Consider the following 105,174-nt stretch of genomic DNA (forward strand, 5'->3'; position numbering starts at 1 on the left):
TCAAGTCTTAAGGTTTGTTCAGACAGACGCAGAGTGAATTTTAGATACGGCATTATTGAATGTAAAATGGAGGAAGATTGCAGAAAGCACCAGAGTTACTGGCGAGATCAGTCAGAGGCTGAGCTGCCACACACTCCCACACATGTACACGTTTGGTGTGTATGTCGCTAGCTAGCTTACAGCTAACCTCTGCACCTTCGGTACATTAGCAGTGTGGGGCAAGTAAACATAGACTGCGTGCAAATAACTCAAATCTTCTGTATGCTTTCTGTCTGAACACACCTTTAACCTCCTAAGACCCAAGCTCTATCTTAATTTCTCTTTGCTATTTGGGCTTATTGGGACCTGATAAGTATAAAAACTAAGCATCATCTGTTGACATGATGTGGTTCCACATACAGGGACAATTTTGAATTTCCATATAAGCAGAATTAAGTATTATGGTATAACCCAAAATGTGATGTCCACGCATGTGGATGCCAGGTCTTAGGAGGTTAAAGGAACAGACCGACAGTTTGGGAAGAACGTTTGTTTGTTGTCTTACCAGGAATTACATGAGAAGATCCTCTGCTCTCCATGTTTAGCCTAGCTTAGCACAAACATTGGTATCAGGTCAGGTACAGTTAGCCTCTGCCCAAACAGAAAAAAATACACCTTCCAACAACGCCAGAATTGTGTTTTCACATGTTGTTAGTTGCTAGCTAGCAAGCTAGCTAACAACACATCCAAGCTGGCAACTTCAGCGTGAGACAGGACTTCTGATGGTGGTCAGCCTGCTCATTAACCCAGCTTCTTGTTTTCGATTCTCCGCGTTACAAAAGATACAACGTGTAAATATGACTAGCTCGGTGACTCCCCCTGCTTCCACTCTTTGTGCTATGCTAAGCTACGCTAAACACATCACTGTGCTTGCACGGAGATGAAATTGATATTGAACAAGCTAATTTTACAAAATGTATTCAAGTGTATTCCTTTAAATACAAACAGACAGGCAGACACATTTTCAACGCATCGTTGGTATGAATCATTCTACCATTTGTCTCATATTTTACTCTTTGTACCTGTAAACAAAGTGTTAATTTATGAGTGGCTGTTGCCTTGGAATCTGTTGTTAGCATCCTGCTGTGCTTCAGCTGCCTGGGGGAATTACCGCTCTCCGAGAGACAGAGTTCGCCCTCGTCCAGACTGGCAGACAAAGAGAAGAGAGGCATGTAAACATCAGTCAGCAAATAAAATACAAACATTAAGGAGAGCAGATTTGTCACATTTAAGGTACATAACATCTACGCTGAGGTAGATGTTTATGTAAATTGGATGAGCCTGAAACCTGTGGAAGCCACAACTAAAAATAATGTTGACAAGCAACTTATTCTGTTGGGGGGGAAAAACACTTCCTGGAGCATTAAATTACTAACTCTCTATTATTAACATTTATTTTAGCCTTAAATTACCTATTCAATCTGTTTCCCTGCCTGGCAGAAAGTGCTGAATCATTTTGAGGTAGGCCCTGTGTGTGATGTGGCGCTCTCTCTGTTAACCAAGCCGTCACTGTGTTTTTTTTCCTTGGTGCTAATAATAGCAGAGACAGAGCCTGCAGAGCCAGACATGCAGACAGACAGACTGAAGGAAGATGGGGTTTTTTTCCCCGAACAAAGGGGAAGGTCGCAGCCTTATTCTTGACCTCAGTCTAAGCTGCTGTGAGGATGTATGGAGTGGTATTGGGGGTATTCAACCTGAGAAAAACAATTACATTAGCTAAAAAGTCCATCTCACTAATCAGAAAATGGAGTGGGCATGGTCACTGCTGCTCTTCAAATATTTCTAACATTGTAGAGAATTTGATTTAGGTGTAAAGATTTGATTTGTAGAGAGAAGGTTAGCTGATTTAATTGAGTATAGATGTGCTCCATGTTTTTGTTTTATCTTGTTCTTGTTTAAACGCGACACATGATCAACATTCAATTTTACATTTCACATTTATATTTTGACAGATTTCTGAAATGTTGGCTAAATTACTGAATGTTAACACAAACGCACAATTACTTTGAACAGACACCTGAATAACACCTTTGAGTACTTACTTGTCAGTAGGTATAAAGCTACATACACATGCATTATTCAATAATTATACACCAAAACACAAGAGTACCCCTGTAACTGCGACAAAGCCTGAAGACAATCAAACTATTTTTAAAAAACGATTTTATCATAGCAGTTTGAAACATTCATGCAGATTTTTAAAGAAAGTACTGCCAGGTATCTGTGTTGACATTGCTAAATAGACTTAACTACAACAGTTAAATCCCAGAAAACATACAGACTATATTTAAAATGCATCACACCAGGACTCTTTGGGGTGAAATCTCATTCCTTCCTCAGGTGTAGAAAAGGGTGATTCATCTCTTCCTCCATTAAACAGATATAATAAAAACCCACTGTTACGCAGGGAAACGTCTGAGGACATGTCAAAAGGAAGGTATTTTTAGGTTTCAGATAGCTTCATCAAAAGCTGGAGAAGGAAGGTTCGTTCTGAAACTGATATGTGCATCAGGACTGAAGCTCTGCAGGCTGCTGTTGATGCTGCACTGGATTGACTGGAGGCACACAGTGTCACTGTGGAGATAAATGTGGTAAAAATGCACATGCCTTTCAGAAATGTCAAACCACACGGGAATATTTTGGAAGAGATTTTGTTTACTTACCTCTTTAGGCATTCTGCCAGAATTCAGTCTGCAGATACAACAGGAACCTTTTAACTTTTACACAAGGGCTCCTAAGGAAATATCAGCAGTCATAAAAGTCTAATCCATTTCCTCTATTATAACTACTTGGCAATTAATCATTCCTTAAAAAAATATGCTTTATGTTTTGTCCAATATGTGATGACCATCAGTTCATAAATGCTGTACAATGCTAATTTTCCAGACATTACTCCATGTTACTTATCTGTAACAGTTACTGTCTGTCAAACTTTTGCAGGGATACAGTCTGAGGTGCTGTTTGGTCCCTATTCAGAGGGGACTCATTATTTTGGAGAAGGCCAGGGAGGTTGCAGGAGTGCAGCAAAACAAGTTCAACCTACAGGGATGTGTCCTTAAAGCAACCTTGTGCTGCAGCGTGCAACTGCTGACAGATGCGATTCGGAATCAAACTCACATTAAGATATCCATTTGGATGATGACATTCTGGTTTATAAGTCTATAACAAGGCAATGTCTTCATAAAAGTCAAGCCAATTTCAGAAATATATTTCATATTGGCAGTGTCACTTCAAGGTTGTTTGTTGAACATCTATATTATGCAATAAGAAAAATTATGTGAAACTTGGAAAGAGGTATTTCCATCTTCATCTTTTCCTGCCATGTTTAGAGCATCCGTGATACAGAAGTGGATAACACAGAAGTGCATACACAATCTGACTCTTTTTTTTTGGAGACAAATGGCGTATTTAAAGATCGCAGTGTTCTAAAATGTTCTTTCAGCTCTTTGGGTGTGTGTGTGTGTGTGTGTGTGTGTGTGGGGGGGGGGGTGTTGCCGCTACCTAATCCATAATAGAGCAGCTGAGCCCATCCAGGGCTTTCTATTCAACATCCAGCCTGCAGACTATGACACGGCATTTTGAGAGCGAGAGAACAAAAAGAAATTGAAAGCATAAAAATGAAACAAAACTGAGCCCAACCTGAAAAAAAAAATTATCACGAGGGATTAAAACCCAGAAGTTACGCAGCTGTAAGACAAGTAAGAGGAGTGATTGTGTCAAATGGAATCATTAATGATCACGAGCTCAAAGCCTTAAAAAAGAGTGATGCCTCTGATCAGTTTTAGATGATTCTGTTTCAGCGATCGATGTTAAGAAATTCCCTTTTTTACTTATGTTAGAGCTCTGATGACAGATGTAGCCCGACCAGCTGAAAGTACATGAAAGATAAGCTTTTTGTCATGGCTTCTTCTTTCTTTCTTCCTGTTCCTCAGTGGCAAAATATTAAAATGACCTCATCTCTGTTGAATACCTGCTGCTGGAGAGTTGCAGTAATGTTGTGATGATTTATACGGTATCTGTGTGATATTATCAAGAAAAACATTGATTAGATTATCATTATTATTTCATTATTAGCTTTTGTTTTGGCATAATTAGGCCACATCATTGTGACCATTAATTTCCTCTGCTGCTGAACAGGTGTGAAACTGTGAGAGGTCAGACAGAGTCATTCTGCTATCATTAATCATCAGGCCCTGAAGACTTCAGTGTAGCCAATGCACCTTTGAAATTACACTAAAGGCTATTTTATCAAGGCAAAATCAATTTCTCAATAAAAAGTTACCAGCTGTGTAGGTATATGGTTAAGTCAGTTCCTGTCAGAGATGTTCTCCTGGTCGTTGTTTTTGTTGAAGCAGAAGTGCTCTACAGATGAACCCGGGAACACACTTTCATTAAAACCATGATGATGATTCTTTTCAAGGTTATGAAGAGCCTGCACTGGTCTGTGCAAAAGTCACCTTCAGCCTCCCAGCACCTCCAAAGCCCACTGATTAACGCGTTATATCTCCTTTGTTAAATCCCCGCAAATACAGAAGTGTAAAACAGCAATTTGCTGTTTTACAGGGGGTTATGCTTGTCCCCTGTTTCCGGCCTTTATGCTGAGCTAAGCTAGCCCGCAGCTGGCTGTGTCTTCATATTTAACAGGCAGATTTGAGCGTGGTATCTGTCTGCTCATCTAACTCTCTGCAAGACAGAAGATAAGCGTATTACCCAAAGTTCTTTAGCTGCTAAATGCTCCACTATGTTCACCAGCTAACTTTGTCTGTTTGCTGCTTGGTGCTGGGCAGGTAGCCGACACTAGGTTTGGCTTTTGGAGCTTTTTCCCCTGAAAACAGTAGCCTGTTATGGCTGGATATGACAGCAGTGAGCTATAACAGTAAAGCTGTGAGACATAAAACCAAAATAATGCCCTGGAAGATGCTAAACTCTCTCCGCAGAGCTGAGGGGAACTGCAGCATCAGGCGATAATTCCCTGTGGGTTCATAAAAGTGACCCCTTTTACATTATATTTATCGTCTGAGCCCACATTGATTTAAAAATACTGAATAGTGTAGCTTTAAAGACATCTTCTGCCTTGTTCCCAGCTTCAGAGATGCTGGTTAGCTGGTTTTACTACTTTCTCTAAACTTCTCATTTGTGGGGTTGACATTTTATCTTCATCTTCGAGAGAATTCGTGTCTAACCTTGAAAAGCCTCTTATTATATTGCGTGTGTTGATATCGAGCACAACACTGCAATTTTCTCACAGAATCTGTTGGTGTAAATATGTCGGACTTGTTATCTACAACAATGACACACTGACTGCGGCCTTGACTGGATTAATGAGGTTTTTGCTTCTCAGGCTCCTGTGATTATTTTAGCTCCACTAAAACAATCAGTAGGTATTTTTGTTTTATTTATGTTCCTTTCCTTATCATAGATCATTGATACATCCTACATTACAAACAATATCACCTTTGAAGTTGTCCTCTTGTCCAGTTTCACACTGCGAGTGAGATTACTGTATGATTTATACATTAAACTGCCTCAGTAGCTACCTATCAATGTGCAGCAGAGGATGTAAGAACTGGAAAAGGACACAGAGGGACAATCCCTTCCCCACACAAAGCGCCGCAGGCTGTCAGGCTGGAGGAATAAAGATTACCTGCCTCCAGAGGCCGACTTATTGACAAATCTCCCATGCTGCACACAGTACAGTCTTCAAACATCCAGACGTGCATGTGGCAACTGGGAGGGGCCAGTTCGAGCTGTTCGAATTGGGGGAGGAGGTGCTGTCCATACTCCCCTGCCCCCTTGGTGTTTCACACATCCTTCTTCTATGAGGTGCAGGAACAATAGTGACACATGCAGTTAATGAGACATAAAGGTGGGATTCGATCGATCACTGGCAGTGACTGATTAAAGCACTTTGACTCAGATTTGTGGGATTTGTTCACACGGCTGCCACACCTTCGCCTTATAATGCTTCCAATTTTTTAAAATCATCCTAATACCCACGAGCCACCTCATACTCTGCCCTCATTTGCTGAAATGCAGCAAGAACTAATGGAGAAACCCCGTATCAGGTCTGAGTCTGTTACAACGTCTCCCAGTGCACGTGGCAGCCCATCAAAATGCAAAGCATGCCCACTGCTGTCAAAGGCATGAAGGTCATTCATGTTTGAACGTGTCCTCTTCTTTAAGAACATGACGAATAGAAAGTCGCTTTAGAAGAAGTTGAAAAGTGGCGCTCAGTGTGCACACGCTGCTGTCCATAGTGAGTACAGGTTCAAGAAAACAAATCATCTCATTTCGTCAAAGGGTCCTGAGAGAGGAGAGAATCATTGTGCAGACGGGCTTCTCAAAGGAGCTGATTCAAACCAAAGTCAGTGCACACCAGTTTTAACTTTACATCGATGTTTGCAGATATTCTGAATGTAAAATAACCAGGGACAGCCTCGACATGGACCCTTGTTTGAAAAGTGCTGCCTGATGATTAGAGAAAGACCTTGTTACCTCTGGTGTGGGATGACATTGTTTCAATGGGATGGATAATATTTCTAATAAGGCGTACTTTGTAAAGGGTTTTTGTTAGATTGAAACAAATGCCTTTTTAACGGTACAAACAATGTATTAATCCTTTATAGATCCGTAAAAAGCCATTAAAAAGAACAAGTTTTGCACTGCAATGCTGTGAAAAATCCTTTTGGCTGGAGCCTGTCCTTTCTTGCTGAGTCTTTTTATCCAACTTTTTCATTCAATCAGGTACATGAGGAGATTGATACCACTTTCATGAAGCTAGCAGGTTAGCTTTGCTTAGCATAAAGACTGGAAACAGGAGGAAACAGCTAGCCTAGACTCTGTCCAAAGGTAACTAAAATGGCCTCTAAAGCTCACAATTAACACGCGATATCTTGTTGGTTTAATTTGTAAATAAATTATTTATTAACCATTAATAAAATTTGTTGCAAGTTATAAATGCTTAATAAAGTCTACCATCTTGGAAAGTCATTTTTTAGTCTGTTGAATTATCTCTTTAGTTGGTTTAGCTGTGAAGTGGCTACCAAGGTTTATTGCCCCTTTAGTGCTGCATGCATCTTTTAGCCTTCACCCACTGAAGGTGATAATGTCTTTGTAGGTGGTGTTTGGTGTGTGTGTGTGGTGCTAAAGAATCGAACAGTACCGTCATCACCTTACTCCCCTGTGCCCATTTGAGTGTTGCTATCTATTTCAACCTTGAAGCTTGAAGAAATGACATTAAGATTAGTGCTGGACTGCTGCTGAGTGTTTCCCTAGAAGTGAGTCATTCAATCTAACCTGCTGGTCAGGGGTGAGCGCAGGGTAATTACAAGACATCATTCAAGATCTTAAGGCAGCAAAGAATGCCTTTATGGTGTTATGATTTCCTGAGATTGTCTTTCTATGGAGAAGAATTGGCCGGCTGACGTTTCGCTGATCAACGGCAGTGCCTTATTGATGGCAGTTGAGTGAGAGAAACCCTCGGACAGATGTTGTTAACTCAGTGATTCAATTTGTTTTGCCAGTGTGGAGTTACAGATGTGAGTTACAGATGTGCAAAAATAAATAAAATGTGCTTGACAGGCCGTGGATGACGACAAACTGCAGCAATGTTTTTTTTATAGTCAGCACATCCCATTTATTTCACTTATCTCACGTGCAGTGTCACAAGCTACACAGTATCTGCATGATGTGTGATGGAGGGTTTGAACATCCATCACTGAAGAACCATGAGCATCTTTATCTACAGCTGGGCCGTGCAGACGGAGCCCAGTAGAAGGCCATAACTGGTGGCTGTAGAGCTACTTTACTATAAACACACACACGAAACAGAATGAATTAAATCAACTTTGTGCACACATACTCACATAAACACTGTAATCATATTCATGTTCCTCCATTTTCCTGTGCATTTCTACGTCTGTCTGTCTGTCTCACACTGTGCTGCTGCAGACAGCTTTTAAAGCCACGGTACGAGGGACGTCGGCACCTCTGCACCCTCTGCTCCCCCCTCTTTGCTGCACTACATTAACACGGAATAACACACACAATTCCAAGGCATGCTATCTCCAGGCCTGTAGTAGGCATGTGTATTTGCCCCTCCCTCCCTCCTCTCCTCCCCTCCTCCCCTCCTCCCCTCCTCTCCCAGCTCCCAAAGTGCTGACTGGAGTCATTCCCCACCTGCTGGCAGTCTGCCCAGAGGCTGATATACTGTGTCACTGTACACACATAAACAGCTATTGATCGGGCAGAAAACACCAAAAGCATTCCATTATCTTGGCGTGGTTGTAATTAAAGACGTCCTCTCATTCTGAGCCCGTGGGGCTTGAGGGCCGAAGACCTCATTCAGGCTACGTTTCTGGCTGGTAAACTGTTAAAATATTAACCTCCCACAATGAAGTGGATAGAGTTAAACATCCAGCTGAGTGGCGTGGAGGTATGCATGATGGGTCTGTGTGTGGGGTTGTTGCATCGGAAGGGTAGCGGATCTATAGGAAGCTAACGCCCCATAATTAGGAAGCAGATCGATGGACCAGCATCAGCTATTAATTAAAAAGCAGTTTAGAGGCCTGTACAGTCAGTTTTTGAGCAGACTGACGGGTCATATATCACTCGTCTGTGTAAATCCATCTCTTTAGGCCTGTTCTCTGGTTAGTTTATCTGTTGGGGTTTTGGTTTTCTGTGTTCACCATGTATATTGAGTGCAGAGAGCTGTGAGAGTGCAACATGTCACTATGTGCTATGAGGTCAGGATGTGAACTCCCCTACAGGTGTGCGGATGAGACTATTATCTAATTGACACTCAAACTGATGCTCGCCGTGCTTCTCTTTTTTTTCATCAAATAGCATAATTACAGGCTCTCTGAGGGTGAAGACATCCCGTTATTGCTCAGGGAGATGGAGACGTCATGTTAATTACACTGAATAATTTGCTTTCCTCTCACAAAATATAAATGGACATTAAACTCAGCAGATTCAGATTCCATTAGAGATAAATGTGAAATAAGCAGCTAACTCTGCTTTATAACTTGAAGGGCAATTTAAGATATTGCTAAAATGTTCTATTAATATTTCATTGAATTCCCTTGAGAAGTTATTTCCTTTTGAACCTGCTTTTTAGTATCAGATAGGGATCATCTAAATGGAAATCTGCTGTTCTGACTCTTCCAAATAACTAACTTGTATTTGCTGATTACTGTATTCCTAGTTAAAGCAAGACAGCAAAGAAAAAGTTTTGAAGCCTTATTGGAGACATGTTTTTAATGACTTATTGTCTCATAAGTGTTGTCTAAAGACTGGTGATTTCTCAGTGAAGGCAAAAATCTGTGTTTCTGCCATGTGAATATACCAGTCCGTCGTGTCCTTCTGTCGCTGTGTTTGAACAGGTCGGTCGGTCCCCAAGGACATTCCCATGATCCTGTCCACCCGCCCCTCCTGGTGACATCAAATGGTGGTAACAAAGGAAAACCCGGTCTAGCCCCATCCTCTATTTCGAGACACAGAAACACACACACACACACCTCAAGGAGAACAAAGAGCATTGCTTTACCATAAACAGGTTTGTTTGTGCATTTGCCTGTTCTGTCATTTCTGATGTATGTATCTACATTTCTGAATGATTGACTACATTCTGGCCTTGCAGTAGTAGTCCCTCACCTCTGTGATGGCAGGCAACTGAATGAAAAATCAATGTGTCCTTTCCAACAAATTAACTGATAACCTACAATGAAAAGGTGCCTCTGAACACTTTGGCTCACAGAGCCGGATCAGGATTTAGTTCAGGTCCCATTAACAGATTTCAGGAATTTAAATAAAGCTCGCTACATGCGAGAGAGGGATCTTTTTATCAGCCCATCTGTCTATTGTCCTGGATGTCCTCGGAGAAGATTTCCTGCCAATGTGACACACACTGGGTGTAGAGGTGCGATATAGCTAGATAAATTATTCTAATTTATGAGGGGATACCGTACGTCTCCCTTAGAAAAGTGTAAAATGGATGAAAAGAGCGAATAATACAGCCATTTCTCTTCTTTTCTTTTTGGATTATTCACAATAGACCCACACACACTTGGAAGAAACCGACTGACTGAGTGGAATAGCCTGTACTAAACCTTTATTGTGAGACAGCAGATAATAGAGGTACATTGTACTCTAGATGGTATCTCTATTGACAACAGCAAATGCTGTATAAATAATAAAAAATGTAAACTATTTGTCTCTAAAATGTTTGTTGCCATTGGTTACAAATTGTAATTACTGATCCAGGCTTCATGTACCAGGACTCTGACCTTTAGCAAATTGGAGGCCACTTCTTTATCTTGTCCTCACAGCAGCTGTCAGTCAGTGTGTGTGTGTGATAATCTTTAGACATGCTCACTGGACCGCAGAGAAGGCTAATTTGATAGGGAAGCTATCTGAAGAGGTTTGGATAGTGGGGAACAAAGGACACTCATGCAGTGAATTGTCTATTACATAAAGCTTCGTCCTATAATAACTCCATGTGGCTCAACAACAGTCAATAATGAATTATAATAACAGCAATAATAATGATGTAATATGTGATACGGAGACGTACCACTTTGAGTGCATGAAATAATGAGTTGAATCAAAATGCCTCAATAGAACTCTGCGTGTCTCTTGGTTTGTCTTACTGTGCTGCCTTATTAGTTTTAGATGGGGCCTGCATTATTTAAAGTGATGAAGAAGCTGTGGTGCACAACATTGTGTTGTGAAGGACCTGTAGTGGGGTAGTGGGGGGTGGGGGTCGGGGTGGGGGGGTGCTGCTTAAGTGCCTGGTTAGATCTCTGAAGACAGAAAATGCGTGGGAGGGAACAGAGAGGAACAGCAAGCAGAGAGAGGGAGAGGCTGTGCAGAAAGTGAAAACAACTTCTTAATATAAAATGTCTTTAAAAAGATCATTAAGATCTTGAACACCACTCCACACGTTTGCTAACAGATGCACACATGTAGAGGCAGTCCTTTCCAGATGTGATGATGGGGATATGCAGTTTATCCCTCTATTTCTATACAGTATAGCAATGTAATCCCTGTTTAACCCTTGCGTCACTCAATCCCCAGGGGTTATACACAAACACACACACACACACACATCTTGGTACACTGCAAAAAATATCCATCTTCGCCACATACATATTAAAGTATAATTGTGCTTTACAACTTCAGGTTATCTACAGTACATAGTTTTGGCCATCTTTGGTACGGCTATGATAATATCGTGCTCACCAAGTTCTGGGAACATCCCTAAAATGTGGTCAGAGGGGGCCTGAAACATGAGCGGTAAGAAGATAATACAGGTTTTAGACAAACCTCCAGGTCAACCAAAGTTTTTAAGTCTCATTAGCGGCGCGGCTGTAGAGATGGCAACGTCGTTAGCAAATGTTAGCATGCTTCCTGTATCTGTGTCGCATGGTTTTCGTCACTGCACCGCCCCTTTAGGAGACTAGCGGCAGGTCCTGAGTCAATTCACTCCAGTGGGAGAAGCAAACGTGAGCACAGATTATGACAGATTAGTCATAATAATAGTTAGCAGTCACCGAAGTAAATATAGGACCAATTTTTTAGTATCAAAAATGTTTAGTGCTGCGTATGATACGACTAAAAGACCTGTTAGGACAGATGCTATTGCAGTGTAACTACCTCACATTTGTATTGATGCTTACTGCAGCAGCTGCCTTTGAGCAGACAGGGATAATATGCCTCGCTTATGGGCACTTTGAAAATTTTCGTATTTCGTTCACTCACCCCAGACTTCTCCCAGCTGTTCTGGAGGTTTTGAACAGTCTTGCTTCCATGCGGCTGCCACCGCCCATCCATGAGGTCAGCAGAGCCGACAACTGCGTGCAGGATCCAGCTCTCCAGTTAGGTCAGTATTGAATAATGCAGGCTCCCCACATTTCACCCCCCCAAACCGGAGATCTCTAGTGCCACAGCTCTGCCTTTCACACCCATTATTCCGCTTGGGTGGGCAAAAGGTTCTAAGACGCATTCATGCACGCACACACACAAGTGCGCCATCGCACACACATAGGCCAAAGAAAATAAGAGCAGCCTCTACAAGACAAGGAATGACAGGGCAGAAGCTAACCAGAAATAACTTGATCGTGGAGCTTTGAGTGAGTTACGGTAACATAAAGATGGATTTCAGGGAATTCGGTGGCAACCTAACCCGATACACGTGTTTCCACCTGCACGTTTTGTGATACAGCTGGTGTAAAAATTGATTTTTGTGTGTAATTAGAGAGAGAACTATATTCAAGAAGCACACAGCTCTGTTTTATTGCTTCACCTCAGTGTCCATTAAACCTGGATGAAGATGCAAGTCTTTGTTGCTAACGACTACGGGAAGAGAAATCCTCACGTCACTGTAAGAAATCTGCTTCACTGTTAGCTCTCTTCATTTGCTGTTTCACGCCTTCCTTTACACCTGCCTCTCACCGTTACATGTCACCTCTCACATTCACGATCTCATCTAAGCTCCTCTCCTTACCCTCCCTATCAACCAGACCCAGACTACCATCCTTTCTGTCTTGTTACTGCTCCCCATGCTCTGCCCCACCCCTCCTATTCCCTGACCCACAGCCCATCCCACCCACCATGCTGCCTCCCCCCCCAACCTCCCTCTACTCTTTTCTCTCCCTTCATCTTCTCCTCACTCTCTCCCTCCCTCCCTCTTTGCTTCTCTTAGGGCATTTTCTACCTCCACTGAGAGTCACACCTCATGAATTATTTACTTGTGCATCTCAGTGGGGGATATTTCTGCGTTTCCTAAGCATTTGCTGCTTAGAGATAGACGGGCAGTGTTTTCAGAAAGGCAAAAACTCTTTCCTTTAAGTGTGCAGATAAGCATCACAGATCGCCTGCTTCACACGCTCACCCTCTGGCTGCCTGCTGGGTGCTCCTGCCTGGAAAACAATAACCCCATCATAAGAAACTCAGCAAGCCGGGGAAGCATCATTTGAGTGTTAAATCTAAAGAAGATGTAGAAGAGGGTATCCAAGGTGTCGTCATCTTCTGGACAATTTATGTCTACAGTCTTATCATCTCCAGCATCTTATGGAGATGGTGAATTTATTTCAAGTGATCAGCAGATACAGCTGAACTTCACTATTTCTTCCAAGCATTGAGATCAAACATAAAAACACTGACAGCGACTAGAATACTGCCACGCCCCTCTCTGCGCTCACTCACACACACACACACACAAACCATGCAGATATACACTTTCCTGCTACATAAAGCCTCTTTTAATAATAGCTTTTGCTGTGTATCTTCTTTTAGGATTCACAGCACACTGTGTGCCTCAGACAAAAGGAAAAGTGATATCAAACTAATGGAAATCTGACCTGTGAAATGTTCATCCGAATGAGCACTTCACAGTATCGAAGAACCTGCTCTATTTTTTTTTTTCAGACGTGGGGTGGTGCCACCAATACCAATTAGCACATCTGCTGTAAACCTTCCCTTCTATCTCATCAGATGACATTTTTACAGGCTCATAAGCACAAGAGCTTGTGGGGTACATCTACTCCTGATATGCATTAACCATGTAAACACACAGCAATAGCCTTGTAATTAAAATCAGTGATGAATGTCAGTGGCATCAGCTCTATACTGGTTACTACCATTTGAATGTAAGCTCTTATAACAAGCAGCAGAATTGGCTTGACAATGACGTAAGCATGAACATTGTATAATGCTCAAAAATGCATAACAGCGATTTTTGGTTTGAAGTTTGGATTAAATTACATACTATCTTATTGCTCTGAATAAGTGTGTTATGGCTCTGCAGCAATGTGGATTTCAGAGGTTTATGTGCATATGATTCTTTGAGGGTCTCTGTGTGCTCCAACAAAGCTGTCTCTGCTGGGTGAGGCCACACCCTGCTGCCTCCTGAAAGAGAGAGCGAGAGAGAGAGAGAGAGAGAGAGAGAGAGAGAGAGAGAGGGGCTGGTGGGAGAGTCTTCCAGCTTCCTCACACACACAGACAGGAGCTGGGCAAAGTCATCACTGAAGTGTGAAAGGAGGATTCGACTGAATACGCTTTCACCCATTTCATTACTGCTGTGCGAACAGCTTTACATAAACTGAACATAAGAGTGCACACACATCAAACTCGGGGCAGTGAAAGACAAAAGGTTAGAGACGTGGGTTTTGTGACGGTGACTCAGGTCCGTTTAAATCCCAAAAGCATCTGGGAAAAGTGGATAAGACAAACGAGTAACAGTAACTCCTTTCTCCAGAAGAAATTAAAGGTTGCACGAGGTTGCTGCCGGGTACTGCAGCAGCAGAGGGGAAAATGTAAAAACAGCTTTTACTGTGAAGAACGGTGGCTTTCAGAGTGTAAAATGATGGTGCTTTTTTGTGGAAGCAGCATTATAATGTTAGATGATCCATGGGGCACTGAATGCATCGTATTGCATGAGCTTATGTGAAAATGTAACTAGTAGCTACAGCCATTAGATCTGTCCCCAGAGTAAAAGTATAATGTAAAGTATAAAGTGCCAGTAGCTCAAAATGTTACTCGAGTATCTATTTAATTTAATTTCCGTAGTCTCACTCAGTTTTATTTCATATCAATGTCACACTAGTGTACTGTCATGAAACATTAAAGCAACTTGGGGAGATTGCTGTCTCGCTTTATGATACTCTTTATTATCTTTCATTATTCTACAATTTCAAAATAAAAGCCCTTCAACCCAACAGTGAAGTGAAGTGACTCAAAAGCACACACCACCCTATGTTGGTGCACGTGCAACACAGCAGGCTGAAAATCGCTGTATGAAGGGAACGCTTATAGATCTTAAATCAATAACCTTGGGCCTGACACATCTGATCATGTGCATCTCTACTATAGGTAAGAGAGAAGGTGAATACACCAAGAGCTACGTCATCCATTTGTAGTATGTTGCTGATCTTAGGTGTTATACCACATACATTGGATGACACCAAATGCATGCTCACTCCCTAATTAGCAGCATTACAATGAGCCTGCACAGATGACCACGCCCTGAGTTTCTGTTAACGTGAGTGTCTCCTGCACCCACCAACCCCACCCCCATCTCCCCTTCACACAGAGCAGCGCCACCGCAATGTTATACAACGCCCTGCTGCTTCTGCTGTGAACCCTTCTTTTGTCCCACCCCACACTATATCCCTTAGTCTGCATGTTAAACCTGCTTTTTTTATATAACAAAAGAACAAGATTATTAAGTATGTGAGCTAATATTATTGTACTTATTATTGCAATCATTAAGGTGTTACAATAAAGACAGATCTTGAGCAAAGTCCAGTATAGAAGAGATTTCACTAATTAATTAAAACACTGCCAGCGAGTAAACACTGTTTGAAAATGAAATGCAGTTAAGTTCTAATTTTCTACTGACAGATGAAAACAGATGCTGTGCTGACCCGAAAGATGCACAGTCAGCGGCATATGAGTGTCTATGACAGGGAGTTCAGAGTGTTCAGAGACGGTGTGTTATTCTGTACAGGCTGAAATCCAGCCTCAGCAGAATGCAAAGTGAATACTGCTGATACTCGCTTGTACTGTCTGTCTCTCTTGTGTTTATCCTCTCTGCTACAGGTTGTATATTAAACACTATACACTACATTTAATTGATCAAGTGTTTATCAAGGCCACAATGCTATTTAGTAAAACCTGTATGGTCCTCACCTTATTGCATCACACACTGTCCGACATTAAGTATCTGATTATCAAATGAATGTTTTGTTGTGTTTTTTTTTTTTAAAACAAACCTCTGTCTTAAAAGCATGACTAAGCTGACAGGTTGGAAAGACAGCAGAGCTATTTGTCTCTTCAGCTTCTCAAATGTAAATGTTTTCAGGTTTGCTTACTCTTCTATGATAGTAAACTGAATATCTTAGGACAAAACAAGACGTGTGAAGGTGTCACGATGGGTGATGGGGATTTTTCCATTTGCTGACCTTTTATAGACAAAAGAAATCATCGATTAAATCGAGAAAATAATTGGTGGATTAATCAATAACAAAAATAATCATGTGTTGCAGCTCTGTTTTTCTTTACATTTCATTCATATCACCTGATATACTTTGTCCAAGGAGTTCATCAGGTTGGGACACTGAAGACTGTGCAGGGGTTGTGTGGGACCAAAGCGCCACCATCTGGTACAAAATGGTAAGGAAGCATGCGATGCAGCTTAAAGTACACACACCAAGTTATGAATAAATTTCACCTCTTTAATGAAAATAAAAATTACTGCTTAAATTCATACAGTTTACCTGAGCCTAAATAGACAACAGGTGAAACAGTTATGCATGGTCAATATGCAAAAAGCTTATTTGAGGACTTTTGGAGCAAAATTTAACCCGTTGGTCATAAAATTATGGGTTATAAATTTAGATTTAGCCCAATTTATTCATGTCCCGACAGACCAGTTTTTCATTTCTTTGGGCTCATCTCTGGTGGGGATGAACATCTGGTGATCTAATGCAGTCAGAACAATTTGGAGTTCAACGCTCTAAAGACAGAGGAGATGGTAGTGGATAACAGAAAGAACCCAGCCCCACCCCATCACCCTGTGTGATTCCCCAGTGGAGTCCCTCAGCTTCCTGGGCACCATCATCGCCCAGGACCTCAAGTAGGAGCTGAACATCAGCTCTATCACAGCCCAGCTGAGGATGTACTTCCTGCAGCAGCAGAAGAAGTTTACACCGCCATCCTTCTCATCATCCTCACCTCCTCCATCACCATCTGGTACGCTGCAGCCACTGCCAAGGACAAAGGCAGACTGCAGGATATATTCGCTCCGCAGAGAAGGTGATTGGCTGCAAACTGCCATCCCTCCAGGACCTGTACGCCTCCAGGTCCCTGAGCCCCTCCCAACCTGGGACACAAACTGTATGAGACACTCCCCTCAAGAACAGTTTCAGTTTCTTTCCATCTGCAGCTGGCCTCATCAGCATGGCCCGGGACCCCCACTGACACACACACACACACACACACACACACACACACACACACACGTTACATTAACGTAAATTTTACACACTTGACTCAATGCGTTACAGAATCAGAATCAGAATCAGAAATACTTAATTGATCCCCAGGGGGAAATTATACAGTACCGTTGCTCCCATTCAAGAACATAAAGTAGCATAAATTAGAAATAAGAGTATGTACAAAAATAAGATATAAAAAAAATAAGTAAAAAAATATATATACACATTCACATTTATTTGAATGAAAAATAAAAATATAAAAAATGTACAAAAACAATGTATATGTATGTATTGCACTGTTTACACATGTACATTAATGCACATCTGGATTACTATCATGCATATTGCAAATATTGTGTATACTTCATACTGTGAACTTTTGTCATATTGTACATTTTTTAAATCTTTTTTCACATTTTATTGTCAATGTTACATAATATTTATGCTCGTTGACTTGCAGCACTTGCTTATTCTTTCTTCATGTTTTCTACTTTCTGTGAAATAAATAAACTTTATTCTGATTTATAATTGCTGGCGGCGAGGGAGGCGGGACTTCTGCTCTACACAGGATGACGCTGCATCAATAAGCACCAATCAGGTGACTCGATCTTGCACGGTGAGCGTTTTCCGTTTTTAAACCTGCACATGCGCATTTCATTTTTAAAATGGCGGCCGTACAAGGTGGTCTGGTCGAGGCGGATGAAGTAAAAGACATTAAAACAGAACCATCAAGCGATGGCTGTGGAAATAATAATGCAAACGACGGCAGAGCGCTCTCTACGTCCCCCGGCTCCAGTGCTCCGGCTGGAAGTAATAAAACTCCGGCGGGAGCCCCGGAGGACCAGCAGACACTGCTGGCAGTCCTGCAATTCCTCAGAAAGAACAAACTCACCGAGTCCGTCGAAATTTTGCGTCGTGAAGCGGGACTACCGGAGGATTCACTGGAACTGAAGGGGGGTGACTCCTCCGGGGCAGGTTCGGGTGGTGCTGCCGGCAGTGTGGCGATAGAGGGCGGGGATGCGAGCTCTCTTCTCAGCCGGGTGACCGTCTCATCCTCCGCTGCAGCCCAGGCGCCAACCAAAGGTAGAGCCCGGCGGCTGTTTCATTGTTGTTCCGCTGCGAATCCAAACGTTCCCTGTTGATATAAAAACACCAACGAAGCTACGAGTTAGAAACAAGTAATTCCTCCATGTATAACTATCACATTTACGACAATAGAGTTACTACAAATGTGTCGTAACTTTGTGCTGATCCAACTCCTCTTTGAGAGTCTCAATTCAGGTTTTTAAAAAGTTTCTCAAAGGCAGTATGTGTCGCAGGCATGCTTGGGTTGCATTGTATGTACGGATGTTTTCAATGTTTCTGGTCACTGAGTGGACACTTTCTGATCATTCAGATCACTCATTTTCCTTTGACTTTAGGGAAGTTGTTTTGAAGCTAAGCGATATAATTAGCCAGTAATTTCCCATTCATATTAGCCACTACCAATGTGCACTTCTCTTTAAGTGTAATTGCAAATGAAGATGCAAAACAAACTGTGCTTTTCAGACATAGGTTGTTAGTGGTCATGTTAGCTCTCTCAAGTTTAAGGTTATGTTCTTTACCTAAAGGACAAAAAGAAACAAATAAAAACATAAAAAAAAAATAAAAAAGAAGCTGTGTGAATGCACGTCTCACTTGGACTTGTGTTTCAACAGCTCCTGGGGAGGACCAGCCAGACGTCAACGTGGTGCTGTCAGCTTACAGCCAGCAGGGAGACCCGGCTCTGTACGGGGTTTACTACAGCGGCCTGAAGAGGTTCATAGAATCGGTTTTGGACTGTCACCGTGCAGAACTGTCCCAGGTCTTCTACCCGCTGTTTGTCCACATGTATCTGGAGCTGGTGTACAACAATCACGAAAATGAGGCCAAGGTGTTCTTTGAAAAGTGAGTTTCCTTGACGTGTTGTGTGTATTGTGTGTCCTCTTTGTTGCTGGCAGCATTAAAACCCGCACACTTGAATAACCCCTACGTCTTCTGTTCCTCTCCGTCTCAGGTTCAGCGGGGATCAAGAGTGCTACTACGAAGACGACTTGCGTATTTTGTCCAGCCTGACCAAGAGGGAGCACATGAGAGGCAATGAGACCCTTCTGGACTTCCGCACCAGCAAGTTTGTGCTGCGCATCTCCCGTGACTCTTACCAGCTACTGAAGAGGCACCTGCAGGAGCGTCAGAACAACCAGATCTGGAATATCATCCAAGAGCACCTCTACATTGACATCTTCGATGGCATGCCCCGCAGCAAGAGCCAGATTGATGCCATGTCTGGCAGCTTGGCTGGAGAGGGCAAGCGAGAAGCCAATAAGGCTAAGGTTGGATTAATACACCAACACACATATACAATATGATGTGAGCTGTTGTCTTTGTCTCCCCACGCTTTTTTTATGCTGGATTCATGGCATGTTCTTGTTTTGTTATCATTCAATTAAGGTTTACTATGGGCTGCTGAAGGAACCAGAAATCGAGCTGCCTCTTGATGATGAGGACGAGGAGGCAGAGAATGAGGAGGGTAAACCCAAGAAGAAGAAACCCAAAAAGGATAGCATGGGCTCCAAGAGCAAGAAGCAGGATCCTAATGCACCTTCACAGACCAGGTAGATACATGGCTAATTAGCTCTGAACATGCGCTGCTGGTCCCATCAACTGATGACAGTACGATTCATTAGAAGTTAGCTGCAGCATTTGGGTACATTTCAGTTAAAAAGCCCAGAACATTTTATCAATCAACATGTGTCCATTTAATCCCTATATACCTTGTAAAATCGGTATTAATAAAATGAGTAAAAGCGCGAGCTTTTATGTTGCCTTTTATTGCCAGCAACTACGCACATACTGCTTATGAATTCAAACATTTAATTTGAAGGAAATCACTTACACACAGTACAAGACAGTTAATGGTGAACTTGTTCCAATGTTTAAAATTAATTTTCACTTATTTACAGTCGGTCAGTGACAGTTGACATTGTTTCTTGTTGTTCAGGATACCTTTGCCAGAACTAAAAGATTCAGACAAGCTGGACAAGATCATGTACATGAAGGAGTCCACCAAGAGGATCCGGCTGGGACCAGATAACCTCCCTTCCATCTGCTTCTACTCTTTTCTCAATGCCTACCAGGTGGGTCAATAACTCATTGCCGCATCCCTTTATGTCTAACATGTTTATACATTTAAGCAAGTGGTAGAGTTTGGACAGTTGGTTGTAAACTGCTGGAGAATGATGTCTAATTGTTCTCCCCTTTTGCCCTGCAGGGTCTGACTGCAGTGGACTTCACAGACGACTCCAGCCTGATTGCAGGAGGCTTCGCTGACTCCACAGTACGGGTGTGGAGTGTCACGCCGAAAAAGCTCCGCAAGGTCAAGTCTGCAGCAGGTAAATCGTATGACAGTGACCACTGATGAATGAGCCTCGCTCGATGTTGTTCTCACTTTCTACATGAATCCCCCTCTTCTCTCTGTCTCTCTCTCTCTCTCTCTCTCTCTCTCTCTCTCTCTGTCTCTCTCCAGACTTGAATCTGATTGACAAAGAGTCAGACGACGTGCTGGAGAGGATCATGGATGAGAAGACGGCCAGTGAGTCAAAGATCCTCTACGGACACAGTGGCCCGGTGTATGGCATCAGCTTCAGCCCAGACAGGTATAAATCATTTCATTGTTCATTTTTATGGCTTATGAAGTCAGCATGAGCACTCATGTTCATGTACATTTAACCCAGAAGAAACATTTTCTGTCTTTACAACAGATATTGAGAAAGTTGCTGATTTTTTAAAATGAAAATATTAGTTATAATAATTAAGGCAAGTAGAAGAGGTGTGTTGATGAAGAGTATTAAGAAAAGGATCTTTATGTGCATCTTAACATGACCATGACCTTCTCCTTTTGCCTTTCAGAAACTACTTGTTGTCAAGTTCTGAAGATGGTACAATCAGGCTGTGGAGTCTCCAAACATTTACTTGTCTGGTGGGCTACAAAGGCCACAACTACCCAGTGTGGGACACCCAGTTTTCCCCCCATGGGTACTATTTTATCTCCGGGGGACATGACAGAGTTGCCCGGTAACAAACTGCATACTTTCACACACAGATTCCTTCCACATTCTTCTGTAACACTGGGGGAAATGTGCTGTACAGATGTCGATCATTGGTCTATGTTGTGCTTTCTCTGACAGCCTGTGGGCGACAGATCACTACCAGCCTCTGCGGATGTTTTCTGGTCACCTAGCTGATGTCACTTGCACCCGCTTCCACCCCAACTCCAATTATGTCGCCACAGGGTCGTCTGATCGCACCATCCGGCTTTGGGACGTCCTGAACGGAAACTGTGTCCGCATCTTCACCGGTCACAAGGTCAGACGAGTCACCAGTGCAGTACTTTTTATATATATTTGTATTTTATAGGGCTGTGCACATTATCAGAGGGGTCATATCATTATAGCCAAATCTGTTGTTGAAAGTATTGAAATCAAGCATTAGGGTCACTGTTAGTTTGCATAGTTGAGAATTCTCGTAATTAGTTTAGTTTGACACAATGTCACACACATCAGCAAATATTGTGATGTCTACTGATAAGTTAGGGATCCGGTTTGACTTTTGGTCACATTGCCTTTGTTAACTTGGAGCAACACCTTCACCATTTCCTATAAATTAAGGCTGTTCAGAGTTTTCTTTACACTCACAGAGTTAAAGATGCTTAAGATTCACATATTGTTACTGCAGCACAGCACGGCAGAGTGGGCTGCTACAGACAAATACTGAGCCAGTCTTTATCTTCCAGGGTCCGATCCACGCGCTGGCTTTCTCTCCCAATGGGAAGTTCTTGGCATCAGGAGCCACTGATGCCAGAGTTCTTCTGTGGGACATCGGTCATGGACTGATGATTGGAGAACTTAAAGGCCACACAGATACCATCTACTCCCTCAAGTTCAGCAGAGACGGCGAGATCCTTGCCTCCGGTGGGTGACAGACAATATCTCTTGACATCAGTTCAATTATCTATTAACATTAACTGTTTGTAGCCAGATTTGTTGAAATTTGATTTAGAGAGTGATGAAGGTACTTGCAGTGACAATGTTTCATCTTGTTTTGTTTCTAGGCTCCATGGACAACACTGTTCGTCTGTGGGATGCTACGAAAGCATTTGATGATTTAGAGACCGATGATTTCACAGCAGCTACAGGACACGTCCATCTACAAGATAACTCCCAGGAGCTTCTGCTGGGCACCTACATGTCTAAATCCACACCTGTAGTACACCTTCACTTCACCCGCAGGAACCTGCTGCTGGCCGCTGGGGCCTACAATCCATGAGACATTGAATTATGAGGAAATGATCTATAGAAACTTGAAATGAAGCTAACTTCTGGGCCCCAAGCAACTGAAGAGGTTTTTTGTGCAGTGGGAATAAAACGAAACTGTACTATCAACAAATCACATCTGGTGAACATCTAGCTGTAAGTGAAGATAAAAATTACATTAGCCAACTCTTGTTCTGGCCCTCAGTCTGACAGATTCACGTCCCAAATCAAGCTGAACCCCTCGCCTGAGAAAAGTGCCATTGTTGATTGAGGACGGGGTTTTTTTTTTGTTTGTTTTTTTTAAATCACTGCCATGAGTACAGCTTTGATCAACACGTGGCTGACATTTCTGTATCATAGTCTTTTATACTGGTGTACACTGTAAATAAAACAAACATGTTTTCTATGTTTTGGGCATACATGTTCTTTATTGTTAACATAAGGAAACCAAGCAGTCATATTTTATAACAAGCATGTCCAGCTGCTTCCTCCACTCCCTGCTGTTTGAAAGATGGTCATAATGGACACCTGTAAGGAGACAATAAGGACCTTGAGTTAAACGAATGGAGCAATAGTAAAATACAATGGATTTGGAAACTCATAGAATGGAGAGAATTAAATGCACTTACATTGTCACTTTTCTGTGACCTGTTTCTTGGGCTTCAATTTGAAGAAAAGGGCAATGGTAAGTATGCTGGCATATGTGGCCAAAACACACTAGAGACAGAAAAGAAAAAAAAAGCAGCAAGGATGAGAAATTCATAGAGGCATGAAAGCTTTAGGCATGACAGTTTAACTGTCGAGTGTGAAAATGCAGTTTCCGTTGCACACAACTCACATTCCTCCTTCCTGTGATTGTGTATGAATTGAAGTACTTAGCAATCCCAGTGAATTGGTGCTGTGTTCCTGCGTCATGTCCTCCCATGATGGATTATTAATGGTCCTAACACAAGGAGAATAAAGGTGATTAATAATACAGTTGAAGAGCAAGTTCATTCTTGACCTTGGGAACAGTATATGTGACAAACCATTTTGATAATTACATTTTTACAGTCCGTTAAGTTCCTGTTAGGTCATATTTGTAGTCTTCTATGATAATAACTTGAATATCTTTGGGTTTGAGATTATTGGTCGGGCAGGGCATTTCAAGACGTCACCTTGAGAAACCAATAAATATGTCATTATGATATCAGCAGATGAAACTGATATTGATAAAATCTAATCACACAACATAGATTTCGTTATTGCACGAGTGTGGGCAAACTCAAGCATGTTAACTAGTAACGTTATTCAAGAAGCACTAGAGAATTCCCTTGTTTTATTTTGGCCCGCCACACAAAAAACAACGTTCTTGCAATTGTACATTAGATACTGAATTTACTAGCTTTATTACATAAGAGAGTGTGCAAGTCTAATGGTGACATGCCAAGTAACGCTACCTCGATAAAATGTGATGTGTCAAGAAGCTGAGAAAAAGCCTCAACGCAATACTCCAGAACAATACTGATGACAGGTTAACCCGCTTATATGCAATGATGTTGTAGTTGACAAATGCACTAATAGAGGGCATTTCATTCAGACTGACTTTCATCGGTCAGTAACAACATAGCTTCTTAGCTAGCACACTCTATAGTAAGTTAACGTTAGCTTGCTAGGCTAGCCTGCTAGGTAGTTTAATTTTCAGACAGTTAGCCAAATAGTACATTGTCACAGAGACGTTTTAAATACAACATGGACGCTACTCTGCATTCATAAAACCAAAGTGAAAGTGTTAATATGTTTCTTAACGTGTTATGTCTTACCTTTAACACACGACCGCTGTGCAAACAGAATGAGACAGGTGTCCTTCAGCAGAGGCCGCAATGCTAAATTCACAAGGAAGTCCCGCCTACTCGCAGTAATCCAAAAGTATGTCAGTATTGGTTCAAAATAATGTCACTCAAAGTTAGGGTCTAAAACGACCACTGAGTGGCTAAAGATGGCGTCAATCATTCTTTCTTGTGTGTGATTGGACAAAGAAGAAAACGCTCACATGGGTTTTTCTTCCGGGTTGGGATCATGGCGTGTTGCTGAACAACATGTGAGTTTTTATATTCGCAAGCCGGAGATTTAACGTAAGGAAACATTTCATGATAAATGCTGAAGGAACAATTTGATATATGTTTGAATCAACATCGAGTTTGTCTATATCGGAATGAGCCCTTTGTCTGCTGGCAAACTTGCTTTGTGATTAACGGTAGCCCGAGTGGTAAAATATGATACTGGTAGCTAATGTGGTCTCGTGCATTTCGTGGGTTAACTTTTTACGCTGCATTATGGCAACTGGTCCAAATGGACTAGGTTATATTTCTCCAACTGCTTAAAGTATTTAGATGTGCATGTGAGGAATCAAACTGTCTGATTAGAGAGAGCCAGGTTTGTGGCTCTCATGCGTCTGTAACACTGTAATGTAACAGGGACTAAGTCTCAAATGGAAAAACGATTATTGAGGCACACGAGAGGCACAAACTGGGTTTCATGCTTTTCTACATTCGTTCGTCACTTAGCATAATCTCAACTTTTTATATCATCAGCGGGTTAAGAGGTTTTGAACTGATCTGTTTATTGACAATGAGTTTGGTTTTCTCAGACGACTGTAAACAACTTAAAAACATGGAATCTGTAGAGGAGGACTTCCCCCGTGGAGGGACGGCAAAGAAACCCACTGAGAGTAAAATAGTGGTGCAGCGGACAAAAGTGGACAACTTGTTCCAGGTAGAATTCCTCTCTTTTCTATCTTTCTCTATCTATCCAAAAGCCTTCATAGAACTGAGTATCAGTTATATGACTATCCCCAGAAAGAGGATTATCACGCAATCAGTACATTACTTAAGTGAACATACCCTGAAGTTTGCCATGTGTTTTTTATACTTAGTCTCACTTTATAAGGTGTCCGTAAAATGTCCTCTCTCGCAGTTTGCAAACGAACAAGCAGAAACTAAGAAGAGAAAGGGGGCGGTCAAGGAGGACGGCAAGAAGCTCAAGAAGCAAAAGACGGGCAAAGAAAAAGATGGTCTGACGCTGAACGCAGAGGCCAAGTGTGTGGAAATTCTACATATCAAGGTAATACATTTGTCAAGAACCAACGTATATTTATGAATTGTTAAATGTGTGTTTAAGTAGATGCATTTTCTCAGTAAAATATTTTCAGTGTGGCACTGCTGTGAATCTAAAAGGTATTCAGCCTGGTATCTGACTTGGTATTGTGTGTCCTTTTTGCATTTCCCAGTATGTGAAGGAGGGTATGCTGATGCTGGGCTGTGTGAAGGAGGTAACAGACTTTGAGGTGACAGTCAGCCTGCCTTGTGGCCTGCAAGGCTTCCTCAGCATCAAGAACATCTGTGACCCGTACACCAAGCTGCTCAGCGAGCAGCTGAGTTCAGCTGATACAGAGGTAGGCCTGCGGAGCGATGATTTAAATACACTGTTGAAGGTGCTAAAGGGTTGTCGTGGTGGGCCATATCATTGATGATGTACAATGAAGTCCATGCTGTGTGTACAATCATTTGACAATTGTCTTTTATTTTTGCCTCACAGGAGATCTGCTCTCTGCCACACCTCTTCTACTCTGGTATGTTGATCAGGTGTGTGGTTGCCAAGTTAGATGTATCCAAAGGAGGCTCTCTTAGCATCCAGCTCTCAACAAATCCAAAGCTGGTCAACAAGGCTCTCAACTCAAGCTCTCTGAAAGCTGGCATGGTGAGCCATTAATGAGCATCTTCAGTTAAATATTTGGTTTATACATTTTAACATTCAGCTTTCCCTGTTTATTTTTTATCCAGCAATTTATAGTAATGTTATTTTGTGACCACTCAGGTCTTGAGTGGATGTGTGGAGAGTGTGGAGGATCATGGCTTCATTGTTGACATTGGCATCAATGGAACCAAAGCCTTCCTGCCCAAGAAAGCACCAAAAGAGACACACAACAACCCGGAAGGTATGACGCAGTGTTTCAGTTCGCTTGTCATTTGCTGAGGAAGTCATGGAAATTATCTCATATTTTCTGATGCAGGGGAGCGTTTTGCTTCACCTGGACCGTGAAGTTGTTTTCCAGCTTTTATCAAACATATTCAAAAAGTAATGGATTGGAAAGAAGTGTCAATACATCTCTCAACCATGTGTGTGTTCTCATGTGTCCAGAGCTGAAAGTGGGTCAGTGTGTGACATCTCAGGTGGAAGATGTAAAGAACGATGGGCGTGTGGTCCGCCTTTCCGTCAGCCCCCCAACCATCGCCCAGGCCTGTGCTGACTCCGAGCAGGGCTGGAGCCTCACAAACCTTCTGCCTGGTCTTGTGGTCAATGCTACGATCAAAAAGGTAGAGACGACTTTTCTTTTAGTTTTGAATTTTTTGATTCTGATAATGAATACAACTTCTGCCCATCTACTATTGCTGTCATTGCAGTCGCTATGACAACTTCAGTGGTAGCTATGTTTCATTTTAATAAAGTCCACATGTTGGTATTGCAGGTGACCAAACATGGTCTGATCCTGGACTTCCTGTCCTCCTTCAGTGGCCAGGTGGACTTTCTCCACATGGAGCCAAAACAGGCATCCAGCTACACCGTGGGAACCCAGGTAAAACTGAGCTGGCGCATGGATCCTTATGGCTTATACAAAGCAGCGCATCACTTTGTGTCTGTCATTGTTGTCATCTTTCTGATCTGGTCTCTCTGATAGATATTCTTTGAAACTGAAATGCACCTTATTATATAATAGTCCTACATGGTGTGTGAAGTGTTACCAGTTAATGGTGTTTCAATGTGTAGGGTATAAACTTTGCATCAATCCACCCAGGTGTGTGCCCGCGTGCTGTATGTGGAGCCATCCACCCGTGTGGTGGGCCTGAGCCTGCGCAGCTACCTTGTTCAGCCCGTGACCACAATTGACCCCTCTCCTGCTGGAGGGGACCGCATTGGTGAGGTTGTGATGGACTGCAAGGTGGCTGCTATGCACCACATGTCTGGAGCCATGTTGGAACTGCCAGACAAAACGTTGGCCTTTGTACATGTGAGTCAGGGTGATGCCTTTTTAAATATTTAAACCTACTTTGACGGTTAAGAAGAACTTTATTTAATTTCTCAATAATGATAACTTTATTTGTCCTTCTTGACAGAGGAACCACCTGAAGGAGTCTAGTGAGCCAGCCAATGATAACGCAGTACTGGCCAGGTCTGAGCACACCTGCAGGATCCTGGACTTCAGCCCCATGGACCAAATTCATTTTGCTAGTCTGCGCAAGTATGTGAGACCTCATGTGTGTCTTATTCCATAGTAGGCATGGACCTCTCTGTTCTAATCTGATGTGTTGACAACCTTCTTTTGCTTGATTTCAGGAGTGTGATCAAGAGGCTTTTTTATAGATACCATGATCTTCAGGCCGGTCAGATTGTGGAGGTAAGAATAAAGCATCACCACTTTTCGAGGTGCCCTGTCACACATGTGACTTGGATGTAGCTGTTATCAGTTTGGGTCTGATATTTACTTCTGTCTGTACACTGACACTGACACTGTACACCTCAAATGTTTTTTATGTATTTACTCATTTAATTTGTTGTTTTTTTTAGTTATTGGGGAAAAAGGACACATTCTCTATTGAAATCCCCGTTATTGATGTCTTAGATGTTTGTGCATAACAATTCTTCTTTCTGCGTCTTAAAGTAATCCAGTCACATCTGAATGTGTATTTAAATCAATTGTATTTAAAGAAATAGTTTGATACGCGTATTCGCTTTCTTGCCAAGAGTTAAATAAGAAGCTCGAAGTATCTGTCTGTTAAATGTTAAGCTACAGCCAGCAGCTGCTTAGCTTAGCTTAGCTTAGCTTAGCATAAGGACTCATTCTCTGCTGTCTTCTGTCTGTATCACATTGTCTTTTTTTGATGTGTCTTTCCCTCCAAGGGGACAGTGTCAGTCCTGCTGAATCCTGGCATGGTGGTGCATCTGTCTGACCACATTAAAGGCCTGGTGCCCCGGACCCACCTGTCTGATATCATCCTTAAGAACCCAGAGAAGAAATACATGGAGGGCATGAAGATCAGATGTCGGGTCAGTCCAGTTCTCGACTTTGTTGTCCACAAGAATAAAATTTGCACTTTTAACTGTCTGTCAGATCGTCATTTGTGTTGTTCCTCTGTGTTTGTGTGTGAACGTGCTCCCCCAGGTGCTGTCAGTAGAGGCAGAGAATAAGAAGCTGTACCTGACCAGAAAGAAGGCCCTGGTTGAAAGCTCCCTGCCATTGTTCCTCAGCTACTCTGATGCCCGTCCTGGCTGCGTGTCCCACGGCTACATCGTCTGCATCAAAGACTTTGGCTGCATTGTTCGTTTCTATAACAGCGTCAAGGGCCTGGTGCCGCTCAAAGAGCTCAGCTCAGAGCCCATCATCAGCCCCGAGGAGGTCTTCTATGTGGGGCAGGTGAGGAGATCAAACAGTGTGAACGCAGATGAACGTCATTCTTCAAGATGTTTGGGAACCATTATCAACAAGCATTTGACTGTGAACTATTTGGCTTCAGATAAGTTTGCTTTCGTTGATTGTCCAGGTGTTAAAGGCTAAAGTTCTTCAGTGTGACCCCGACAAGGCGAAGATGGTGCTGTCATTTAAGGCCGCGGTGGAGGGAGACACTGAGGAAGCTGCCAAGCCCCAGTTGGACTGTGAGGTGGGGAAGGTAAGTCAAAGACCTCATGCCTTTTTGTCTTTTTATACCTGAACTTATCATATTTTGGCCTCAACATGTGTATTTGTGTGATTTGTAGAGGCTGGAGGCCAAGGTGCTGAAAAAGTCAGTCAACGGTCTGGAGGTAGCCATCCTTCCTGATGAGATCCGTGCCGTACTACCCACAATGCACCTCTCTGATCACATATCCAACTGCCCTCTGCTGTGGGAGAGCCTGCAAGAGGGAGACAACATCTCAAATCTCATCTGCCACAGCAAGAACAAACAGAATATTGTATCCTGCGCATAACAAGTCTGTGAACCTGATCACAACTGAAAACACTACTTTCTTTGAATCTGCAGTGTGAAATGTTTACTGGCCTTTGGTTTTCATCGGGAAGTAAATTCACACATTTCCTAATTATGAAAAGCAGGAAAGTTGTCTCTGTTTCCTTAGCTGCTCCTCTGTTGAAGAATCTCACCAAAAAACCAACAGTGAGGTGGTCACTGGAGGAAGGAGTGGTTGCCAAGGACTTCTCTGAAATCACAGTTGGAATGCTGCTGATTGGTTGGATCAAGAACATCATGTCCTATGGCGTCTTTGTAGAGTTCCCATATGGCCTTGTTGGTCTTGCACCCAAGTCGGTGAGTAAAGGGCTTGAAATTCTCCCCCTCTAAGTCGTTTATCTGCTTCCCCTACTAAAATTCCTCATCTGCTCTGCTTTATTTTCTTTAGGCCATGTCCAACAAGTTCATCAGTGATGCGACAACTGCCTTCCAGCTGGGCCAGACGGTGTTTGCTAAAGTGACCAACCTGGACGAGGAAAAGCGGCGCTTCCTGGTCACGCTGAAGATTTCTGAGGTCACATCTCCAGAGGGTGATGCCCAGACCAGACTCATTAATGGTCTGCAGGAGAGAAGAGCTGTGACTGAAATGTTAGCCATGAGAGGTATGATCGCTCTCTGTACGTTTGTTTTGTGATGATTGCCCACATTGATAAAAGGTTGCCTCTTGCTAATAGTTTCAATAAAAATCTGATATTTTGATTCTTGAAGTTTGCCGTCAGTGTCCAACCTCTCATTATCTATCATATCTTGTCTTTGCTCTCAGATAACATTGATCTTCGCCAGAAGCTGGCTGCTCTGACTGTCGGTCAGAAGCTGAAGCTGACAGTAGATACTGCAAACGACAGTGGTGCCACCTTTAAGTCTGATGATTTAGTCAGTGCTACCATACTGGCCACCAAGCACCAGGTCATGGGTGTGTATATGACCAGAAACCTTTGTAGAAGTTCTTGACGAAAACGCTGGTCTTTGCCATCACATACATTTCTTGCAACGTCTTGACATGCATAACAGAAACGGGTATCAGGTTTTCATGGTATGATTGCATCAACTGAAATAATGTGGTAAGTGATGGTACCGCATTATTGAACACAAATTGTCTAAATATTGCTTATCAATAAACCATAATGAAGTATTTTTGGGCATTTTAAGCCTTTGTTACAGAGAGTAGGCAGATGACAGAAAACAAGGTCAAGTCAATTTGCTTCTCACCTAATTGAAACCAGTGTGTGTCGCACCCCTTACAGAGAGGATTTCTCTGTGTCGTCGGGCGCATATTACATTGTTAGCTTTAACATATTATTTATTTATTTATTGCAAAATCACTTTATGTTAGTAACTTAATTTTCTGTTGGCTGCCGTGTTTCCAGGTGTTAATTTGACCCCAGGACAGAAAGTTAGTGCAGTCCTCCTCCATGTTGACATCCTGTCAGCATGTGTCCATGTGTCCATGCTTTCCAAGCTGGTGGGGAAGAAGAAATCTGTGAGTATTTTCCCAAATGCCATTCCATTGTTTCGAAACAATGACAATGTTTTGACTTTTTGGGTGCTATGGAAAGTTGGACTGAACTGTTTCCCAACACTGCTTTTTCTGATAGCACGCAAATGTAGATGGTTTATATTAAAGGTTAGGGCACTCATATAGAGTTGAATCATAATCATCTCGTGTAGTTATTGACCTTTTGATATCTGTGTTTTCATTTGTATTTTCACAGTTAACTGAAGGATCAAAGTACACTGCGACGTTGCAGCACATCGACAAAGACTTTGCCGTCATCTCACTGGATGATTCGGCACAGCTGACTCTGATCCAAGTGAGCAACCACCTGAATGAGGTATTTCTGTCCGAGTCGGAGAAGCTGAAGGCGGGCATGAATTTGGCCGTTGAGGTCATAGAAGCCAGCTGTCAGGAAGTGCAGGGGCTCCCTCTGGTGTCGTGGGCGCGCACTGCACCAAAACGACAGCTCATGGCCTCAGAAAACCAGACGGGCTCCAAGGGTCACCGCTTTGGTGAAATGGTGCAGGGCAAAGTGCGGGCGGTGAAGCCTACCTCCATTCAGGTCACACTAGAGGACGGAAGCTCAGGCAGCGTGCACGTGTCTGAGGTGGTGGAGGTCTCAGAAGTGTGTCTGGGATCCTTCCCCACGTCCTCGGTTAAAGTGGGCAGCGTGGTCACTGCCAGGGTCATCGGAGGGCGAGAAGCCTCCAATCACAGGTACGTACTGCCGGAGGGTCTGAATAGACATTTCCTATTACATGTAGCTACTTTTGTCATGTTGTTTTTATTCCATTCTTAATCTTAAAACAACTGTAAAAATGTAAAGATGAATGTGAGGATTAAATTGTATTGAATTTAAAATGAATTTCAACTGTCTTATTTCAGATTCTTGCCTTTCTCCCATCCTAAAGTCACATACACCATCCCTGAGCTCACACTTAGACCCAGGTAATTGTATGGTACAGCTCATTGTACATTGTATAATGCAGGATAACCTGAATATTATTTAATCCTAAAGTAAATTTATTTTCTGCTGCCTTTTTGTTGCAATATTGTACAGAGAGATTAAAAATGCTAATTACGATCACATAAAGCTGTGGTGGCGTTACTACGGTTAATATTTTAGTTTAGATGTGTATTTTTATCTGTTCTCATCCCACAACACATATCGTGATTTATTAGTTTCTGTTTCTTTTCTCTCTGCAGCAAACTGGACAAGAGTGCAGATTTTAAAGCAGTTACAGCAAAAGAAAAACTAAACAGCTATAAGGTCGGGGAAGAAATAACATGCTTTGTATCAAAGGTGAGTTTGGGAAATCATAATGGCTTGCAGTAACTTGCTGTATTTCTTCCTGGCAGTTTCCTCAAAATGTACATTTTTATCATAATTCGACAAATCAGAAATAAATCAAACTTTAAGGTCGAGGTCTTCAGTGTGTTCATGCTTCTGCCCCCAGTTTAATCCAGAGAGGAAGTCTTTGGAGGTCACCACCGATCCTTGTGTCACTGGGACGGTTGAACTGCTGGCCATGATCACTGATCCAAAGGTAAGTTTACCGCTCCATCCACATGTCAGGAGCATTTTTAACATTCGAGTGATCATCAAAATGAAAATGAACGAGGTTATAAAGTGAAAATTAGATGAACTGTAATTTAATTGTTTGAATTCTGCTTATTTTCAGGATGCCGGCCACCCAGAGAAACTGTACAAGCTGGGCCAAGCAGTCCATGCCAAAGTGGTAGAAGTGAACGCAAACCCTCAACGCTTTGTGCTATCACTCACAGGTAGGGGAAGTTTCTAATCATTGTTGGCTCTTCTGCTTTAGTATCTGTATCTGTAGCTCTTGCTTCAGATTGTTTATCAAATCCAAAAACAGACAACAATTCATTTGGCTTCTGGGTTCCTTTTTGTTTTCCAGGTGTCCATCAACTGGAGAAAGACAGTGTTTCTTTGGGGATGGTGACTAATATTCAGCCACAAGTTGGCCTCCTGGTCAAACTTCCCTTTGGCGCCATGGGGACTGTTGCTGTCACCGATCTGGCTGACGCCTACAGGCCGAACCCCCTGGACGGGTACAGAAAGGATCAGCTGCTCCGGTCAGTAGATGCCTTTTTAATGTGTGCTGCACACAGTCTGAGCCACAGGTAGACTCGTATATCAAGCCAGGTGTTTTATTTCAATCACAAACGGTGGTCCACTTCTATCTGTGTGAACCTAAAAGAAACAAAAGCTTTTTTACTGAATCAGAATCAGTGTAGTGTAGGCCAAACAAAATGAACTCGTTACCAGTTGACATGGTTGTAAACACTGATTTCCCACCCTGCCCAGAATACGTTTATGGGCAACTGCTGGCACAGAATATCAACTATCAGCAGCTACAATTGAAAAATGTTTGGTACCACCATCAGACTTCAGAACCCATTTTGATTTGACTTTTTGTTTCAGGTGTTTCCTTCTTGGGAATGAAAATGGCAAGTGGCAGTTGTCTCTACGTCCATCAAGGTATGAGCGAGGTTCATTGCATTTGTGATTTTCTGTAACAACAGGGCTTTATATTACATGTATCTTATTACAACATGCGGTTGACTGCAACTTTGCTCTTCCAGGCTGAACCCACAGCAGGCCAAGCCTGCAAAGGACCCGGAGGTTTTGTCTGTACTCAAACTGAAGGCAGGCCAGATCATCAGGGGCTTCGTCAAGTCTGTGGGAGAGCAGGGGGTCTTCATCAGGTAACTGAGAAATCCATCCAGCACTGAAATTTAGCGCTAACGTTCTTCGGCATCAGACTGGAAAGGTAGTACGTCCATATTTAAACTCCACAGAAACATGTGAACTTCTAAAAGGTGCTCCGTATTTTTCTGGAGAATGTAGTTTCAGGGAAGTTATTTCAGCAGTTATGAATGACTTATATATCCACTCATGTTCCTGAAGACGTCCTTATTTCACATGTCTGTCTTCCAGGTTGTCAAAGAGTATCACAGGAAGAGCCCAACTTCAGCAGTCCACCAAGTACTTTGTCAACAGCCACAAGGTCCTCTCTGAGCACCTGCCTCCCAACACCCTCCTCACTACCAAGATCCTCAGGTACAGAAAGCACAGATCTCCCTTCTGTGGTTGTAAAGTGTTTGAAAAAGAAAGAATCATCATCATAGCAGACACCAGGAATTGATTTGGACAAACGGGAAGGATCTAGTGGCTTAATGCATGTGATATTGTGTCTTTACATAAGACCATTTATAGAATCGATACCGTCATCGTGTCATTTTTAGTCTGCAGCTCTTTCTATTCTCGTCCTCAGTATTGACAAAGAGGAGGTGTTGGTCAACCTCTCTCTGCTCCCAGAGGACACCGGGAAGCCAGACGTCCTTCCAGAATCTCTCGGTCTGCCGCTTCGTCTGATCGGAGAGGAGAAGAAGAAACATGATACTAAGAAGAAGAAGAAGCGCACACTGTCTGAGAGCGAAGAGGTAGCAAACGGCCTCTGTTTCCTTTCTCACTCGCATCAAACTTTCTTTCCTTCCCTCCTGATTTACATGAAATAGTAAAATCTTTGTAGATGACTCACTACTCAGCCTTTTAAGTTTGCTGAGGTCCTGGAGGTGAACAGTACTCAATATAGGAAAACCACTTCCACATAGATCAATGCCCTCTTCCGTTATCAATCATGCATTATCCTTTGCTCTGGCAGTAATAAATGCTGCATTGATCTCTGTCATTGAAACTCTGCAGCCGGATGGTCACTGATGCTCTTTACTGTTGTTCCATTTGCCAGAAACAAGCAGAGTCCCAGCTCCCGAAGAAGAAGAAGAAAACAAAGAAAGCAAAGACTGATGACAGCGACAGTGGAGTGGAGGTGTACTTCAGAGAAGAGGAGGATAACGAAGACGAAGAAGAACCCAAGTTGGATTCTGTGAGTAGGCGAATACACTGCTGCTCAGTATTTTATTTATTTTTTTTTTTTTTTACAAACCTCCATAGATTTGGAACCTGAAGTTTCCCCTCCCCTCTCTCAGCAGGTGACGCACAGCTCAGCGGGTCCATCCAGACTGCAGGTGGCAGCAGGTTTCTCCTGGGACGTGGGACTGAGCTCCCTCAAGCCGGCCTCTGCAGCGCCGGAGGGGGACTTCAGTGACGGAGAGGACCAAGACACAAGCAGCAAGGTGAGCTGACCATAAAGCTGCACATATAGTCTTAGGGTTATTAAAGGAATACAACGTTCTGTTGTGTTATTGTATGCAGCTCAAAGATGATCTCTGTAAGTCTTTTGTTATGTAGCAAACTCACCACTCGTCTTCTTTCCTGTCTCTTGTCTTGGATGCTCTCTTCTACCAGCCCCAGAAGAAGTCTCGTCATGAGCTTGAGCAAGAGAAAAAGGCGGCAGAGAAGGCCCTGGTGCAGCGGGAGGCCGAGCTGATGGATCCGAGCCTGCAGCCCCAGGATGCGGCTGCCTTCGAGCGCCTGCTCCTTGCCTCGCCCAACAGCTCCCTGCTTTGGCTGCAGTACATGGCTCACCATCTGCAGGCCACCCAGATCGAGCAGGCCCGGGCCGTCGCCGAGAGGGCCCTCAAAACCATCTCCTTCAGGTGATTGATAGGATTATAGATACATTTTTAAAAAGTTATTCAACTGTGTGAGCGTCATCAAGATAATACATTTGTTTTTGCAGAGACTCTCAAAAGACAGCAGAAAGAAATAAACTTTTTAATGTCATTGTAATTGTGTATTTTTTTGGCCTAAACCTTTTGTATCATCCCTAATGATTGATAGTAGTAATGGTATCTGTTGGGGCGAGGAGGTAAAGTAGTGTGTCCATATCTGTTAGAATAGGCTTGCTATGTTTACATAAATGGTTGCGTTGATGGATGAAGGCACAGTTTAACAACAGATGGTTGTATTTTTTTGCCCAGGGAAGAGCAGGAGAAGCTGAACGTGTGGGTGGCCCTGATGAACCTGGAGAACATGTACGGCACAGAGGAGACCCTGAAGAAAGTGTTTGAGCGGGCGCTGCAGTTCTGTGAGCCCATGCCGGTGTACCAGCAGCTGGCTGACATCTACGCAAAGTCCGACAAGAATAAGGTACGATCCGCTGAGTGTTTAAATACCAGACGCATCTGAGCTTTCCTTAGTTTATACTTCATGCCCATTTGTTGAGACGGATGCTGAAATACTGTGTTCTGTGTATGTGTGTGTTATCTGCTCTGTCTTATGTTTGTGTCCAGGAGGCAGAGGGCCTGTATAAGACGATGGTGAAGCGTTTCCGTCAGAGTAAGGCAGTGTGGCTGAGTTACGGGACCTTTCTGCTGCAGCAGGGTCAGAGTGAGGCTGCCAGTTCTCTCCTGCAGAGGGCGCTGAAGAGTCTGCCCTCCAAAGAAAGTAAGACAGCTTGACATAATGAGACATAATGTCACGAACCAGTTTATATATATATATATATATATATATATATATATATATATATATACTGTGCAGTCTGTGTCAGAGTGCAGTGTGTGTGTGTGTGTGTTTGAATGTCCCAGCTGTGTGTCTCCACAGGTTTTAACCTTTATTCATTGTCATGCTTCCTCTCAGGTGTGGATGTGATTGGCAAGTTTGCTCAGCTGGAGTTCCGTTATGGTGATGCAGAGAAAGGTCGCGCCATGTTTGACAAAGTCCTGACGAGCTACCCGAAACGTACAGACCTCTGGTCCGTCTTCATCGACCTCATGGTCAAACATGGATCACAGAAGGAAGTCAGGTGAGCAAAAGGCCTGGCTTTTCTTTCTGCCCCCCCTCCCATTGTCACATTTAACACATTTGGTTTCATTCCTTGTAGCATCTCTGTTCATAAATAGGTAAACACACTTGCTAAAATATGCATGTAAACTAATCAGCCTTACTTGTTTGCTGACATTAGTGAGCTGGTTAAGTGTATAAAGACTATGTTCACGATCACACATAAAGAGTGCTTCATGGAGTTCTCCAACTTCCTGTCTCCTGCAGGGCGCTCTTTGATCGTGTGATCCACCTGAGTGTTTCAGTGAAAAAGATCAAGTTCTTCTTCAAGCGCTACTTGGAGTACGAGAAGAAACACGGCACCCCGCAGAGCATCCAGGCAGTCAAAGAGAAGGCCATGGAGTTTGTGGAAGCTAAAGGCACCGAGGCTGCCAACTAATGACCAAATACACACAATAATACACACATTGTGTACGTGTGTTTGTGGCCCCGGACGCTCATACAGGTCCCTCTTGAAAATGATCTTCTTAGCTTGTAATTTAGCTTTTTTTATTGTTGTGGACTGGGGGGGGACTTTGGAACCGGAAAGTCTGGGTTTGATGCTGTAATGTTGCAGAACACAACAGACCTTCTGTAAAGTAGGTTGCAATCATCTATAAATGTTAAAAACAAACTGGTATTTAACATTTCATCAACTTCATATTAGTCCATTTTCTATAACGAGTGTGAGCCGTGAAGAGAATGATTCATGTTCTGGCTTATTAGTTCACTGCATTTTTGAATGGATTTATTAAAGGTTCCTTTACACGTTTGTGGGAGCATTTTCTATGAATCCGGCCGGCTGGTCAATAAGTCCAACACTATTACAATACATTACGTGACATTTTATTTAAAAGCAACAAATACAAAATAACAATATATAGGGACATGTTTACATACAATACATACAGGCAAGACTAGTTTTTCTATCAGTCTCTTTTTAAAAGGAAAGGGCCTGGGACACAATCGGTAACAATATTGTCTACTTAAATCGTCATGGTTGTAATCCCGCTGGTCTTGGTTTCAGCCGGAGGTTGTGGCTACCTCTTGACTGCTGGAGCGTTTCACCTACATTGGCAGTATTGAAGATGCATGTGTGGCACGGGGTTATAGGGTGACATGGTTTGTGCTGGCTGTATTGGTAACACCCCTGAGATATTAGAGGTATCCATACTGATCCTGTACTCTGATGTCCTACTCAATGCCTGGAGTGTTGTTGGTCTCTGGCAGTGCTGCACTAGTCGTCCCGTGACAGTGGCAATGATATCCTGCTCTCTAATGTGGCTCCTTTTTCCTGTCATGTTTTTTTTTTTTTTTTTTGGTGAACAGTGCAATATGGAAGTAGAAGTAGGAGCATTTTTTTTAATGAAAAGATCCTATTCATCCACCCACTCCCTGACTGATCTGACCAAATCGTTTTGGTGCTGTCAATATCCAATTCCCACCAAGGCATCCTGCTCAAAGGTCAGCCGCAGGGCGGCCACTTGGGATCATTAGCAACATTTCCTGTGAGATGTCTTTAAAGATGACCGCTGTCCATCATCCCTAGTGTATTTAATGTGTGTGTTTTCTGTAAGGGGAGTCCGGTTTCCTCTTTCCTAGCTCCCTCACACCTCCTCTGGGTCCATTGGACCCTCAGCACCCTGGGGAGCGTCTGTGTGGAGCCGAAGGATGGGTTTGTTGCACATGGGGCACACGCTGCGGATCTCCAGCCACTTAAGCAGGCACCTGAGGAGACAGAAACAGTATTATATTAACAGCTAGGTTGAACATAACAGCAACAGAATCTAGTTTACCAGAACTCCACAGTAACACCCGGAGGCATGATTTACTGCTTTCTGCAGCACTCATCTAAAAGGAAGCTATTACTAATTTTGTGGTGATTTAGTCCAAAATGTGATAATGAAGACTGGTGGCTCTCCTGTTTAGATTGGCTGGAAATAAAGAGGAAACATCCACAGATGCACTGTATAAACCTTCAACAAGAGGGAGAAAAGCCGTTAAAGACTACCTCCCCCTCGCTGATAAATATATATTCATTGCAATTAAGTCATCAGTGAAGATCTATTACATTTACTTCGCAGTCACTTGATCAAATAAGTTTTGAACCAAAGTATAATTATTTTTCCAACATGACAGCTCTTGTTGAAAATGTTTTCAAATGTCTTTGAAATAAAATGTAAAAACACTGCTTTACCCCATCCACATTCTGGGAAACAAAGTGTGTACGTAGTTAGCTTAGCTTGCTTGGAGACGAGGGGTAAGAAAATCCACTTAACAGCATCCTTAGAGCTCACCAATTAGCACTGTACATCTCGTTTGTTTAGTTCGTGCAAAATCCAAAGTGTAATTAAACAAGTTGTGCTTTTACGGGGGTTATGTGCTGGAGTGTTTAACTTCCTGGAGACTTGTCATCACCGTGAGGTTGCCAGGCAACCAGCGAAGGCCCAGGTATGCTAACTGAGAGTGAGCGTATTTCACAAACTTCTGAACTATTTATTTATACGTATAATAATAACTCACTTCTTGTGAAATGCATGTGAGCATGGGCACACTCCCAGTTCATCTCTGGTCCTGAACTCCTCCAGACACACCGCACAGGTTTGCTGCAAGAACAAAAATAACAGCAAGGTTAATTTACGTGTGATTTAATTGTATCCAAGAACATTGCTATTTGTAAATGAGACAAATTTTATCAGTAAATTAATTCAATTTAATTTAGATTTAGAGCATAACACAAGTATAAGCCAGTGTTCAGGAATAATGTTTTTAATCTTAACTATGTTTCCAGGTAATTTATTTCAGCCTTGTGCAAAAACAGAGATTGGACAATGCTGCCTTGGGAAAAAAAAGAAAGAACTTAGAAAAGCAGTCCTTATAGGAATCACAAGAGACAGAGAAGAGATCTTTTTATAATGCATTTTGAATGAGTGCAGTTATTCCTGGAGTCCTAAATCCTGCTATAAGTAGAGAGCCAAGCAGGCACTCTGAATTTTTCTTTTTTTTTTTAAATGACTGCATTTGAGATACAAGATATTTTCGGGACATCTCTGAGAGTGTGCAGCAAGTTAATCATATCTGAGAGGATAGATTGATTGAGTTAACCAACCAAACCCTCCCAGCTCATTACGGGTAATCTGAGCTGGCACGGCAGCAGCGTTGGGGTAACATGAAATGTGTTCAGCTGCCAGGTTTTAACATGTGTGTTTAGCACAAGCGGCGTGTAAAAGCTTTTGCAGAAAAGAGTGACTTACTCCCAGGAGGCTCAGTTTCTTGCTCGCTCCCTTCAGCACCACCTACGGTTGGAAAAAGGGAGAGGAAGGAGAGTTGCACTGGGTCAGGCGAATGATGTGTCAGCACTATTATGTTGGCAGAAAACACTTCAGATGGCTTCAATGTCCTGATGTGACTAGCTTAAAAATATCAGCAAGAGTGGGGTGTGCTGTTTGTTGTTTAGTTTTTAAAAAAAATCATCATGAGTACACATAATACAGACAGCTGCAGCTGTAGTTCAACCTTCCCCGAGGCTAAAAACATTGTCACCATCTGTCACCGCACCTACAGCACCACACTGTCACAGCCGGCTACCTGCTGGGTTAACAGTTTTCGAATCAGAGTGTAGGTAATGACACATGGATGGGGTCAAGGTCATCTATAAAGGGTGGTGTCAGGTTTCACAGTTGACAATAACCGTGTGAAATGCTGTAGTAGTATTTATAACCTGCCTCAGAAGCTGGTGTTACATGTTCACCCACAGTGACAGATACAGCAGTGACATACCTCATTGTAGCTGAACTGCTCCCTCGTTCCTTGTTGTTTCAACCTGAGAGAGGCAGAGAGACAACAACATCTGTACAGGTGGAGTGACTGTCGTAACAACTGTAACTTAAGTTGGTGGTTCCCAACCTGGAGGTCGGGACCCCGGCAAGGGGCACGCGAGATGATCACGAGGCAGAAAATAAGAAAAAACTAAATGCTGCTGCAGACAATTATGTTTATTTTTTGGACTTTTCTCCAAGCTTTACTTCTTACTTGTGAATTATTAAATAGTTTTACCTCTCGGGAGAGAAAATCACCCTTTCACTGAACTACTCGCAACTTATCGACATGCAAGCAGCTACGAGGGGTCACAAAGAACCACTGACTTAAGTCATCCACGTTGTTAATCAAAACTCTATACTATATTATACGATTATATAGTCATATAAACCAGCACTATACTGCACTCTAATTACGGTGGTTAAATTGGCACCACATACATGTATAGAAACTGGTTTGCAATTTATTTCTCAGCTGATAATTTTTTATTCATATCACTGTACAGCCCGGCTGAAGCTGGACGTTTGAGGCCAATAATCGTCAATATTTGCACAAATCTGATAATGATATATTGGTTGTATGATAGTGTCATTTTTTAAAATAAGCACTTGAACAACTTGGGATTTAAATCTGCACTAATTGATTTTTTTTTGGCCACATGGGGGCAGCGCAACAAGCTCTAAATACAATATTGACATAATATCACCTTATAAAGTTGATATGGCAAACATGTTAGCACACAGTTGTTTATTTACACATCCAGCAGGCACTGGGCAACGTTAGCATTCATTTAGACTTTTGTTTGTTTCCACCTGATGAATATATATATATATATATATAAGTCCAATATTCACTCTGCCTACTGTGGGCGGGAAAACCAAAGCAATGAGCCAAAAGGCGCTAAAAGTGAGGCTCTGCAGATCTGAGGGGAAGTGCAGAGTTGGTGGTAATTCTATCAATACCAGCAACCTTTTTCACATTACATGTAGTCATTTGATCCACTGCTAATATAAACTATTGATTAGGCCAAGATATGTACAGTGTATGGAGCAGGATATGTTGTAGTTTAAAAATAAACTTGTCAGTGATCTTTGGTGGACAAACTATATTTTGGAGACACAGTTTCAAGATGACCTCAAACATATCTTTGACAGTATCTGCAATATGCTAATATGGACCGATGTAGTGGCCCAGCTGATTGATCAGTCTGTCTCTTCATCACTGGTTCGTTTTTTTGTTGAATTACTTTGCTTTTGCTACTGTTGTAAAATACTGTACATATATACATAAATACTAGCATAGATTGATGTTTTGGGTTTCTTTCTCTTCTAATTATAGACTATATAGCAACTTTGGTAGCTCTGGAGGGCAACACTCATAAACACAAACATGATTGCTGCCATCATCACATATTAAGATCTTATTACCAAGGTAGCTTTGAATTCATTTTAACCTGCTGTGGCACACTGTGTTGCAATGCTTGTTCAAACGGCCAAAAAATATCTAACTGCCCTCTTGCGGTAATGTCACGTCTCTTTTTGTGCTTCCTGTTTGTTTTTTGTTTTTTTCCGCATTTCTCATGTACCTTCCTCATTTTCTCCCCAGATTATCAGCCACCCAGTCCATCTTCCTCCCAAACCTCCTCTACATACCTGAAAAGGTAGCAGCAGAAGATGAGGCTGAGCATGAAGACGAAGAGGCCGATGCCCAGCACAATGACATACACATTGAGCGGGAGGTGATAGATGTCAGACGTCATGCTGCAGTAGTGTTCAGAGCGTTGAGAACCCAAACCACACAGGCATCCTGCCAAGAGTTTGCAAATACAGATTTACACACATTAACAAGTTTAAAAAAACTTCTCATATAAATTTGGAGGAGCAACTGTCATTCTGTGGGACTATCATGGCAGTTAACCTCATAACCTTCATATTTATAGATTTCTGTATTTTATTTTTGTTTACAGCCTCAGCCTACAGAAAAAAAACAATATCCCGTCTTGCAACTTCATTGTTTACTTTCCCAATTTAACCGCCAAAGCTTCCCCAAGATCTACAGCACACAGTCGTTAGTATTGACAGTGCAAGTCAAAATTGGTAGCACAGACTTCAGACGCTGCAATTTGTACAGACAACTGCACTGTTATGAGTTTAGAGAGCAGTTAAGCTCTCAAGATCTGTGAAAATAATTTTCCTTTGTCAAGGAAAAAGTTAGCCATGATTATTATTTGCAAGCGGTAAAAGCTGTATTTACAAAGTTAATGCAATCACTAACTGCAACATGAATCTAAAGTACCACGGCATGCTTCTAGGGCCACCAGGCTTTGAGTCTCTGGCTGCCAACAAATACAAAACTTGACCATATGTTTGCTTGACAATGAGTATGTGGCACTCTGGCTCATCTCCACAGAAAGAAATAACTGACTTTTACTGACAGTAAAATATTTGATGAGGAGTTCGACATAATAGTTGGTGTTTGTTTGGGTGCAGGTGTGTCTGGGGAGCTGTGACAGGCACTGTGGTGGCAACTGAGGCGCTCATAGGACTGCCCGTTAATTGGCTGTGAACAAGACAAACATGGAGGACAGACACTACTTCCGCCTCACCGCCATCTGTTCCACAGACTCTATAGAGATGACTAGTAGAGTGTGTGTATGTGTGGTGTGTGTGTGTGTGTGTGTGTGGCAGCATTGGGGGATGGAGGGATGTCTGTCTGCATGTGTTTGTAAGACAGAAATGTGTATGTGTGTGTTGCAGGTGGCAGGGGGTGGGGTATATTAAATAGGATGAACTCCGGGGACTAAAGGACCATTTGGTAAAACAATAGCAGAGGAAGCCCCACTTCCACAGGCCACATGTGTTCCTATTAATTTGCTGCAAGGATGCTCCTTGCCAGCCTCTAAATGTCCATGTGTCTCTCTTTAGAGTGAATGAATGGGTACAGCTTGCACACTGTGGGGGGTACGGGTTGGATAATTTGACATGGCTGGGGGTTGGGGGGATTTACAAGGGGGGGTGGGGTGGGGGGTGGGTAGTGTAGGGAAGACCTAGGGTAGCATAATGAGAGATGCAATTATGAACCAGGCATGGATTCACTGCAGAATCAGTCAACAGTCACAAAACAGAAAAAAGGTTAGAGAATCTAACATCTTCAATTTCAGTTGTCATAGCTGTCAAACAGACATGACCTTGAATGTGGCTTATTTTAACTGAGGCCTCCACTCTCTCACTAATTTACCATAGTACATCCATTATGTGGACCCCATACGATAGCAGCCAGCAACTAAGTAACTGAGTTTATGAGATACAAGTAAGGACACGTGCTACCACCTCTTGTGTATTTAGCAGACGGCAGAGAAATCCACTCACTTACCGTTACACCATTGGAATGGTTGCATGAAATTTGACTCCCAGGGCAGCAGCAGTAAATCCAGGCCCTGTCAGGAGAAGGCTGGAGAGGAGCCAAGCTCGTGGGCCGGTACTCCGGACACTGAATCTGTTTGGAGCCTGGATTCAGTCACCCTGAGCTGGATCGCTCTCTTGTTGGGCTGCGTTAGCTCCTCCAAAAACAAACCATCAAGATTTTCAGATTTGCCTCAGATTCCACAAATCTTCGGGAGGTGCGGTTTTTGTTGGCTCAGCAGTCTGTGCTGCCCAGCATTCCCAAATCTGGATTAACCACTCCGTGTAAAGATTGGGAGATTTGGGACTGGGGTTTGGACTGGGACCGAAGACCTCATGTGCTCCTGGATCCCAGTGGGAATGATGTCATCACAGGAGAGAGAAGAAGAGACAAAGAAATCTTGTCAGAAGAAATGATTGTTTTTCAGATGCCTCATGCCATGTGTTATTCAGGAGTTGTTATTGTGGAGAGCTGAATCTCACTCAGTCACAATGTCATAAACAACAACACAGGCTGCTTGGTAACAGGAAATACTTACATTTCCTGCAGAAAAGGGCCTCTTTGGCTTCACTTTGCGTCTGCAGTCTCGTCCCCTCACCAAAGTCAATGACATCCGCCGTTCAAAATGACAGTCCTCATCCAATGAAGGTAATTATCTGGCATTAGTCTGTGCTTTGTCTTCTCCCAAAGCTGCTTTTTTAACAGAGGATTTTCACGAGTCTCATCCCCCTCTCCTCTCGTCTGTTGTCTCCTCCTCCAGTCCTCTGATCTTGCAGTGGGTATTCCTCCTCAGTATAGAAACCAGAGACGTGCTTCCCTCTAAGCCCAAACAAAGTGAGGACAGCTCCATGCAGTCAACAACAGTCCTCTAGCTGGGTTTGGTATTTTGCTGGTGTGTGTTTGTGTGTCAGTCAGAGCATGTGTGTGCGTGGGGGGGGTGGGGGGGGGGGGATCCTACTCTCCCTCTAACCATCTGCTCCCTCAATTCAGAAAGAAAAAAATCAGAGACAAAGGTGGTGCGTGTGCACAAGTGTGTCGTATTTAGTCTTTCCCACCTCCAGCTGGCTTTGTCATGGCAGGCTTCCCCTCTTCCTCTTTCAGTCCTTAATGGTGCTCAGAGAGAGCCTGCAATTCGCCTTTCCCTTCCTCTCCTTGCTCTTGCTCTGCCTTGGGTTTGTAAACAGATCTCTGCTCATGTGACCAGCCGTTTTGCCTCGCAACTCTCCTCTCCCTCAGCCCTCCCTCGCTACCTCTGTCCTCCAATCTGTAGGCAGAAGGAAGGCAGAATGAGCCAGACACTGACGAATGGGGCGCCTGCAAGCATGCTGATGTGTTTGTGTCTGTATGCGCACACCCCTGTGCATGTATATGTGAGAGGGAGACAAGAGAGACATTTGCAGCAAAGTCAAGGGAGGCCTTGGTCAGTAACATGCGCATGGCTGATGTCCTGACAACCAAAACAAAGCCATCTGTGTGAAGTGGAGGTCAGCAAAAGAAGAGATGACACAACCTCACTCACCATTTCCTTCCTTCACACACACACAGATTGTATTTTTAGAGCTACGGCAGATAGTTTTTCATGTTTGCTTTGTTTGATCTATATATAAACATCCTGTCACTCTTTTGCGGAGGGAGAACAAGGCAGGTAGAGCAGGGAAGAGGGGAGGAAGCATCTCTGTCGATAGAGGGATCAGAAGAGGAAGCGAGACAGGAGAGAAAATAATATCAAGAGAAGAAGAGGGAGACACCGAGAGAAAAATCACAGCCTGGACAAAGACGTTGCCTGCACGTCCACCCCCACACCAGTGGCCCTGGCTGCCAATTTTACTGAGGGAGCGAACAGCTGCTGGGCTACTGGGCGAGCTGTGAGACGGTCAAGGGGAGTGCTGCTCCACCAATCCCCAGGGGGAGGGAGGAGGGGGGGCTTCAATGGGATCCATGCCATTTTCACTCACCCTACCCTCCTCCCCCCGCTGCTCCAGTAATGACATTACTGCTGAATACCGAGGAACAGCTGGATTGACCGCACAGATGCATGAGCAAAAACACAGCCCTTAATACACTGCTTGCATTGTTGGGTGTTTACAGGTTTCAGAATCAAAGATGATGCGTGTCGTAGCCACAGGGTTGTGTTGTCATTGTTGGCATGTGAAGGATGGTGGTTTTGGTAACAGCCTGCGCTCTTGTGAATTATGACGAAAACACCATTGTATCAACAGCCTCCTGAAGATACACAGTATATGTAATGAAACAGCTGTAAGAGATTTCAAACATAGAAGACAACTCCTCAATGTTTTAGTGAAAAGGGTTTGACCAGCGAGTGAGTGATGAAACCGGGAGCAGAGCAAGAAAATGAGGGCGCGAGAGATGCAAATGTTGACCTTGTTTTCTTGGCGACATGTAAATTGTTTTGGCTGTCACAACCTTTTGTTTTTGCATAAATCATAGGTTTGCCTGATTGGAAATAGAGTAGAACTGTCGGGTTATCTGCTCCTGACAAGGTTTCACGCCAGAAATGTGTTTGCAAAGCATAATAAACTAACATTATAATAAAGTTTTTAAACAGCCAGGTTGATATATTTACATGATTGCTAAACTCTTGTTAAACTGGCCCGCATGGACTTTTTTTCGGCTTCTGAAGAGGGTGTGACAGAAAAGGTTTGAGAACCAGTGCTTTAAAGCAAGGAGCAGCAGGGGCTTTAAGCGCATGCAGCTTTGCTCAGGTGACCCACGTCAACACTTTCTGTTTTGTGCCCCGGGAATATTTATGGTGGCCCCACACTTGTGTTATCAATGAGAAATCTCCAGTGTGTTGTAATAATGCTTTACCATCAGCCTCATACAGCAGCTCTACGTCTGCAGCCTAGAATTTACAGACTTCAGTTTGCTTCAGTTGCTAAGCTCTGTCCCTCAGAGAGCAGTGTGTTTTCAGTAATTCATGACTAGATAAAACATAGTTGTGGCAACAGTAAAAACAACTCCAACAACATCCAGTACTGGACATCTTCTGAGTAAACTGAACTGTATGTGAACCAGAAATATGACGACAACCTCAATTGATCTCATTTTGTAGGGATCATGCTCAAGTATTGTATCATCAGTCAAACTATGCATTGCGCTGAATTCAATTTATATTGTTGTATGCATTGAAGTAAAAATCTAATTCAATTTAATCACAAAATTATATTTCTAACTAACTTTGATACATTACTAAATGTAGAGTTGTCCCTGGGTATAGAAACAAAACCATTCCTTAAACATTATAATTGTCTGCAAGTTAAAGATGTTCAAGCTTTTCTTTGTCCTTTTGAGCTCTTCAGACCTTACTGTAATACACTGCCCATTCCTTTTTCTCCACGTCATGGGTGTGTCCCTTTACAAATCCATTTGCTGCTCCATTGGCCTCTCCATTCAGTCTGCCTTTGTTTTCACCATCTATTTGTTCCTTTCTCAGAGCCAGAGCCGGTTTACAGGTGTGCCAGTTCCATAAAACTTTATTCATGTCATCCTGGGCCCTGATACCCAGAAGCTTTTCGTCATCACTTCTCTTCTTGTCTTCGTCTTCTTCGTCACTGTCGTCCCTGCTGGGGCGATGGTGGAATCCATGCATCTCCCCACTGATGTTCTCAAAGTACTGGTGGATGCAAACCTTGGCAAAACTCTTGGCATGCTCCTTACAGGTGTCGTCAAACATCTTGCGCTCAATATCAATGTAATGGGACCAGTACTTGGTCTTGAGGAAGGCGGCTTGAGTAAAGCATGGTCGAATAGCTCGGATCAGGAAGGCCGTGAAGGTCATCATGAGCAAAAACATCCATCCACAAGCCTGTAAAATGTAGACATTATTAGATCTGTTGGTAAAGCGAAATGACCATCATTCTGAACACTCAAAAATGATACAACAGTATATGAACAAAATATACAGAGATCTGTCTGACCAGTGTTTCACGTGGTGTTCTTGCAGATACTGAAGACTGGGCTTCGTCAAATAGTACAACATGCGATCGAAAAAGCGAAAGCATATGTAAGAGCTTCCTTCCTGACAGTTTCATAGCTCATTAACAGAATCTGTATATCAATAGACTTCTCAGAGACACGTTACTTTTAAGCCTGTATAATTGCCCTTCGGCTGATCAAAGACCTATAAAAACCGTGTGGGTGTTTTTGGACGGATTGAAATAGGTCCCAGTTCCATGAATAATAAATTTGGAGGCTTATCTATCCCTCTAATAAGCGAACAGGAAAGCTTCAGTGAGCTCAAAGCGCAAAGTCGGGTGGGGAGATTTAAGTAACGACGAGTTTTTGAGGAATAAAGCACGGAAAGTTAAATGTGCTTAGTCATCATAGCCTGTGCTGAAGTTAGAGAATTGCCTGCTGAAAGTGTTCCCAACTTTTGGCCACACTTGCTGTGTATTTGACTATCAAAAATAAAAAACAAATCATGTATTATCTTTACATGACTAATAACTTTAATGATCTGCTCTGTTCTATTCAAGTGTCCCAGTAAGCCATGGCAGTGTGACAATGATCCAGCATGAGCAATACCAGGACCCTGAAACTGAAGTAGCTAAATGGAATTCAGCCATCTTTCATTTTATTATTTACACCTGTGCTTTTCCTACTGTGACATGTCAACATGTCTTGTCAGGGTTAGCTAGCTGGCTTTGGTGACCCCAAATTTCCAAATGTCCATGCTAGCTCATAGCTAACAGCAGTAGCCACTTCTATTTGGATGTATTTGTCACATTTTGGCCAGAGTTCTTCCTGCGTTATTCAAATGTGCCATTTAACTGACGTTTGGTCTTTAAAATGGTCCTCTTTGTCTCCGGGTCTGTCCCTGACAAAAGATCGACAGCTCAGTTTAAAACCATTCACATATATGCAAAATCAGCAGGCTACCTGTGATATACACTTGATGTATCGTGATGCTGCCACTCTTATTTCCTGGTGCTCAAACAGGTCTTTGCACGGAATCCTCGCCAGCAGTTTTATCTTCTCCGTCTCTGACATCCCCGCCACCAGACTGTAATTCCCAAACTTGGTGATATCCAAGTTGATGCTGAAAGCACAGAGGAAGCTCTTCCCATCCATGAGAGTGACAGACACCCACACTGCAGGTGCTATCAGGGACCTCTGTGTGATTGAACAAAACATGTAGCGAAGGATTGATGGATCCTTGGTCCGTTCCCCCGTGGGTCTTTTCCACTCCTCTGCGAGCACTGACACATTATTGTTCAATACAAAACCTAACATAAAGAACCATATAGGTGGAATGATGAGCAGTCCGATCCCATAGGTGTAGTTGTATTCTGGCATACAGGGGCAGCTGAACTCAAAAGCAGAGTACATCTGTGCACTCGCTAGTGCCATGATACCACAGATCCCATTCATAAAAGATTCCTGGTTGGATTGAAGGAACTGGAACATCATACGAAACTTATCCATCTCGGGAAATGTGGTGGAGCTTTGGCTCAGATGGAATTAACTGTGTGAAAAGAAGTACAGTAGGACATTCAATCAAACTTAAGAAATCAATCAGTGGAAAAAGTGGTGGAGAAGGCACCACAGCATGCTGATTCTTGTGGCATTGTGGTGCCCTTAATTCACTTGAGAACCATTGAGCTTTATTAATGGTTAATAAATAGTTATACAGATGAGTTGTAAGCCATTAACAATGTTTGGATTGACAGATGTGAAATATGTCTCTGGTTGTTGAAAAATCAAGTCTACAGTTATAAATGTTAATAAATCACTAACAAAGGGCCAGGAGTTCCTCACTTTCTAATAAAATTACAATGTAAGTTAGTAAGTCAAATGTTAATAACTCATTAATAAAGCATGCTTACAATAACCCAATCTGTTAATATTAATACATTTTGCTCGAGATGCTCTGCAGCTCAACAGCCAGTGAGATTTTTCATAACCCAAAAGTTATTCTTACTAATCTCTTATTACTGTTCTATAAAGCATTAGTAAATTATTTAACTATTAATAAAGCCATTATAAACCCTTTATAAAGGGTGCCTTAATAGACGGTCGCACCAAAATCTCATATGCTCATGACTCTTATTCTAAACCAGCTTTCATGCAGAAATATCCCTATTTCATCAAGTTGAGATAGAGATAATACAAAGTCAGGCATCCGTAGATATTGATCAGAAAGTCACACACACACACACACACACACACACACACACACACACACACTTACCTGTTTTCTATGGATGGAGTGGATGAACTAAATGAAAGGAGAAATTCAGGTAATGACAATGTCCGTCGTAAATAACTGTAACTAACAGTTCTTTTTATACTTATCGGACATCGTAGCTCTGACCGACTGAGAGGTATGTCTCGAACTTTCGGAGCTGACGTTCAAAGCCCGTCATCACACCCCTCCCTTCACAGGCACCTGTGTCCAGTGTGACATAACAAAAGATTCTCGTTCAACACAGACTTTCTCGAAAGTAAACCTGTTGCATTGCTCAGAAAACACTTCAAGTCAGTCTTTTCACACTTCATATTCATATTCTCTCTTACTTATATGAATGTAGTATGTGATTGTGTTAACTTAAAGTTACCTGAACCTTCAGGGGTGCAGTGTTGTTCAGCCGTAGCCATAACAATCCAGACATGCAAACATGGTCTCCAACCATTCAAATATCTGTGGCTTTGGCTGGAAAATTTGGTTGTTGTCCAAGAGGTGAAAGTTGAATCTGTTTCCACTTCCAAATCGAGGGAAAATAGCTTATGGCATGCAAAATATGATAATTGATAAATCTCCAAGTGATTTATTACACATAGCCCTTTGAACTCAACTGCACCCAGTGAACGAGGCAGAGCTCGACAAACCAGTTAGAAGCCCACAAGGGGATAAAAGGCAGGGGCTTACTCTCATATTTGTAGACAAACCATTTTGCACACAGTTTTTGTTTTAACAATAGTATGTGGCCTAATGCTTGGTCCTTCATAATGTAATACAATACATTTACACTGTTCATTCAGTGACTCAGAGTAAATGGTTCACTTTAGCCTATTCTGAATATGCAGTTAATCTTACAGGAAGTCTGTGCTATCTGTTTTCTTCTGTGTATTGCACAGGAAAATGTCAGCAGAGCACATGGGCAGGGTGTACAGGAAATAAGTCACGAAAGACAACCTACATCTGCATCTAAAATAGGAAGAGATCACTGAGTTGCTGTGCAAGGTTAGTCTCTTGCTTCCTCCTTTGCACCTATTCACACGTTACCAGTACGTTGCAATATTGAGATAATTCTTCACTTCTTTTGGTGCGTATTCTTGTTCTTCTCCTCTGATCATATGTGCAGAAATAAATTACATTTGATATATAACGTAATCACAGAAACGAGTAAAGAGGATGCTTCCAGGCCATCGAGGAAGTAGCAGGAATATTTCTCATATAGTATAGTTATTCTCAGAAGTATTTGTACATATAATTGCAAGGATTTTTATTCAATGTCTAGTTTTTAATATTTCATAGAACACTAATGCACTTCAAAATCACTGAAATGATTTGTAACAATTCTTTATGCTGTTTGACTTTTTCACAGACAGTATTGACGATGCAAGATACTCTGCTGCGAGTTCTGGTGGTGGCTCTGGGTCTTGTAACATACCCAAGGGATGACCCCAGGGTTGAGGAATGGAATGATATCACCACAGCGGGCATGCAAAAGCATGAAGAGATGCTGCTGAGAGGAGAGGGAAAACTGGATCACGAAATGGCACCTGTCAGTGAGGAAATGACGTATACTGACAATAGAGGGCCTCAGGATGATGTTCCCAAGGAACAAAACCAGTCTTATCAACATGTTACTGAAAAAGATCAAATGTCAGACAGTGCTGATCACAAATTACAAGCAGGGGAACATTTTCTAGCAAATTTGGATCCGCAACAGAATTCCAAAAGTGAACCTGAGACTGCACCGACGTCGTCACAAATTGACCTTGAGCAACAGGGAAACTTACAGCTGGACCTGGAGCTTGATGGTTCTTTTAGAGACCCTAGCAGAACACAAGGGCAACAAGAAAAGCCTGAGGAGAAGGAAGTGTTCAGTTCCAAAGAACAAGAATCGCCTCTCTCACACAGTCACACCAAGACATCAGAAAATGAAACTTCAGGGGCAGCCATCGCTGATTGGGAGAGGGATTACCTCTGGTATGCATGGAACATATTCTCCATCATTTCCACGGTCCGCTTCTGTAGGAAATACCTAGGGAGAAATTCCCAAATGAAGAAAGAAGTGACCTGCACCGCTGCTGAAGTGCCACTACCAGACAGCGACACTCTGCTGCAATTTCACTCCAAATGTATTCAAGTCTCAGCTGATGAAAAGCGGAGGGAGGTGGAGTTTTTGGAGGGGTTTGCAAACGATCTATTGGAGGCCATGAGGACCGTCTGTGATAGAAATGGCGGTATGGTGATTGAGGACTTTCAGATGGTGGATGTGTGTGATATCATCGTCCCCTTTACCCCACCTGACCCGTATAGTTTTCAGTGTCTGCTCTGGAACAACCAGGCGAGTGACGTGCAAGTCTGTGGTCAAATAAAACTGGTGGAAAATAAAACTATCCCAAACGGCTGCCACTGTCAGTCTCCTGATGCGGATGATATGGTTTGCCTGCTGCATTGTGAGACTGAGAAAGTAAAGACGAAAGTGACAGATGTTTGTGATGGCCTTCTTTGCCTGAAGAACTCCCCGTTCCTGTCAAAATCACAGGTCACCAGATGGTTTCAGAGCACTATCAAACAAGCGTGGGCACTGATTTCACACAAGTATGAGTTTGAGCTGAACATTCGCTACATTGATGCTCCAGGTGCTCTGGTAGTTCGATTCAGATCAGGGAGGAAGATCAGCTTCAGTATGAATCCTGTGGTTAAATTCAACACTGATGCTCATTTCTTCATTACTCCTTGCTCCCCAAACCACTTGGATACTTTCTGGACACTCTCCCTGACCAACTATCAAAATAGTCTCTTAGAGCACATCTCTAAACGCCTGCCTGAAAACTCATGCCACAGTCAAACTCTTGAAATTGCACATTTCCTGCACAGAAGACAGACGGCACTGTCAGGAAGTTGCGCTCTCAAGGATTTTCACTTCAAAACTGCACTAATGCATCTGCTTCTGACCAAAGAGCCATCACAGTGGAAACCCAACCATGTGGCTTGTAGACTACGAGACTTACTGGCCTTCCTGGAGAGAAGCCTTGAGAAAAAGCTGTTGCAACACATTATTGCGAACCCTTTAACTCAGAGGGTTGTTGAACTTCCTGCTGAACTGACTCAAGCGAAGGCTGTGAATCTTTTCTATCCCCTTGTGGTACAGAACTGCATCTACAGAAATGCTGTGATGCATTTCCAGGAAATGCTTACAAATGCACACATGCTGATACAGGATTATCTAGAGTAAGTGAACTGAAGTTTGAAGACTTAGATTTTAATTATGGTTTCAATCTCTTCACGCCGATTAATGAATGAGTTATGATCATGACATATTGTGCAATAGAATCATGAAGTAGGAGAAAGTGCTCAATTTTTTTTAATGTTTTTATTTAAAATTCAGTAATCATGCTCCCAGTAGTTTAGGAAGTCTCTATGCTCTGCCATGTCAGGGTCCTCCAAACTGAATGTGTCAGCATCAAAGGATTTCATCCGATGGTCAACCTCAGCATATCCATCCTTGCTGCTCAAGTCGACCTTCCAAGAGTGACTAGAGATCATGTTCCTAGAAGCTGTTGAAATGGGACATGATAAATTCCAAAACCTTCATTTGTGGAAGACTAGCGTTAAGTAACGAGTCATCTCATGCTGCAAAGACTGCCTTGTTGTCAAAGGGATGAGCACTTTAGATTTGTCAATATTGACTGTACATGACAGCAAAATGCTTCATGAATTGACTGATGCTCAAGTTAAACTGTGCAAAGTTGAGAATTATGTCTAAAGCTACTGCATTTCATACCAACAGGTTTCGGCAAGATTTTCCTTTTCCCTCATAATGTGTACACTTACCCTTAGGCTGTGCCGAGGAGCAGGTTGAGTCACAGCAGGTGCACACAGAGTCATAACCGTATAGCTCCTTCCACCTAAACCATGAACAAGGTTATCAGGCCTTGGAATGCCAGCTGGCAAGCTTTGTGATAGACAAAACAGATGAATACAACTCACTTTTTAGTAGCTGGATCATAATTGCAAGCCTTTGAACTCTGAGTTGGAGTAAGTTTCCCCAAAGCCATCTCACAGTGCATGTAGAGTTGCTGAAAGACATTAGATTTCAGTGTTAAACATTTTCTATGCGATAGCATAGATCCCTTTACCATTTGACTACCTGTGATGAAGAGGAAGTGGAGACTTTGTCCTTGAAAATCAAGGCACCCACACTGAATTTCTGGACCATCTTTGAGGCACTAGCGATGAACTTTGACTGTTCGGTCATCTTGCCATCAATCATGCAGCTGTAATAAAGAGAATATGCCAGTTCGTCACTAAGCAAGTGACATGCCCATCTTATACCGAGATAAAAGTTCTTACCCTTGGTTGTCAATGACTGTATATTTAGGATTTGAGTTGGCGTCTTGGGAGGCTGTCATGAAGCACTTGTTGACGTACATCCTCTGATCTCCAGATCTTGCAGTGCTGTCAGGTCGCTTGGCCTCAAAGTACATTGGCTGGCCCAAGGTATAAGTTTTGGCACCAGTGATTTCATTCCCTGATGCTGTGGCAAAGTGAGGGACGTCACTGGACAATTTTAGATACTTACAAAATTAAAGAGGGCTGCTGCATACATTAGCCATTTCAGTGATAGGTTACAAAAGAGAAAAATGTTTGTTGGGAAATGTGATCCCTGCCTGAGCTCTTAGACTATGTAACGATTCATTCCTGAGAATACTTACAGTACATGCTATAGTATTGTATGCTTGCATATAGTATTTTTTTTCTTTAGTACACCTTCAAATGCTTACGAGGACAGATTAGACCTATGGCGACATGAAAAATGGTAAATAAACATTTGACTAAAGAGTTTGTCTCCAGCTTTGAATTCATTTTGAATGCAACTCTGTTAATTACAGGTGTGAATTTAGCACAAATGAAGCTGAAGTCCCAATGTAGTCCTTGTCCCACAAGCTTAGTTAGTTTCCTTATATCCCCTCATTGTCAACATTTTAACCTACTATTTTCCACAATGTTACATAATTGACTTAAAGGATATTGTACAATATTTACAGCACAGCGCAACAGCTTTGCATGTTAAGAATACCAGCACATGTTAACAGGAATCAATTCACATTTAAAACAAAACAAAACAAAACAAAACAAAAACAAACCCCCCCCCCCCCCCCCCCCCCCCCAAAAAAAAAAAACAAAAACCATACCATCTTGAGGAGTAAGGGTGAAACTACTTTTTGGTTGGAGTGCTTTGAGAACTGTGCCTCCCTGTAGTTTAGGATAGAAGCCAACTTTATAGGAATGAAAAAACCTGCAACAGTTAAGTGAAAACACATTTTATGCACAATTGCAACAGCCATCATTGATTGCTGTGTAGTCTTGACAGTGTTGCTAAATCTACATATTTAAAAAAGTACAAGTTTGGTTTTAAATGGTGCTAGGTGATACAAAATCTGTTATAACCTAGACCTAAAACTCATACAATCTGGCTAAAATCTAAATCTTACCTGGGAAATTTACACTGCAGGGGAACATCAAATGGCATTTCCCTTAAAACTGGACCAGTTGGATTGTAGTGGAGCATATTGCGAATGGACATATCATCTACATTACTCTGGAACATAGAAACATTTGTGTTTGGCTGTAGTTTTTCAAAATGAAAGAAGATGGATAGATGGATAGATAGAAGAAAACAGCTTTACCAACCTCTTTCTTGAATCCACAGTTAGTTTTCAGAAGGTACAGAAGGTAGTAATGTGCTTTGGTACCTTGGTTAACAGGACAGTTGCCTAGTTTCAAATATTTATATGCATCCCTACTTTTAAAGACCTCTCTCCTGATTCTTACATACATTCTGTCAACATGGCACAGGATTTCAATCAACTTTGTTCTGGCTCTTCCAGTTGCCGGAGCTGGGGCAGCAGTCACAAGTAACATTTCCTTGACTGAATCAGGGAGGGGTCTGGCACCCTTTTCTGGCTTGAAAACTTCTTTCTGATCCTTGGAGGCTGAGACAATCAGATACTCAGGAACCTTCTTGGCTTCAGGTGTTGAAGATCCACTACCTGATGCACTCCTCCAGAATTTGGTTTCGGGTGCAGGGGCCCGCGTCATTTCTTCATCTATCACTGTCTCCATTCTCTCCCATTCTAATTCAGGATCTTCCACAAACAGGCCATACCCAGCCCGACTTCTAAACTGATAACTATAGGCAGAACAAAACAGCAATAACAAAAGCCCAGCATGCATCAGCTCCATTTTCTCTCCAGCAGCTTCGTCCCACTGAGGCTGACCCCTCGCCTAAACAGGTTGTGTGTGATAGTAGTATTTCACCTGGCTTTTGTATTCTGCATCAAGAGAGAATTCCCACAGCTGCTGCAAATGCCAATCAAGAACCACCAATGAGAGGTGACCAATAATACTCTCCCTTAACAGGCTATACCTTTCTCTGTATCTGTCATACACCGGTGTGGGTTTGTAAAGTATATCATAATATGACATTTCCGTATTTATTTCAATCCAATGGTATAACGTGGGGGAAAAAAGTATAAATGAAATCAGTCAATTCAATTTACTCAATAGGTGTAGGGTTGATTTTTTTCCCTCTGTGTGAGGCAGCAGCAGAGCATTTCCACTCAAATTTCAATAAAATGTACATCATACATAGAATAAGGGTGGCAGAACCAAGACATCAATTGCATCATTATTATTATTATTATTATTATTATTATTAATAAATATAAAATAAAGTACCTTGTTTTAGTATTTGGCTACTTATTAAATACATTGAGACGTAAAATTACAATAAAGTTCAAATAAAAAGGTGCAAAAGGCCTTACGATTAAGGCAAGTTACCATACCAAAATCTGGGGTGATTTTGGGATGAAAACTTCAATCAGGCAAACAAAATAAGTGAATTAACAATTAACAAACAAGTAAAATATATAAAATGTTTCTTTTATTTTTAAAATCATACCCGGATGTGACGCAGCTAATGATGTCAATACCAGGAAGTTCCAACACAGTCCACTTGGCTAGACGTTGTGCTCGGAAGCTGAATATCCCTACTTGGCTTTTTTCTTTATAAACAAAGTGAAACAATCGTATTTGGTTTGGTAGAATATCGTTTTATGTAGGACTAAACAGTATCGTTTTTACTTTGTATCCACTGTTTTTGCTAGAATGCGCTTTTATCACTTGTGTTAGCTGGCTAGCTAACAAGCCAGCTAACAGCTAGTTAAGGTTGTTTTGATTATTAATGTAAACATTAACGTTACATCGACGGTGTCTGGACTCAGCCTTCACTGCAAGCAACGTACACTGAGTGGTTTGTTTTATATAGTCCAGTCGAATCAGGAAATTATTTTATCTTTTAGGCGTTGTAAAGATCAGAGTTAATGTAAACCGTTGGTAGTGCACCAGCTAGCTGGTTTGTTAACGTTAACGTCAAACGGTATTCGCCTAGCTTTAGCTACCACTGTTGGGGACCGTCTGGCTTGTCCCTCGCCCCGAGCAGTGGACGTTTGGCGAGCTTATAAAGCTCTCTGTGAAACGGATCCAATGCGTGGGATGATGGGGACCCAGAGTAGTCCTGTCAAGAGTTACGATTATCTCCTGAAATTTCTTTTGGTGGGAGACAGCGATGTCGGAAAGGGAGAGATATTGGATAGTTTGCAAGACGGATCAGTAGAGTCTCCCTATGCCTACAGCAGTGGTGAGTAACTGTATCTGTTTTTGTTAGGTTGTTTAGAATGTATTTAAAAGCCTAGAATGACCATCATTAACCAACTTTGTGTGGATTATGTGTAATCTCAGGGATTGATTACAAGACCACCACAATTCTGCTGGATGGGAGAAGAGTGAAATTAGAGTTATGGTAAGTGTTTGTAGCAACATGGAATTATTAAGACAATAGCTGCAGTAATGAACAAACCCATTGCATGTTGGTCTACTTACATGCTTGTGTGTGTTTGTCTTCAACAGGGACACATCAGGGCAAGGCAGATTCTGCACCATCTTCAGGTCTTACTCTCGTGGTGCCCAGGTGAGGACTTTTGAGCAGTTCTGGTGTTTCCCCCTCCTTGTGTAATTTTGTATATATGTCAACTTGTTTGGCTTTCATTCCACAGGGCATCCTGCTCGTGTATGACATCACTAACGTCTGGTCATTTGATGGCATTGACCGCTGGATCCGGGAAATTGACGAGGTAACCCCACCCCATTCAACCCATTTGTGGTTGACAAAGAAAAACAGGAAATGCATGGGAAGGGGGTGTATCCTGTGTCAATGTCCTTCCATCCCTACATCCACAAAATAGCTTCTAGAAATCCAGTTTAAGAGATACAATATTTGGTAACATTACCAAAATATAGCAACGATATTGTTTCCAAGATTTTGTGTCCATTATTTCCGTCAGCATGCCCCAGGTGTACCCAGGATCCTGGTGGGCAACCGGCTTCACCTGGCTTTCAAGCGGCAGGTGCCAACGGAGCAGGCAAGGGCTTATGCAGAAAAGAACAGCATGACTTTCTTTGAGGTCAGTCCGCTGTGCAACTTCAACGTCATCGAATCCTTCACAGAACTTTCACGCATTGTGCTGATGAGGCACGGGATGGAGAAATTCTGGAGGCCCAACAGAGGTGAGTTGGTTAATGGTTTTTGCATACCAATTCTGACAGATTAGGAATGTTTGCTTCTTTTTCTATTGTAGAAAAAGGGTCAGCCCCCCTCCTCATTTGTACTCTTCAAAACATTTCAGAATTACATTTGAAAAACTCAAAAGCTTTGTGAATGGCCAGAAAAACTGCACCAGTTCCTCTGCATAATCTACAGTCCTCACTGTCAACAGTTTTCATTGGTACTATTTTTTTGGTAGAAAGTAGTTCCAGTGAATGCCATTCAATGCAAGGTCTGTAACCTGGAAATTGTTTTTGGAAAGACACACTGCTCTTGAGTGTAATGAAATATGTATATCTGTTGTTTAGTTACAATTTCAAGGTACTTAACAATGCCAGAGTGGCACTTAAGAATCCACTTTTTACTCTGAAAAGAAATTCCAATGTATAACTGTTTGTTTAAATAGCTTTTGTCTTGCTGGTGTTTTTTCCCCCTGACAAAATTGTATGAAAATGTAGCAACACACAGAGTACATCAAATAAAAAAAAAAGTCACATGATGGAACTACACATAATTGCCAAAACCTAGTTATTTAAAATTCTTTAAAATCTATGCATTTGTCTTTGAGATATCTTGCTATTAGACAAACAAGTGTGTAAGTGTAAGCTATTTCCAACTTCATTGTTTGGAGAGTGTGAGAAGGGACTGGATATAATTAACAAAATAAAGCTTAAATATTGATAACAGCATGAGACAAAAACAACATGTATAGTGCAAACAGTAAGAAGAAATGTGCATGGGTGAAAATCTTTGTCTGGCGGAAAGCATCAGCTTGGGCTCCACTTTTTTGTGATGTCCATATAGTACAGGTTATGGACACACTGAAAATATGTATTGAAGAGTATTGTGGATCTCTCACGCCTGCAGCTAAACTTAAGGGAGTATCTGACATGACATCCAGTCGTAACATCCATATTTCCTTTTCTTGCTCCACAGTCTTCAGCCTCCAAGATCTGTGCTGCCGTTCAATCGTCTCCTGCACTCCGGTGCACCTTATTGACAAACTGCCCCTCCCTGTGGCCATCAAGTCCCACCTCAAGTCTTTCTCTATGGCCAACGGCATGAACGCAGTCATGATGCATGGACGCTCCTACTCGGTGGCCAACAGCACAGCCTCAGGCGGCAGCAGCAGCGGCGGAAGCAAGGCCAACAGTCTCAAACGCTCAAAGTCCTTCAGGCCTCCACACAGTCCACCAAAGGACTCGTCGTCATCCTCTAAGGGGAACTGTAAGATTTCATAGTGAAGGAGCGGACTAATGGTTGCCTCCATAGGGCCGGTATTAAAGGTGTTGTTGCTCCAAGAGGTCACGAGGCCACAGCAGAGCACAGAGAGCTACCAGCAGCCTTCAACAGAAACGGATATAATACATTGACCTTTGGATGGACCTTCGGCCCAACTTGGACGGTCGGATTGGTTTCTGTTCTCTTTACGCTTGCTGGTGCCATCTTGTGGATGTCCGTTTACCCGTACTCTTTAGTACAGAGGCTCACTGTGAACAAGTACAAGAACAAGATTTCCCTGGGACCAACAGATGTGAATCAAGGATTACCACTCACCTCTTAACACTACAAATGAATGGAGGGACATTAGCTAGCTTTTATTTGGAAAAGGATTGTTTATTGTATTTGAAGTCGGACTTGAAGTTGTAAATATACTTTATGTGCTCGTTGTTTCGGTCTGTGCTTTTTATGCTTGTTTTGTCTTGAATGTTTTGGGAGACCTGCTTTCGTGTACAACTTATTTGTGTGTCTTATGCCTTTTGTCCACCGTACAAAAATTCAATCTCAAGGGTGCTGAGCTACTTATTTAAAACTCACATTAAATAAGACTGGCTTAAATAGAATGTCATGAGAAGTACAGGGCTAGTTTCCCCAGACAGACAAGTACTAGACTTAAGAAGAATTTAAACCAAGTTATCCATTTGAACACATTCTTAGTCTAGCACTACTTAATCTCTGAAACTGTCCAGCAAAGTCGAGCCAAGTTGTCTTGTTTTGAAGACTTCCTGCTGTGCCCCTAAATTCCAGCCCCAATGAATTCACCCTCCATCTCCATCAGTCGTTAGTTTGAACATCTGTTAACTTTCTCAGGCCATTTTTGTCTCCTAATCTATTATCCTTAGTTGTATCACGGCTTAAATTGGTTTAAAACGGCATGATCAATTTATTATGGGGCAATTCAGACATTGCTTGGTGCTGATGGGGAAACCTTGTACAAACACAGACGTGCAGATTCTTTGCTCAGTCGTGGCGTTTTGCCTTCAGAAAGTGCTGAATCTGTAAAGTCACTGGACGTTGGTGAGAGGAATATATGAATTGGATTGCTCTTTGGATTTCTTTTATGTATATGCTATGTATTTATGAATGTAAAACAATGTTCATCTGCTACTCTTCTGTGGCCATGTGGTAATATGTGGGACTGTGGGAATCAGAGGTGGAAAGTCATCGGGTACATCTGCTACTGAAATATTTTTATTGAGCCTTGCTTCTTGTCTTAGTATTTTGCACTCTCGCTACTTGATTCTTATTTTTCCATTGTGGAAACAGTGCGAGAACCATGTAATGTCAGATGAACTTGAAGACTTCAGATAGGGCACAGAAACTTTTTTTTTTTTTTAATCAGAGCTAATTAATTATAATGTTTTAATAATTGAATAATCTATACAAATACTTTTATTCTGATATAATTTCAGTTTTCTTTCCACCTCTGATTAACATGTGCTGCATTCCCACTTCAACATTCCCAGTGTCATGGCTGTATGTCTGTGATGAGGTCATTCAGGGGCATAAAACAATATTGGTGCATGTTTTTTTTTACTGGCGCCTGTGTTCCTGTGGTGTATTGGGACCAGTACAATGGGAAGAACTCCTGGGTGAACATTTAAAGCACTATTATGTAAACCTTTGGTAATGATTGTTGCTATCAGAGCTGTGCGTGGAAAGGTTTGGATGCGGGATTAATTATCATTTTGTCTCCATTGACAACAGTCATCAGAATAAAGGGTAAAAACTACACGGCTGCTTTGTGTTTTCATTCAAACATCTATCAAGGTCATTGTGGGAATTGTGGGAATATTTTTTGTACCCTTTTGTCCAGCCCGGGGCCGCCGGTGCACAAGTGCAATAAAACCCGGTGGGGGGGTGCTGAATTGATTAGCTGCTCTCTCGGTATTGGCCAGTTTTTGGATAACCGGCACATCGCTGCAGCGCATGAATGCAGCGCGGTCAGAAGTCACCCAAAGGTTGCGGGGTCACCTCCAGTGAAAAGATGCGGGGTGCTGCTTCTCATCGCCCGGGAGCTGCGCCGGGACAAAGATGAGTCGCGCACTATTGAAAACGTGGCGCTTGACGCCTTCCCACCTGACCGAGGCATCTCTGAGCTCCGTGTGAATGAGGGTCGGTGGTAAATTGACCGACGTCTAGACAAGACGGACGTAAACAACATGTTTTGCCAGACATGACGCGACACGCCCCGGGTTTGGTTGTCACGCTTTCCGCCGCGCGCCCCAGCGACTTTTTTTTTTATTATTATTATTATTATTTTTTACAGTTTGCTCTTTGATTTGCGCAAGAAAAAGTTTTTTTTTATTGCGTAACACACCTGGAAATCTGTCATTCTAACCGAAGATGAAGTTCTAACCAACAACTACAACAGCTCTCAGCGGGAAAACAGGCTGATTACCTTATTTATGAACGACACCTCCATAAATTCTGTCTGGACACATTTCACGTTGGATTTCTCACCGGAATGTGTGGCTCCGAGCGCACGGTTGTTGGGACAGCTTGCCACCACGGCCCCGCGTTTTCTTTGATGTTTTTACAATGTTTGTCCAGTTGCTTGGCGAATGGTGCTGCTTCATAAGAGTTTCAGACACTGGACGACCATGGGGGCGGTCAGAGGGGCTGCCCTTTCCACCTCCATTCACACTCTGAAAGGCTGATGTTGCGTCTTTCTCTCTCATTGTGCAGCTCCGTTCGCTTATTTCGCTGCTCGGGGGGGGGGAAATCGACCTGAATGAGAGTTTTGCCCATTGTTTCCCAAGAGTTTTGTTTAGATTATCCAGGCAAACATTTCATGCAAATACCCAGCTGCATTTTTAAAGCCGTTTCTGGGATATGTTTTGCTCAGTGAAGGCCCTGCGTATGGGGACTCGTCTTGATCTCTGGGACTGATACAGCGCTCCTCTCTGCGCACAGCAAACCGATTCCCGCAATGTTTACGCACAAAACGGACCACCACGTTTGACAGTCGACATTAGACTCTTTACGACTCTGAAGACCGAAAGGAGGAATGGATTTACTCGGTGGGAGACTCATGCAAAAGAGCAATAATGTATAAAATCCCTCTACAACTTTTCGAGGACAGATGCATAAAGGATAAAAGTTGGCATCATGCACCCAACTCTAATAAACCAGTGTTCGGATGGATACGTGCGTGTTTGTTGATGCTCTTGGTTTGCGAACTACCCGAACTTTCTTTGTGTGCAAGTGTGGCAGGATCCACAGCTGAACACGAAGGATTTTGCCCCAACAAGCTGAATTCCAACCTCTGGGTCGATGCGCAGAGCACCTGCGAGAGAGAATGCAACGTCGACGAGGTGGTGTCATTTATGTTATCCCCATCAGTGTTAAACTAACAATCATCTGTTCATTTTGTGTTTTGTTCACTTAAATTTGCTCTGATAAATGCTGTGTGTGTGTGTGTGTGTGTGTGTGTGCAGGACTGCGCTGACTTTGAGAAATGCTGCACCAACGTGTGTGGCCTCAACAGCTGTGTGGCTGCACGTTTCTCTGATGGCACCCCTGCCCAGCCAGATGGGCAGGGTGGAGGGAAAGGAAGTGATGCCCCCGTCTCCACAGCTACCTGTGAGGGCTTCATCTGCAGCCAGCAGGGGGCAACCTGTGACATCTGGGATGGACAGCCCATCTGCAAGTGCCAGGACCGGTGTGAGAAAGAGCCCAACTTCACCTGCGCTTCGGACGGCCTCACCTATTTCAACCGCTGCTACATGGACGCGGAGGCCTGCATCCGTGGGGTGACTTTAACTGTGGTCCCCTGCCGCTTCTACCTAGCCGGGCCCCACACCAGCCCAGTGCCTCTGGACACTACAGCTAACCCCACCCCGACAACCTCCCAGGAAGACCCCATGCCCCCCACACTGTACTCCAACCCTCATCACCAGTCCATCTACGTCGGAGGCACAGTCAGCTTCCACTGTGACGTTATTGGAGCCCCCAGACCTGATGTGACATGGGAGAAACAGAGTGAACGGCGTGAGCGGCTGGTCATGAGGCCTGACCAGATGTATGGCAACGTGGTCATCACCAACATCGGTCAGCTTGTCATATACAATGCGCAGGTGTGGGATACAGGTATCTACACCTGCATCGCACGGAATCCTGCGGGAGTTCTTCATGCAGACTACCCGCTGTCTGTCATCCGCCGGGCTGGTGATGATTTCTTTGAAGATCCTGAGATGCCCATGGGGCGGCCATTCTCACCAGCGGACTGCCTGGCTGAGGTAGACCTGAGAGTGTGCAGTGGTGAGCGTCACGTGGACTGGTATTATGACAGCAAGCTGGGCTCCTGCATGGCTTTCAGCAACGGTGGATGCGACGACAGCCGCAACCGATTTGAGACTTATGAGGAGTGCAAGGCCTCCTGTCAGAGAGAGGGAACGGGCATCTGCTCCCTGCCTGCTGTCCAGGGCCCCTGCAAAACTTGGGAGCCACGTTGGGCCTGGAATTCCCTCATGAAACAGTGCCAAGCCTTTGTGTATGGTGGCTGCCATGGGAATGCCAACAGCTTCCGCACCAAGAAGGAGTGTGAGGCAAACTGCCCACAACCCAAAAAGAAACCTTGTAAGACCTGTCGGGTGAAGGGGAAAATGGTGCCCAGCTTATGCCGGAGTGACTTTGCTATTGTGGGACGGCTGACAGAGCTGGTGGAGGATCTGGATTCTGGGTTAGCCCGCTTTAGCCTGGAAGAGGTCCTGAGAGATGAAAAGATGGGCTTGACTTTCTTTAACACCAAGCACCTAGAGGTGACCATCGCCAAGATAGACTGGAGCTGTCCCTGTCCCAACATCACCATGGAGGAAAACCCTTTGCTGGTGATGGGTGTGGTGCAGGACGGCATGGCCATCATCCAATCAGACAGCTATGTCAGAGCCATAACTGAACGCAGACTTAAGAAGCTACGCGAGGTTATGGCTAAAAAGACCTGCAAGGCATTGTAGCATCCCAGGACTCAGACTTTTGAGCCCTTTACCTTTAGCACTGAAGCATCAGAACTGCAACAAGAAAAGCTGATAGCAACTCTTCAAATCAAAAGACAGAAATATGTTAAATACTGTATGTTAATGAAGTTATTAGAGATCAGTTGTATGTACAATATATATTCATTACAACACAGGTTGTACTACATTCCAGATGTGTTGTGAGTCCTTTAATACCAGTGCTGAAATGCTTTTTTAAAATACGTTTAAACATTTTTTTTTCTTTTAACATGTATTCTGTATGTTTGTATTGTGAAAAATAAGGTAGTAGCAGAATAACAGCCACACAAGTTGGTCAACATGCAAAAATGCCTAGCTTGTGATGCTAAAGAAATAGACACCTACAGTATATTACCTCTATGTTGTGTTTTTTGGATTTTTACTTTGTATTTGGCTCTTTTATATTAGTCATTTACATTACACAATAGATGTTTTCTATAGGTTTTCTTTTGTTGTTACGTATGATTTCAAGACAGCACATTCTACATGTCTCCCTCTGCAAAGCACTTCTGCTAACTTCGTTTTACTGACAGTCTCTGCGAACTGTGTGAAGAAATACAAAAAGAGTAGGTGGCTGTATCAAGGGAAATATAGTACACAGACAACATTTATGTGAGCCCTCTTCATTTTACTGAAGTGTGCAATACAGAAGAATATAGGGTATAATAGATGACAGTGTTTCATTTCTGATTAAACAATCTCATCTAATGTCAATGTGTATTAGAATATGAGGAAACGATTCATCAACAGTTCGGGACAATTTGGCACTGAATCTGAGCTTCAAGTGTAAATTAAGGCGTTTTGACCATCCAGGAAAGGAACAGGACACTTCACACCAGACTCTCCTTCCTGAACAGAAGACACTTGTTGTTTGCCGGCATGTCCATCTAGCAAAGAAAGCATTTAAAACCATACATTAGTAAACCAACAACTCCCATAACTGCATTGTTCAGGTTCTCATCTTTTTACATTTCAAAAGATAAAAATGGTGCTGGATGCTTAAATTAGCTATTTTACTTACTATTTTCTCGAGGAATAAACCATTTCTTTGTGCTGTAGAATTGAGGAGGGAGATATCCCTGAGTCCCCACTCTGGGTTCCTGTAAGATAAAAAAAATATATCGAGCATTTATGTATCTTTTACACCTGCATTATTTATTATATAGATGAAAAAAACAAATGAGCCTTCATGATTATGTATTCAATGCTGTCTCTCATACAAAGCAAATAGATGCTACAGTATGTCTGATCTGATGAGGAAATAACGTCTTTTAAGTAAAATTCATGCCTGTTTTTGACGAGAAAAACTGCCTGTCGAATGTCTTCACAACAGAAATAACTTCCAGGTTTTATAAAACACAGAGCACTTTACCTCTGCCGCAGGCTGTAGTCAAAGTCAACATTACTTTGAGGGGTGATCTGACCATTCACTGCATAGGGCTGGGGGTGATAGCACAAGATGTTATGTAGCATTTAATGACACACTTTTATGTTTAGATCTGATAATGCCATGTCATGAATGTGGTTAAGTGCATGTTTATGACAGCATGAAATGGTTTTTCACTTACCCCATATGTCAGTAGAAGACCTTGCGGCTTCAGCACTGCTCCCGCCCCTTTGAATAAACCCTGGAAGAAAACAGTGATGTCTTAAGGTCTAGTACCTTCACCCATCACATCACATCACATGCGGTACGGGTGGCAGGAGGGACAACTGCTCCAGCCCCCTTTGTTCTTGGTCTCTTTTATAGACTGAGGAAGAAATTGCAAAGGGGCATTTCTTACAGCTATTATCTGTGGAGTCAAAAGGGTCATACTGTATATACACTCTGGGGGGCAAACACTGCAATATTTCCGCTTTATGGAAAATGAACACCACGACCAGTCAATAGATCACTGTACAAAACCTAAAGCAGACTATGTCAATTTTGAAAGAAGAAATAACACAATCTTTCTCTGAATTTATAGGCAATAAAACGCACTCTTGCTCAATCCAATACACTCAAACGTCTTGCTGCCACGGCCATACTTGGTCTGGTGTGATCAGTAGTATATGATGGCTAATGTTAGCCAATGTTAGCTGACTTAAGCTATATTGCTAAGTAATTGACTTTACTGAGTAGGTTTTGTGACTCTTGTATAAGTATGCTGCTGCTAGATTGTGTTTTGGGATTCACCATTCACCTGCAACTGCCACTTGTGGCCACAGTGTCTTGGTCCTAATACTGATCTAAACCACAAATAGTGTATGTGTGGGTAGGATCAGGGCTGGATTAACCCACTAGGGGGGGCCAGAGCAAAAAGAAGAGAGATGAGGACCCCTTATTTGGAATTAGTTTGTGGTGAGTTGATTTATTACAAATTTGTTTAGATATATGCACCATGTAAGCACAATCTAAACCTAAATAATAAAGGCCTTAAAACCTGATTGTATCTAGGGGCCCCTCTGCTACACAGGCCTCAACATTACATAATAATGCAGGTGCTGATAAAGCCTTTCACTTTATATTGCAAACAGTATTACCAAACAAACGTGTAATTTATCACATTACCACACATTAAACCTGAAGCCTTCAGGGGTCTTGAGGGCCCCCCGGGGAAGTTACCCGCTTAGCCAGTTGGTAATCCAGTTTTGAGTAGGATCCTTAGGTCCTTGGGTTAGATAAGACCCATCACAACACTACGTGCGTATAAGTATCTGTAAAATCAGCCGTCCTCCTACCTCTGTGCAAGCAATCGGAGAAATGTGGATCATGTTGATGTTGACTACCAGATCGAGGCTCTCTGGCTGGATCCCTCCCCAGTACTGATAGGGCAGAGAAGCATCCAGGTGGATGGCAGGCTTCACATTGTGCAGCTGGTAGTGGGCTCTGTACGCTTCTATACTGAGAATGGGAACAAAAGACATTATTGTTAATGCGGGGTCCCCCAACAAAACACACGCAGCACAGTGTTAGTGTGCCTGTCCTGCATCAGTAGTGTTACACTAACTACCGTAATACCTGGGTTAAATGGCCAATGCCTTTCTTCAAGTTTGCTACGCAGAAATTAATCAATACCGTAAATACCCGAGTTTATAAGCGGTTTATAAGGCACACCGGTAATTTCAATTGCGAGTAACTGACACACACAACCTGTGTTTACCTGGCAAGAGACTGGCGGTCATACTCGGAGGGCTGCCAGACGATATTCCGCAGGGCCTTAGCGAAGTGTGTGACATGCTGCCCGGTACCGGAGGAGATCTCCAGAGCCTGCAGGGGTCTCCCGGTGTTCACGCTCTCCCGGAGCACCGCCAGGATGGGCTCCTTGTTCCTCTCCGCGGCGGCGGCGCTCAGCATCTTACCAAAGCCCGGGTATAACCGTCGAGTTATACGGTACAGTGTATGCAGCCACTCCAGCAGACCTGAGTAACGTCAGTCCAGATTGAATAACTCAACACCACCCACGAATGTTTTGTTTTTCAGCTGAAAATGGTCCATTTCCGCATCGCCCCACGTGACTGACCTGCCATCCAATAAGAACACTGGGCGGGCACAAGTTCTCCTCCACCGTTATAAAAGAATGACAACCCAAATACATATTTTAGACAGAGGGGTTCTTTATTTGAGGGAAAATAGCATCCAGGTACACATTCTATTTTACAAGATTTACACCGTTTCTCACATTTTAAAGTCCCCCCAGGCTCAAATGTAAATCTAACAGACACAGCACTCAACATAAAATAAATTAAATGTTCTGTCCGAGTAACATGACATAAATAGAAACAGCAGAAATGAACAAAATGTTTACTCGAACACTAATATACAGAACAGGATTGTCAGTGTGGTAAAGTAAAGGTAAAAAGGCTTGAGTCACAATACCAATCTACATTTTAATGGGCGAAAGTTCAGTTATATTAAACAGAATTTGTGCAAAAAGAGAACCTGAATGGAAAGATAATACTGAGTCTTCGGATCTATTGCTCAGATAAATGAATGTGCCGTAAAAGCCAGAACCAAAAGTGTTGAAACATTTCTTTATTTACACCTTTTAAGATTACTGTATACTTGGGTAGTCAGTGGAATTAAATGCAAACATACTAAATTGCAGTGACTTAAATTGTGTGCTTCGGTTGATGTGATGAAGAGTGGCCTTGTACCTGCTATATATGAATGACACATTATACAGTGATGTGACACCTGCTTTCATGCAGTTGTGAGCGGCATGTCCTTCTCCTCCAGCCCGGCTGCACGTTCTGCACTTTGACTCTGCTCAGTTTCCACGTTGAGCGGTGTTTGTGGGTTGTTAGGAGGAGGCTCCTGGCTCTCGAGTGGACAGTTTTGCACCAGAGATGCATTCAGACAGAGGAAGGTCTGGTTGTTGCCAAGGGCGTCCAGACTAGTTGTGGTCGTGACCACAGAATCACTGAAGATTGTGTTTGAGAAGACAGAGTTGAAAGTGAATGAGGAGCCAAAAAGGGACTCCTGCACAGGGGACTTGGGGTGATCTGTGGGAACTACAGCTGTTGGGTCTCTGGGAGGTTTGACAGGAGGAACGGGCTCAGTCTCACCGTTATTGGTGTCTGGTTCCAGTTGTTGCTGACTCGCTGTTTCCTCCTGATTATTCCTCTCTTCTGAAACCTGGACAGAGAGCTGGTCAGTTTTGACTGTCACCCTGCAGTCGCTGTTTACGCTGGAGCGTCGGGACGATCCCTCTGCTGTGGAAATGACGCTGCTGGCTCGGGGGAGACTTTTGGGTGACCTGGACCCTTTCAGCCGCCCCTCTTTCCCCAGAGGGGTGGAGAAGCAGTTGAGGCAGCCAGACATCGAGGATGACTTACCCTGAACATACAGCACTGTGATGGGTGAACAAGCAGAAGCTCGGGTGGTTTCAGCTTTTCTAGAGCTTGATTTTGAATTCATCCCATTGAGCCCTGGGTTCAGTTTGACTGTGCCCCCTGAATCTGAGGAGCGTCTTGTCACTTTCCCTCTTGATCCCCTTCGAATGCTCTTTGTGCCCCTTGTGAGCCAGAAGTCCTGAGAGAGCCCAAGGTCCTTCTGTTTTGGCATGGACTGGATATCTGAATTCAGACTGTTGGTGATGGGCATGGTAGAGGCTTTCTCGTTGTGCTGCTGCTGCTTGTGTGAGTGTTGGGGGGTGGAGGTATCACTGGGTGGCTGGTAGGAGGAGGAGGAGCGGCGTGATGGGGGCTGCTGGACAGGGCTGCTGCCGTTTGACCATGGCTCATTTTCCAGGCTCATGCTGAACTCACCACTGCTCTCACTTTGGGCTCGACTCTGGACGCCGTTTAGCCCTGGAAAGAGATTGTGATTTTTTAAAGCGCTGCAATGCAAAATATACACACGTTCATTTCTATCATGAAAACATCTGTCAGCTGTGTCAACATAATATTCTTAATGACCAACAGGGGGCGGCAGAGTCAAGTCTCTCTGTAACAGTTGTTGGCCTCTCTGGTCAGCACAGAGATTAATATGAAACAAGGTCATGATTGCAATTTGATGGATTTGCTCTAATTCCAGAGCTGGTAATACATCTGTATGCTTGCTGAATCCTCTACATGAGTATCCACAGGGCTTTACCGTGATTCGGCAGCTCGTCGTTGTCCTCAAATCCAGATGGCTCAGCGCTGTCATTGGAGTCCTTGTCTGTGGGGCATAAAAGGAGAAATCAGTGAATGGTTGTGAGTGATTGACACTTTCCAACACTTACAGCTTCTACATTTAGAACAAGAATAGCACACCTTTGCTCTCCTCTCCTCTACACTTTCTTCTAGCTTCTAACTAATGAAGATGACATCAAAACAAAAACAGTGGCTCGTCAATGCCTCTACCTGTCACCCAAAGCTCAGACACATCTGGAACAGTGTCGGTGGTGTCAGTGGTTGTGGTGGTGACATGGCCCGATGGTAGAGTGGTGGGATGATTAAGGTGGAGGATGGACAAGATGGATGTGGTAAGAGATGAGGTCAATGCGTTCTTCCTGTCCTCCTCCACGTCAGCCTCTGGCCCCTCTAGCTGCTCTGAGCTGTCTGCCCACCGCTCCTCCTCAAACAGGGCCGAGGGGTACGCCAAGCTGCTTAGGGCTGCATTGATGGACCAAGGAGTGGAAGAAGTGGGAGGTGGATGAGGGAAGGGGACAGACAGGTGAACTGGTCATGGAGACTAGGAGGTATTTTTGTTCTGTGGCATGTAAAAACGACGGGGATGGTTTGCTTTCTCCATAGACCAATAGACATTAGTCTAGAATTGTGGTTTTGTACTGTAATCTTTCCCTACAGTACAGCTGGCTGCTGGAAGGACAGAGCTCATGCAGCACCAGTATCCTCCTGCAATGCAGCGTTTCTTTGACCTCTATTGTTCTAATAAAATACTCCAGATTGTCTTGAAATAGCCACACTGCTGCAGATGCTTAAAGCTGTAATACCGTATGTAATCATTTTAAGTTAGTGTGGTGAAATGAGGTCGGCATGGATGGACACATTACTGACATGTGACTGCTGATTTTATACCTGCTGGGAAGCATCCTTGTTGACAATAATACATTCTACTGAAACTAGAGTAACGTTGGTGTTATGGCATGTAGTAGATTATGAAAAGAAACATAGATACACTTAGTATTATAAAGTTAGCAGTGAAATAAAAGGCTACAGTGAAGATGAGGGTAGACACCGGACCACAGTCTTTCTTACACATGGAACGACGGAAGAGGGACTTGACTTTGTTTCTGTCCTTCAGTCTGTTCCTCATACGGGGAAACATTTTCAGAGAGGCTATTTAACAGCAAGTGTAGCCACATGGGAGGTAGACAAAGGGACGGATGCAAGCAGAGAGAGGGATGTAAAAAAGGAAGGCAGAAGTGAAGAAATACATTAACTTAAGAAAGACACAGGGGAGACTCATTGAGGACTGTTGAGGAAAGTTCACACACATCATGCATCAGTAAGAATGACCCTTTGGACACAACACACACACACATATGCTTGTTTTTAAACACATTGCAATACCTGCATTATTTATTTATTTATTACACAGTTGGTCTGGATCTTCTTCACTACAGACCTGCTAACTTTTTGGAATTACTAAGATCTCATTCTGTGTGAGGGTTCATAAAAAGCTAAGTTTAAGGCACGTTTTGAGAATATATTTCTCCCCAGCATTTCCAGCCATTTTACGCTTTCAATTAATAAAATTGACACTCTGTTCAGGTCACACTGTGTGAAGGCTGTGTATAATGGATGTGACCAAACAAAGAAGTGCATGTGACAACAGTGCTGGAACAGTTTTACTTTAAAATCCATTTATTTACGTTTTTGTGTCTCCTTGAAAAATGCTGAGGCGGAGCTTTGTCAAATTTTGGGAAGATGTCTGTCCTGCAAAGCAGCTTCATGTGTAGATGAAAATGCTCTGGCTATGGATTCATCCATGTCTCTCTGTCCTCTGGCTGTGGGCTGGACTTTACATGAACACACTCCTGAATGACCTTTGTGCCCTGCCTCTGATGATGGTCTTACTTCCTGGTCTATGAAGCAGTGACGGGAGGACTTTGGTACTTTGGTGAGACCGATGAGAAGTCAGTGGGAGATGATCTGAAGTTCATACTCACTGCTGTTACGCTGCGGTGAGATGGCATCACCTGCTGAGGTGGAGGCTGAGCCTCCAGAGCCGTCTGAGCTGATGAAGGAGTTATTGTCGTGACAGGAGAGGTGTGGCTCAGCAACGCCTGAGTGTGTGGGTGTGGGAGGGCGGTCAGGCCCATGCTCACGACTACTGGATTTAATCAACTTCTTCAGTTTCAGAGTGATCCAGTTCCCACGTCTGTGGAGGGGCAGATATACAAGAGGAAAGAGAAACCGTGAGAGAATGAGACACAAGTAACATAAATGCTCAGCACCAGACGACAGACAGATAAAGTTAACTAGATGGCGAACATAGTGGAGCATTTAGCAGCTAAAGATTTATTTTCCTCAGGAAGTTGATGGAGACCAAAAACATCAGGTAATATGGGTTCAAAAGAACATGTGCCAGTTAGCACATGGACAAACATGACAGAAATTTGACTCGTCACAATCATTAGTAAAATATATTACAGCCAACTTACCTGCGAGGCGGCGATGGCTCATAAAACTTGTACTGGTCCATTATCTTTTCCTCCAGCTTCTCCTTCTGCCTCCTCAAATCATTAAGCTTGTCACTGAACAGAGATGGGCAGACAGAGAAAATACATAGATGGATCATCAGTTATAATTGTGGGTCTGCTGCTTAGCCTTAATGCGTTAGCTCATTAACAAATTAGTGTAACATGCTGTAAATCCACACATTAGACCCGATTTAATGCTACATTATCTTGTCATGGTGTTAGCCCCATTTGCTTACATATACTGTCGCTCTTCAACGTGAAACAAATCCTTGCTCTCCATGGTCTGCTCCAGCAAGGTTCGGTTCTGCAGCATCAGGGTCTCGATCTGGTTGAGCAGGTGGCGATTCTCTTCCTCCAGGTTGCCCTTCAACTGGCTCAGCAACTAAACATCACATAGACAAGCAGGCATATGTGCACACATGCAATCGTGTATGCAAAACACACGCTATAGCAGTTATTGGAACAAAGAATTGGAATACAATACATAACGTCAGCTCATTGAACCTATGTGGCCCTGACTATAACGAGTTTGTCCTGGGTGCTGAGGTCAAGAGCCAATTACAAGGTAAAGTTGTATTATTCAATAGGCACTAGCTGCTGCATGTCAATACCTCACACTGGTTGGTGAGCTTTGTGGAGGTGATGTCCAGCTGCTGAAACTCCTTCTTGAGCTTGGAGAAGTCGGCCTCCAGCCAGGTGTGCTCCAGCTTGGCCTCATTCATCTGGCTCTTGAGCTGCTTGTGATCCACTGTCAGCAACTCGTTGTCGTTAAGAAGCTGGCGGTATGTCTGGTTCAGCCTTAAAACAAAGATGTAACAGTGATGTTTATCCTCATGTGTGAGCCCACATCCACGCATTAGTCTAAGTGTGCATTAGTGTGTATGTGCTCCAGTGGGTGCCTCCTCACCAGTCCTTCTCGTCACGGAGCCTGCAACATTCAGCAGCAGTGGTCCTGTGCTGCTCTTTCTCCAGAGCCATCCTCATCTGCTCCTCCTTCAGGGCTTTCTCCAGGTCTTCTAGCTTGGTCCGCTGCTGCAACAGGCTATTGTACCTAAAGATGCCACCAATACAAACACAAACACACACATGAACATGCAGGGATCTCTTACCACACGGCATGACAATGTGTGTCTAGATTGTGGCCGTCTCTCCTTTCCCTCACCTGTCCTGCAGTGTGCGCTGCTCCAGCTCCAGAGTGCGATGGGCGTTTTTCAAACATCCATGCTTGCCCATCAGGGCCTCGTACTCCATGGCCTGCCGCTCATGCAGAGCTGCCAGCCGCTCGTGATCTCGTAATAGCTGCTCGTGAACACCGCGCAGGTCTTCACGTTCCCGTATGGCGCTGTCACGCTCGCTTTCTGTCCCCGACTGCTGCTGCTGCAGCTGAGCATTCTGGGCCATGAGGGAGGCACTCTGTGAGTTCAGAGTGGATTTCTCCACCTGAAGAAGAAAGGGACCCATTTGATTAGAAGTTAATGTAGCATAAATGCTTTCAGTTTGTGCTGTCTGCATACAAACTGATGCAGAGGCTTTACAGAGAATCTCATTGGACTCTATCAGCAATATATGTATGTGTGTGTGTGTGTGTGTACAGGGGCTGTTATTCTAATTGTACCAAAAACAATGGTGTGTGTTGTAGTGGCACCTGCAGGTTAGCGTTGTGTGTCTGCAGGGCTGTGTTGTTCTCCTGCAGTGATGCAGCCTGCCTCTGCAGGGCGAGGATCTGAGCCTGCTGGCTGTCAGACTGACTCTCCAGCTGCTTCAGCTGGGCCTGCATAGCCTGGCGCTCTGCCTCCAGTGTCGCATTCTGGAGAGGGGAGGACAGGAGAAGGAGGAGGACGAGAGAAGAGAAGAGAAGAGAGAGATAAGATGTTGATAATATTTAGACAGGAGGAAGAAGAACATGAAAACCAGGAATTACTGTTAACTCCGTACATTGTTTGGTCTATTATTAACATAAATCAGCAAGTGCTAGTGTGTTTAAGAACCAATAGCACCGTTTTATAAATTGGTCACTATATAGGCCATCTACTACTTACATTCCTCTCCACTTCAATGAGACGGTCTTTGAGCTTCAGCAGTTCCTTGGTGGCCTCCTGGCTTTCACGCAGCCATTCGCTCATTGCCCTGCCAGTCTCTCTGGGAGGGGTGGAACTTGATGCTGTCCACTCTTCCTCCTGCCTCTGTTGCAAGGCCTCATAGCTCAGCTTTACCTGTGGGGTCAGAGGGATCAGACACTTGGATCTGCAACAAAGTACGATGTGTTTTTAGAAATATAGAATTTTAATACAACTTTTAAGGCTTACAGTCCTGAGCTCCTGGCGCAGCTGCTGGTTCAGGGTGGAGGACTCCTGCAGACGAGCGTCCAAAGCTGCCATCTTGTCCTCTTTAATCTGAAGAGATTTTTTCAGAGAGGACTCCAGCTCTGACTCCAGCATCTTGAACCTGCTGCATAGAGGAAAGAAGGAATTTGGTACCAACTGTAGCATTATAACACTGCTCATTTCTTATCACATCCCCTCCAAAAGTTACAGGATGGGAACTCCAAGCAGTATGTGAACACCTGTTGTCTGGTTCCTCTTGTTCAGCCTGTTGTGTACTCTCCTGGTTCAGGACCTTCATTTCCAAATCATGGGCCAGCCTCTCCAGTTCATTGTCTCTCTGCTGGCTCTTCAGCTTCTCACTCACCAGTTCCTAGAGATGGACAGTATTCCTGGATTACACTAAATAGTTTCTTTTGAAGAAACATTTATTGACATTTAATGTCTTTCCTGGAACTTTAACATTAAATGTTATTGTTCAGGAGAAGGCTTCTTTGAATCTATGGAGTTCTGTTTAACCAACATGGCCGTCAGGAGATAATGAACACATTTTCATTTGTGGTAAAACTTTGAGGATAGGACATTATTCCAAATGCACTGAACCAAATGTTAATAATCTTTATTTCTAACTTAAAACAATGAATCAGTCAAATCAGCAGACCACTGCACTTGTGACAGCCTTCATATTAGGACATAAATGACTTCACTATAGAAGAATGCTTTCCAAACAAGTTACTGTCACTGATTAGGTGAAAAACAACAACAACAAAACATTCATTTTACAGTGATTTTACTTGCTTTTAGCTGCCATTTTTCAAAATAAATGCTTGTAGTTAGAGCAAAGTCTTGCATCTGTTCGAATCATGACATCTGTTCAAAGAACAAATCTGCTGCTGTAAAAAACGGTGCATTTTCAATGAAACGCTCGGACAGATTTATTTATTCAGCGAAAACCCGACAGCACGGACTTCCTCCCCTCACCTCTCTAAGGGTAGCCAGGGTCCTCTGGTCGATAGCAGCTTGCTTGGTCAGTTCTCTGTTGTCTCCCTCCAGGCCTTTGACCCTCTCAGCAGTCTCCCTTAACCCCTCCACCTCCTTTACTAGAAAACGCATCTCCCTCTCCAGGCTGGCCATACAGACATTGCTGCTGTCTAAGTTGGCTTCCTGGATTTCAGCCTGAGACAGAGGAAGGTAGCACAGTGGCCATATTATTCAAGGGCAACGTAAGTCTTCCAAAGTTTATCCTACCTTTGGGTAGAAAACAAGTCTTCTTACCTGCTGGCGGAGTCGTCGGTTCTCTTTCTCTAGCTGCCTCTTTTCCCTCTCCAGGATGGTGGTTTCTTGCTCCAGGCTCTGCTTCTCTGTTTCCAGTTGCTCCAGGCGTCGTGCAGAGATCCGGAGTTCCTCTAAAGTGGCCTGCAGGCTCTGGTTCTCTGCCTCCAGCTCCTGAACCTCTGCCTCCAGGCGCTGAACTTTCCGGTCTGGGGTAGAAGGAATAAACTAGTTAGTAATTGTATGATTACATCACTGAATCTTTAATGCTGATTTGATCTACAGAACCTACCAGTATTATCGAGGGAAGTCTGTAGATGCTGGTTAACTGTGTCCAGGGCCCTGCACTTGGCCTCCAGCCGCTGTGTGTGCTTGCTGGCATAGGAGGAACGTCTTGGCAGACCTGTGAAGATGCTGTCATGGCAGGGACTGCTGCTCTTTGAGCCAGGGGAGTGATCACGTGATCCAACAAAACAGTGGAGCCTGTTGTGATTGTTTTCTAAGACTTCCAGATCAGACATCAGTTCTTTGAAATGATCTCCACTGTCTCCGTCCTCTCGCTGCCCTTTCTCCTCAATATGAAGGCCTGGATTATCTGTGAGGAGGATCTGACTCTGGACTCCCTCCACCTCTTCTGTGTGGAGTGGCTGATGGCAGTTTGAAACTCCATTTAGCATCTGCTGTGTTACTGTTCTGTGTGGGAACACACAAGTGTGATTTTCTATATTCGGGCAGGAGGTTTGCAACCCTGTGGGTTCATCTGTTGATGAGGTACAGTTGTTGCTACAGACCACCTGGCAGACATGATCACACTCAAGGTGGCGGCTATGTTTGGGCTGTCTGCTGTTGTTAATAGAGGCAGCTCTGAGTTCCTCTACGGTCCTTAAGAGACGTTGGTTCTCCTTCTCCAGCTTCAGCATCCGACTCCGGGTCCTCTCACTCACCTCCTCGCTCAGAGTCTGCTGGCCTTTACACAAACACGTGATGACAATTAGCTGAAGGAGATGAGGACTTGAGACAGACAGAATGAAAGACTCGTTGTAAACATTTAAAGGCGCCGTTAGGCTTTAGACACACTCGTGGAGATCTTTATTATGTCTGTGCACAGTTTGAATGTTTGTTGAGTCCAGCTTCGCTCAGTTAGCCTGTGAAATGCTTGTAGTTTTGTCATACATATAATCGTACATTATACATATACATTCCTAATGATTCCATTAATTTAAGTTTTTAAACTTTAACAAAAAAAAAAAGAATAACTGAAATTCTAAATCTGTCAATCACAATTGACATGTCCATGCAGTAAATGAACAGGACATGTTTCATACATAAAAAATAGACCAGAGAAGTAGATTAAAAGTGCTAACAGATCAAAGCATTCATGCATGCATGTACCCATGCATGAACACACATACGTATCCATTTCCTTACTTACCCTACCACTCCAACCAATCCCATCCCATTACTTCCTCCTACTGTGTCACCAGCTCTTACCCTGAGAGTTCTCAGTGGTCTTGGAGAGCTGCTCTAACTCCCAGCCCAGGTGCTGGGACTCCTCCATGCTCCTCCTTTGAGCCAAGCAGAGAGCCAGGTTCTCCTCCTGCAGCTCCTCTGTGCGCCTCCGATCTGCCTCCCTCTCCTGAAGGGGAGACACAAAGTATGAGAGGTAGGTATGGGAAGGTATGAGAACAGTTTGTGTCCAGCCACTGAAAGGACTACATGATCTTTAATTCTAAAAGAGGAGAAGTTTTTGAATGATATTGCCTCTGATCACTGTTGTCAGTATTAGAAGAGGCTTAATACAAGGCAACACAAAAGTAGCAAAGGAGACACCTCCTTGTGTGCAGATGTCTGACCTGTTCCATGTCGTGGACCCGGGCCTTCAGCAGCAGACTGTGCTTCTCCAGCTGGTGGATTTTATCTGAGCGTGCCCTCCAGCCTTCCAACTGATCCTCCAACACCTCTTTGGTCTCCTGTAGCACCCTGTTATCCTCCTTTAGCTCCTGAAATACACACACACACCCACACACAAAACACAGCTCAGCTTTTCTACAACTTTCACTTTTCTTCTCTATCTCTATCTCAGGAAAACTTTCCTTTATTATCTAAAAAGTGAATATACTTCCTTACATCTTATCATCCAATAAATATTTTAATATGTGATTTTTGAGTATTCAGTGATTTCCTTAGTTCCAAGCATATATAACCAAAAATCATGTCTCAGCATTCACTGGTACAGCATTTATAAGACTGCATCAACCTCCACTTTGGCCTTGTAGAACTCCATCTTGTGCAGTTGCTCCCTGTAGCGTCCCACTTCACTCTCCAGCTTGTCTGCCTTTATGGCTCTCTCTCGCAGGGCGTCCAGCTCGTCACGGTAGGTGCGGGCTGCTCGCGCGTCGACAAGCAACTGGGAGTTCTGGTGAAGGTCCAGACAGAGGCATGATGTGTGGAAAAAGCTTCAAAGAAATGTAGCTCTGCACCATTCCTTCTCAATTAGTCCTCGAAATCTTCAAGCGTGTCTCAAACTGAGTTGCATTAATCAATGTTTTATATTAACAACAGATCAAATGAGTATCTATATTGTGAAAGAGGTTGCTCCTAGTGGCAAATCAGTTCCCCTTTAGCTTTCCCTTTTGAAAACTTTTAATGTCTTTCAGCTCATTGTTTTGGTTTTATGGTCCGCTACTTCACTGTTTTGGTTCTGTCTCACAACGCTCCCCAACCTCATTTTGAGGTGCAGCAGGCAGCTGTTTTTAGCAGCCAGCTTTGATAAACCCACTGTACTATCGGCCCAGCACTGAAGGACATAAAGACATAGTTAGCAACTAGCCGGTGGAGCATAGAGCAGCTAAAGAGCAACTGCTGCTCTTTAGCTGTGAAGACTAAATCAGAGCTAAAAAGAGAGGCGATATTGGATTTACATTTAGCAGGTGGCAAGAAGTAAGACTCCAATTTGCTGCTAATGATGCTCAGTGGCTGCTGGATGTATAAATAGGCAGCTGTATGCAAGCACATTCAACATATCAACTTTAAAAGGCGTCAATGTTGTGTTGGCTTGTTCCGCTGTCCCAAAGTGGCCAAAAAGAATCTAAAGCTGCTTTAATTTCCAGTGTGGTTGTAACATATGAACCAAGCAAACTTGTGCAGCCAAGGCCACAAGGCCTAAACAGAGAATGCAAATGAAGATCAGACAGATCCATATAAGGTTTAGTTGTATCTCTGAGTCAGAGTGCAGAGGTTTAAATTTGCTGTCATTAAGTATGGTGTACAATAATCTGTATAATCTGCAGATTAGGTTACTGTGTGTCGCCACCAGAAGGAGCTGCAATTTATTCTTCTGCTGTTCAAACCTCCTGCTGGATCCTCTTCAGCTCTGCCTCTATGTTCTCCAGCTCGTGTCTGCAGTCCAGCATCTGCTCACTCTTCTCCTCTCTGGTGGGGTCGGATGTGCAGTGCAGAAAGACAAGCAGGCAGGTTGGTTAGTGCGCACTACTTACTACTTTTCTGCAATACTAATATATATTGAAATACCGCAAATGACCAAATACATGAGGGAGCACATTTAAACACATGCATTCCCCCTTTCAACCACTAGTGCAAAAGAACACATTTTATGTTTCAATTGTTGAGTGGCAAATTCAAAACGAAGTAGGATCTACAAACCCACACACACTTGATGCCAACATAAATCTCATTAAACCCAATCTTATGCATGCATGCAGGACGAGCTGTCGCAGGATCAGATGTATATATGCACGTCATTCAAAAGTGCAAAGTTAAGCCATACTTGATGCTTGAGGTGATGTTGTGTTTGCTCAGAGGCAGCAGTATGTGAATGTGAGCATCCCAACAAGAGAGGACAATACGGGGGAGAAGATGGGATGGAGAGCAAAGATGGAACTGAGATCTTGATTGGATCAGGGTTAGTGTGTGTGTGTGTGTGTGTGTGTGTGTGTGTGTGTGTGTGTGTGTGCAGTATCTGCTGAAATTCAGAGGCAATGTGGGTCAGTGGTAGTGCACAGCCATGGAACCTGCCAAGCAGGCAGTAATGTGGGCCAAACTCCCCGGGGCATCTCTTATCCTGTAGTATCTCTCCCTCTCTCTCTGCCTCTCATTCACTCTGTATTGGCAGTTCCCCCCGAGGAAAGGCAAACTCTTTACCAACATCCTGAAGAGAAACTCAGACTATACTAAGAGACAATGTTAAACCCCACAATCACTTACTGTGGGAATGGACTACTTCTACCAGTGACTTGCTTTACTCTGTAAACTATCACACAAATCACACATTTTGGACAAAAAAAAGTGAATTGCAGGGCACACCAAATTCAAGGAAGGAAGGTGCATCACTCAGCTTTTTAATTAAAATCCAGCATAGTGTTGCTGCCTATATCACAAGCTTGACAAAGTTTGTGATGATGTAGCATTATTTCTGAGAATTTTACTTTTACTACTCACTTTTTTGTGAATGAAATTGACTATTTCTTTTTCTCTGTCCACTTGGTACTCACAATTCTTGTCTAAGTCGTCTGATCTTGGCCTTAGAGTCAGCCAGCTCCACCGCCAGGTGTTGCTGAGCCCCCGCTTGCTGCTGCTGCATGCTGGGAGAGTAGCTGGCGGACTGCGGGCTAGAGGGGCTACTGAGCAAGCTAACCGCCCCTTCCTTTTCCTGCATCAGCTCTGCTATAGTCTGCAAAAAAGGACAGGTTACAGATCACCTTCAGCACATGACTAAATGCCTAGTTTACCTCTTTAAACCTATACACAGAGTAGAACTGTGAAAACATGTTGATTGAAACTCTTTCATACACGGATCAGATAAGTTCCCAAATTCCTAGAAAACATGCATTTAACGAGTACCTCTTCAACAATCAGAAGAAATGAATATACCTCTAGATGGGTGTCCCTCTGGTCCAGGAGATGACGGAGGTGCGCGGCCATGTCCCTCGCTACGGCCTCCAGCTCGTCCGGGTGCACCTCACTGGACTCCAACCACTGCAGATCCAGCACGTTCTCCTGACTGTGGGTCAACTGGTAAACATGAGGTGGGACAGTCAGAACAACATAATGTGAAAGAATACAAAGCAGCACGAGGATACTACTGAAGTACTTGAAAATCATTTCATCTCATTTTAAGATGTGTCATATAAAAGTCTTGTACCTCCTGAATGTGTGCAGCTATGGCAGCTTTCGTGTCAAAGTCAAGCGTCTGGATCCTCTCAATGTACTCCTCTTTTTTCTCGCACTGAAAAATGAAAATGTAAACAGATTTAGATCTCCACAGCTCATGCGGTCTGTTTCTGCTTCTGTCAAATAGTCAGCGTTTACCTGGACTGCACACCCCAACAGCAGCAGCAAAAACTTCTTCATTTCCTCCAGACTTTGTTCTGTGGGGTGAAAAAAAAAAAAGAGAGTTCATTATCTGACATAAAACTTATCAGATTGAAGTACTGAGGGCTGCTGGCATGGATTTCAGTTGAAACGAGTGCTGGCTGGTGAATTTGGGTCACCAGGCGCCAAAGCCTTACCATCACAAGCCAGTGTGGTTATCAGACTGATAGAGTGCAATTGAATTAAAACTGTATCAGGAGCTAAATCAGTCCGTCTGTGAGGAAACTGTAACCATTTTCACCTGATATTCATTGTTCACTATCTAGAAACAAAGATTATCATTTGTTTTGCATTGTTGCCATTTTCTAAATGCAATTAACAATGACATTAATACTCGTATTTCCCTTTAGTTTCATAATTCATATTATTGTGTAATTTTGTTCATTAAACTCTTAATTTCCTCTTAGATCCTTTAAAACGACCAGTTTAACAATCAGCCAGCTATAGTCTAGAGTCTATATTACACATGTCCTAATCTTAGGTAAATTATGGGAAATCAATGCTGTGCGTATTGAGTAGACTAATCAGACTAATCTGCCTTCTAATCATACAGAGACTTAGCAGCTCCAATAGAGAGGAGAGATGAGGAGTACTCTTGAGTTTCCTTTAAAAGAACGTACCGGAGTAAGGAGTCCTGCCAAGCAGCAACACGTTTGGCAAAGGAATCATGATTAATTGTCTCAGATTATCCTGCAAAAAAAAAAAGAAGAGAAACAGAGAGGGGACGAGGGAGATGGGTCGGGAAAAAAAGGAAAATAAGCACATTTTAGGCCAAACTGATGCAAAGACAGAACACAACACTTCTTGAGGTCTAGCCAAAGTGCTTGAATGGACAGGGACGTATGTATGTACAGCACATAGCAGCTCCTTAAACACATGTATAGAAACACAGCCAAATCTCTGAATGGGTAGACGACAGAGCCAGTTTCCCTGGTGCGGTGGAGAAACCCACCAAAACTGTGTGGTGCAGCCTTGTATCAGGATGTGCGTGTGTGTACAGTATGTGTGCTGTGTGTGTGCAGTGTAATAGTGATTGCTAATAGCTCCTAATGAGGAATGGTTACCCTGTAAAGTTCAGGAAACAATTACTAATTCCCATATGCAAGAAAAGCCACAGTTGACTTGAGTTGAGCTTTTGATGTAACACAGTCCAACCAGCACCAACAGTCACATTTTCCAGTGACTGCCACCGTGACCCTTTGAGGAAAGTTCAACTGACTGGCCACGAAACCGTCATCCTCCCCTTTCCTATCTTATGTGAGGTTACGCAGTGTGGTCTCTAGTCTCTAGCGGTATTAGAAAATTCTGATCGGGAAACTTGTTTTGAGGATTACACCTGAAGTATGTTGGGGATATAGGGTCTTGCAGTAGATAAAACAACAGCATCTTACTGTATGTCAATTTGTTCAACATGATACCAGTAAGAAGGATAGCAGTTGTATTTTGCCTCTGACAACTGAAACCGTTGTTTCTCACTTTTAAAGAACTTAAAAAGATGCAAGAGATGCCCTACATCTACTTTTACTGAAGTGCGCTTCATCACAAGTTATTTTAATATGAGCAAAGCTGCAGTCTGTCTCAAATAGAAGCAGGCTTGACTGAATTCTGATGTTTTTCCTTCCTGCTGCGGTGAGTGAGATCAGAGTGACTAAGAAGTAACCAAACGTTATGCTCGCCAAGAGTAACAACAATACAAGCAGTGATTATATATGCCATTCGTGATATCAGATATACTGTCAATGTGTTGGTGTCTGTTGGTAACAACACAATAGATAAACCCATCATTCCTTTGCGGTGCTAATCTGAAGAACTTGGTTGTCGCGTCCTCAGCGAAATTACTTTTCTTGTGATCTTAACGGATCTTAACAGGAAAAAAGCTTAGTTCGAATTGTACTTAATTACTCTGACACAGAAAATCCAAGATTCACCATCAGTGGTGTCTGCCCACGACTCTCGTGACTATGTGTCCCTCTAAAGCTCTGTCTGTCTGCGGCTCTGACTGCAGCTTTACTGCGGCTCTCTGCTGTGCTCTATCCTCGCCTCTGTGCTGATTACACAGATGTGTACACGGCTGATATTTAGGGCATGCATCTTAAGAAGAACTAGTTGATCTGCTGGGACACAAGTGCTACCGACGATCTGGTTTGCGCATGTGTGGACCAGAGTGTGCGTGACGGATGATGCAAAACCGAGGTAGAATTGAAAAAATCCAAATCAAATGTTCAGATATCATAATCCGCTGTAGAGAGAGATGGAAAGCTTAGCAGCCTGAAGCTTGGATACATGATATAACATATTATATGGCTGAGAAAACAAGGGGAGGGTACATCCAAAACTCACCAGATAATACGTCTTGATTTGCTGCACAAGGAGGTTCAGGTTCTGGATCCTCTGACTTGGATCCATGCTCACTTTGTTTGCACCCTGAGGTGCAGCCGAGGGGTTTCTGAAGACGGGACACAGCATAAAGGCATTTTATTTGACATTTCTGCCATTCACAAACAAATAAATGGTTGTGGAGTGAGAGGAAGCTGCGAGCTGGTAAACGTCTTGGCCCAAGAATCGCCATGAAAACATGTATGAGGTCTCTATTCATTCCTAACTTTAGCCTGTGTGATGTCATTCCTTTCAGCCAACAAGCTGGACTGTTTTCCAGCCAAATGGGGTGGCATTAGACTTTCCACCCAAAGGAAACCCTTTGGATTCCCAGGCTGTTGGCTCAGACCTACTGTAGTGTGAGGTTGAACTGTCAAATGTTATCATTCATGGATCTTTGTGCAGTTATATAGGTCAGACTTCACCTTGTTGCTCAGGAAAAGAAACCTGTTGTGTCAAATGTATTCTATATCAGGGAAAAGGATAAAGAGACATGCAGGAAGATATAATGGATGGAAGAGAGACAGAGATGCTGCCTGGCTGCCCAGTGCATCACATTTTTTTTAGGCTACCAGTCTCCATCTCTATGCTGTTTATCCTGTCTCTGTGACTCCTCCTCCCTCCCATCTGTGTCCCAGTGCCACTAAACACCAGCAACAAGGCCCTAATCCCAGAGGGTCTCCCAATCCAGGAGATTATCCCGCCTCTTCAGCCTCCCCTCCCCTCCCCTCGTGCAGCATTGTTTTGCAGTTAGGGCTGGTTATTGTGACCCTGGGGGATAAGTGGGATGAATGGATACTGTAGACTTGGGGTGGCTAGACAGCATTATCCAAAAGTGCATTGGGTCATCATATTTTAACCCTTTCTTTGCAACTCTTCAGTCTGAGTTAGTGCTCTACCGTCAAAGTGTCATTTCATCCTAACAGGGGGGCTAAAGTTAATGTCTCGCCACCTATTAGACACAACTGCTAGAGGACCATGAGTTAGAGTTTTCTTTTAGGGGTGAGGGTAATTCCCTCAGAACATAAGGCACCCAAATCATAATCTCTTAAGTAGCATCTTGACAGTATCTATGATGTCCCTCATGTCTTGGCAGATCTGGTCCATTTGTAGTCCTCCTCTTCTAGGTGATGTCCCTCAATGTGGGCTGTGTAACTGCAACATTTATGCTAATTCTAACATTTTCTTTTTGAGAACCCCTAACCTGTAAAGTACTGAGGAAGTTGCATTTAAAGGCTGCAGCAGACTACAAAGATCCTCTTTATGACTGCAGAGTGACAAAGCCAGTACTGTTGGCGCCTGGATAAGAATGTTAGCAGATGCTTGATACTGTATCAGCATCTGCTATAGATGGCACGAGGGGAAAACATTAAACATGACTTAATGACAGATGCTATATCAAGTCTATGACAACCAGCAGCTTCAAAACACGGGCTGCTGATCTGAACATCCATCTGGACACAACCTAGATTAGAAACGTGACAAGTGAAATATGAGAACAAAGCTGGCGTGAAGTGACTTACATTTGTGTCATGATGTCATTCAAAAAGACTCCGTCCAGTAATTCAGAAAAGTCCAAGTGCGCGCCCCCATCATTTGGCACAAACGTCTTCACCTAAGTGAGAAAGAGAACACAGGATGAGAGGCTGATATCACAGAGCCTGGCAGGCAGTCAGGGCCTGATGCTTTGTACTTACCCAAGTGACAAGTGGGCTCAGCATGAATTGATCCAGGCAGCAGGGCAGAAAAACTCCACTTTCCATCGTTACCAAGGTCGTCTGTGATTAATCACAGCAGAATATCCCAGCTGTCTCAAACAGGACGAGGCTGGTGGCAACTACATGTCCTTCAGAAGGGAGCCAGTCTCGCAGGTTCAAGGCGTCCCGTCCATCTTATCTAAACTAGTTGAGTATTTCCTCCTGCTGGCACTGCGCTTTAGATTTTCACTCACACACTCCTCATGCAGCTAACAGCTACACACACGAGATCCGGCCAGGTCGGTGTCCAAGCACAGTCCTGTCCGCATTCTGTCCCGCAGCACCACACACACTCTCCAGCATCCTCCTTGGTACTCTGCTGCAAAGGCATCTGCCGTCAGCACCCCCCACCAACCCGTCCTCCTCCACCCTCCTCCTCCTCCTCCTCCTCCTCCCAGCTTCCCTGCTCGTCACACAGAAAGAGTTAGCACTGATGTAAAATGTGTAAAATATTAAACAACCAAGAGTGACAGTTTAGCCAAATGTGCTAACTCCTTTTTTTTTTTTAAAAAGTCACGCAGAGTACAGACCACAAAATGAAGCGACCCCCCCCCCCTGGAGCCACAGTTTGCAGCCACTGCAGCAGAAGTGCTAATGGAGCTATCCGAAATAGCTTTGCCTTTAATCTGTTACCATGACAACGGCGCCCCGCCCCTCCCCATCAGCAGCAGCCTCTCTTTCACGCGACAACAAAAGCAAGGCTGATGCTAACACACACACACACACACACACACAACGACAACTTTTAGTAAAGTTCTGATGTTGTTTTTAAGTTGTTATTTATCTTAATTAACTAGTATAACGTAGCCAGATCTCACCGGATCAACAACTACAAACATAAACAAAGTTTCCCTTCATGTATTGGCAAGTATATTCCCTCAACACGAGTACTTTATGATGTAGCCTAAATAAAATAATAAACGGAATTGAAAAGGTTGTGCTTTATCCATGACAGATGCAGCCATGCATGTGATGAGGTTCTTCCCTCTGAAAACTCATCATGCCAAACTTTGGCGGCCTGTGATGGTGTTATGGCACCACCTTGTGGTGAAAGACTGGAAGCAAATCAGTAAATCTGTTATAGGTGTCTGCTACAAGGCCTGTAAAAACCTTATGAAAACAGTATAGTGATGTACATAACATCCTCAGATAAATTGTTAAAGTAAATTGTAAAGTAAATCAGTCATATGATCATTATATTATTATACTGATAATATAATGTGTATCAGTGATTATAACTGAGTGTAGCGTACATATTTATTTAGTAGGTCTTAGATACACCTCGTTAAAACTACAAGTCTAATACACTCCTACCTTCATGAAGGATAATGTTCAGTTTTTGCTCATTTAATGACAGTTTTGGAGGATGTAGGTTGTGGTGCTGTTGAACTGTATTGCGTTGTACAGACAGGTATTTCTGTTATTTAGCCTACCCTCATTGATATAAATGGATTGGACAACAGTCAGAGTAGCAATACAATTCAACAGCATAAAAATATGAAATTACATATTTGCATTGATAACATTGATTATACATAGTCTATATATAGATTATTTATAGAGCCAGAGTTTTTGTTGATTTAGATGTGTGCAAGAAAATGGACAGGCTTTTGTTGCAAATACGTACACTGTCTTATAACAATAACGATAAAAACATTTACAACTTAACAATATGATTTCTTTGAAAAAATGATCTGGACAATCTATGATGATCTGGATATGGCTGCGGTAGCTGTACTGTTACTAGTCTTTACTATCATTACCATTAGTCAAGAAAGCTTATTTAATCCAAACTGAATTTTAACTCTATCAGACATGACAGATGTTAGTTAGTGTGTCACAGCCATAATCATAACAACCAAAGCAGCCAAAGCTCTGTCATCCTCTGGCTGAAGCCATGATCACAGCTACTGTCCAGCCTGCCTCAATCAGCCTCTGCAGAAGTCAGTGAGAGCAACTGTACAGACTCGCACCTGAGCTTCAGCTGAAGGTGAGTCCATCCGTGGTCGCAGCCAGCGGCGGTCCACTGCACAATACATAATAATATATCATTACACAGCTCAGCCTTTCTCTGTGGCTCAGAAGGAATGCCAAACTTATTGCGAGGGAATGCAAAAGAACTCAAGAAAAAAAACATTCCCACCATGACTTTCCGGGGGCTCCGTACCGTCTTTATAAATTTGGTGAATCTAAATGCCAGATGTGAGATGTTTTCCCTCCGTCAGCAGCTAAATAAAAAGTTTAAAGTCCACTTTTTAAAAGAGAGGACTTTAAAAGAGGAACCAATAGTTTATACCATTATCTGACATAAATTAAATCCAGTATTCCATTTAATGTGTTGACTAAATTACTTGTTTTGGACTCCAATGGGATGATCATCCTTGGTGGGTGGGGTGTAGACCACTGTTTGCTAACACACCACATCGGGTATTTTGTCAATCAACAATCAGTTTTGGAGTTTGTGCGCCCACCAGCGGTGCCTGAGTTCATTACAGAGCGTAGATGAAGTATCAAACAAACTTGATTCATGTTTTGGACTCTTTCTAGTGTAACAGAGTCTTTTATTGGATATACAGGAGTACAGGTGATTCTTGCTTTGCAATAATGCAATATTCAAAGTGTGTTGTGGGTGCAATGTCAAAAGATAATATCATACACACCTCAATAGCTGCACACTCCATATGTATATTTCTTTTCATTACATTAAAACTGTGAAGGCCTTTATTTAAACCCAACAACGTGCTTCAAATCCAAACTTCTTTCATTCTCCATTTGCGTCACCTCACAAGAGGCATGCTGGTAACTAACTTACAGCTTGTTAGTGGCTCTGATAAAAGGTAAATATGATCAATGGTTGGGCAGCACTACATTAGTTAATGCTAATTAAATTCTATAAAACAGGGAACAAATTAAGGAGAGGGCAAAACACAGCCATGAAAGTCTTACTTATTGTCTCATTACCTGTTGAGAAGCTCCTGACCTTGTTTTGTTGGAATTTGTGCATAAATGTTGGCGACTCTATGCTTCCCAGCCAAGTGATACTGAAATAAACACAACAATTGGGAAAAATGTACATTTTATAAGGACACATTTTCAATGAGATGATAAACAGCTGTTGTCACATCTGTAAAACTACAGTACAGCATAAGCCTGTGTGTGTGTGTCGTTTAAGAAATTGAATTCATTACAATTGCCGGCATTATAGCATTAAGTGCTATGCAAATCCAAAAGTATTAAAAAGTTTATGAAGTAAAAACATGAAAACTGTAAACCAAAATAGTGCATCATCATTAAATACTAAATGTGATGAGTTTGATGGGACATGTTTATGGATTTAAATACATTTCACAAAGAGCATATTGATTTTATAATCAGCATATTGATTGTCTTAGTATATCATTTGAATTTGAATATTGATTTCAATATTCATGCAGCATAGCATGCCCATATAACAGTCAACAATTATTTAAGGAGTTAGATAGTATTATACTGTAACTTGCAACTGCAGTGAGTCAAATTATTACCTCAACATTGTCTTTGTTGACTGTAATTGAATCTATTAAAATAATTAAAGTCAAGTCTAATAGTGTAAGTCACATTCTCATATTGAATACATGTGTTGTATTCTGCCTTATGAGACTTTAGGATATAGAAAGACATTATGTGCTTAGAAAGATAAAGGGTTGTTCCACTCGTTTTCCTCCTTGGTCTCCATAGGAATTTTGGCTTGTTGCAGGTTTCTGTATTTGCCCTGTTGACCTTTGTTTTCTTGTAGGCTCTTAGCGTAACGTGACCTCCAGTCTCTTTCAAAAGCAGTCTTGAGGTAATCCAGGATTGTCACTCCGCTGTTAAGATCACTTTTCAACTGGACCACCAGCCCAACTCCTGCATTAATGGCAAAGTCACTACCAACCCAGTCATGGTTACCTGCGGACAAACAGCAAACCTTAGATGTTGTGTGTGTAACAGATCTCAAGGAAAGATTACTTTGAGTTCCAGCACTGTGCTTTTCTTTTTGGTGTCCATGTGCAAACGTATGTACAGTTTGGTGCTTGTGTGTCAGTGTCTGAGTGAGCAAACATTTTAAAGCAATAGCAATAGTAACTACTATACTAGCAGTACGTACTGATTTGGCCAAAATGTAGCATGTAGTATGCAAACAAAAGCAAACTCTTCAGTATGCTTCGGACCAGTCGACCTCACCTACTGTGTCCCACAATGCAAAATAAATTGATTTGACAGTTTCATACTGAATACTACTATGAACAGCAATATGTACTACATACTGCATTTGTCGGTAGTATGTAGTAGGGGGTTCCGAATACAGAGTCTCTGTTGGTTGCCTGGCAACCTCATAGTGACGTCATGAGTTTAGGAAGTTACTGCTCTAAGCCAAAAAAAAATACAGCACATAATCCTGGTAAAACTGCAAGCTGCTGTTTTTCCACTTTTGTTTTTGTAAAGATTGAACGCGATGGTTAGAGGTGTCCTTAGGCAGACTTTATTTTCTTTGGACAGAGCCAGGCTAGTTGTTTCCCCCTGTTTTCAGTCTTTGGGCTAAGCTTAGTGTTTCCTGGCTGTAGCTTCAACAGATACACAGGAGAGTGGTATCAATCTTCTCAATCTCTTGACAAGAAAGCGAACAAGACTATTTACTGTCTATGTCACTAATCTTTACACTAACCTATTCCTTTAAAAAGTACTGTCTAAATAAAATCACGACCCATTGTAATACCTTGAAAATGTGTAAATGCAAATAAAAAAATAATTTAAATGTAAATTGAATTGCTTGCAAACACATAATACATTGCCTACCAATGTAGACAGCATTGTCGGTCACCATGTACTTGTTGTGGTTGAGTCCGTGTTGAATGTCATCCTTTTGCTCCTTGTGACTAAAAAACCTCTGCAAAAATCAAGTTTAACAATATCAGTGTGTAAGATGCCACACCAACTCAATTTCAATGTTTGGACGAGTGTTGTGTTCATTCACGTACCACCTCTAATGAACAGTTGCGCAGCTGCATGCAGAGCGACTTGAGGGAGGTGACAAAGTTAAAGGTGAGGGGGTGAGTCTTCTTCCAGAAGCTTATCAGCAGGCGAACTCTGACTCCTCTCAGAACCACAGCCTCCCTGATCACCTCATCAATAGGCGACCAGTACCTATTGATGCAACCATTGAAATTAGACAGTGTTTTACAATCTAAAGGCAATGATGCACTTACAGTGCGTTTCTCAAATTTAAGTTGCACAAAGATTTGATTTCATTCATTTGTTATTCCCTCGACCAACAACTACACGGTAGAATATAGAGGAATATAGAGGTTTGATGTACCTTGTGACTGAGGTTCCTCTGAAATTCCTGTTCACCAGAGGAAGGTAGTCCGTCACTGATATGAAGATGAATGTCTTTGCTCTCTGGATGACTTGATAGATGGCATCTACATCTCTGGTGCGATCTTTAGAGCAGAAGACTTCAGGAGAGGTCTGCAGAAAGGATGCAAGACTCACACAAGTTTGTGCCACAAATTCTATACAGATTGCAAAAATCTAAGAAGTGAAAGGTGGACAAAAATGTGATTTAGACGTTAATATTGTTTCAGTTCAACAAACAAAAGTTGACAACTGTATCATTTACACTCTACTGAAACATGTTAAAACTGACAACATAATTTTGTTCACAATTTTCCAAAATCTCTGACAGATTCAGTGTACGATTTTGAGTAAAGAAAAACAATGCACATTTCTCCAACCATGTATCACTATTAGAATAAGTGAAGAACATGAGCAGGTTGGAGTTGCCAGCAGCTCGTGACAGCATGGCTCCATTAGTTCCTGTAGGATGATAAATGTCCTAAATGCAACTGATAAGCGTCTTGTCGCTTAGAGGGTAACAAGATTCATTACTGTCAAATTAAGCTGAGGTACTGAGTTATTCAGACTCAGGATGCTCCTCAGCATGATACTGACATGATTAATCACCCGTTGTGCGTGTCTGTTATTAGTCGTAGTGAAACTTTTATAAAGACATTCACTATCTTATCCAGAGGCAGGAAATTAGTGCCTCAGGAGGGATATAAACCAGTCTAAGAATTTATTATGGACACAACCTGTGGTTTCTGCATTTTTTACAGAGTCAATCGATATGTTAACGTGCAGAAAACATCAAATAACAAAGTCGTTCCTCACAGACAAATATGCAGTGGCCTCTGTATCGTTGAGTTGTAGCTCCAGGGCGTCATGCCTCCCGTAGAGGGCTGTAACTCTCTTCGACCAGATGGAGGGGATGTAGTCCCTCTCGTGGAGCTGCCAGTAAAATGAAAAGACTCGTTGGAGGTCCAGAGCCAGACAGCTGCAGTTATACAGCATCACCCCCAGTTCTTTCCTCTGTGGGGTGTCAGAGAGGAGCAGACAGAAAGAGGTAATGCAGCAGAAAAGTTGCAGTGTAGGTGTGAACGCTGGATAGACATGCTTCGGCAATGTGAGGCAGGAAGTAGAGTTTAGAGTGAGAATATTAACACTGTGAGAGGGTTTCATTTTAAGATCATAATGGGATCAGATTTTTTACTGGGGGGGAGCTTGAAGAACAACTTAAGAGTCTCTAGAGCCATGCTAGCAGCTCTGTGAGGCTAGGCACAGTGGTGCTTTGAGCTAAATGCTAACATTAGCATGCTAACAGGCTCAAAGTGACAATGCTAGCATGCTCACATTTATCAGGTGTAATATTTACCATATATGGCAAACACGGTAGATATTAGACCTTCCAGTTGGGTGTATTAGCATGTTACCATTTGCTAACTATCCCAGATGGGAATGTCATAAATCTAAGTACTGGACAATTCTGACTTGATGATGGCTCTAGATGAAAAGTTAAGGGATCACCAAAGTTATTACACTTCACCCTGATGGGGACATTTATGTTGTACCACATTTAAGGGCAATCCATCCAGCCATTGTTGAGATATCTCAGTCTGGACCAAAGTTGTAGACTGACCAACCATCCATAGAGCCACTAGCATGGCTAAAGACATAAAAATGAAATGTGAACAAGAGACAGCCGTGCTAAATATACTCTCGCCTGGTTGTTAATTAGCCTACACAGCAGAACTTGGCTTTGTGTTTATTCTGTTTTGGCGATTGACCCAGATGGAAGCACTCAGGTTTCAGTCTATTCTACTGTATGTATGGTGAATTTCAGACAGATTCTGCCTTACTCCCCTTTTCTCTCTCTTCTTTCCTGCCTTTCCATCATTTGCTCTGTACAGTCTGTGTGTGCGTTCCTTCCCTCTGGCTCCTAAGTTAATTATACTGAACAGTAGTTCTACCTCCAGCCAGCACTGAAGCATGAAAACTGCCAGGTAATCACTTCAAGTAGTAGTATGCTAATGCTCCCCGGTTCCTCCTCTGTTGTGAATTACACATTAAATGCAAAGTGAAATGCTACTTGTCTTTCTGGCCCACCTCAGACAGCAAACTTAAATCATCCCCAATGCCCATTAAGAGTTGCTGGAGTAACTGCATAAAAAGGTACAGGTGTACAGTGAAAATAATCCAGACCCTGTGTTATGTTTCAAGTCCCTGTGGGGTGCCAAGGTTATCATTTAATTAAATTTGTGCGCGTCCAGCTTTTACTTCTGAGAGACCAAAAGCTACTGTGGCCGTTTTTAGGCCAGAAATGAGCTGCAGACTGGACCACACCTGACTACAGGGGCTCATTTATCCTCAGGTTGTTGGTGTTTGTTGTTACCTTGGAGAGTGACCTCCAATCCATATCAGCACTCCCGATGTAAATGTGCTTCCGATCCACTATCCAGAATGAGGAATGTAGTCGTCCTCTGGTAAGAGCTGTCATATTAATAAAACGAACGTCTGCATCTAGACAACATGAGAGAGAGAGAAAGACATGGAGTGGTGGCAGTATGAAAAGTTTCAAAGAATGAGATGGCAAGAATGGAAATCTGCCAATTGGCCTTGGACTGTCTGACGGCAGGCAGCCTGAGAGGCTTTGAAAGGAAACCAGTCAGGTACATTTGCACATTCATGATTTTTTTGTCCTTCATTGTGAAGTTTGGCAGACATGAAGGTTGCATGACCCGTGCTGTGGAGCCGCTGGATGGAGCTGGATCTGTTTTCCTTCAAATCAGAGATGCTGTATGCGATGTAGTGCTGCCGGGCTTAAACAGGAAACTTAAAAAATGTATAAAATACATGGGAATCTTCTTTTAAATACTGGTTTGTGCACAAGAAATGTAGTCAGGCGAGTTGTCAGGAGTTATAAATCTTCCTTCTAGTTGGCTAACGTGACAAACTACAAATTGCTTTAATAAAATGAAAATATGACAGTCACTCACTGTGCGCTGCCAAGGTCTTCAGTTCAGCAGAGTTTGTCAGACTGCTGGCAATCTTCAGTTTAACCCCACGAGATTTCAGGCTGAGCAGTCTCTGGAACAAAAGCTGACCCTGAGGAAGAGAGTGATGTTCTGTACTGTCGTTGAGCGTTTGAGCAGCGTTTCCGGATGTCTCTTAAAAGGGCAACACTCACATCTCCGCAGGACTAACCTCATTAAAAGACTATATACAGATTTACTTGAAAATAATTGCATTTCCTCTTGCAGGACACCTGGGAAATGCAGTTGGTTCATGTTCTGCAGGAATGTAGGGGGATTTATTCAGACATTCAGCCATGACTTCGTACCTGTTTGGCAGTGCTTGGCATTGTTTCCGGGTCCCATGGGTTTAAGGCCCAGACAGGTGACACCACCTCAACTGAGCGCTTTGCTAGGTCCAACAGTGTGTGAAAGCCAACAGAGAGAGGGAGGTGGGGTCTGCCTTCAGTGGGGAGAGAAAGGTCGTCTGGAATATTCTCCACAAGCTCGATGCTGAAAGTAACACATGCTAAATTCAATGATTTTACACTTCAAAGTCTGTTTACACGTCTTTACGAGCACAAAAAGTTGTATAGAATCTTTTTGTGGCTCCAGGGGAAGCTGCGCGAAATCTGATCCTCAAGTGATGTCACTTAAGTCAGCGGCGGTTGGGGCTGAAGATGAAATGTCAAAAATCTGAGGGTGTGGAGTTTGAAAGAAGTAAGCCTACCAGACCTCTGTATGAGGCTGCATTAGATGCAACTAGCACAACACAGCCAAATCTCAAAACAGAACTATTGGTGCTCATGTTGCATTGTGGGTAATGTGGTTTTTCAACAAGGCCTTCAATAAAAAGATGATACCTCTGGTTCTGCTGCATTGATTTAGATCCATCTTGAGTCCGACAATGTAATAGGAGTGCGATGCGAAATTGGTGGAGTCCTCTTTTAAGAGTGTGTAGAAATATGGCACTATACTCTGATCATCTATCAATCGTAGTTGTTCCTAAATAACTGAATTGAGGATTATGTAGTAGATAATGATGAGTTACTGAAGAACAGGCTTGGAGATACTATATTCATGAATCATTATGTTATGGATATTTTGCACTATATACATGAATGCAAACCTTATTATCTTCTTGCCTTGTTATGTTATCATGTCACACTTGCAGAGTATCTTACCGGCAGTCACTGCAACAGTTTTCCTCTGTGATACCGTCCTCATTGTCCCCCCAAATGTCCACTGATGAGAAGAGCAGTGCTGCCAGAACAGCAAAGCAGCAGAGAAGGGCAAAGATGGCAATGCACTTCTGCTGGGTCTGGAAGACGAGTTAGACACACACACATTAATTAAGTCCGACTTCATTCATTAATGTGTTTTTGTGAAGGATGCAGCACTGTAGAACTCAACTCTTCTCCTGTTGTTAAACAGCAGGTTAACAACTTGCAGTGAAGACATTGGCAGTTTTGGGAGGTGAACAAAAGGGTCATTAACAGCCCTAAAATGCTAATGTCCTCAGTCAATATCATTGATTAGAGCAATGCTCAACACAACAACAACTTATTTTGACAGTAGAAACCCTTGATTGGACAACCAGGCTGCAGAACTCTGGAGCAACAACCCCCCAGCTTCACAAATCTCACTTTATGCCTCAGAGCAGAGGACAAGTGAAGTGGAACACTCTCCAGCTGAAGGCAAATTGATACACACTGAAGCCCAACTATAAGGAATATTGGAAAGCAATGCTTTATGCTTTTCTGTATACTGTCTGCTTTGTTATTCAAGCGAATCCCAGCTGAAAGGGATTTTATGACCTCTGTGTCAGGATGGATATGCCCAATGTCGCATTTATGACAAGCAATATTAAAGGCAATATTAGTGTGCATGCATGTGTGCGCAGTATGTGGTATATACTGGTTGTAATAAGGGTGGAGTGACAGTCAGTGTGTGGTCAGTGGTTATGAAGCAGCAGCCTTATTGCTCTGATCCAGCCTGAGGAGTCTTGATTTTCACTGTTTTGAAAGTGCAGTTAGGCACTTCTGTTTTGCTTACGACTACAGATTTTCACCACCTCATTCCCTGCCCTGTTTGGCTTTGTCGGTTTTGTGAGCCGTCATCACATCTCATTACATATTCTCTTTTGTTGCGTTCGATCAATCGCATGAATTGTAACCCGCTGATTAGTTCGGTAGTGTAAGCAGGAGCTTTTCTCAGAAAGACAACTTTTAGAAAATTTGACTACGAAACAAAAGAAAAACACAATTCAGCACCAAGTCATAGAGAAGATGGGGGTTGGAGGATGTTTGTCAACCTCATCTCCCACTCTTCTCTACACTGTCTGTCTGGGGCAATGAGGCTGAAAGACTGGTGCCACTCGGATGCACCTTACACCCCTCGGCTGTCCACTGAGACCCCTGAGCTCTTCATCACATTTAGCAGAGTCGAGGACCATGCTTGACTTGTGGACGTGTACGTGGCTGCTAGGAAATAAAGCCTCATGATACAGGACAAGACTGACAGAGTGAGACAGGTCAGTTGGCTTACAGCTACTGATGCAGTAAGATACAATATTTCCTTCACTTCAAAAACACACTGGACACACAACGGGTCAAAATAACATTACATAGTAAGCACAAAGTTTAGAGATGACACAATTAATTATTCAATTATTTGATTGAAAGAAAGTCAATAGGCAAAAAAAAAAAATAATAATAAATTGTCATTTATCAAGCAAAAATGCTCAACATTTGCTGGTTCTAGCTTCTCAAATGTGGGGATTTTCTTCTTTTCTTTGTTTTATATCATGGTAAATTGAATATCTTTGGGTTTTGTAATGTTGGACAAATGTTTGGTCCAAACAAGCAAGTTGCAGAAATACACTTGATCTGTGAGAAACCTTTTTCACTATTTTCTGAATTTTTATAGACTACATCATCAATTGAAAATTAATTGACAGCAATTTTGACAATCAATAGAATGGTCCAAGTCGTTTATCAAGCAAAATGCCAAATATTAGCTGCATCCCAAATGTGTGGATTTTCTTCTTTTCTCAATTTCATATCATTGTCATATGTTTGGGTTTTGTAATGTTGTTTGGACTAAACAAGGAATTTAAAGAGGTCCCCTTGGGCTCTGGGAAATTGTGGCAGACAATTTTCTGATTAAACAATTACTCAATTATTCGAATAAATAATTGATCATGAAATAATTGATCATTAAATATTTAATCGCAGACCTAACTGCGTTTATTATACAAATCTGTGTTTCCACTGGGTAATTGAAGAACACATGGACTGAGTTTAAGGCTTCATCCAAATAAATCCATGAATGAATAATGGAATGGAAGCCAGGAAGAAAAGCCTAAAGCAAGTATGCACTAGAATCCAGCCAACAGACAAAATGAGAATAATATCCGATATTAAAGAGATGCAGAGCGAAGCGAATGTAGTCGAGGGCTGTAAACGTCACCTTCAAGGGCTCCTGTGTGGTCGGTCCCGCCATGAGAGCAGCACTCCTTCAAACTTCTCTGACAGGTGGGAAACAGCAGCTCAGTCACACATCTGTGTCTGTCTGTCTCTCTGCCTCTATCAGCCCCTCAGACCGTCTCACTCTGGTGTCTTCACTCTTTGTCGCTGTCTTCATCCTGCTGGCTCCTCACTGTCCTGGAAGGCGTGTGTGTGCACCTCAGCTCCTGGTCCTGACATGGTTCCTCCAGCCTCTGGCTGCATGTATGTGTGTGTGTGTGTGTGTGTGTGTGTGTGTGTGTGTGTGTGTGAGCTGTATGTGTGCTGCTCACTCTCTGCTTCTCAGTGGAGGTGGTGAGAGAGATGGAGAAAGACCAGCCCCTCTCATTCAAACGACCAATACAGAGCTGTAGCTCTGAGCCCCAGCAACCCCCCTCCTCCTCCTACTCGATTCCTCTCTCCTCTTCCTCTTCTCTCTTTATCTTCCTCTTTTATCTGCCATGTGAACAAACCTCATCTGGCAGAAAGCAGTTGGGCTTGGCTTAGAAGGGGAGGGATGCTGAAACATGCCACTGGTGATCCACTGCGTTTGACAGCTGCTGCAAAACTACCACATTGTTCTGAATTCATTAAGTGGGACATGTACACACACTCAAACACACATACATAAGCACTCAGAGAAGACAAAAGAATGTAAAACAGCCCTATAGCTCACATTAATAACTTCAACTGACGACATAACTGTCAGTCAGCAGTATTGTCTGCTTTAATCCCCACTATGTTTAAATCATTGTAATAAATGTGCTTTTCGGTAATGCACCAGATTCCACAGCACTCATTCATGTTTCACTTCCACCTTATAAAGCTTCAGATCTAAAGTTCTGCACAGGAGTACAATGAATGGCCTTGGTGGGGAAAAATGAAATATTCAAATACTATCTTCCACCCCTTTATTCGCCCCCAGCCCTTTTCTCACAGATGAATATAGCCTTGCCTATAAGCAGAAAACGACATATGCTGCTGACTGCAGGCAAGCTGCTGCTGTGTTTATGAGTTCATCACTGTATGGGGAGTAAAGGAAGGACCTGATGGGGGGCGAGAGATAAATGAGAGAAGGATAAGGAGAAGGAAGGAGAAGGAGAAGGAAGAGTTGTAACTTCTGACATAGTTATAGTCGTGCTCAATAGATTGAACTTACACAAGGGGCAGCAGACTGTTACATAGTATTAAAACAAGTTTCAAGATGTTTTTTTAGCCACACTAGCGACATTGACATTTGCGGTTTTGAGTGAAATGTTACTGGATAGATTGCTATGAAATTTGGTACACACATTCATGTTTCTGTCAGGATGAATTGTAATAACTTTGGTGATCCACTGAATTTCCATCTGGCGCCATCATCAGGTCAAATTTTTAATTAATCCAAATCTTTGGCTTATGACAAAATACCTGCAAAACTAATGGCAGTCTCATCAGCCTCAGCTGTACTTTGTGTTTAGGGCTAATTAGCAAATGTTAGCATGCTAACATGCTAAGCTAAGACGGTGAACATGGCAAACAGTCGAAGTGAAACTGGACCTTTCGGTTATCTTCCAGACGTAAGAAAATCCCATTGACATTTGTAACTACACTAATAATTAAAATGTAAAAATACAGCCTTTGAACAGAGCCTTGCTCAACATGTCGTGTTGCTTCATATATTTAGATAAGGATGGTAGACTTTTTGAAAAACTATAGTATGTAATACTGTTGTTTATTCAACATTTATGTTTTTTAGAGGCCTTTAATAAACACCATTTCCCATAAGCCCTTGATGTTCACTAAACATCGTGGTTTGACAGAAGATTAGCTCAGACATGTCCGTAACAGCAGGACAGAGAGGACCAAACACTGTAGAAGTTTTAGACAGCAGCGATTACAACTAGAAAGTTCAAGAAATTACTTAAGAGTTTTATGGATATGGACGAAACCAAGTTACAATGACGTAAGTACCTGCGATGCCACGCCTGTAGTTTTTAGTTATTTTTTGATGGGAGCTGTAGTTTTTTCTCACAAAAGTAATTGTTGTTTAACTTTGTTAAAATCGCAAAAGTTTCCAAAACATATAGTAACTGGTGTAGTTCATCATCAGTATTATAGACTATCATAGATACAGTCTATTATCAGCATGTTAGCATTATCACTGTGAGCTTGTTGCCATGATAGCATTAGCATTTAGCTTAAAGCACCACTGTTCCTCGTACCCTGAAGAGCCGAAGGATATTAAATTATACAATAATTACACTGTAAAAAGATCCCACCCTGAGGTATTTTGATTTATCTCCCACTCCTTTAGGCAACATAGCAATGAACAAACTAAGACTTTTTATCAATGAAAAAACTGATGATTTGTCGGTGTAATTCCCACAGAGCTTGTAGCGTAAGGGTGATTTTTAATTATAAAGACTTGTGGAGCGCTGCGTGAGATGCCAGAGAGAGAGAGAGGAAGCAGAGGAACAAAGTCATAGCAGTGAAACCTGCTGTGTCCGTCTGGGGCTGGTGCCCTCTGCACGTCACCCTGTCTGTGAGCGAAAAGAGAGAGAGAGAGAGACAGAGGGGACAGAAATGTTTGGAGCACTTCCCAGGAGAGGTGAATGTTCCTAAAGCTGCACACATGGGGGATCAAACAAACACACTTTCAAACAGTGGAAGTCAAACAGAAGATGGGTTTTTCACCGTTTCCCTGACCGTCATAAGCACAGACCATCAGCTGACACAGTTAACAACATGAACGAGATCCCCAGCTAACGGTCAGTAGCGGTCGCGCCTGGAAACTGTTGACATAAACAATTCACCAACAGCACAGTCACCCCCATGATGCAACATTGAATACTAATGTATGAAGTGCCTACCAGTGCAGTTTTTTTCTTACAGCTGTGAGAGCTCCTTTTGATCTGTACACTTTTCAAGCGACGCAGTTTGCAGGAGAGCAGTTCAGAGGTCACAGCAACCTTTACAGTTCGTTCCTCTCTCTCTGTACGGGACGTCATTATCTGATGATGATTCTTCAACACAAGGGACCAATTATAAATAGTCATCATCTTTAAGAGCCACACAGCAAGGCACATCCAGACTACACCGGTAAAGGCTTTTATGCACAGTGTGTGTGTGTTTGTGTGTGTGTGTGTGTGTGTGTGTATGACAAAAATATGGTGGTGAAAGTCCATATTTTTTCAACTAGTTTTGGCCTCTTGTTACTTTTTTACTGCAAGAAACGGGAAGACTCCACTTGACTCCATCAAGTCTTTGCCCTTTTAGTAAGGTTTGATTAAGTTGTTTCAACAGCATGTCAAAGGCAATATCTCAGTGTGTAGTTGAGTCCTACCTCAAGCTGAAATATAGTCATTGAAATGCATGAAAACAATTGTTATATGTAACCAAGACATTCACAAAACTTTCACTTTTCAACTCAGTTTAACTGGAAATACGGATGTTGATGTTGACCTGCAAATCACCTGAACTGTCCTTATAGGTGTACATTTAAAACCATTCAAAATTTTGTTGCTATTTAGTTATGTATGAATTATTCCCCCCTCTCACCCAAACACACTCCTGTGGGTGCCAATGAAGGACGCCTCTATGTAGGTGTTTCACCTTCACACCAAAAGCTCAACAGTAGGTGTCCATGCGTGCACAGGACGTGATGTTGTTGTTTTTTTTAACATTGCCATGGCGTCATACTCAGGGTGATATGTGCTGAGTGAAGGCTGACTGGGCGCAACGCCATGAGAGACTGCCGGGCCACATGCCAAAGGGACTGTGGATGGGGTGCTGAGAGGGATCCAGCAGGGGAAAAAGTGATCCTGTTTGGTTGTTCAGAAAGCTCCATGCGAATGTCTGTCCACAGCGGAGTACTGGAACTACAAGTTCAGCCTCTACAACAGGCCACATGGTTAAAAGAGAGAGGAGGAATGGCTAAGCACTTGCTGGATGGAAAAGAAATACTAGAAAACACAAATTATTGACAATCTGCCCCCTTTTCATTCCTTCTTTTAATTTAATTGTTTATGTAACAGGAAACAAAAGTAGGGATAAAATGTATAATAAAAAGATTATTTAAAAAACAACGAAAGAACCCTTTCTTTCACTCTGGGGTTTGTACAAGGACGAATTGTGCATCATTTCAATTCATCACAACCTTTTGGTAAAATCTAACTGCTGAAGAAATGTTGAGCTCTAAATGTAATGAAGAAAAATATTTTCAAAAGGGAGCATGTCAAACAGAAAGAATTTCTTTGGGACTCAGCACCTGGACATGAAGCTGTGCGTGTGTTCACTGACCTTTAGGTAAAATGCCGTCAAATCGTGCAGGATTTGATATCTGCATGATATGTCATCTCATTTTTTATTGGAAATGCCTTGTACATTTAGGAGTCAAACTTTTCAACTATGAAAACTGTAAGGCAATGCAGACCGGGATCACAGACCGTAGACAGGCTGTAAACATGCTGTAAATAAATCTCTGCTTTAGGGGTGTCAGAAAACCACCAGAGCCCATGGTGACATATTCATTCACCATGGGCTCTGTTTATTTTGTCTGAGCAATGGTCCAAATCCCAAAGATATCAAGTTTACTCTCATTCAACACAAAGGAAAGCAGCATTTTTTTGCTAGAAAAAGGATTAATCGATTATCAAAATTGTTGCCAATTTAATTTCTGTTGATCGACTAATTGATTAAAGGGCCAATGGCCTTTTTTTGTGTGCATCTGCACTGGGTGTGTGGCAGCAGAAAAGAAAGTGGTAATCAATTCTCATTGGAGGCAACAGCTCAATTGCACACTTCTCCAGCAGCAATTCTCCTGTGCTGAGACTGATGCACCACAAGCATGCAGAATGAATGGGTTTCTTTCCAGTGGATGAAACCAATGCCTCTCCTGGGCTCACGGGATACCAGATTGCATATTGAACAACATGGCTGGTGAATAAATTCCTCTGAATATACTTTAACACACTTTAGATACTCCTGGATATGCTTTCAGATACTTAAAATGTTTAATTTGACATAAGTCAAGCTAGTGGCAGACTTTATTCAATCAACACCCCTCTTCAATTTCCGAGTTTTAACTTCACCTCTTCAGCTTCCAAAAGGCAGATGTACAGTTCAATAAATCACGGCATGATGTTTGAGAGGTACCTGACAGTTATCTCACCTGTTGCTGCTTGTTTTTGCGTCGGGGAAAGATGGATGCGGAGTAGCCCTGCTGTTGGACAGCACTGAAGCTGCTGCTTTTCATTTGAGACATGCAGGACAGGGGGGCCGGAGGAGCTGCCTCTTGTCCCCTCGACCTTGGATCATCTGACAGTTTCATTGATGACCTGTGAGCTGCTGCACACACTGTCTGATCTAAACACACACACACACACACTCACAGCCGAGCACACATAGAAATGCTATCACTCCCGTCTTCTCTCTTTTCTTTTCTATCTATCATTCAGTAGCTGAATCAGCCACTATTGGTCTCTGTGCCGTCTGAGTATGCACTCTGCCTGTTTGTGGCCAGAGTACCTATGCCTCCTCACACTCGCACACACTTGTTGGGGAGGGTGTGTGTGTGTGTGTGGGTGTGTGGGTGTGTGTACAGTCTCCCATGCGATATGGGAGGGGCAGGCATTGGGCTTCTGTTGGCTTCTGGGCAGGGCGGAGGTGCAACAGGAGCTGCTGCACTGGGCAAGACAGAGAGCAGCAGACAGAGAAGGAGAGTAATCTGATTGAGAAAAGTGTGAGGAGACTATCAGACATGAAGACACATGCACTCTCTCTCTCTCACACACACACACACACACACACATACACACACACACATACCGTGTGTATGAAATCTAATTTCTCCCATTTGCACCTCACATACAGAATACTGATACTGGCAGAGACAGAACGTCCTGAAGTTCTGCAGCCTCACCTCAAGAAACCTTTGGCACAGGTCGAGAGACGCACCATATGCCTGCTGTAAAGGGGGAACACACACACACACACACACACACTCACACACACACACAAGATGACTGGAGATCTTTATAGCCTGCACATTTTATGTTATGGATACAAAAAGATGCTGGTGTAAGTAAAATCGACTTTGCACTCATCACAGTTCAAAACACAAATCCCCCTGTGGCCCCTGTGTCAATACTAGCGGAGCTACTGTAAGTAGATTCATTAACTGAGTCCCTGTCATTATTTCTACATTTACACATTTTGGGAAATGTGCTTCTAAACGCGCTTTTTTCGCTTTCTTGCCGAGAGTTAACACTTAATACAACTCTCATTTCTGTTTCATGTTTGTCCAGTAAATATAAGGCTATAGCCAGCAGCCGGTTAGCTTAGCTTAGCAGAAATTGGAATTGGAAACAGCAAAAGGGGTGACGCGACACACCTGCCTGCCAATGGTGTCACACTGTTCCACTGATCTACAGGGCGTGGTGGTGTACTGAGAAATGCAGCAAAGCATTTACTCCACAGGGCACCTTTAAGGGTTATACTTGAAAAGAGCTAGTTTGTATGACGTGTTGTCCGACCACATCAGAAATCAAATGTGCACAAAGTTGTTCTGACCATTCAACAAGCAGTTCTGATGAAGCATACTGGCAGCTTTAAATCTAAGAAAGCAAATGTGCGTATTTACCAAAATGTTGAACTATTATCTTTAAGAATATCTGATTTTTTAATTGATGTGGCTAATCTTTCAGCTTTTCAACAGCAAAGGCCAGTCATTACTTTATGGACTGTACCTACCTAACTGTGTCTGTGCACTTCTTCTGCACACTCAATTTGCTGACAAAGCATTTTATGTCTTTTCCTGTTGTTCTCCTCCCCAATGCGCACAAGCAATGATGGTCCATCAATGAGGAGGTGCAGAATATGTAAATGCCTCCAGTAATCTGCACACACATAGCGTAGCATCATACATCTTATTCGCTCTGCGGCCGCATAGGTGCTAAATCATCAATGACAGTTCAAATTACACTGAATATATGCATAGGGCACATGCTGTGCATCACCTGGCAAATATTTTATATTCATATTAATCTTTAAATATC

At 42.8% G+C, this 105,174-nt stretch overlaps 12 protein-coding genes across 16 annotated transcripts; 5 read left to right on the forward strand and 7 right to left on the reverse strand.

The window, feature by feature from the left end:
• Positions 1-17,701: 17,701 nt before the first annotated feature.
• Positions 17,702-22,766, forward strand: taf5 (TAF5 RNA polymerase II, TATA box binding protein (TBP)-associated factor). 2 transcript variants are annotated; one of them, XM_070918167.1, is made up of 11 exons: positions 17,702-18,143; positions 18,734-18,962; positions 19,072-19,387; positions 19,506-19,669; positions 20,056-20,191; positions 20,326-20,446; positions 20,581-20,710; positions 20,964-21,128; positions 21,242-21,419; positions 21,847-22,024; positions 22,165-22,766. In XM_070918167.1, exons 1-11 carry the CDS (start codon positions 17,702-17,704, stop codon positions 22,377-22,379), a joined length of 2,274 nt encoding a protein of 757 aa, XP_070774268.1. In that variant the 3' UTR covers positions 22,380-22,766. The 2 variants fall into 2 exon arrangements, with proteins under 2 accessions (XP_070774268.1, XP_070774278.1); XM_070918177.1 differs by having other exon boundaries at positions 17,702-18,119.
• On the reverse strand, positions 22,766-24,236 carry atp5md (ATP synthase membrane subunit k). 2 transcript variants are annotated; one of them, XM_070918190.1, is made up of 4 exons: positions 24,169-24,236; positions 23,205-23,309; positions 22,996-23,083; positions 22,766-22,894 (listed from the first exon to the last, which is right to left on the reverse strand). In XM_070918190.1, the coding sequence occupies exons 2-3, from the start codon at positions 23,289-23,291 to the stop codon at positions 23,000-23,002; spliced, it is 171 nt and encodes a 56-aa protein (XP_070774291.1). In that variant the 5' UTR covers positions 23,292-23,309; positions 24,169-24,236; the 3' UTR covers positions 22,766-22,894; positions 22,996-22,999. The 2 variants fall into 2 exon arrangements, with proteins under 2 accessions (XP_070774291.1, XP_070774300.1); XM_070918199.1 differs by having other exon boundaries at positions 22,766-22,915.
• A 782-nt stretch (positions 24,237-25,018) lies between these two features.
• On the forward strand, positions 25,019-37,414 carry pdcd11 (programmed cell death 11). The gene is made up of 35 exons (XM_070916673.1): positions 25,019-25,120; positions 25,322-25,468; positions 25,635-25,799; positions 25,943-26,104; positions 26,222-26,342; positions 26,546-26,721; positions 26,874-26,981; positions 27,201-27,413; positions 27,520-27,644; positions 27,740-27,800; positions 28,304-28,450; positions 28,566-28,817; positions 28,945-29,070; positions 29,159-29,353; positions 29,533-29,703; positions 29,795-30,008; positions 30,170-30,319; positions 30,774-30,886; positions 31,119-31,618; positions 31,787-31,849; positions 32,108-32,204; positions 32,359-32,448; positions 32,584-32,686; positions 32,821-32,998; positions 33,348-33,404; positions 33,509-33,631; positions 33,864-33,986; positions 34,201-34,369; positions 34,675-34,812; positions 34,916-35,062; positions 35,235-35,485; positions 35,810-35,978; positions 36,122-36,275; positions 36,471-36,636; positions 36,882-37,414. Exons 1-35 carry the CDS (start codon positions 25,019-25,021, stop codon positions 37,051-37,053), a joined length of 5,448 nt encoding a protein of 1,815 aa, XP_070772774.1. The 3' UTR covers positions 37,054-37,414.
• Positions 37,415-37,483: 69 nt separating this feature from the next.
• On the reverse strand, positions 37,484-45,031 carry LOC139294766 (RING finger protein 122). The gene is made up of 7 exons (XM_070916685.1): positions 44,413-45,031; positions 43,845-44,217; positions 42,125-42,278; positions 40,434-40,476; positions 39,908-39,949; positions 39,177-39,259; positions 37,484-38,381 (listed from the first exon to the last, which is right to left on the reverse strand). The coding sequence occupies exons 2-7, from the start codon at positions 43,867-43,869 to the stop codon at positions 38,261-38,263; spliced, it is 468 nt and encodes a 155-aa protein (XP_070772786.1). The 5' UTR covers positions 43,870-44,217; positions 44,413-45,031; the 3' UTR covers positions 37,484-38,260.
• A 2,159-nt stretch (positions 45,032-47,190) lies between these two features.
• calhm1b (calcium homeostasis modulator 1b) lies at positions 47,191-49,319 on the reverse strand. Its single transcript, XM_070926436.1, has 2 exons — positions 48,774-49,319; positions 47,191-47,700 (listed from the first exon to the last, which is right to left on the reverse strand). The coding sequence occupies exons 1-2, from the start codon at positions 49,317-49,319 to the stop codon at positions 47,191-47,193; spliced, it is 1,056 nt and encodes a 351-aa protein (XP_070782537.1).
• A 2,135-nt stretch (positions 49,320-51,454) lies between these two features.
• Positions 51,455-53,305, forward strand: LOC139303050 (inositol 1,4,5-trisphosphate receptor-interacting protein). Its single transcript, XM_070926751.1, has one exon. It carries the CDS (start codon positions 51,455-51,457, stop codon positions 53,303-53,305), a length of 1,851 nt encoding a protein of 616 aa, XP_070782852.1.
• A 149-nt stretch (positions 53,306-53,454) lies between these two features.
• On the reverse strand, positions 53,455-56,316 carry zp3c (zona pellucida glycoprotein 3c). The gene is made up of 8 exons (XM_070925216.1): positions 55,765-56,316; positions 55,566-55,672; positions 55,266-55,369; positions 54,424-54,607; positions 54,221-54,347; positions 54,061-54,149; positions 53,905-53,978; positions 53,455-53,627 (listed from the first exon to the last, which is right to left on the reverse strand). The coding sequence occupies exons 1-8, from the start codon at positions 56,314-56,316 to the stop codon at positions 53,455-53,457; spliced, it is 1,410 nt and encodes a 469-aa protein (XP_070781317.1).
• A 1,302-nt stretch (positions 56,317-57,618) lies between these two features.
• Positions 57,619-61,748, forward strand: LOC139295307 (ras-related protein Rab-40C-like). 2 transcript variants are annotated; one of them, XM_070917480.1, is made up of 6 exons: positions 57,619-57,772; positions 57,874-57,934; positions 58,042-58,102; positions 58,188-58,265; positions 58,476-58,698; positions 59,672-61,748. In XM_070917480.1, exons 1-6 carry the CDS (start codon positions 57,619-57,621, stop codon positions 59,974-59,976), a joined length of 882 nt encoding a protein of 293 aa, XP_070773581.1. In that variant the 3' UTR covers positions 59,977-61,748. The 2 variants fall into 2 exon arrangements, with proteins under 2 accessions (XP_070773581.1, XP_070773589.1); XM_070917488.1 differs by having other exon boundaries at positions 57,631-57,772; positions 58,533-58,698.
• A 1,318-nt stretch (positions 61,749-63,066) lies between these two features.
• On the forward strand, positions 63,067-64,974 carry wfikkn1 (WAP, follistatin/kazal, immunoglobulin, kunitz and netrin domain containing 1). The gene is made up of 2 exons (XM_070924551.1): positions 63,067-63,333; positions 63,457-64,974. The coding sequence occupies exons 1-2, from the start codon at positions 63,067-63,069 to the stop codon at positions 64,972-64,974; spliced, it is 1,785 nt and encodes a 594-aa protein (XP_070780652.1).
• A 630-nt stretch (positions 64,975-65,604) lies between these two features.
• Positions 65,605-68,481, reverse strand: mettl26 (methyltransferase like 26). 2 transcript variants are annotated; one of them, XM_070921669.1, is made up of 6 exons: positions 68,157-68,481; positions 67,735-67,897; positions 66,582-66,641; positions 66,386-66,453; positions 66,035-66,113; positions 65,606-65,900 (listed from the first exon to the last, which is right to left on the reverse strand). In XM_070921669.1, exons 1-6 carry the CDS (start codon positions 68,348-68,350, stop codon positions 65,844-65,846), a joined length of 621 nt encoding a protein of 206 aa, XP_070777770.1. In that variant the 5' UTR covers positions 68,351-68,481; the 3' UTR covers positions 65,606-65,843. The 2 variants fall into 2 exon arrangements, with proteins under 2 accessions (XP_070777777.1, XP_070777770.1); XM_070921676.1 differs by lacking the exons at positions 66,386-66,453; positions 66,582-66,641; positions 67,735-67,897 and having other exon boundaries at positions 65,605-65,900.
• Positions 68,482-69,196: 715 nt separating this feature from the next.
• On the reverse strand, positions 69,197-86,271 carry ccdc88aa (coiled-coil domain containing 88Aa). The gene is made up of 28 exons (XM_070915485.1): positions 86,206-86,271; positions 86,032-86,123; positions 84,473-84,578; positions 82,753-82,822; positions 82,070-82,128; positions 81,903-81,986; positions 81,632-81,772; positions 81,253-81,431; positions 80,092-80,173; positions 78,999-79,157; positions 78,595-78,741; positions 78,233-78,377; positions 77,034-77,708; positions 76,745-76,950; positions 76,451-76,645; positions 75,712-75,842; positions 75,455-75,596; positions 75,188-75,361; positions 74,794-74,955; positions 74,311-74,588; positions 74,056-74,199; positions 73,760-73,946; positions 73,385-73,530; positions 73,110-73,202; positions 72,615-72,826; positions 70,843-71,094; positions 70,592-70,657; positions 69,197-70,305 (listed from the first exon to the last, which is right to left on the reverse strand). The coding sequence occupies exons 1-28, from the start codon at positions 86,269-86,271 to the stop codon at positions 69,197-69,199; spliced, it is 5,502 nt and encodes a 1,833-aa protein (XP_070771586.1).
• A 3,661-nt stretch (positions 86,272-89,932) lies between these two features.
• pld5 (phospholipase D family member 5) lies at positions 89,933-103,463 on the reverse strand. The gene is made up of 10 exons (XM_070926542.1): positions 103,290-103,463; positions 95,816-95,952; positions 94,961-95,144; positions 94,617-94,725; positions 94,013-94,140; positions 92,455-92,652; positions 91,601-91,752; positions 91,263-91,428; positions 91,081-91,171; positions 89,933-90,192 (listed from the first exon to the last, which is right to left on the reverse strand). Exons 1-10 carry the CDS (start codon positions 103,446-103,448, stop codon positions 89,933-89,935), a joined length of 1,584 nt encoding a protein of 527 aa, XP_070782643.1. The 5' UTR covers positions 103,449-103,463.
• Positions 103,464-105,174: the final 1,711 nt, after the last annotated feature.

Source organism: Enoplosus armatus, chromosome 2 (assembly GCF_043641665.1).
Source record: "Enoplosus armatus isolate fEnoArm2 chromosome 2, fEnoArm2.hap1, whole genome shotgun sequence".
Taxonomy (NCBI): domain Eukaryota; kingdom Metazoa; phylum Chordata; class Actinopteri; order Centrarchiformes; family Enoplosidae; genus Enoplosus; species Enoplosus armatus.

What these genes read in the sequence shown, in the direction of transcription:
- pld5 (XM_070926542.1), bottom strand. Translation starts at nt 103,448, where the DNA reads ATGAAACTGTCAGATGATCCAAGGTCGAGGGGACAAGAGGCAGCTCCT. An exon ending in GCAAAAACAAGCAGCAACAG is followed by an intron (nt 95,953 to 103,289) that starts GTGAGATAACTG and finishes CTCGTCTTCCAG; the next exon opens with ACCCAGCAGAAGTGCATTGC. An exon ending in CGACAATGCTGTCTACATTG is followed by an intron (nt 90,193 to 91,080) that starts GTAGGCAATGTA and finishes GTTTGTCCGCAG; the next exon opens with GTAACCATGACTGGGTTGGT.
- taf5 (XM_070918167.1), top strand. Translation starts at nt 17,702, where the DNA reads ATGGCGGCCGTACAAGGTGGTCTGGTCGAGGCGGATGAAGTAAAAGAC. An exon ending in GCATCTTCACCGGTCACAAG is followed by an intron (nt 21,420 to 21,846) that starts GTCAGACGAGTC and finishes TTTATCTTCCAG; the next exon opens with GGTCCGATCCACGCGCTGGC. An exon ending in CGGCGAGATCCTTGCCTCCG is followed by an intron (nt 22,025 to 22,164) that starts GTGGGTGACAGA and finishes TTTTGTTTCTAG; the next exon opens with GCTCCATGGACAACACTGTT.
- ccdc88aa (XM_070915485.1), bottom strand. Translation starts at nt 86,271, where the DNA reads ATGGAAAGTGGAGTTTTTCTGCCCTGCTGCCTGGATCAATTCATGCTG. An exon ending in CAGCGCACACTGCAGGACAG is followed by an intron (nt 74,200 to 74,310) that starts GTGAGGGAAAGG and finishes TGGCATCTTTAG; the next exon opens with GTACAATAGCCTGTTGCAGC. An exon ending in GTCTGAGCTTTGGGTGACAG is followed by an intron (nt 70,658 to 70,842) that starts GTAGAGGCATTG and finishes TATGCCCCACAG; the next exon opens with ACAAGGACTCCAATGACAGC.
- wfikkn1 (XM_070924551.1), top strand. Translation starts at nt 63,067, where the DNA reads ATGTATAAAATCCCTCTACAACTTTTCGAGGACAGATGCATAAAGGAT. An exon ending in GAGAATGCAACGTCGACGAG is followed by an intron (nt 63,334 to 63,456) that starts GTGGTGTCATTT and finishes GTGTGTGTGCAG; the next exon opens with GACTGCGCTGACTTTGAGAA.
- atp5md (XM_070918190.1), bottom strand. Translation starts at nt 23,291, where the DNA reads ATGGGAGGACATGACGCAGGAACACAGCACCAATTCACTGGGATTGCT. An exon ending in CAATCACAGGAAGGAGGAAT is followed by an intron (nt 23,084 to 23,204) that starts GTGAGTTGTGTG and finishes TTCTGTCTCTAG; the next exon opens with TGTGTTTTGGCCACATATGC.
- calhm1b (XM_070926436.1), bottom strand. Translation starts at nt 49,319, where the DNA reads ATGGATAAGTTTCGTATGATGTTCCAGTTCCTTCAATCCAACCAGGAA. An exon ending in ACATCAAGTGTATATCACAG is followed by an intron (nt 47,701 to 48,773) that starts GTAGCCTGCTGA and finishes TACATTTTACAG; the next exon opens with GCTTGTGGATGGATGTTTTT.
- LOC139294766 (XM_070916685.1), bottom strand. Translation starts at nt 43,869, where the DNA reads ATGCAACCATTCCAATGGTGTAACG. An exon ending in AGCAGTTCAGCTACAATGAG is followed by an intron (nt 39,950 to 40,433) that starts GTATGTCACTGC and finishes TTCCAACCGTAG; the next exon opens with GTGGTGCTGAAGGGAGCGAG. An exon ending in AGAAACTGAGCCTCCTGGGA is followed by an intron (nt 39,260 to 39,907) that starts GTAAGTCACTCT and finishes TTGTTCTTGCAG; the next exon opens with CAAACCTGTGCGGTGTGTCT.
- LOC139295307 (XM_070917480.1), top strand. Translation starts at nt 57,619, where the DNA reads ATGCGTGGGATGATGGGGACCCAGAGTAGTCCTGTCAAGAGTTACGAT. An exon ending in AGAGTGAAATTAGAGTTATG is followed by an intron (nt 57,935 to 58,041) that starts GTAAGTGTTTGT and finishes TGTCTTCAACAG; the next exon opens with GGACACATCAGGGCAAGGCA. An exon ending in ATTCTGGAGGCCCAACAGAG is followed by an intron (nt 58,699 to 59,671) that starts GTGAGTTGGTTA and finishes CTTGCTCCACAG; the next exon opens with TCTTCAGCCTCCAAGATCTG.
- pdcd11 (XM_070916673.1), top strand. Translation starts at nt 25,019, where the DNA reads ATGGAATCTGTAGAGGAGGACTTCCCCCGTGGAGGGACGGCAAAGAAA. An exon ending in TGGAAATTCTACATATCAAG is followed by an intron (nt 25,469 to 25,634) that starts GTAATACATTTG and finishes TGCATTTCCCAG; the next exon opens with TATGTGAAGGAGGGTATGCT. An exon ending in CACTGTCTGAGAGCGAAGAG is followed by an intron (nt 34,370 to 34,674) that starts GTAGCAAACGGC and finishes TCCATTTGCCAG; the next exon opens with AAACAAGCAGAGTCCCAGCT.
- zp3c (XM_070925216.1), bottom strand. Translation starts at nt 56,316, where the DNA reads ATGGAGCTGATGCATGCTGGGCTTTTGTTATTGCTGTTTTGTTCTGCC. An exon ending in CTGCAGTGTAAATTTCCCAG is followed by an intron (nt 55,370 to 55,565) that starts GTAAGATTTAGA and finishes TAACTGTTGCAG; the next exon opens with GTTTTTTCATTCCTATAAAG. An exon ending in CCACTTCCTCTTCATCACAG is followed by an intron (nt 54,150 to 54,220) that starts GTAGTCAAATGG and finishes AATGTCTTTCAG; the next exon opens with CAACTCTACATGCACTGTGA.
- LOC139303050 (XM_070926751.1), top strand. Translation starts at nt 51,455, where the DNA reads ATGCAAGATACTCTGCTGCGAGTTCTGGTGGTGGCTCTGGGTCTTGTA.
- mettl26 (XM_070921669.1), bottom strand. Translation starts at nt 68,350, where the DNA reads ATGCTGAGCGCCGCCGCCGCGGAGAGGAACAAGGAGCCCATCCTGGCG. An exon ending in GACCGCCAGTCTCTTGCCAG is followed by an intron (nt 67,898 to 68,156) that starts GTAAACACAGGT and finishes TCCCATTCTCAG; the next exon opens with TATAGAAGCGTACAGAGCCC. An exon ending in GACTACAGCCTGCGGCAGAG is followed by an intron (nt 66,114 to 66,385) that starts GTAAAGTGCTCT and finishes TTTATCTTACAG; the next exon opens with GAACCCAGAGTGGGGACTCA.